Source organism: Protopterus annectens, chromosome 1.part1 (genome assembly GCF_019279795.1).
Source record: "Protopterus annectens isolate FY-2018-M chromosome 1.part1, PAN1.0, whole genome shotgun sequence".
NCBI lineage: Eukaryota > Metazoa > Chordata > Ceratodontiformes > Protopteridae > Protopterus > Protopterus annectens.
The window spans coordinates 1,285,658,272-1,285,802,450 of NC_056726.1; positions in this window are offsets into that span (position 1 = coordinate 1,285,658,272).

The window sequence follows — 144,179 nt, forward strand, 5'->3', positions numbered from 1 at the left end:
AGGGGTAAATTTGAATTCCTTGGAGTCTGCAATAAGCTACTACTGGAGCCAGACACTTGGTAAAGACTCTGGGCGCAGTAGATAAGCCAAAGGGCAGTACAGAGAATTGAAAGTGTCTCGATCCTGCCTTGAATCTGAGGTATTTTCTGCATTCCTGTCTGATGGGAATGTGTAAATAGGCTTCCTTCAAGTTCAATGTCACCATCCAAGCATCCTGGGAGAGCATGGGAAGAAGTTGTTGCAGTGTAAGCATCTTGAATTTTGGAATCTCCAGAAAGGTATTTAACACTGAGAGGTCCAGAATAGGTCTCCATGAGTTTTGTTTCTTGGGACCAGAACAAGTCTAGAGTAAAAACCTTTTCCCATCTCTGGAAGTGGAACAGGTTCTATGGCTTTCATGGCCAATAAGGCGTCCACTTGATTTAAGGCCTCTGACCATTGATGTTTTGGCAGATCCGGCCAGCCTGAAGACCTTGGCAGAGTATGAAAGTGGAATTTGTAGCCTCTTAAAATCACGTCTAAAACCCATTTGTCCTGGGTAATATGAGTCCAATTTTGGTAGAAAAGAGAAAGTTTTCCTCCGAGAGGGGCTTCCAGGCAAGGAGGACCTGTAGCCCAATGGAGAGAGTCATTGTGTCTGCTTCTTTTGAGATTGAGGTTTGTCTTCTCCCCTTCTGGGTGAAGAAGCAGTCCATTGTCTGGACCTGTAAGAGGCCTGAGCCTGCCCCGACCTCTGGAGCACCTATATCTTCCCCTTTGAGGCCTGTCAGACGTGGGAAAAGACCAATTTTTCGAGGGCCAATTCCTAGAAAATCTAGGAGGCTGAACTTGTAAAAAATCTTTAACAGTCTGCATAGATTTTGCTTTTTCTTCCATCTTTTTAATAACCTCCTCAGCCTTGGATCCAAATAAAACATCATGCTGAACAGGGGCATTTAACAGCCTAGCCTTAACCTCTTCTGGTAAATTCTGCTCACGAAGCCATGCATGTCTCCTGATAACAGTACCAGAGGCAGCAGCCCTGCAAGAAGCTTCTAAGGCATCAAAACCACAATGCAAACTATGTTTGCTAACTTGTTCAGTTGCATGCAAAACATCCTGTAATTCCTTGTCCTCTGTACATGCAGGAAAAGTAGAGAGCTTTTGCTTTAGAACAGACAAAAGAAATTGCTGATACTTGAACATGTGAAACTGGCAATTTAAAGCTCTAATAGGAAGGGTAGCAGAAGTGTAAACCTTCTTGCCCCACCTGTCCAAGGCACGAGAATCCTTTTCAGAGGGGATAGGATTTTTAGAAGAAGCGGCCTTAGCAGCCCTAGAACCCTGAGAAATGGTTTCAGGATCAGCAGAAGGGTTCTTAAATAAGAATTGATGGGAGTCAGGGACTCTGTAAAATCTATCAGGCTTAGAAGGAGCAGGCGGCAAGGAATCAGGATTTAGGTTAGCTTCAGAAAAAGCATCATCCACAATATCAAGTACAGGAGGAATAGCCAAAGGTCTGTGTTGAGGGAGAAGGAGAAATTCCCTAAGTCTCTTCTTGGAAGCAGAGTAATCCTGTCCTTCCCAATGAAAATGCTCCCTCATCTCATGTAAGGTTTCCCCAAAAGGGAAATCTTCAGGGGGAGAAGCAGAGGGAATAGAGTCCTCTGCATCAGAATCCTCATAAGGAGGAAAAGAATAATCCTGGTCAGAGGAAGAGACAGAAGGCACAGAAGCCTGATCAGAAGAGTCATAAGGAATATCCTGTCTAGGCCTTTTTTCTGGAGGAGGGTGAGAACCCCTAATCATTGTAAGTAAATTTTCAGCCATCCGAAGTAATTGCTTCTGGGACTTGGGAGCTGTATCCGAGGAAGCTTGTGAAGAAACCCTTGGTTTAACAGGAGTCTTTGACTTTGCCTTTGTCTTTGTAGAAATAGTGATATTAGAAGGCCTGAAAACCCCCTCAGAAGCCGGTACCTGCACAGCGGTTCCGGACCCATCTGAAGGAGTGACGTCCGAAGGTCCTGCAACAGTTAAAATACTAGGCCTAGAAGGCTCCCCATGGGAGTCCGTGTCGGCCATCGGTTCCGAAGTGGTGGATGACAGGGGCAGCAAAAGCACCTCATTGATGACCGCCGAACCCGAAGCTGGCTCCGGCTGCAAAATATCATGTTTGGACCTCGGAGGCCTATCCTTGTCTTTGCGTTTCTTTTGAATTCCGGTTGTCGGTAAAGTATCCGACGACATCCTATAATTGAATCGTCTACCGAAATAATTCAAGGCCCAATCGTACCCACGCTTGATAGTGCGAGAATTAAACCTGGTACAGAACCGACAGCAAGAAACGTCGTGGTCAGGGCCTAAGCAAGGTAGACAGTAAGAGTGGAAATCTTTATGAGGTATTTGTTTCCCACACGATATACAATTATTAACTTTTTCTGACATCGGAGGAGCAAGAAAAAAGTTTCCCCAATGGGGTACTTAGCTTGAGAAGAGAAGTAGAAAACTTCAGACCAAAGACAATCGAAGCACGTTGTCTGAAAACGCCAACCAATGACTTGCGAGCTGCTTTCCACCGCATGGCAAGAAAGACTGGAGAAGATGGCGTCGGCTGTCAGCTTTATATTCCTGCATTCTGACGTCAGGGTGCTTGCTGGTACAGCCGACGCCGGACCCAGACTTTGGGATTCTGGCCGACCCCGGGCTGCCTGCCGGCAGGATCACCCTGCAGTTATGACTGCAACAGTGAAACACGAAGAACATCAATGGTTATTCATTAAAAAGCATAGCAATCACATCCTAAAGATAACATTTATGAAGCTATAGATTAAGCCTTGTTTTAACTTCTGACGTACAGAGACACATAAGATTCAGAGTAATTCATTGTCTAGACTGCCTCTGTCACTCTTTTCATTTTAATAGTGTCATTTTAACTGCTGCAGGTTAATACAGTGTTTTGTAACAGTGGTAAAAGCTAATCATTATTTAATGCCATGATATGAAATGACATTTTATAATGCTGGAGCAGCAATGGCAATGGTTTTGTTGGTACTGTAGAGTCTGACCATCGAAATGAAAGGTTCAGTTGTAAGGTAGATTTAAAGTGAAACAGGTATGAACACGAATAAGAATGAGCTGCCAGCAGAGAGAGTAGATGATAAATAAGAGTTTATATATAATAATACATCAGTGATGAGGAGATGCCATTAAGTGAAAGGGGGCCACCCATGTAGGGAAAGGAAATTCTATAGTTTACTGATGTTGGCAGAAAAGACCACTCCCAGCTTTTAAAAAAAAATACCCAAACATGGTTATTTCAGCCTCCAGTCCAGCTAACCAAAATAGAATTTGGTGAAAAAAGATTCATCATCTCTTTTAAGTGATTAAAATATATTTGACAAAGGAGTGGGAAAGCCTTACCCCCTAACTAAATATAGCCATCTGTAGGGCCACAGCACCTCATGCTAGCATATATTTCTCTGCAGGTGTTTTTAGATTGTGAAAAAAATTTACCAACTGGAGCAAGTGAACCACCATTTGTGAACATTAGTGCAATCAAATGTAATGCTCCACAATTTTTATGTTTAGTTTCCCTAGCATATGCTAAGTTATCATAAGACAATCCCCATTCTTTGATCATCTTCTACAAATGTGCAGTCTCATAGTTCTTATGAAATACCCACACTTGTATGTGTGTATTAGAAAGGAGAAAGACCCTTTTGATGATAGAGGCCAATCACTTGATACATTTCCCAACATTGAGTTGAAATCCACTAGAGAGATTTACAGACTATAAATCCTTAGACAAAGTAATAAGTAGATTTATTTTTCTCTACATGTGAAGCTAGCGACATGGAAAACCAATGGGCAAATAGTTACATTTTGACAAATCAAAATGTATCCCCTATCAGTGAAATAACATTTACTGTCACATCTCTGTTGAGTCCGTCTCATTCAGATTATAGCTTAGTATTCAGCTGCTGAGGTTCTTGGTTATTTACTGTTACAGCTCACTGTTACGTTATGTGCAGACTTATATATCATGCACATCTCGGTTATCCTTATTCGCTTCCAAGACATAACCGCAGATCATGCAGTTACATTGGAAGAGGTGTTCTCTGTTTTTAAACTGCAAAGTAAATCTCTGTTGCAAGTAAAAATCTAGTTATCTCATCTTGTTCTTTTAACTACCGTTAAAGTTGAGTCTCTGGTTTGCATTTTTTCATTTCACTGCATAACTCAATAATTGTACACCAGTTTGCTTAAGTTTTTCATTTAATTTTGACTTTATGAATAAATCCTCTCTTAATGCCTGCTCTTCAGCTGCAATTGAGGAAACAGCTGTCACAGTGCAGAGCAAACACAAGTGTACATGCATGCAGTACAGAAGCAAGACCAAAGATCGGCAGCATTACCACAGAAGTAAGACCGAAGATCGGCAGCATTACCATATGCATCTGTATTGCATGAAGGTAGTTAGACTATGAGATCAACACATAAAAGAGCTATTCATCCCTTAGCAACCATGTAGCCAGCTATTCACTCAATAGTGCTGTACTTGTTTTCCCCTTTAGCAGCCAGTCAGCTGAGGACGCATCTTTTGCATGATTACAGCAAAATTACACTAAGGAACATGGCAAACCATCAGTATATCTGCCTGTACTTAGCGATTCAGTCTCAGCTGTCCGGTTTCAGGAATAAGATATAGGTTCATCGAACAGCTACAATGTAGCAATTAACAGCCACAGTGAAATGCGCATGCATAACTGTACAGCAATTCATTTTCACCAGAAATTCTTCACACTAAGGATGCAGACCAAACACCAAACTGTACATGACTCGGTTGTACAAGCTTTACAGTAAGCAAGACTGCCGATCGGTGGAACCGATGCAGGGCTGTGTTTGTTTTCCCAAGGGAAGGAAAATAATGCTGGGAAAGGTCAGGAAGCAGTAGATTTAAAGAGCTGAGGATGGGAAGGAGGTGTGTATGCTGACGTCACATGAAGGGCGTTACTACCTAGCCAGACTGAGAGCGGGACGCTCCTGCAGCTAAAAAAACAAAATTAGAACAAAACTACTATAAAAGGTGCAGAAAGAGAGACACAGATGCACTTTACTCCTCTTAAAGTATACATCGGTCGAAAAAAATTATAAAGTGTTCTGGAGGCTGCATCTTTGACACTCTCCCTTTAAACTGTATGTCCGTAAGCTGAATTTGGCTGTGTCTTTGGGAAATACACCTGCATTTCTTAATTCTTTTAGAGTGTCAAGTGTATTCAACCCACCTCTGCATTCTGGGTTGAATATATTTGAAAAACTATGTGATTTTGATTTTAGGGCTGGACTTAATAATAACATACAGGATTTGAGAATAAGATTTAACATATCCAAACATGAATTAGATTTCATCTCACTTCTTAATGAATGTAATGTTAGAGTCATGAAACCAGATAAGGGTGGGGGTCTGGTTTTCATGGACGAATATGTCTATGAAAACAAAATGCTCATGCATTTGCAATCTGATACATATTTGAGATCCAGTCTTAATGAAGTGCATGTAGCCTATAAGAAAATCAGGGGAGTGTTGGATGATCTCTTTCTAGAGGGTAGTATTGATTGTAACACCTTTCACTATTTGTCCATGCCAGCACCAAAGGTTCCTACCATTTTTGGCACACCCAAAATTCACAAAAATCTAATTGATCCCCCTTTAAGGCCCATAGTGGACGGACGGGGTTCTATTACTTATGCTTGTGCCAAGTATATTGATGGTATCCTTAAACCATACATCCAGGGGGAACCTCAGATCTGTAAAGATTCCTGGGATTTTTTGGAGAATTTTAATAAAATTGAATACTATTCGGATGTGATCTTTCTGGTGGTAGATGTTAAAGATCTTTATACAGTTATACCTCACCAATTAGGTATTGACTGGACAAGAAATTTCATGCTAGCTAAAAAAGCCACCAATATACAGATGTACCTACTGGAAACTCTACTAGACGTAGTGTTATCAAACAACTTTCTGGTTTTTAAAGACCAGTTTTTTCTCCAAAATATAGGAATTGCCATGGGGTCACCCTGTGGGTGTAGTTTTGCTAATAGCGTTATGGCATTTTGGGAACGTAACTGGCTGTTCAATAGTGAACTGTACCAACAACATGTCACTTGGTATACTAGATACCAAGATGACATGTGTTTTATCTGGAAGGGCCCGCAAAATCTTATCCCTGAGTTTATTGACAATATTTCTGGAATGACTGACTTTCTAGAATTTACGTATTCCATAGGAGTTGATGAAATGAACTTTTGGATGTTAAAATCTGTAAGGACAAAACTAATAATAAATTTAAGTCTTTAATTTACAGAAAGCCAACCCATTCAAATAGTTATCTCCATTTTTCTATTTGTCACCCCTTCCATCAAAAAAGGAGTGTAGTGAAGGGGCAATTTGTCAGGGCTGCCAGAATGATCTCAGATGATACTGATTTCATTGAGGAATGTGACAATATCAGTAGAATGTTTCTGAGTAGAGGGTATCCTGACAGTCTTATTGTGGGGACGTTGCAGGAAGTTCAGGGTAAAAGGACCACTGGGCATTTTATGCCTTTGTTGGGTGGAGGTTTGATGGGTAGAACTAATAATGACATCATGAATACGGATTCCTCTGTTCACCCTAGAATTAACGTTTTGTTCAAATATAGTGTGGACTTTAAATTTATAAGGGAAGTAGTGGCTAAGAATTGGAGCATCATACTAGAAGACAGAGCTCTAGTTAAGGTTTTGGGTACATTTCCAAAATACACATATCGAAGGGGTATTAACCTCAAAAACCTTGTTGAAATGGTCGTAGATAAACCAAAAGATAAAATAAAGGGTATGCGAAAATGTGGTATGTGCCCACAATGTAAATTTATTCACAATGATAAGAAAGTGTACATTAACAGGAAAAAATATTTTATCAAGGGTAATTACAACTGTGATACACAGGGAGTAATATATGTAGCTTTATGTGAGGAATGTCCTTCCTTCTATATAGGCAAAACAGAGAGAAAAATAAAGAAAAGAATTTATGAACACCTGTATGCCATAGGTAGGAAGGACCTCACAAATGCACTTGCTAGGCACATTTTAGATTTCCCTGATCATTGTTTTGCATTTTGTGTGTTGTACCAGGTTAGAAATGATATAAGAGGAGGACCCTGGCAGTTGTATCTGGAAGAGCAAGAGTTATTCTGGCAAATTAGAACGTGCTCATCTCCCCCCAGGGTTAAATGATTTTGCATCCATAAAGTGTGTACTTAAACTTAAAGCTCTTCTTAGGTAAATGCTATTTGGCAATTAGTATAGCATTTTATAGTAACTTTAATGTGAGACAGCTTCTCTTTGAATAATATAGTTAATTATTTTACTATCCTTAAGCATTCAGTTTTTTATGCTATTGAGTGTTTTTTTAATGTAGCTTGTAACTTTGTTGTATTATATACACTTTATATTTGTTTTTTTGTATGAATAGGTGCTTCTTGAGTAAACATTTGTTTGACACTGACTAAAAAGATTAAGAAAGGAAGGTTTTATAATATGATGATTATAGGTGTAACCATTTTAAATTAATTCATGACAGTGATTGGTTTATTAATGTTTAATGAATGTGAACTACTTTTTTATATAAAAATAGAGCTGTGTGGAGTGACTTTTGTCTGATGAAAGCTGGGCATTTGCTTAGCTGAAAGTGCTTACCTTGAATAAAACAGTCCGTGCCGTTTTTAATCCAGCTTGGTTCTACTTTCCAGTTTTGTTTTGGTTTTGTTTTAAACAGTCTGAGTGTATATTAGTATGTTTTGAATTATGTCTTGGTGGTTAATGTATGTAAAGTTTTTGCTTTCTGGTGCATGTAAAGTACCCCCCCCCCACATTTGGAGTTTTTTTGTGGTTAGAATGACCCTGCAGAAGTTTGTGGTGTCAGGGAGCTATACGTGTATAGCAACAATCTGTTTAGATTGTCCGGTTGGTGATGTGTTTTGTGTGTGTGTGTGTGTGTGTTTCCCTCACAGGATTTACAGGTGCCTTTTCTCTTCTTTAAACAGATTGACATACAGATGGTGATATTATGGGTGTTTCAGTAGATGGAGTGGTACGGAATGAGGTCACAGATGGTTTCAGTGCAGAGTTCGTATCAGCCAGTGGTTTAAAGGAAGTGGTCTCATTAGGTGATGGGTGTTGCAGCAAAGCGGTTGTTGACTGCTGGAGCTGCACGGAGTGAGGTCACAGGTAGTGATACAAGTTTATCTGCTCATTTTGGCATGTGAATTTGTGTGGTGTGTATATACTGCGGGGACTACTAAGGATAATATAAGTCAGGGGATCGGTGCAGCAGGTGGTTAGGTTTAATTAGGGTGAGTTTGGGGCCATTAACAGATGGGGTTGAGTCATAACAACTAGGGTTGGGTGGGTTTGTTTGGGGGGATCTCTATGGCTGATTAGTTAGGCAAGCCATTCTGGGAAGGAATTTGGGTAAAGCAGGATTGGGAATTGGTTATGGGGTGTCTGGGGTTCTCACTGTGTGTTGGAGTCACAACAATCACAGGATCATGGGATGCTACTAGACTTATAACCGAATGTGGTCACAGATGGGGGAGCACTAAGTGAGCAACAATTAGTGCCCCTGATGGAAATGGATTGGAAAGATAATGGATTCTGCTTGCATGGTTGCTTTGCTTGCTGCAGTGGTGCACCATGTGCTCGCAGGTAATCTTTATTTGGTTCTCATTAAGGCACATCAGAGTTGGAGCAGTTTGAGGTAGTGTAGGGGCAAGTTGAAGTGGAGGTATGTTTGGGGCATGGTAATGCAGGGCTGGGGAATGTTTATGGAGAATCCGGGGTTTCTACAGGTGGAGTGGAGTCACAACAATCATTGGATCATAGGAAGCTATGAGGTTAATGGTTCTAGGGCCTTGCAAGCTGGCCAAGTTCAATTATTTTCACATGCTGCTCCTATTGACCTTCAAGAAGGACATGGGTGGATCCTCTTGGATGAAAGTACAGTTACACATCCAATTGTTTTGTAGAGGGCTAAGGAGGTGTTTTGTTTGATAACAAGTGGAAGTTTGTTCCAAATGTGGCATTTTCTGGGACACAAATCTTTCCTCAAGCAGGTTTTATTAATGTCACATATCAAGTTAAGGTTTTTAGAGTGAGTAACACTAGTACCATTTGACTTTTGCTTTGGGCTGATAGGAATGCACTGGTAGCAGGTGTTCAGTATAGGTATGACTTTTAGAAGTAGGTAAGGTTTGATGGAGCATTGTGGGTATGTGGGTGTTTTGGGGAACATATGTAGAACCTGGATATTTTGTGGCAAACCAGAAATTAGAAGGCTTATGGAAGGCATTGTTTGCGATTCCTTGCAGATGTTGGGAATGATACTTCCTTAACGCATACAAAGGTAACAGATGGGAAGAAAAGGTATCAGGGGAAGTCAGGCTAAGCAACGGATTAAGGTTGTTCTTCAGTTTTTTGGATTACTGAAACTGCATGTCAGCCAGTTTAATTGGGTTGCTTTGGGTGGGGGTTCATAAGTTGGTGCATTTTACCATTGTGTTACCATTGTGTTGCCTTCAGAGAAATTCACTGGGATGGCCCTTGGGGCAGAAGGATAGGGTTGGTCATGGGGATTTGCATTTGTTTACAAATGTTGTGGGAGGTGTTGGGTTGGGGGGCATAATTTGGTGGGGTTGTTTGTGGCTTTTTGGATGGCAGGATGGAGGGACAATTGGGGTGTTGAATATTTGGAGTTTTAATTTAATCTGGAGTAGGCTTATCAGGTGTTGTTGGGCATTAGGATTCACTTTCAATTGCTTAATATGACAGGGGTATAGGTTGTGCTATTCATGTTTGATGAGGTGTATCAGGTTGCGTTAAGTTTAAAGGCTTCCTGCAGGAGTTTGGGACACCTTTTATAAATAAAGCATATGGTAGGGCATTGCTAGATTGGTTAAATGTGTGTTACGGCTGTCTGTGGGAAGGAGTTTGGTGGGAAAGATTTAGTTATTTGTCAGGTATGGGCAAAAGATAAGGCAGTTTAATGATCAAAGAGGATTTAGCTGCAAGTACTGTAGTTGCATGGGTGACAAGGCAAAGTGAACTTACTAAATCTTGTTTGGTGGTTCATTAGTTTGAAGGGTTGGGGTAGGTTGATAGTGTGAAGGTTAACAGACTTTGGCTATTTTCAAGATAGGTTTTGTTGCAGGTGTTGGTGTTGAGAAATGGAGGTTCACGGGGTTACAGTTTATGTGGCATTTATGTTATGGATGTATTTTAGTCATTCAGAAAGTTGTTTGTTGGTAAACAAATGCTAGGATGGTCATTATGTTTTTCTGCTTATACTGGATAGTTGGTATGATAGAAGGATTTCTCTTAAATTGATTTTGGATAGGAAATCTCATTTTGGTCATTATTCTATACATTGGGTGGGAAAGTAGGGCTGCAGTTAGGCATGGGGGTAGGTAATTGCCCTTGTGTGCTTTCACGTGGTATTGGGTTTAATGTTCTGGTGTAGTCTTTGGCAGGTAATATTCTGGGACTCATTACAATGTTAATATTGGTAGTTGGGATAGGTGAGAATTTAGTTAATATACAGCAGCTATACAAAGTTATGATTATTATTTTAGTATTGGAGAGGGATGATTGGATTATTTTAACTGTTTAGTCAACTGGTGGCTTTCAGTACTTATATGACAGGGTTTTGGGTTGATGACAGGGATCCAATTTGGTTTAGAGAGGATGGTGTACACCAAATAATGTTTGGCTTAACTCCCCTTTTTTATGGGTGGTTAGGTTGTTGGAAGTTTTGGTAAGAGGGAAGGAGAACAGCCTGGTCAGGCTGGTGGGCAGAGAAGAGAGGGACAAGCTTGCCCTCCTCTGTTCCTCTTCTGGTGTTGGATGTTCATTTCAATGAGTTGGGACAGGAAAGTGAGCATTTGAAGGCTGCTTGATAAATAACATAAGCGAGTCTGGGTAAGGACACTGCTTATTGGTTGGATGTTTAATTCAATAAATGGTAAATGAAGTGAGTGATGGGAGGCTGTTTCATAAGTAAAGTAAGTGAGTGGAGGTACCGATGCTGCTTTCTGTGTCAGAATGAGTGAGGTCACACTGTCCTGATTAGCATTACATGGCTGGTTATGCTGTGATTAAATTCAGCTGTACTATGTTTCAGTTGTAATTAATAAATATGGGTTAACAAAGTTATGTTTATTGAAGTTTAATAAAGGTCGTCAAATGTCATTCGGTGTGATGTGTTTATTGAAGGGGGCCGGGACAAATGAGGTTTGGTATCAGACCAATTTGTTCAGGGACATCTTCAGAAGGGGGTTAGATAAATATATTAGTGGGAGTTAAGAGGATAGGGGGAATGAAAGGGTTAAATGAGAATGAGGGATGATTGGTAGGAAATAAGATAAGGGTTGAGAGGGGGTTAAGGGGTTTATGCATGTGTAACTGAATAGGAAATCACATTTTGGCATGAACTTGCTACCCGAGGGACAACCTTACACTGTTCTGTTCCCCCTCTGGTGTTGGATATTCAGTTTAATGAATTGGGAAAGGAAAGTGAGCAGTTGGAGGCTGCTTGATAAATAAAATAAGCAAGTGGAGGTAAGGATGGTGCTTATTGGTTGGATGTTTAATGCAATAAGTGTAAATGGAGTGAGTGGTGGGACGCTGCTTCATAAGTAAAGTAAGTGAGTGGAGGTATAGACGCTGCATACTTGGTCAGGATGAGTGAGGTCATGCTGTCCTGATTAACATTACATGGATGTTTATGCTGTGATTAAATTCAGCTGTGCTATGTTTCAGTTGTAATTAATAAATTTGGGTTAACAAAGTTATGTTTATAGAAGTTTAATAAAGGTCAGCAAACATCATTCAGTGTTATGTGCTTATTAAGAGAACTGGGAGAAAAATGCTTATTAATCATATTGGAGAGTTGTATTCTTCTGAAAATAAGAAAAAGGTAACCGAAATTGAGGATTTTTTAAAAATATTCAGAAATTATTTTAATAAAATCAATCAGTATAACCCAGAAATGGGTTTCTTAGAAAAAATGTAAACATTTGTATTAAAAAAATGTACTACAAACAGGTTGAGAGAGAGGAACAAAAGAAATTGATAGGTAAGTCTATATTGATATCTGAACTTACAAGTCAAATTAACAAACTAAAACCTAACAAAGCACCTGGCAATGATGGCACAATATCAGAACTTTATAAATATTACCTAAAGAAGCTTTACATATTTGTCATAAAGTTTTTAATAGTCAAATATGTATCTCAATTTCCTGCATCCTGGAAATACACACTTATTTCCCCAGCATTAAAGATGGATAAAAATCCAGCTTAGTGTTCCTCTTATAGACACATTTTACTTCTAAACATTGATTATAAAATATTCATGGCTATTCATGCTGCTAGATTACATCAAATATTACCATATATGATTAATAATGATCAATATGGGCGACCACGGTGGTGCAGTGGTTAGCATTGCTGCCTCACAGCAAAGGTTCTCCGGTTCGATCCTCGGCTGGGGTGCCTTCTGTGTGGAGTCTGCATGTCCTCCCTGTGGTCGCGTGGGTTTCCTCCGGGTGCTCCGGTTTCCTCCCACATCCCAAAGACATGCTGCAGGTGGATTGGACACTCTAAATTGGCCCTAGGTGTGCATGTGAGTGTGCCTTCTGTGGAAGGTTGGGCGCCGGGCTGGCAACTCGACACTGTAAAACTCCACTGCCAATCAATGTGCGGACAAGGTGATCTGCTGTGGTGACCCCTAACCGGGAAAAAGCCGAAAGAAGAAGAAGATGATTAATAATGATCAAACTGGATTTATATTAAATAGGAACACTTATGATAATATTAAAAGAGTACTAGCTCTTGTTAATAAAATATGGATTGAAACTGTTAAGTTTGGACATAAACTATGGTTTTGACTCAGTTAATTGGAAATATTTGTTATTGGTTCTACAAGAGTATAATTTCTCTAATCAGGTTTCACAACTTATAAACTTGCTTTATGAGAACTCCTTTGCATACATAAAAATAGGTACCTCTGTATCAGAGTCTGTTTTGATAACTAAAGGAATAAAACAAGGCTGCCCTTTATCTCCACTATTATTTACTTTAATTATGGAACCATTTGCAAACTACTTAAGATCAAGAACAAATATCAAAGGTATACTGATTAAAAATAAATTCTAAGGTATTATTGTTGGCAGATGACATTCTTTTGACTTTAAATGATAATAAAAACTCTCTTAAGGTAGTATTTAATGCAATAGAAATCTTCCAGAAGAAATCTGGGCTTACTTTTAATGAGAATAAAACAAAAAATTTACTTATAAATACCAATATTGATATGAAAAAAAAGATTTTCTAAATATGTAGTAAAAGATAAAAAAATACCTATTTATGAATAATTTCAACAGATAATATTAAGAATACAACTGAAGAAAATTATGCTAATAGTCTAACTTCTATTAAATCTCTTGTCATTAAATGAAACGTGTCATTTTTCTATGGAAGAGAGACTTTCTCTAATAAAGATGATTATTCTAACTAAAATGTTATATATAATACAATCTTTTTCTAAAAAATTATAAAAGAATTCAACTCTCTATTATTTTTTTTTGTATCCTAATAAACCTAGGTTAAGATTAAAACACCATGTTAGAGACTGTTCTATGGGTGGAACTGGTATGCCTGACATAGAATTATATTAATTATCCTTTATCATTAAAGCAATTTCCCTATGGTTGAATAACTGTTATGATGCTAAATGAAAAGACATATATGAAAGCATTTATATGGAATCAAATAAAATATCGTACACCCAGCAAAATTTAATAATAAATAAGAACTTTTTATGTTTTTTTAAAGATTGCATACTAGAAAATAGACACTTTGTGATCAATTCTTCATATTTCTCTTTAATATTAACTACTTTTAGAAATTTTGTTTATAAGAATCCTGATTATAAGGCATGGTTGTACATGCACTTTTGACATATACAAAATGAATAAATTTAAGGAGAATAATTTGGTATACTGGAGTCATTTGATACTGGGAGAAAAAATGCAATCCCTAGAATATATATCTACTAAATTTAATTTAAAGACTCATGGTTAAATGTTCAGAATTGTAGATTTTCTATTGAAAATAAAGTTAAACTATTGCAACCTTTAATTAAAAATTCTGTACCAAAATGCATTGATTGTTTTAATTTTACTATTAAATCAGAGAACAATAGAAAAAGGATTGCTATCAAAGATATACAGGGTTATTAGGTATTCGACAGACTGTTTAAGGAAAGCAATTGGGAGTATTTTAAAACTATAAATAATTGTTATCCAAATAAAGAATATATAAAACACATCTCAACATCTTCAAATTACACTACTTCTTCCTTAATTGGGAAATTTTTTACATGGAAATTTATGCACAGAACACTTATAACTCCACTTAGAATAGAATTAATTTACGAGAAAAAAGTAACATGCTAGAGTGGATTGGCAACATATGTTTTTTGATTGTGAAGTTATTAAATCATTTTGGGACAATATTAATGTTTTTGCAGGTGTTATTTGACAATAAATTCACTTTATCTAAATCATTGATGTTATTCAATAGGTTCCCTATTAGAAGACCGAAGACGCATTCTTTCGAATGCATCTTGGTCAAACTCAAAAACCTGAAATGGCAAAATGTCGAAGTGGCTTTTAAGTGAATTCTTTCCCTGGGAAAGAATTTGTTGGCCGCTTCATTACTTTGCCATTTTTGGCACTGTAGTACGGTCTTGGAGTTGGTATATTTAAGTAGGGAGTGGTGTGGGGGGTACAGCCCCCCCCCACTTAATGTAATGTTTAAAGTTTTTTTTTATTTGGAACAGCGATTATTCCCCTAGGAAAAAAAATCGCTGTTCTGACAGTTCGAAATTGTAAGCTTTCTCTTACTTAGGGTCGATTAATCACCGTTCAGTTTTTTAAGTGTTTAGTGATCTAATATAGACCCATTCAATACACCAATACCTGTATATGTAAAGAGAGTAAATTACCCTCTTCTTTAGATCATCCTATCCATTGTAAGGGAAATAATCACAAAGAACTGGAAAATGAACAAGCTCCAGTGATGAAGGAATTCATAAATGCTGCAACCAATGTTTGACATTATGAACTCTTAACAATCAAGATGAAAACTACTAGAAATACCACTTCCACAACACTTGGATGAAACTCAAGTAACTACTAAGTAAACAGCCACAACCTTGTTAACAACAAGGACTTTATTTTTCCTTTATTTTTCATTTCTTTTATAACGCATTAAGAATTATCAGAATGTAAAGTATATAGGTTCATAGGTTCATGTAAAGTATATAATAGATACCTTTGTAAATAGTTATATTTGTTTTACTAAAATTGCTAAAATTTGTCATTTGCATGTTATAAGTAATAAGAAAACATTAACAACTACAACAAAAAAAAAATAGTTTCAGCTACAAATATAAGCAAATGTGGGGAAGAGCAACCGTGCTTGGTACATGAAGACAGCATAAATGATGTAGAACTCAAGCAACTGGACCTGGATACTTCTTTAACAGTGACTGGAATCAGTTTTGGAAGTACTGTTTGATATGAAACGTTTGTATCACAGTTCAAAAGAGACTATTCTAAGAGATTAAAGCCCTTTTGAAAATCCAGTTAGGATGTTACTAGGGGTGTTTTGATTTTATGTGCCATCTTCCACATACTCTACCACAGATGGAAGGAACCAAGTCTTTTTTGTCCACCTTTATGAAGCCTTCTGATGTTGGCTGTATCACTTTGAGTAAGCAGCTCTCTCAACAGCACTACAAGGGTTTCTGCAAAGATCTTTGTATGTAAGGTTAGGAGAGATATGCCTGTCATCTTTAGAGAGAGTAGATATCTTGCTTTGCTTTAAAAAAGTACAATGACTGCTAGTCTAGCTGAGAACAGGAAGATCTCCTTCAGTTCATGAGAATCACATAGACAAAGTTTTGTGTAGGCCAGATCTGCTTTAGATGACATATTAAATTAGCTGTAAAACCATCTGGATCTGGGGTCTTACCTAGCTGCAGAGCTTGGAAAGCTGCGATATTTTATTTCAGTGCATTTAGCCTATTTATCCTGCACATATCTTTTGGAGAAAACTACAGGATGTGCACTGACTGTACAAAAATGGGTCTACCTCCATTAGTCGAGGTTGTATATCATTGGCACATTTACTTATTTATTTAGTTAGTTAGCTTGTTTGTTTGTTTACTAGGGTGGGGCAATAATTAGAATGGCTCTATTTAGTAGCAGAGTACAATGGAAACAGGCTTACTAAATGTTATTGGGAGATATTATATAGTAAATATAACTACATTACAGACACAGTTTACAAGTAACAAGAAGTCAAATGTTGCTGTAACATTAATTGCCATTAGTACTCCAAATCAAACTTAGAATAGAGGAAAAAAGTAAAAGTTTTAGTATATGCATAGCTACACAGATTGGTCTGCACATGAGTTCAAGGTGAGAGGAGGTTGTAGAGGAAGATGGGGGTTATGTGATAAATCTCTTATAATTTAGTTTACTTCCAGTGGTCATACTGTGCCACACTAGTCTCTATTGCAAACCACATCTGTATTGCTTAAGTTTCCCTTCTCTCCCATAAGCTGATGCAAGTACTTGATATATAATACCCTTAGACCAACAAATCAAGAGAAAAACAAAAACAATGTAGCTCTCGGTACTTCAGGATATTACTTTTTGCTGCAGTTTTTTGTTGTCATATCACATCTCTATCCCTATATTCTCCTCTTTTTTATTCATTGTTCAGTGTAACTATCTTTCCTTCCAACCTAAGACATCTAGCCTCTGTATTTCATTTCCTAGACTTCCCAAAAGCCTCAGAGGTCTGCATTACAAGTGTTTGAAAATCTCATAAAAGGATTGTATTGAGATGCTTTCTTAATCTGCTGAATAATAGCACTATTTCCTAACACAGTTTCATACCTGTTTGAATAGGAATTCAAATAGCAGAGGGTCAAAGGTCAAAGTACCAAGTGAGAGTAGTCCTGTTTCCTTTTCCTTGTAAAAATAAGGCCTATGTTAAGATAAGTGAGGCTATCTCAATCTCAGTTTTGTTATTCAAGCTGGCAACTTTGCAGCCACCAGCCAACAGTGAAGTCATCTTCATATTCCACCGCTGTCTACTGTAAATGTTGCTCCATTGCATGGGCTGTAAAATCCTGCACACAGCACACAGACTGTCAAGGAAGGACTTGCTAAAGCCATTGAGGCAGGATTCTGTCTGAGCGTAGATTATCAAGGACTTATTCGAATATAACAATGCAATCTCCTCACAATCATAAGGCAGTGTTCCCCATTCGGAACAGCGCATGCCCTTTTGAGGTTTCCTGTCATCATTGCTTAAGCTACAGAAATTACCTATCAACAATTTTTCTGATGCATATTAAACTTTCTTCTCCACTCATTTTCCTGGAACATTACAGATTTTTTTCACTAATGACCATTTGAATGCGAATTTCCAATGTCACTACCATATTGGTCTCTTTTGCTGAATTAAAAATGCCTTACTATTGGCAATATGAAGGAGTTCTGAATGCTGTGCTTTTTTAATTTCAATTCCTGCAAAAATAACCACCTGGACTTGATTATTCTGTAAAACATCAATAATACATTTTGATTTATTGTCTACATCCTGGCATGTCACATTCCACAATGTTAAGAAGTAATTATTTTGATTAGTCATACAGTCTTAAAATCATAAATTGAAACCATAGCAAACTGGACAGCTGGAAGACAAACTTAAAAAAAAAAACAACAGAAAAACGGGCAGAGGGAAGAGCTTGTAGCAAAGCACAGAAAAAAAAATAAAGGAGTGTGTCAACTTCTGATATTGATTTAACACATATGAGCGTGCACACACACACACACACACACACACACACACACACACACACACACACCTTTTCCTGTTTTCACTATGCTTTAGACTTGGGGAAGCTGCATATAACTGACATTACTGCTCTATGTGGCAGCAGGCCAGCAAGGTGAAGGTAGGGCAGTCTAACCCTGCCATGAAATGGTAATACGATACTTCATAACACGCTATGGATATGTTGGTTTTGATACCTTCCTCATTAGGCATAACTACAGGTGGTGAGGTTGTATAACCGCAGTCTCCACTGGCATGGTTCTTTTTAATTTTTTGCCTGGTGTGAAGTTTCAGGGGCATTTATTAGTTCTCACTTGCATGACCTATACTGCATATACTGTTACCTGTGATATCCACCTATGGTATAGCCTTTTTCTTGCCTGCCTCCCCTGTAGATTAGTTGGGTGATTTTAGGGGAAGACCAGATATTAACTCTAGTTCTCATTTTCCTGTCCAGAACTTTAATGGTTTTGTTATAGTTCAGCTAGCATACAAGGTGCATGTTATGTTTGTAATGGATCTTTCACTTGATTCTGTATCAGTTTGCTTGCATGCTGAACATCCTTTCCTGATTTATTGCATGGAATTGTATGCCCAGAGAACAGAGTGGTTGATTCTCACATTACCAGATATAGCAGTTATGGTGCTGGGGATAGTGGCAACAGAAGAAGCACTGATAGTGGGGTGTTCTGTTGGTGTTTTATTTATGCAGGGTCTTCTTACAGCCACCTCAGAGACCCCATAGACACCTCTATCAACTCCAGCTTACAATGCAACCTCCCCATAACAATAATAAGTATCATGTGCTATATTGTCAGTTCATAAAAGAGTTAAGGACAATTAAATAGCAATGCTGGTAACAATCATGCATGCCACATGGAGTGGCTGCCAAACTTACAATCTCGATACATTGCTGGTAACTAGATAGGGCATGTGACCAGAGAAACTTAGAAATATGGTAAATAAAGCAAACATTTCCATATCATATTTATTTATTTATTGATATTTGATTACCAGGAATGTCAATCTGAGGAGAAGACCATTTTCAGTAGAGGCCCAGGAGAAAGGTTCAAAATTTTTACAAAACATTTTAAGAACAATAATTTTAAATTTTTCAAAAACAAAGCAAAAACATCTGCAGTTTAAAGAATTATAACAAATTAGACATGATATAAAAACATTGGTTAACAATCGATACAAGTTAGATGACAATCAGTTAATATGTACAGAAATTTAGACCGTTTGTTGAGAAATTAAAGGTAAGTTAGCCTAATACAAACATCAGTTGCAATACAAAGTGAGGGAAAACAGGCTTATGGTATATCTAGACAGAAAATCATGGAAGAGAATTTGATAGAAGTAAAGAAGTAAGTGAAGAAGGGAGAGTAAGGAGGTATAAGAAATGAAAAGGTATTTGATCATAACTAATTGGCGATAATAATAGTTTGTACATGTATTTAAATATTGCTATATACTAAGGCTTGCCTCTACAAAACGTCATCAAGCAACTAACTGAATGTACAAACTGTTCTTCCTTGTATTATAGCTACTGTTTTTGAGTTATCCTTCTCACTCCTAGGAATATTTTTTGCTATAACTACTGATATTTGAATATCTAACACAGTCTCTGTTTTGCTGTAATACACATGTATACCTGTTAAATATCTTTTTGTTTGTTTATCAAAGTGCTAAGTAAAGCTTATCATAACCTACTGACTCTCTACTACACTGTTGCTTCCACTTTACTATTTATCTTCCCCTCTCTTCCACTTCTCTCCACACTATAAACTCCCTCCTTTACTCTGCATTCTGTACTTCTGCTCTCTCATTCTCCCCTTTTTCCCCCTACCCCATTTTTCTAACATTTTGTTTTTTCTCACTCTTCTTTTCAGCCGCTCCCCAAGGTGTTATTCCCCTTCTCCAGTACAAAACAGAATATCCTTCCTTTCAGAGAAGACGGCGGTTGGCAGTCTGCTTGATCTATATCAAGTTTACTGGGACCCTATCTCCAAAAGAGACTCAGTGTATGTACTTTGTCCTACAATATGTTTTACTAGCATCTACTTTAACTTGAGCAGCATCTCTACCTCAGTATGTGTGAAAGCAGCCTACCAGTGGTCTCTGTACAGGCCCCCCCCCGCCACCCACCCCATCCTTTGGCTTACTGTCTCACACTTTACTCCACATACTTACCTCTATCTAACTTTTATCTACTGAACTTTTAAGTGGAACCCCTTCTCCTGACAGTGCACCTCCCTCCTTTCTCCACCAGGTGGCAGCATACTCCCTATAATTTAAAGCCCCGTAATTCATTTCAAGAAAGCTATATTTTATAAACATATTTTTTACCTCCCCTCACACATATACCTGCTTTAGTAAGTGTCGCTGTCCCTCACCAAGACAGCTGTACTGTTTATCTCTCCTTACACATATACTTGCTTACTAGAAGGTTTTTCCCCAGTAATTTAGGACACTAAGAGTTTTTAGTACAAAGAAAGTTTGTAATTCATTTACCTGCACCCCTGCAGTATTGCTCCTTCTCCTGTCTCAGGTCACTGATTGTGTCTGGGCCTTCCCGCCTTCCTGGCTCTTCCTGCTCCGTTCGCCCTACGGGCTCACTCTGCTCCCCTACTCTGACCCCAATTTTCACCTGCCCCCAGTGGTCCTAGATTTATCCCTAACTCCATATTCCCTCCCCCCTCTTCAACCACTCAGGACACTCATCACTATTAGACCCTCCCTACTCTCCAGCCTATCAGGATACACCCTCCACCCTCCCACTTTTCCACCCGGTACTTCTCCATACCACATCCCCAACACACAATCTCATATCACCCTACTCTTTTAATCATTAACTATCTCCCATTACCATGCTCAGCCTTCCTTCCAAAGTACTTCTCTACTCTCCCTTCATCTTACTTCTACTAGCACTATACCATTTAACCTCCTATACTAACTCTCATATTCCCTCTCCCCCTTTTTCTCCCCAGCACCATTACACATCACATTTCCACAACATCTCTGCATCTTTAGTTCCCTCCGACCCGCTCCTTCTCTTAAAAATAAAACTTTTTCTAATCACTAACAACAACTACAAAGTTAACCAACTCACTACCAACATTATCTACCTAAACAAAAATCAAATAAACGTATCCACAACTTTACCAGTCTTCATTTAGCTGGTGACATACACCCCAATCCAGGCCCAAACTGCTCTCCTACTAATCAGTCTTGCTCCAAAAATAAAACTACTCATAAAAACCTCAAATTCCTCACAATCAATGCACAAAGTTTAAAAAATAAATTAACACTCTTCCATGCCTGGCTCTCCCATAACTCCCCAGACATAGCAGCCATCTCTGAAACTGGGCTAAAACCACACATTAATGACACTGAATTCCTACCTCCAGGATTTCATTCTCTCCGATCTGATCGTACTAATAGAAGAGGAGGTGGAGTTGCCTTAATCTACTTTAACCTCCTAACTATGACCCCTTACCCCAACACCATCCCCTCTTGTAATAATGCTGAACTAGTTATTGGTATACTAAAAATAAACAACCACAAAAGCATCTGTATTATTTCCCTCTACATTCCTCCTGGTAACAATACCAATACTTTAGAAGACGTCCTCTCATGGTCCTCTTCTAACATCAAACTAGAAACCTTCATTATGGGAGATGTAAACATTGACTGGGGAAAAATCAGCAACCCTAATCCCTCAAATGCTATCAATCTATTCAACTTCACTCAACTTACAAACTCAATTACCAGACCTAACAAAACTAACCCCCCTGGCTCCATACTTGACTGGATACTAGTATCACATCCTAACAAAGTCATACAATCTGGTGTCAATCCTGACCCTTTAGGAGACCACCTCCCTGCCTTCTCCATTCGAGCCACTCCCTCCTCACCTCCCTCTCCCCATATTATTCAAACGCGTAACCTAACTAACTTTAATCAAACTACTTTCTCAAACTCCCTGAAGCTAACTAACTGAAACCCCCTAAAAACTTTGCCTCTAGACAAAGCTGTTGAGTATTTCAACTCCACATTCTTAACTATCCTTAACTCCCAAGCCCCAATAAGACGAAAAATAATCAAAACTAAAACCACCCCTTGGCTCACCAATGACACTAAAAAGATTATGCTTCAAAGGGATAAAACCTGGAAAGCCTACCTTAAACACAAACAACCTGAAATGTTCCTTAAGTTTAAACAACTAAGAAATCTCACCAAAAAACTAGTCGTTACAGATAAAAAATCCTACTACATCAAACTACAGGAAAATCACACTAGAAATCCCAAACAGTTCTGTAACTCCACTAACTCCCTCCTTACACCAGGCACAAAAAATAATCCCTGTCCTGACACCAGCAAATCTGACACAGAAATTGCCTCACTATTCAATTCCTTCTTCACCTCCTCTATCGCCGAACTAACCAAGACTTTCACTAACAGCAACCCCACCCCCCAAAATCTACCTTCCTCTCCCTTTTTAGCCCCACAGATTTTCAACCTCAAATCAGTTCCCACCAACCTAATAAAGAAACTGCTCTATAAACTAAAGCCTTGCTCCAATGCCACTGATAACATTCCTTCCTCCTTCCTAAAGATAGCTTCTGACTCCATAGCATTTCCCATCAGCATCCTAATAAACAGGTCCCTACTCGAATCCTATGTACCCAAACTCTGGCATTCTGCTTTCATTCTTCCACTTCACAAAGGAGGCAAAAATTGTAACATCTCCAATTTCCGTCCCATTGCCATCCTCTCCCCTATATCCAAAATCCTAAAAAAATGTATCCACCTACAGCTCATGTCTTTCCTTACTGAACACCAACTACTCTCCCCAACCCAGCACAGCTTCCACCCTGGACACAACACCAACACTGCCCTTCTCTCCTTCCTTCATTCTGTGAACTCTGCATGAGATTCCGGTAACTTAGTGTCATCTGTTCTACTAGACCTATCCAAAGCCTTTGACACCATCTCCCACTCCCTCCCTCTAAACCACCTCTCTGACCTCAACCTGAGCCAAAAAGCTCTCTGCTGGTTCTCCAGCTACCTTTCAAACAGGTCCCAAGCTGTGAAGTGGGGCCAAGCTACATCTACCTTCCTTCCTACCCCTACCAGAGTACCCCAAGGTTCCATTCTTGGCCCATTACTTTTCAATATCTTTATTAACAACTTTCATAAAGCCACCCCCAACACCACAATCGTGCAATACGCTGATGATTCCACTCTGATCTGCCAAGCCCCTAATCTAACAGAGCTCCAAGCTCTAACCCAAACAGCATTTTCTACCACAGAAAACTGGATGTTCCAAAACCACCTCTCCCTAAATGCCAACAAAACCAAGATCCTGCTCTTCTCCCCCTCCAAATCCTCATCTCCTGATAAAAACTCTTTCCAAATAACCAGCCTTAACAACTCCACAATTGAAATAGTAACCTCCACTAAACTTATTGGAGTGACAGATGACCAGCTCAAATTCAATACTCATATTCAACTAAACATAAAAAAACACACATAAAACTTGGCCTACTATATAGAAACATCCACTTTCTGTCCCCTTCCACTAGATTAACCCTTGCCTCTACTTTCCTCCTTCCATCTCTGCTATATGGTGCCCCCCTGCTCACTAACATATCATCTACCCTTACCTCCAAACTGGAACAATGCTACAATAAAATCTCTAAATTTGTCACTAAATCCAAATCCTCCTCTCATCACTGCACCTCCCTTCACTCTCTAAACTGGCTTGAACTCCCAAATCATCTTAGCTTTCTCCAACTCTCCACAGCTCATAAACTACTCTTCCATCCTACTAACTGTCCTGCACTTTCAAATATTTTTCAACCCTATACTCCCCTCAGATCCCTTAGATCTTCTCACCAAAACCAGATCACAGTACAAAAACGAAAGCACCCAGCAGGCCAACTTCTCTTATCCTTCACCATTGCTAAAAAATGGAATGCCCTTCCCACCTCCCTAAGAACCTGCAACAACCTAGCCAACTTCAAAACCCAACTTTATTCTCACCTTTATCTAAATAGGATATGCAACTGTACCCTTCAACCAATACCTGTCCAATTATCCTCCCCTTTCTCTCCAGGCAAACCTCTTTACCTTCCTAATCATTCTCTAAGCCCACTTACAATTCTAAATGTAGTAGCTACTAAAGCATTTTTCCTCTTTATGCTTAAGCCACCCTGGCAAACCTCCTTACCTTCCTCTCCGCATCTAAAATACCAATTGCATAAGCTTCTAAACAGTTAAAGTTTTTAATGTTTTAATTTCTCTTCTTTACCTTTTTCTTTGCTTTTTATACATATGGCAATCTTTTTCCCATTGAATTCAACTGAAATTGTTAATACTTTTTGCTGTGAACAAGCTGATATTTGTTTTGTAGTCTATTTTTGTACAAAACTGTAAATTGTAATGATATCTGCATCTAAACCCTTTTTTGTAATTGAATTGTTGTTAATGTGGAGCTTTTCTCCCTGGGCCTCCACTGAAAACGGGCCCCCAAGCCCAGTGGACCTCACCAGTAATGAAACTGAAATAAATAAATAAATAAATACATTTAGGGATATAGGGCCAAATTCAGGAAGCCTCCGTGTAAGAGTTATAACTCTTACACGGAGGCTGCAGTGAAACTGTGTGATGTCAGCATGTCATGCATATGCATGAGGTGCATGAGGCATGCTGAATCACACTAGTAACTCTTACACGGTCCGTGTAAGAGAGTAGGGGGCGTGTCTGTAGGCTAAGCCCTGCAAGCGGACACGCCCCCGGAAGACTAGAATGGCTGAAAGTAAACAGCCACGAGAGAGGCCATGGAAATGTGAATAAACACACAACACATGCCCCGATAGACCATCACTGTATAAAGTGAAGAGATGTTATAAAATTAAATTAAAACCTTTTTTTTTTTTTAAACCCCGTAAATGTTTGCTACTGTGTGCGCTCGTGTGCGCGGGTGTGCTACTAGCGCAATCACAGTTAGCAGTCAGTGGAAAAGGATATAAGAACTAAATATGCAAAGTAAGCCAAGAAGTAATAGCTTAGCGGTAGAGTTGCCGGCCTAAGAGTAGGCAGGCAGGGTTCGAGCCCCCACAACAACTTTTTTTTTGTAAATAAGCACGAAAAAGCCCCCTGACAGTATTGTACAAATGTAAATGTATTCCCTTTTGTAAAATGGAATGAAATGGAGCATATATTCCGAAGTAACACAATAATAAAAATAGTCAGAAATGTACTGATAGCTAAGCTGCTGTGAGACGGAATGCCCGTAGCTGAGTAGTGTTTAAAAAGCTGCAAACTGTATGCCCATTGCTAAGCACCAGTTTAATAGGCTGAAACCGTTTGCAACTAGCTGTGCTTAGCTGAACATGTGTGTCACTAGCCAATTAAGGTTTATCCCAGCGCACACCATTTGCACGCCGCTCCCACAAGCTAACTGCCAGTGCGCATGCGTTACCTCCGCGCAAACGAGCGCAGACCTGGTTTTAAATGCTTAAAAGTGCTTTTGGCATGTTTGATTGACAGGTCCTCAACTCATTTCTCTCAGGAAAATCAAAAGTCAGTTGCCAGAGTCGAACCCAGGATACCATGCACTAGAGTCAAGGTACTTCACCACTAAGCCATGACAGCAATACCATGAAATGCAGAAATAGCATATATATGGGATAAAATCCAGAATGGAGCATGAGAAAGCATTTTCAGTGAAGTAGATACAATTCCAAAACGGCCAATCAGAGAAATGTGCGGGAAAAGCGGCATATATAAGCCCCATAGGCGGGAATACACAGCAGAAATGATTGTAGAACAGACCTGCAGTTAGAATGAGTGGAGTAGGTGAGGGACGTTGCTTTCGAGCACAGCATTGGGGCGTTGAGGAGTCCAGATACATGGTCTGGCTCCTTGTCCATCATCACGAGGCCCAACTCATGCAGGGCCAGGTCTCATGGGGAGCGTATAGGGCAGAGGCATGGGACCAGTTGGCTCGTGATCTGACCAGTGCTACTGGCATTCCACGCACTGGTGAGCAGGTCCGTCACCACCATGCGGACCTGAAGCGATGCAAGGAAGACCAGTTGTCCGAATGGATCCAGGAGGCCCGGGATATGCCCAACGCCCCACTACTGAGTAAGTTACATTTTGCTTATGTATGTAAGGATTTCAACTGGCCGATACCATGGAGATGTGTAGTCCAATATTACTTCTTTGTATTACAGCTGCAGGTGTCCGCTCTGAATCGCGAGATGTATGGCAGAGGCTGGTGCGGCTGCGCCACCATGCAGGTTAGTAACCCCACCCATTACTTGTAAATAAATATTGTACTGTAGCATGTATCAGAACACTGCAGTGTATTGATTAAAAGTAATATAATGTGCAAGCAGGAATTGTAAGTCTGCAGGTATGGCTGCAACAAGTTCATCAGTATGCAAGTGTAACTGGAAATATAATTGATAGAATTAAACAGTGCTGTAATACAGATGTCCCACCATGAATTAAATATAGTGTAACCTGCAGTAGTCCCAAGAGTACAGCTTTAGAATCTGAGGTAGTCATATGTGAGATATATCCTCTGTTGAAATGCTGAATCATGACAGAAGTGAGGCTGTTGGAAAGTGTTTGAATCACCACCAGTCTAACATGTGAACAAAGCCTAGAAGTACCAACCTGAACTGTGAAGTTACAGGATGTGTGAGAGTGACAGAAAGGGTCATGTATGAATAAATAAAGTAGTAATAACCCCTGAATATAGTAGCCCCAGTGTGTTTCTACAGAACTAAATGCATGTGGGAAGTACAACTTAATATCCCAAACTGATTTCAGTGTGTCAGAATCTGGAATGTCTAGGCCAAATGCTGTATATGGTGTTCACAGTAAACAATTTGCAGATAGAATGAATGATTATCTGACAGACTAAACAGCCATAGTTGTCCCCTGTCCTGTCATCAAAGTGTAGCAGGATGATGTATCTGATAAAATTCAAAATAAGTAGGATAGTGATGTATTTGTAACAGGTGTAGCTTGACAGTCAAATAAAATGTATTTTGAAACATCAGCCTCAACTTAATTGTGTACCTATTACAAATGTAAATCAATGTGTAACATATGAATGTGTCATCACTTTCTATCTCCGCCCAACCCTATAATTCCATATAACAACACCCACTAAATAATGGTATGTGAACATTTCATTAATCATGGACATTTGTCCGTTTAAAAATATATGCATGTCTGTTCGTGCATGTGCCCTGTTCATACCTGCAAATCTGATGGCCTGTTGCCATTAATCAACCCTGCATGTTGTTTGACTGTGTATTTCTGTTCAAATAATGCATGTGATATTGATATGCCCCTTGTTCAATGGTGTTAATATCTGGGTGTTTGTTTGATGGGAATACCAATGCATGCTGTTACAACTAATCTGAATGGAATAAAATGCCACTAACCCAAACTAACATAACAACTCACAAACCTAGAACGCTTGGGAAGGCGGGTCCCAGCGGACCCACCTCTCCCACCTCAGCTGGCGCCTGCACCTGGCACTAGTGCCCAGGCCGGACCCCCCTCCGGTGGTCCTGTGCCACCTTCGGGTGGAAGCGCTGCAGGGGATTGGGCCGGTCCCCCCTCTGCAAGTGTGGCCGGAGGGGTTCGTCCGGTCTGTGGTGCGAAGGGAGATCCAAGACACTGTTCTTGGGCCCCTACGCCAGCTTGAGGCTCGTGTGGCACAGCTAATGGCCCCGGCCGTTGCCCCGCCTACACAGCCCCCAGCACAGCCCCATCCTGGGCTGTGAAGGAACAGTGGCAACTGCCTATGGGTGGGGATATCAGTTCCACTGTTGCCATCTGTGGGCTCATGCATCTTGGAAATCCCAACCTCCGTCCCCGTCAATTGTGTAACCCCCACGTGTGTCATACACCGCCCCTGTATGCATCTTGTCTGTCTTGTCTGTTAACCTACCCAACCTACCTCCCCAGCTATACCGACTTCCTTCACCTGACATACCACTCTCACCTGAAAAAAAAAAAAGGGCACTCTGTACCCACAAAAAATTACGCCCCATACATAGCTGTCCATGTCGCACACATGTCTGCTTGACATTGAAACAGTTAATTACAATTGGCTCTACAACAAATATTAATGTTGTCCTGACACCTCTCTCAGGGGTGAAAGGTTTCCAATGTCTCACCAAAATACATGGAAATGCACAGCTGTTGCTGCCAAAGACATGGGCATCTATGGGCCTTACCTACATCCCTCCTGCAAATCCCACGCTTGTTTCCCTACTGTCTTACCCTCTTTGTGACCCCTTTTCACCACTTTCCTGTCACCCCTTTTTCTTTTCTTTCAAAGAAATTAGCGCGGGTGTGCGCTTGTGTTAGCGGAGCTCACCGCCAGTGCGCATGCGTGAGCTCCGCACAAACGAGCGCAGACCTGGTTTTAAGTGCTTAAAAGTGCCTTTATGGCACTTTGATTGACGGGTCCTGTACTCATTTTGAAAGTCTGGAAAGAAAAATAAATACCCACGGTCAGTCTGGAACCCAGGACCTTGGTAACATTAGTCTGTATGACCTACCACTAAGCCATGCCTGCTTTACAAGAACACAGTGCTAAAATAAATATAACATGTAATAGTAGGAATCAGTATAAAGGCAATATAGGAGATGTACTATCCAAAGCATGTCAGGTAGAGTTTTAATGGCCAAATTACTGGATTCCCATACTAGTTCAGTGTGAACAGAAACAGCCCTGCTACCTGTTAGCTTGTACATAATAACGTAAGGTAATGTACATATGTGAAGGTATGTATATCTACACATACATATATATAAATATATATTAATACATATGAAATATAGTTGTAGGTCTCAGTAGCCATACACACTCACTACAGGAAACAGTGAACATAATTACAGCAACCTGAATCTGCAACACAGCCTGACCCCTGTGTGACCTACTTACCCTTCTAACTGCTTAAAGGTGGCCTCAGCACTTTGATTGACAGGTCCTGTACTCAGTTTGAAAGTTTGCAAAGAAAAAAAATTCCCACTGTCACTGTCAGTCTCGAACCCAGGACCTTGGTAACATTAGTCTGTATGACCTACCACTAAGCCATGCCTGCTTCACAAGAACACAGTGCTACAATAAATATAACATGTAATAGTAGGAATCAGTATAAAGGCAATATAGGAGATGTACTATCCAAAGCATGTCAGGTAGAGTTTTAATGGCCAAATTACTGGATTCCCATACTAGTTCAGTGTGAACAGAAACAGCCCTGCTACCTGTTAGCTTGTACATAGTAACGTAAGGTAATGTACATATGTGAAGGTATGTATATCTACACATACATATATATAAATATATATTAATACATATGAAATATAGTTGTAGGTCTCAGTAGCCATACACACTCACTACAGGAAACAGTGAAGATATATGCAGCAACCAGAATCTGCAACACAGCCTGGCTCCTGTGAGACCTACTAACCCCTTTAACTGCTTAAAGGTGCCTCCAGCACTTTGATTGATAGGCCCTATACTCAACTCAAAAGCAGAATATGAGCATACTAGTAGGCCCTACCACAAGACCATTGTAACACTAGTCTGTATGACCTACCACTAAGCCATGACTCTCATACAGGAATATAGTGCTAAATAAGTGGAACATGTAATAGTAGGAATGAAGATAAAGGCAATATAGTATGTCTACTACCCAAAGCATGTCATGCAGACTTTTATAGTCCCAATTACTGGATTCCCATACTAGTGTAGTGTTAACAGAAACAGCCCTGCTAATTGTTAGCTTGTACCCAATAATGTCAGCTAATGTACATATATGAAAGTATGTATATGTACACAGATAAATATATATTTATATAGCAATACATATGACATATAGTTGTAGGTGTCAGTATGCATACACACTCACTACAGGGAACAGGCAAGATAAATGCAGCAACCTGAATCTACAACACAGCATGAAGCATGGGAGATGTACTAACCTTCACACTCACAAAACACTGTCAACAGCATACCAGCATGGTCCACGCCCTACAATCTGAAAGGGCAACGCCTATCTCACATACCCTTTTATAGCAGTGTCCTGAAATCACAGTGAGACATGCAATCAGTACACACCCAGCTGCATGCAATTAGCAAATGCTGCCTTACAATTGGTGCAGAGGCCATCACATGGACCTATGCAGATACCTACAAAAGCATTGAGTACCCACACTACACTCACGCAATACATTCGTTGCACAAACACTACCGAGAAAGAGAGAGAGAGACAGAGAAAACAACCAAACAAATAGTAGGACTGAAAACAACCAAACAAATATTAGGACTGACAGCAGCAAAAGCAGCAGCAAGCAGCAAGCAGCAAGCAGCACCACTGGCACAGCAACAGCTGCCACAAACACAGGTAATGCAAAGTAGCAGGTTAATCCTGTGTATACTGTGACACCTCCAAATGTATCATAGTTCACTATCTATAGGTATGTCCATGAGATAGGTTGTGTGTACATAGTCATGAAATATAAACATATGTAATATTGTTGTACATGTGGGCCATAACTAACACTTCCATAGCTTAGAACACAAGGCCAGTTGTGCATATGATGCAGTAGTTCCCAGGGTCAGTAGAGGTTCCTCCTCATTGGTGTGGGACCACTGTGTATGTATGGCACTGTTCAGGTACATATCCTGTAGTATGGCCAGGGATTAATATCAGTCTGTCATGTGGTGCTATGTATGTCCCCCAGGGGTGAATGTAGCACACATCCAGGGATACCATTTCGTAACAGTGATGATATGTGTTCTGCAATGATGAGGGTGGCTCTCACCTGGACATGTGAGAGGATAGGGAGGTTACAGTCATCTGGGATAACTAATAACACATGTGTAGGACAATGGGGGGGGGTACCTGCACCTAAACTGTCTGCAACAATGTTGCCAATATCTGTGCATTTGGTGAATGTGAAGCATCTTAACACTGCAGACAACAGATGCCTTCCCGTCATGTGAATCTGCCCTGTGCTGCAGTAGCCTCCTACTATTGTTATACAATATGCCTGTATCTGTAGTCCACTGGACAGGATTAATAAGTGGTGTGCAGTTGTTCTGGGTTAGATATCTGTGTGCACAGTACATGCAGTATGTGGGATGTCTGTGGTAAGCATATGCAAAGGTGCTGGCGGTGTGTGTTGTGGCTTCCACTGGCCCAGTGGGCTGCATGGATAGCATCACTGTCATAACTACTGAATAACTGTGTAATTACATGCATACATAGCAAGGTAGTGTACTGTGCTTGTGGTGTTGTTCGGATATGTATATCCAGGCTGAGTAATGTGTGTCCACATCACAGGGTTGGATGGCAGCACACATCCAGTATGTATGGATGAACACCCAGAATGTGTCAGACGTGTCACCTGTGCAGAAGTATCTGGCCATTACCTGTGCATCCCCCACAACACACACACATGCAACATATGGCAGAAGTACTATAGCAGTACACACATGTTCATAGGTTCATACTAGGCTATCTGCCCGAGGGCATTTACAAGCCTAGCCCATCGTTTTGTGGCTTACGCCACCCCTTTAGTATGGGGAACTATACCCATTATTTTGCTGTGCCTCTGTTGAGCAGTGACACTGAGGTAATCCCTGGGGTATATCTGCGATCTCCCATCCATTGGTCAAGATTTCTCTTGAACAAGGCCAGCGAGGTGCTCTGCCTCACATATACCGGGATTTTATTCCACAGCATAGGGAGTCTTTGGGTGATGAATCTATCTCTCCAGCACGTCCTATTAATAGCCGTGTCGAGGTTTAAGTCTCCCGCCCTTGTGGCTCTGATGGATCTAGATTCTTTGAGGTGAAGCATATTCATCAAATCTGGGTTTGACATGGCCTTGTATGTTAGGCAAAGGTCACCTCTGAGCAAGCGGTAAGTGACTGAATAGAACATACATGGACATGCTGGAGGGGCATATTCCTAACCGAGAGGCTCCCTTCACTCTGTAATGAGCTCGAACAGTTGAGAATGAACAGTTCATAGGTTCATACTAGGCTATTTGCCCTAGGGCATTGGTAAGCCTAGTAGAATGTGTTTGTCTTTTGCCACCCAATTACAAGTTATGCTGCTATGCCCTTGTCCGACTTTAGTATACTGTGCCTCTGTCTAACAGTGACATAGAAGTGGTACCTGGGGTACAACTATGATCTCCATCCACTCATCCAGATTCCTATGGAAGAGAGTCAATGAGGGACTCTGCCTAACCAGTAGTGTGAGCTCATTACAGAGTGAAGGGAGCCTCTCAGTTAGGAATATGCCCTCCAGCATGTCCATGTATGTCAGTGCTGAGGTCCAGCTCTCCTGAGCATGTGGCTGTATGGGACTCTGATTGCCTGAGGTGCATCACGTTCATTACTGCTAGGTAGGACATGGCTGTATATGGCACGCACAGATTGCCTCTGAACAGGCAGTATGCCACTGAATCCAGCTGGATTCACTTTACCTGGGCAGCATATGACATCTGTGTGAGCCATTGCATCCCCTTGATGATGTACTGTTGTCCTGTACCAGTTGCTGTAGGTGTCTGGTTAGGTACATCCCAAAAGGTGCATTGTACGCAATTATAGGCCTGATGATGGATGAGTAAAGAGGCACAATGACCTCCCCTGCCATACATGTGAATCACTCATGATTAGCTGGGCTATATAACATGTCTGTCAATCCACGTTGGCCATGTGGTAGACAAATGACAGACCGCTACCATGTTTCTTCCCCAGGTCCCCAACTACGTGTTCTGTACTCAATGGCCTAACACCTATGTTGTACTGTGCCACCAATGTGGAGGCATGGGAATCTGCATTGAATACTGATACTCCCCCTCCCTTGTTCAAGTGTTGGGGCCGACAAGAATGGTAACAGCTATAACGTGGTAGTACTGGTGTGCTCCTGTGAAACCTGAAACAGGTTCATGTTACTGCACAGATATCGATGTCCAGAATGCTAGGTAGGGTTTTGAGTGCGTGCATCCTTGGGTCTAGACGTCCAGTGTTGAGTAGCATCACTCTTACTTCCTCAACCTTTGTGATACAAATGGATGTGGGTTTGCCTTATGAGCCTTGCCTATTACAGGCACTATGGGTGTAGCAGGAGGCTCCGCCAAATGTCAATAGGACTGTGGTGACAGGTGCAAGCTGTCCCTAGCAAAGCATACCACCCCAAGATGGCAGGCATTGGTACACCTGTGAATGACACCAGTATGTCAGTCAATTGTTGGAAGGGATCATTGTGCCTTGATATTGTGGCATCGTTCTAGGTGAGGGTAGGATGCTACTCAAGGTCAGGGTCAAACTGTCTCAGGCTACGTGCTCAGAGAGCTCTGTAATGTCTCATGTCATGTAGTCCAGGGAGGAATGTGTCAGGCCATTCACAGCAGCATGGACATTGACTGAGTGATACCTGTACCTGCCTTGGGGTTACCTGAGTGTTTGTGTTATGTGGCAGGTCATAGTGCCTGACAGGCTGCACACCGTGACCCTCACCTCGTTAAGCCTGGTGAACGTGATGTGAGTGTGCCTGATGATAGAGGCACCTAGTACAGGTGTATGAGGTGTGTTGTTAACTGTTAATGGCTGTGAGTGTTCAGCACATTGGCTTTGTGTGATATGTGTTGCACATGTTCGTTTATGTGGTAGTGGTTGCCTGGATGTCTGCTTAGGAGGTCTCTGCTGCATAGGCAGAGCTGTGGTCTGAGCCTACAAGTATGATCATGTGTGATCATGTGTTAGGTCCGCTGTTGTGGTAGGTCTACATGAGACTGGAAGTGTAGTGAGTGATCCCCTTTGCCACCTGACTGGTTATGGCGGTATTGAGTAGACAGAGCCTAGCCTCCAGTCTGGTATATGGTTGCATCACTCACATGAGTTTGAATTTGTTGTTAGGAGGAGGGGGTTGTCTGTGTACATGCATCTGTTCTAACATTGTCTCTGGAGTACCACACTCACCAGCTGGACTGGGGAGGGAACTGACAACTGACCTCTGGACATGCTAGAATACTATTGTGAACTCTGTAATCACTAATGATTGAAAACAAGGTCCAGTGGGGAGTGAGGGTGTACTGACATTACCTACAACTGCTGACTGATATTAAAGTGTCAGTGAGCAAATGCCAGGTAACCTAAGTGCAATGTGTCACAATTAAGTAAATGCAACAATGACAAGCAGTCACTTGCTGTCATGTGTAACATGGAAGTGCATACAGCAAGCAATGCAGATATCAGTAGTGAGTCACAGATGTGTTGAGAAGATGTGTACTATGTGGAAGTAGCATACCAGTGAAATAACAAGCTAACAGATAACAAGCATATAAACAAAGGTAGATCCAGGAGGCCTGGATGTAGTGTTTGCTACAACAAACAAGGTGTAGCAATGTCAGTAAGATACAGCTCAGATATGCAGGCACTATAAACCTGAAACCAGATGTCCCCAGCTATGAATGGCAGAGTACAGCCTATTGTCACACACGAGTGCAGACCACAAACCTCGTTAATGTTAAATAACTGGCCTGAAGGCCAACTGCCCATACCAGAAGTAATACACTTGTACACTGGGCCCACAATCAGCAGTTCCCAACTTCAATGGATGAAAGATATGTGTCCTGCCACCACAGTGCTTGCCACCAACCTCCCTAATGTAAAACAACCGGTCTGAAGGCCAAGTACTTAGTACAAATGACATAGAATGATAGCTACACTGTAATCAGGTTTTAACCAAGCAGTAATAAGTAGAAGTTAACACTCCCTGTATAGAATGTGTACCATGTATTGTTGAGATACTATGCTGATAACCTGTTTGTGTACCTTTCCAGATAGACATGGCACCAAAAAGGAATCCTGCCTACTCTGCTGCAGAGGATGACGTGATCCACCAGAGCCTGGTGCGTGACTATGCCATCCTGTTCTCACGCACCACCCAGAATCAGCAGGAGAGGTCTGCACTGTGGCAAAACCTCGTTAGCAGGATAAATGATGTTGGCATGCATGATAGGACACATGAGCAGGTGAGACATCACTGCAGTGATTTGATAAGAAATGTCCGCCAGCGTGCTGCAGATATCTGCAGGCAACAGGTTGCCACAGGTGGGGGGGTGGCCACACATCCCCCCCTCACCAGACAGGAGGGGCTACTGCTAAGTGTTGTGGATCCAGCCCCAGAACAACAGCAACAATCATGCATCCTGATGGAGGTTGGATCCACACAGCAGCAAGACAGCGAGCGTGCAGGTAAGATGCCATATTCATTTATTGTTATTACTTTTACATTTGTTGACCCAGATAGTCTAGCTGGATATAAGTTCATTTTCAGTAGAGGCCTGTGGAGAAAAGCTCCACACATAACGTAATAAAGGCAGACAGACAAGTTGTTAATACAGACAGCCACCATAATAGAATTGTACACCAGCCTGTTAATTAAATCAACATACATGTAAGGAAGTCAAACAGTTTAGAGTCATACACAATGTACCGTTGGTTTCAAAGCAATCCTACCTAAAGCATAATGGTTATGCAATAAGGCAAAAGCCATATACATAATAGTTAGGGCTCAGAAGGGTAGAGAAGTAGAAGGAGTATGACAGATACAATGATATGGAAGAGGCAGGAGTCAAGAAGGGAAGTGAGGAAAAGAAGGAAGACAGTCAAGAGGAGGTGGGAGGGATGGGAGAAGTAGGTCAGAGCATAGAAGGACATCAAGGTGAAAGAAACAGGGTAGAAGCTAGTTTCTATGCACAATGAGGGGTTAAAGGTGAAGAGAGGGTAGGGAGAGGGACGTTAGCCTGGACTCCAAGAAGAACAAAGCCAGTGGTTTTGGAAGTACAGTTTGAGTTGACGTTTGAAGAGAGGTAAGGGTGAGATTAGAGTTAACTCCTGCTATGTACATATGACTGTTCTGTACGCTGTTACTTCATGCACACATAAGGTGTGCAAGTGGTATGTATCTGTCATCATGATATATATACAGACATGATGTGCAGCTGATGTGTATAAGGGAACTAGTGTACTACTGTACTGTATCATGTGCAAAACAAATGGCACACATGTGCCCACTGACATTACTCTCTTCACACTTCCAGGTCCCTCCCATCTAGCAATGAGGCAGGCCATACATGCTGGTGAGTCTTTTTAACATTATCTGTAAAACAATTTATAAAACTAGGAAGAGTAGTGTAACTCTGTAGTAGACATGCTGGTGACTGTGTTCACAATAACTGTAATTGACAGGTAGTAAATTGAGTAGTGTAACACGGTACTGATGTGTGTGTTTACTGTGGGGTGTGCATGTGTGCAAGTGTGCCTGTGCCCAAGTGTGCATGTGTGTTAGTGTCCATGAGTGCATGTGTCCATTTTTGAATGTGTGCATTAGTATTGAAGTGCATCTCTTTCAAATATGTATTGAGACTGTAATCTGTGTTCCATGTTTTCCTCCCGTAGGTTCTGGTGCTGCTCTGGTGACCTGCAGCAGGGAACCTGAATTTTGTGCCCCAGGTACTGATGATGATGAAATGTCTGTAATGGTGCAGGAAGGTGTGTCTGGGTCCGCGATTGGTCAGCCAATTGACAGTACACAGCTTTCAACCCCGTCAATGCGCACAGTCATCCTTCCGTTACATCCTTTGTCACCATTGTCCCTAGGTGATGGACAGTCAGCAGTGGGCATAGATCAGGGTAATGTGGTACCTGTGGTACATGCATCCCCACAAGGCAGCCATGAGCAGGGGCCTCCAATGGTACCACGCAGACAATCGCCCATGGGTTCTCGTGGGGGCATCCGTGGCCGTACTGCCTCTGGCCGACGTGCCCAAGGAGGTATGTCAACCTCCACTATGTTTAGAACTGTCATGCAGGCACAGGCACGTATGGAAAGGTACACCAGACAGGGTCTGAGGGAGCTGAGAGCATGTCGCATAGCCATGACAGACGGCATGCGTGATGTTGCGAATGCTATCCGTAACTTCACAGATGTCGTTGACAGACGTTGTGGGGGCATAGAACAGCTGCTCCACAACCAGATGTCCATGGGCCAGGGCGATGGTGTGCGCTTGCGGCGACGGCGGGCCGTATGCCAGCAAGAGCACCAGCTGGCAGTGGCCGAGGACGACAACGGGCCCACTCGCGCGCCTCAAGTGCCAGCACCAGCCCCAGCAATGCTGGGTCTGTGCTGTCATCCAGACGCCCCAGGAGACCACGTGCACGTGGCTCTGGACAGTCCCAACAGGGAACTGTGTCCAGTCAACACACCCCTGCTTCCGGTGACAGTACCCAGTCTGGGTTAGTACCGGATACGGCCCGTAGCACCCCTGCCAGGCACAGGTACCGTGTCCGTGCCCACAGACACTGATCTGAATGACCTGACAGGTGCAGTCTGTGGCTGTCCACAAAACCCTGTACATGGCAGCCATTATGTGGGACTGTGTGCGTGCTTACACACATGCAGAAACCTAACACCTAGGGCAAACACATACACACACACACTGCACCAACAACGGTCCACCCTGTACTGCTGCCCTCACAAACACACATACACACACATGTCAATTGGTGTTACCAGTGGCTGGCTTGGGCATACCTAACCCACACCCTGTGCATATGATGACACTGTGCCACCTCCTGCATACTACAACATCGGTGCAGGTAAAGGTAAACACGTTGCTGATGCACAGGGTGACTACATAGATGTGTATAAGTAGTAACATGTTGGTAATTGTTGACTGTTGCAGTATAATTGTGTGTATATCCCAGCAGTCCTGCTGCAGTAACTGTATGAATGTCCGCAATTGTTATCTGCACCCATACTACTTAACAAAGTGTACCAGCTGCACACCATCACATGCTAACATTGACTATGGCAATGCGCATCTTGTGCTGTTATGTAGATTCAGCTACATGTATCTGTTCTGTCACACATGCATTTATACACACCCTGCTACCCACACACATGCACACGCCACCTGCCATTCCCATTATTTATCACCCTACATGAGTAGCTGTTGATACATGACAGGTACACATTTCAGAAGTGCACTATGTTGTTTACTACTGGCATCCCCTTCTCTACCTGTACTCACAGGGTGCAGGCAACCTCATCAGTTGAAAGATGTAATGTGCATCAGGTACTGTAGTACCCTGATTGCCACATCAAACATGTTTCCCATACGGAAATGCACACACAGACACATCCCACATCCACACACTTGCCACATTCAGGCTTCAGAACACTATCTAGGTATATTCGGTACATGTGCGTGTTACAGTAGCATGTAACACTATACTGAGTACTGGCAGTTAGTTGTCTGTTGTCATGTTGTCTGTATAGAATAAAAGAATTGTTTGATTATCCTACTCCGTTTTGTGGACATTACTTGAAGAAGTGTTACCTTACATGTGTTATCAGTACCACCACCTTCTGTTTTGTAGTTTTGTTTGTATAGGGTGCTATCAACATCACTGCTTGTTAAGGGTAATGACCACCCTGCAGTGCATAGCCCCATGTGGCAAAAGCCACATCCCACCCCATCATTGTGCACACACACTAACCCCACCAACAGTAAAACACATACTTTCCATTTGCAAGATTCAAACCCATACCTAACTGTGCAATGACAGTAGAAACAGACACACTAGCAGAGTGTGCTATTTGCAGTAGTTGGAGAAATCTTTACTAATGCTGTACTTAGAGGGTGCTGACATCATCTGTTTGTAGGAGGAGGGATGTGCACCCTGTAGTGTGTTCTCCCAGTTGGCAAAAGGCAGTTAACCCTCCCAGCATAGTGCACACACAAACCAGACTCATACTAACACACATACATTCCCTTTGCAGGATTCAAACCCCTACCTAACTACGTTATGACACTGAAGAAAGACGCATTAGCAGAGCGTGCTATGCAAATTACTGGAGGACTTTACTACAGGTGATATAGTTATACAGTCCTGACATCATCAGTGTTTCAAAAGGGGGATCTGCATCCTGTACGATACTGTCACAGTTGCTAATAGGGACATTTCCCACACACACACATCGATGTGTTGGAGGTTTGCATATGTGGGGGATCCAGAACTCCAGTGTGATTAGTATATGGTTTGATTGCAACAATGAGGGATATACTCCCAGTGGTGAGCAGTTTGTACTCATGTTTGTAAAGATCAGCTCTAGTATATCTGCCCCTCTTGTGGGAAGGTTGGTTACCTGTTCCATAGCCAAAGAATGTCTGATCAATGGGAACCTTAGAGCTTGGGTATTGTGGCTTGTGTAATGTTCACAGTCTATGTTTGGGTAGCTGGCATCACCCAGTATGATGGTGTTTGCAGAGTAATCTAAACTCTCCTGTGTCAGCATGAAGGCTGTGTGGGAGTCCTGAGTTTGAGAGGGTGCTGTAAGAGCTCCTCTGTGTCTCTTTCCATGTGGTCCAGGAAGGTACATCTCAGGTTGTTTGCACCAGCATGGACAATGTCTGCCTCATAGCTGTACTTGCTGTGGAGTGACCTGTGTGCCTGTGTTATGTGGCACATTCTATCACCCAACAGGTAGCTGACTGTGACCCTCACCTTGCTCTGTCTGGAGGGTGGCACGTCTGTCAACAGCTCATGTCAAGCAAGTGCACACCCCTCATAAATGATGTGGAAACCTTCAAAGGCCCAAGGCCTGTTGAAAATATGGACCAAACTGCAGATACCTGTATAGAGGCATTCTGTGGACACATTCAGGAATGCATGGATCATGAAGCCACATACGAAAGCATGACCCAATTCTCCAAAGGCAGATGTCCTGGGCGGACACCAGCCATAAACACACTATACAATAGAAGGATGATGCCACTACATGATACAACAACCTCCCAAAATGTGAAGGCACCACCGATGAGTATTGGAAAACAACTACAGGCACCCATATGATTGTCTAAGGCCATCTTTGAGAGAGGATTCCACAAGCCACTGAGGATAATCACAAGGCTGCCTGTAGTTATGTTAGTAACCTGGGTGGTACTACCCAGATATGCTCAGAGGTAATCCAATATGTCACACAAAATATAAAACACACAGACATTGCCACCATCCTAGTGGACAGGTTCACTGCTGCCTTCTCCCCACCACACCAAAAGGGCAAATATGTCTCGCAGCACAGTGCTTCCCCCCCTGACATTACAGATGCTCAGGTAAGAGATGCCCTTCCCAAAGCAATAAACACTGCATCAATGGGACCAGACAGTGTCCCAGGCTGTGTCCTACATGAACCACAAGAAGAGCTACACCCAGACATAACACCACTGTTCAATCCCAGCCTTAATACACGATATGTGGCCAGAGAGTGGCATACAGCAACAGTGGTCCCTCAACATTCAGGTGGTGCCATCACGGATCCTGGACACTACTCGCCAGGTATGTCTGACTAGCTTTGTCTGCAAAGCTATGGCAAGGATCATCATGAACCTCACATATCTAGATATTGTGGACCTACAGACATGTCACCATACACAGTTTGGCTTTGTCAATGGCAAATCCTGCCTATCAAACCTGTTTGATTTCTTTGAAACAGTCACCAAGGCCACTGTCAAGGGGTAGGAGGTCCACACAGCCTACCTGGACCTTGCATAAGCCTTGGATACAATACCCCACTTGTGCATTCTAGGAAGCTCACCAGTGTACATATTAACCCCTATGTCACTATGGGTATTGCACAGTGGCTCAAGGGCAGAACACACATGGTAGAATTGCTGGAGCCATGTCAGCCTCCAACCTGGTACAAGTGGTGTCCCACAAGGCACAGCCCTAGGAGCTGTCATATTCATTATATATTTGTCATAGGTACAGGCCAACATGGAAGTACTGTGGCTCAGCAAGTCGCAGGTGACTGCAGACCGAACACCATAATCAACTCACCAGCTAACACACGCATCCTCCAAAAGGGACTCTTGCAAACACACGACTTGTGCCACAGCCATGGCCTCAACGTGAATGACAGAACGAGTATAGTCATCCCCTTTGTCAAACACTAAGTGACCACAACGTACCACATATGTGTTAATCCAGTAAGTGCAGACCAAGGAATTATGGACCTTGGGGTATGCAGGTTGATAGCATTCTACCATTTGACAACAACATGGACAAAGTGGTTAGGTAAGCATGTTATATGGGCCACATCATCATGGGATCCACATGTAGGCCAGGGAGGACATTGTGCCCTTTACTCATCCCTCATCATGTCCATAATTGACTATGATGAACCTGTCGGCATGCACCTTACCAGACACCTGCAGCAACTGGAGCTACCACATATGTACCTCGACAAGGGGATCAAAGTGCTCAAACAGATGCCACATACTGACTGGTTAAAGTAGCAGCAGCTCTACTCAGTGACATACTGCCTCTTCATAGGCAATCTGTGCCTGACATAGAAGGCCAGGTCATACCCTCACTTAATGGCCATGCTGCATCTCAGAATATCCAGATCCCACCAGGATACACGCTGGAAATACTTGAACCTCAGGAGTGATATACATAGGACATGGTGGAGGGGCACATTCACAACTCAGAGGCTCCCTTCATTCCTGATTATTATCCCAATAGAGGTTAGGCAGACTGACTCAGTGACTATCTTCAAGAGTGATAATAATGACTGGATGTGACATTGTAGGGTTACCCTGGGTATCACTTATGTGTCACTGTGAGAAAGAGGCACAGTATACTAACCTTGGAAAAGGGCATAGCAAGACAGATTCACAATGCATGTTGAAAGGCACACACATTCTGGCTAGGTGGATACATGCCCTGGGCAGATATCCCTGTATGAACCTATGGACCTATGTCTCTTTTTCACCATTGGCCCTATGTGCTGTCAATCACCAATGTAATCTCAATACTCCGGTAGCATGTGCAAAGGTCAGTTGTCAGTCACCTCTATGGTACAGTTGTGGAATATGTGTGTCATGTAGTAATGTCACAGCTGCCACATGTACACAGTCAACCTTATCCCCTACCCATTGATGTACATCACATGTATGAGATGGAAACACATGGCCAAACTGTAACAACAACATACAAGTCAGTCAGATGCATGGACACATATGACTCAGTCATTGTCCATGCCACCACAGCTGATGTGGGATGTCGCTCACTGGGATACATGATAGGGAACATGGAAGGGATCACTGAGCAAGTGACACAGGCTGGTAGACCCCTGACCTTGGTTGGCATCAGACCCTCACCAGGGATTCCGACAAATTACTGAATGCTAATGAATAAGTGTAGCTACAACAACCTAGCTGAATGGTTCTTAGCATGCAGTCACTGCATTGCTATGGAATACTGTCTTACCACTCCCACAACAGGTGAGAACATGCAGCTCCTGTACATCAACAACATGTAGACTTTATGCCCCAGACCAGGTGTGCATCCCTCACTACTAGGCTGATAGCATCTACATCTCACACTGTATATACACATCCCACATGCAGCATCTGCACAGAAGACCACGGTCATAATGTTACCCTGTGCAAATACCATGTATTCACATGTGGCAGGCATCACACATGGTAACTATTGAAAGTCACAGGTACATATGTGTATTTGGCACACACATACATCATGTGTTCATTGCCATAACTGGTGTAATCAATGTCATGCATTATTGTGAGGGACAACCCACACACATGGGCATTCTGTGTGTGCACAACACACATGGCATGTCTGTAATCAAAAGCCATACATAATTGTGATATCGTTTAGAAAGGGGTATGTGCATCCTGTAGTGTGTTTTCCCAGTTGCCAAAAGGGATATATCAATCATACACACTTACCCCCCTTCACACACACTTGCCACCTGCTGGATTCAAACCCCTACCTAACTATGTTAAGACACTAGAGACGGATGCATTAGCACGGCGCGCTATTCGCATTACTGGGGGATTTCCTTTCCCCTAATATACTTATAGGGTGCTGACATCATCAGAGTTTAGAAAGTGGAATGGTCATCCTGTGTTGTGTTTTCCCAGTTGCCAAAAGGGATGTTTCTTTCATACACACTTACCCCCCTTCACACACACTTGCCACCTGCTGGATTCAAACCCCTACCTAACTATGTTAAAACACTAGAGACGGACGCATTAGCGCAGCGCGCTATTCGCATTACTGGGGGATTTCCTTTCCCCTGATATACTTATAGGGTGCTGACATCATCAGAGTTTAGAAAGTGGAATGGTCATCCTGTGTTGTGTTTTCCCAGTTGCCAAAAGGGATGCTTCTTTCATACACACTTACCCCCCTTCACACACACTTGCCACCTGCTGGATTCAAACCCCTACCTAACTATGTTAAGACACTAGAGACAGACGCATTAGCACAGCGTGTTATTCGCATTACTGGGGATTTCCTTTCCCCTGATATACTTATAGGGTGCTGACATCATCAGAGTTTAGAAAGTGGAATGATCATCCTGTGGTGTGTTTTCCCAGTTGCCAAAAGGGATGTTTCTTTCATACACACTTACACTTACCCCCCTTCACACACACTTGCCACCTGCTGGATTCAAACCCCTATCTAACTATGTTATGACACTACAGACGGACGCATTAGCACGGCGCACTATTCGGATTACTGAGAGAATCCTTTTCTCCAATATACTTATAGGGTGCTTACATGATCAGTGTCTAGAAAGGGGGATGAGCATCCTCTGGTGTGTTTTCACATTTGCTAGGGGTAACATTTGGACCAAGTGTGTGAGCATGCCCAGTTCAGCCTACCCATGGCATGTTGTGTGAAAGATGTCTCATTTATCTAAGTGTGTGAGCATGCCCAGTGTGGGCTTTACATATGTTGAACTCTGCAGCCCATCACATTTGTGGATGAGTGTAACCTTCAACAAATACCTCCAGTTTATGGTTGTGTGTTCTGTGCCATGTTGTGTAGTTACTGTCTGAATGGTTTTTGTGTGAACAAAACAGGGAGTATACTGTGCCTGCAGGTTTTGCATGGGATACTTTGCACACAATTGTCAACATCCATTCATACTGACCTAACACTGTAGCACTGTCTAGTGTAGTGTTTCAGTACTTTCACTGTGGTGGTCAGTATCCTGGGCTTTAGTCCTATCACTGCTTTACATTTCCATAGTGTGCACAACAGCCTGGTTAGGGTCTAGTTGTGCACATCTGCACAAAGGCAGTGCCTCTACAGACCCTGTTAATTGCTGCCCCATAAGCTTAACAAGTGTAGTCTGCAAATCTATGGAGAGGATCATAATTGAGCTCATAAACAAAGATATAGGGGACATGCAGACATTGTACCCATCCCATTTTGGCTTGGTCAGGGGCAGATCATGCCTTTTGTACTGGGTTGACATCTTCAAATTGGTCACTTAGGCCATTGTTGGGGAAAGGCAGTCCATACAGCCTACCTTGGCCTTGCAAACACTTTCAACACAATACCCCACTCAGGTATTGTGGAAAACCCTAACAACTGAAATGTAAACCCATATGTCACAAGATGGGTTGCAAACTGGCTTAAGGACGGGACCCACAGGGTTAGAGTTGCTGGCACTATGTTAGACTCCAGGCTGGTCACAGGTGGTGCCACACAGGGCTCAGTCCTTGGCCCCCATTGTTTGTCATGTACTTCCCAAAAGTACAGGCCAACATGGGAGGACTTTGGATGACAATGTTAGCAGATGACTGCACACTGGGCACCATAGTGGACAGTGCATCACACACAGATATCCTTCAGAAGGGACTCACAGTAACTGATAGCTGGTGCCAGGGCCATGGCCTGAAGTCAGAGTGCACAACATGTGTAGACATACCCTTCAGGAAAAGCAAGGTGACCCCAAGCTACCATATAGGTGGCAATCCTCTAAGCACAGAGGAGGTTATCATGGACCTGGGGACCCAGGTTGACAGTCGCCATTCTTCTGAGACTCACATTGCTAAAGTGGCTAGGAAGACCTTCTACATTGCCCACCTGATCAGGATGGGATTCACATCCAGATCTAGTGGGTCATTGTTCCCTGTACTCTTCACTTATCAGACCGGTGATCGAGTCAAATGCCCTATTCTGGCTGTATCTCACCCAACATCTGCAGCAATTGGCGACACCCTGACTGTCCCCCACCTAAAGGATCAAGGAACCCCAACAGCTGTCATATGCTGCCAGATTGAAGACACTCACACTCTATTCACTCACATACCGTCTGCTTAGAGGTGACATGTGCCTGACATGCGAGGCCATGTCCAAACAGAGATTAATGGACATGCTCCACCTTAGACTCAGAAGATCCACCTGAACCACTAGTGCAGGTGACTTGCACCTTAGCAGGGATGTATGTTGGACATGTTGGAGGGATGGAGTTATCACTCGGAGACTCGCTATGCTGTGGAATACAATCCTGGTCCATTTGAGGCAGAGCACCTTGCTGGCTGTGTTCAAGAGGTATCTTGACCTAATGCTAGTCAGAGAATGTGTTTGTCCATCAACACATTGTAAGCGTAGTTTGCTATGTCATATGTCTTGTTTAGTATACTGTGCCTCTGTCTACCTGTGACATAACATTGATACCCAGGGTAAACCTCCCATCTCCCATCCACTCATTAGGATTCCTGTTGAGGGGACTCAACCAGTGTCTCTATGGACAACCTGTACTGGTAGTTTACTCATGTGTGGGGTGGCTTCTGTGTTTTGGATAATGCAGTACAGCCTGTCCTATATATGTCAGTGCTGGGGTTCAGGTCCCTCATGTGCATAGCTCCCTGCCATTCAGATTGTACAAGGTGCAGCATGTGCATTGATTCCAGCTTGGACATGGCTTTCTACATCAAGCACAGCTTGCATCTGGGTGGACAGCATGGCAGTGTGTGGAGCTGCACTCTGTTTAATCAGACTGCACATTACATGTGTTCCAGCTCTGTCATACTCCTGGTGAGGTACTGTTGTGGACTTTACAGGTGCTGGATGTGTGTGCATGAGGTACACCCCACAGGGGCTGTTGTGGTCATTTCTAATGCTGATGAAAGATAACTGCAGAACCAGAATGACCTCCCTTAGCTAGATGTCAGACAGCATGGACCATACAATCACAACTGAAAACAGGACCCTCTCCACAAAGGGAAAGTGTCCTGTCTGGTGTACCCCAGCCATAAACAAACTGTATGACAGATGAGGGTTACTAATGCAAGACAGAGCTACATCTCCAAAAGGGAAGACAGCTGTGATCAGCACTAGTAGAAAGCTACATTATCTCATAAAGACATGCAAGGTCAACTTGGGGACATAAATCACCAAAGACAATGAAGGTAACCACACTGCTTTCTTCAGTTATGTCAGACACCTGGTTGTGAACCCTTGGATATGCTCAGAGTTGGTACACAACAACATATATTCCAGTGACCTGACAGATATTGGCAACATTCCAGCGGACAGCTTCAGTGCGATTTACCCCCTCTCTCACCCCCAAAACAAGATAGTTATCACTGCTGTATGTAACCTCACTGTCATCTTGGATGTCCATGTGAGAGCCACACTCAGCAAAGACAAGTACACAGCATCCATGGGAACTGCTGGTATCTCCAGTTGCATGCTATGTGAACTCCAGAAGGGGCTGGACCCATATATACAACTGATATTTAACCTTAGTCTTGCTACAGGATATGTACCTGAACACTGGCATACGGCAACAGTGGTCCCACTCCACAAAGGAGATGCCTCCACAGACCATGGCAACTACCACCACACAAGCTTAACCAGCCTTGTCTGCAATGATATGGGAGGAGTCATGGAGCTCTTACACAGACACATTACTGACCTACAGACCCTTGTTCCCACCTAGTTCAGCTTTGTACAGGGCAGATCCTGCCTTTTGCACCTTTGCACCCGAAAAGTACCTACCATGAAGATCAGGGTTCTTCAACACATGTCATATGCTTCCAGAATAGAGGAAGTCCAGCTTTGTTCAGTGTCATACCGCATACTTACAGGTGACCTATGCCTGACATACAAGACCATGTCCAATCAGGATTTGGTGGACATGCTCCACTGCAAGCAATCCAAATCCACCAGAGCCATGAGAGCTGAGTATTTGAACCTCAGCACATACATGTATAGGACATGCTGGAGGGACAGAGTCATAACTCAGAGGCATCTCACACTCTAGCAGAGTATCCCAGTTCATGTTTGACAGAGTCCCTCACTGACTCTCTTCAGGAGACATCTGGACAACTGCATATGAGACGGAGGCACAGACTAGACAGAGACACAGTCATGTTATTCAATTACGTAAGGGGGTCATAATGTGTCACTACTAAGTCAGAGGCACAATATTCAGAATCTATTCTGTACACTTATTACCACTATAAGGGGTGGCAATAGCCACATCACTATGGCTAGGCTTATACATGCACTAGGGCAGATAGCCTAGTAGTACACTATGACACTATGAAACACCGGTGTATGTGTAGCTATTGTCAATCAAACAGTATGATGTGGCTTGGGGGGCTTGATATCTCCCTGTATTCCAAGATTGTTTTGTCTATTCCTTCTAGCATGTCTAGGGATCAGTTGCTAGTGTCCTCTCCTGCTCAGCTGGTGAACCTGGGAATATTGAGGCACTGTTACACTTGCCTCATGTACACTGACAACCCTCTCCTTCTGCCATAAAACACACATACATGTGAGAGATGCAACTATATAGCCAAAGTGGAGGCTGAGCTCTCTCAACATAGGACTAGCAAGACCAGAGAGAAGGTGAAGGTAACCACACACACACATCTTTAATCCAGTCTCACATGGCACTGCCACAACTTAAGATCATACACATAGACACACAGAGACACTCTCGGAGGCTCTGATCAGAAGTCTACCAGAATGGCAGTGGCCACCACAGCAGACACTCACACAACTGCCTCCACAGGGCACAGCACATGCAACACATTGACCACAGAGTCGGTGTGCCAATCAGTCACAGCCCTTAAGGCCAAACACAATGCCAGACACACTTGTCATAGGTGACTCCATAGTCAGACACACTGATGTCCCACTCACCAGATCAGGTACAGAGGAGGTCACAGTAAGCTGCCTATCGGGCACTGGAATCCACCACATAATGCAAGCACTCAGGTCACTAAACTGCAAGTACAGGTCTGACCCAGTCATAATCCATGCTGGTGTGAACGACCTGAGATGTACCTCCCTGGACTACATGGAAAGAGACATAGAGGATCCCTCTGATTATGTAGGCCAGGCAGGTATGACCCTGACCTTCGGCAGTATCCTACCTTCACCAAGTATGATGCCACATAAACAGAGACAAGATGATCAGCTGTAGTATTTTGCTTAGACTATGGTGTCATTCTAAGGGGGTCCAATGTCTGTCTGCCTGGGATGACATGCTGGACAGGCCACGGTAATTTGCAAGGGATGACTTGCACCTGTCACCCCTGGGCTTCCGGATTTCAGATGATGCTCTTGCCACCCCCATTGTGCCTTTTTTATGCAAGATTCAGATTCTACACCTACCACCCTAGAACACAGTAAAGGAAAGACACTAAGGGTAATGCTGCTCAATGCCCAAGGTCTCAACCTCAAGCTGCACACACTCTATGCCCTTCTCAGTATGTAGCACATTGATGTCTGTGCTGTGCCTGAAACCTGGTTCACAGCTTCTGACAGCACCCCGGCACTATCGGGTGTTACCTCATATCATGCATTCCGGCACCAGCATCCCGACAACACCAAGAAGGATGGTGGGTGTCCATATTCATCAAGGACACTCTCACCTCATGGTTGGTGGCAACACACGATGCATCGGAGACCATCCAGGTGCCAGTGACCGTAGGCAAGACTGCTCTGCAGTTTGTAGCATGTTACATGCCACCCGCTCAAACTCAGGTACCTCACACAGCTATCCTGCAAACACTGAAGGGGATAAATGTATCTCCAAACACCATCCTACTGGGTGATTCCAACTATCCACATATAGACTGGGATCACTAATCATGCCACAACACTCTAACACAAAGGTTCCAAGAGTTCATACACTGAAATGCCATGGAACAACTGGTCCCAATCCCCTCAAGTGGAGGCGACATTCTAGAACACATCATCACGAACATGGGGTCACACTGTTCAACACCAGACGATACCCATCATTGGTGAGATCAGATCATGGACTACTCTCAGTGGGAGTCCACATCCCACCCACACCCCAGATGGGAAAAGAAACAGTGAAGACCTTCTCAAATGCCGACTTCACATTTCTGAGGACTGGTGTGGTCTCTTTCAAGGCCCCCAGGCCAGCGGACACCATTACCCTAGCCACTGTATCACTTAGAAATGCCTTCTACCAGCACCTCCAGGACTGCATGGATCAGGCAATCCCAAAAAAGACTCTTTGTACCACAGGCAAGCATCCAGTCTGGTGGACCCTAGCCATAACCAAGCTGTACAACACAAGGAAGGAGCTACTACCAGATAGAGCGTAATCCGTGGGGAAGACACCCCTGCTCATTGTGAGTAAAACACTGGGTTCCCCATACAATCATCCGAGGCATGTTTTGAGAGTAAACCCACTCAGGACTCCAGGGACAATCATGAGGCCTTTTTACCTATGTTTGAAACCTGGGAGGGAACTCCCAGATATGCTCAGACTTAGTTCAGAATGATGTTGATATCACTGCACCTACAGACACTGGCAACATACTGGCTGACAGGTTCAGTGCAGATTTCTCCCCCCCTCCCCCCAACAGGAGGGGTATGTACACCAGAGGATTGTAGCCCCCCAAACATCTCCACTGCTGGGGTGGGAACTGCTCAATCCAAGGCAGAAAACACTTTATCCATGGGACCAGATGGTGTCCCCAGTTGTGTGCTCCATGAACTCAATGAGTAATTACACCCGCAGTTAGGGCAGCTGTTTAATCTTAGCCTCATCTCAGGATATGTTCCCAAGGAGTGGCATACAGCAATGGTGGACCCACTTCACAAAGGAGGTGCCTCCACCAACCCCAGAAGCTACCATCCCATCAGCTTGACAAGCCTGTTCTGCTAAGGTATGGAGAGGATCATAATGGGAATTCTAAATGAAGACATAGGGGACTTGCAGACATTGGATCCAATCCAGTTTGGCTTTGTCAAGGGCAGATCATGCCTTTTAAACTTGGTTGACTTTTTCAAAACACTCACCCAGGCCATTGACGTGGGCAAGGCAGTCCACACAGCCTACCTTGACCTGGCAAAGGCTTTCGACACAATACCCCACTCAGGTATCATTGAAAACATCACCGGCTTAATTGTGAACCCATACATCACAGCATGGGTTGCAAACTGGCTAAGTGACGGAACACACAGGGTCAAAGTTGCTGGTGCCAGTTCACACTCCAGAGCTGTCACAAGTGGTGTCCCACAGGGCTCAGTCCTGGGCCCACATTTGTTCAGTATCTACTTTTCAGAAGTACGGGCAAACACAGGAGGATTATGGCTGACAAAGTTTGAAGATGACTGCAAACTGGGCAGCATAGTTGGAAACCCATCTGACACAGACATCCTTCAGAAGGGTCTCATAGACACGGATGACTGGTGCCACAGCCATGGCCTTACATTAAACACTAAACAATGCATAGCCATACCCTTCAGGAAGAACAAGGTTACCACTACTTCCCATCTAGGTGGCAATCCTCTAAGCACAACGTAGGTTATCAGGGACCTGGGCACCCAGGTTGACAGTGACCTTTTGTTTGACACTCACATTGCCAGGGTAGTTTGGAAGGCCTTCTACATTGGCCACCTCATCATGCAGTGATTAACATCTAGATCAAGGGAGGTCATTGTTGCCCTGTACTCATCACTCATCAGACCAATGATTGCATACAATGCCCCATTCAGATTGGATGGGCCCACAAATTCCTCGACAGGAGGTGAAAGGGTCTCAAACATATTTCTTATGCTGCCCGACTGAAGAAATTCCAGCTGTATTCAGTCGCTTACTGTCTGCTCAGAGGTGACCTGTGCCTGACATACAAGGCTATGTCCAACCCAGAATTAATGAACATGCTTCACCTCAAGACCTCTACATCCATCAGAACTACAAGGGTAGGAGACCTAAACCTCAACACAGATATTAATAGGATGTGCTGGAGGGACAGATTCATCACCCAGAGAGTCCATATGCTGTGGAACAACATCCTGGTACATGTGAGGCTGAGCACCTCACTGGCTTTGTTCAAGTGAGATCGTGACCAATGGATGGGAGATTGCAGGTATACCCCAGGGATAACCTCAGTATCACTGCTTGACAGAGGCACAGCAAAATAATGGGCATATTATCCATCAACTTGCAGGGGTGGCAGAAGCCACTAAACTCTGGGCTAGGCTTATTAATGCCCTAGGGCAGATAGCCTAGTATGAACCTATGAACCTATGGACATAGGCCTGGGGCAGTTCCTGCTATTAGGACAGTGGTCTGCAGCAAGCTATATAGTAGTAGTCAGTTTTAGCCATTGGTTTTTGACCATGGCTATTCCATGTTGCTTCTTGTTGTGGTACAAACATGGGTGTGTGGTTATCCATGCTATTTATTGCTAGTCACCCTCATTTTGTATCTTGTTCCATGTTTTTGCACATGTACATCACTGTATGACATGCAGCTGTTTCCGTAGGGTCATATGCGTGGATATGGATGTTAGTTGGGGTCCTCAGGTGTGCATATTGTACATGATATTACATTACTTAACACATGGCATTCATGCCTCAGGTGGTGCTGCAGGGCCATCTCTGTCGGATACACATACTACACTCCCTGTACGTTTGGAAGCAGGTTGTGTCATGTTAGGCATCCCTGTTACTGTATGAGTGAGTCAGAGCGGGTATCAGTCCCAGTGTTCCTACTGACCAAGCATATGTGCTATGCGTTGCCTCTTTGCCAAGGCCAGGGCATACTGGGCACGCCTCCTTCTGCCTACTGGGACAAGGTCAGGTTGTTCCTCCTCCGATTCACCCCTGCCTGTGGTGGCCTTGGCAATGGTGGGGATGTTTGGCCCAGCCCTGTGCTGGTCCTGCTGCAGCTGTTTCCGAGGATCATATTATGTAGCATAGCACATATCATGATCATTTGGGTACATGTAGTTGGTGTGTACTGCAAAGCTCCACCAGACGTGTCCAGACACCGGAAGCGTGACTTCAGCAGCCCAAACACACGCCTATGATATTACGTGTTTGTGCGTGTACCTCATTATGGCGTTCCTGTTCAGGTGTGTGTGCATTTCTGATGGGTGTCATCAGCCACGGCTCAAGTGCATAACCTGCATCCCCACTAGGTGTCCGTGTGGGAAGTCCCCACTGGCAAATGATTGGTACAGCTGCGCCAGATGCCAGATGTGGGAATCGTGGTAGCTCCCAGGGCAGCCAGCACACACATTCATTATTATGCCCTGGGCATCACACACGACCTGGCAGTTGATGGAGGGTATCCCTTGCGGTTAATGTAGGCTCTACCCGCTCACCGGCTGGTGCTTTGATGCGTATGCGTGCAGTCTATTGCACCCAGCACCTCAGGGTATCCCGCTATTTGCTGGAAGAGACGATATTGCTGGCCACAACCTCACGGTCATTAGGGACATATATATGATCACTGACATGTGGTGACATGGCATCCAGGAACTGGTGCAGTACCCTGGAGGCTGATGCCTGTGATATCCCCATCATATCGCCAGTTGGTCTCTGGAAGGTACCTGTTGCTAGTATTCTTAGGCCAACACATACCTTGGTTTCCACTGGGATGGGTTCCCTCTGTTGGTTCTGTGTGTGAGGCGTGGCCTGCACAGCTCAACAATCTGCTGCAGGAGCTCTCTGTCCACTCTATAGCGCTCTACTATCTCCAGCTCATGTAACCCATGGTAGGTGACCCTGGGCCTGTATACTCTTCTCCTTCTCCTCACTCTGGGTTGTCTGTCAGCATCTGCATTATCACCACCCTCAGCAATTTGCCTATGTCTGATTATAACAGCTATGGCAGCCCCTAGCATTTCTGCTCTGAGTTCAGCTTTTTTCAGTTTTCAATTCTGATAGCTTACTTTCTTGCAGTATCTCTTGTGAGAAACACCCTGCACTGCTCTTTGCAGTGTTTTAAGTGCTGGGTTGGGCTTCTAGTCTGTCTGCATAATTGCCTGCTTCCAATTGTTTCCACCAATTAACTCCAGCAGTATTCCCTGGCAGTTTTCCTGTATTTTGGTTGTTTCCTGTTTCCTCTCTGTTTCCTGAAGGGGAGCAATGTGCGCACCAGCTTAAACACGCTCACAGTCACTTAAACGCGTACACATCCCTACACGGTGTTACACGCCAAGACACATCCTTACACGGTGTTAGCTAGGCTGATTCATGCTAAAACGCCAAGACACTGCCTTACACACGCACGCCAAGAAACCATTGTAAACAGTTTGCAACACGCCCCACATGTTGAACTCCTGCCTTACACGCTGCATCGCCACAAGATGCACGTATATCAAGAAACTTGGAGTGTAGGGATAGCGTATACCCTCAATTTCTTGACTTTCCTAATGTTCTGTTGGGACTCACCTCCCTCCCTGATGTCTGTCTGTCATCTGTTACCTTACATTGCCCTCCAATCTGGTACATTTATTACTATCCTTCCCCCCCGTGATGTCACCTACCTCTTACTCTGTTCCTCCCCCTTCTCTAACTCTTACACTACTCAGAAAGTGCTCATTACCTATGTGGCAGTGTGATTCAGTATTGTAACCCTCATTTACATAGGATTGCCTAGTAATGCTTAGTTACATGTCTTACACGGAGCTTCCCCCCCTTGACAACCACTAAACGGAGGCCATATTGTTTTTGGTCTGCAAGTCCCTCCATTGACATTTCATGTAATACATAAATCCCACAATTGTGGGTTTATAAGCTTCGGTTTTCAGTTTTAGGTAGCGCACCCGTTTGCGGGTGTGCGCTACAGTTAAACACATAAATCCCGTGAAAAAAAAAAAGTTATATAACTTATTTTTGCAACACTTTTTCCTGCCAATGGCCATGTATTTGGCCATTGGCATGCTTAATTAAACATATGCACCCTTTATTTGGAGCTGACATAGCTCCGTTTTTAATTTTGCAGAAATGTACTCAGTTGTCAGCTGAGTACATTTCTGCAGCTAACACGTCCGTTACACGGACTGGTTTCTGCTTCGTGGATCGCTCAAATACCTCATTTGCATATCTTTGAGCTGCAACTGAGGTATTGAGCATTTCCATGCCCAGTCCGTGTAAGAGACGTGTTAGCTGTCTCTTACACGGAGATTTGGGCTGTTCCTGAATCAGGAGGCTTACACGGAGGCTTACACTACTCTTGAACTCCGTGTAAGCCTTCCTGAATCTGGCCCATAGTTTATCCTGATTTTGAACAATAGCTAGGAAGTCTTTCAAAGTGGTTTTGAAAGATGGGTGGGAGGCTACTGACCTGAAGGATACAGGTTGGGAGTTCCAGGCCTTAGCATCCTTGTACGAGTACTAACAATGCTCAGCAGATTTGATAGGTTTGTAGTTGGAAAGGACTTTTTGGTCACTGTATCACAATGACCAACTAGGAACATAGTTGTGTAGAATGTTTTTTAGTGCTGGACAGGCAGATGGATGCTGGATAATTTTATAGGTTGTAAGAAACTGTATATGTTAGTTGATGATGCAGTTCTAACCAGGTTAGGGTTTTTAGTGCTATACAGAGGTGGATTCTGAAAGGAAAAGGCCATTTGCTGCAAATTTAGCAGCTTTGTTATAGCATTGTTCAAATTTTATTTTTTGTGTAGTCTGGAGGTTAGTAAGGATGGGAGAGCCATAAAGAAGTGTGGGGAGCAGATAAGTAGTGACAAGTTTGGTTTTAGTTGTATTGATGAGAAAGTTTTTAGCTTTGTAAAACATCCCTAGTTTTTGATGGGTTTTTCTTATGCAATTTTGAATATGCAGGTCGAATGTATGACTATCATCCACTATTACCCCTAATAATTTGCTATGAGAAGTGACTTCAGTGGTTGTATTATCAAGAGAGAGGAACTTTAAATTTAATTTTTTTCATGAGAGAGGCAGTTGTGTAAAAAAGTAGTAGTTTGGTCTTTTTTGGGCTAAGCATGAGTTGTGAGGTACGAAGCCATATTTCAGTGGCTGTTAAAGCTTCCTGAGTATTTGTTTGGAAGTGCACCATGTTGTCAGGTGTGCAAATGAGTGTGGAATCATCTGTGTATTATATTAGGGTGGCCTGTTGTGTGGATGTATAGAGGGTGTTTGTGAAAATGTTAAGGAGGATGGGACCAAGGATAGAGCCTTGTGGTTCACTGGTGGTGACTGGGAGGTAAAGAGAGAGCATAGAGTGCCATTTTACTGACTGTTACCTATTGGACAGGTAGCTTTTGAAGCACAGAAGGGTGGGCTGAGATGGACCTAGTGAGGACATCTGAAGTAGAAGTTTGCTGTGACAAACTGTATCGAATGCTTTAGACATTTCTAGAAATAAGGAAAAGACTAGTTTGCCATCATCTCCAGCTTTATTGTCAGTATCTGTGTAGGTCAGAACAGCAGTGCTAGTACTATGGGAAGGACAGAAGCCATGTTGCATAGGGGACAGATGTTTTTCCAGCAGGACATCAGCACATGACCAATTCGAGAAAATAAATGTCTGTATTCTTGCCTGGTTATTAGTATTTCAAATAGACCAGCAAACTGAGGTATCGATCATAGGCATACAAGTCCACAACATGCATTACAGATGGAAGTGTGCAAGCTAGCAGACCAGTACCCAGCTAAGCAACATGTCTATTGTAATTGTAGCACCTATTCAATTTACTAGCAGTGAACTCAGTGAAAGAAAGGGAAGTTCTGGATAGATGAATGAGAGATGGAGTTGCTAACTAGCCTTTCCTCAAATCACTCATGATATGTACATGGTTGTGCAGCTTTCACCTTTCCTGCCTGCCCTGTAGATTATATGGCTAACAAGCATGCAGCAAAAACATGCTAGTGAGAACAAATAAATGCCCTTGAAACTTCATATTGGGCAAATAATGAAAAAGGACCAAGACTAAAGGTGTGCACATTGTATGTATGGGGGAGTGGGTACTTGAATTACCTTGCTATCATATATAACAATAACTAGTATTTTAAAATTCCAGCACACAGAAATGTCTGTTGTCTTTGTTCAGGTTCCTTTGCCATTGGGTTACATTCAAGAAGATGAACTGTTCAGTCACTTCTACCTCAAACTCATTTTCCTTGTGCTTAATGAGGTGAATCTGTATGAAGCAGAGTTCAGGATTGAAATAACTGTGCTAAAACAGATACTTTCATAGAAGTGGTAGAGTAGTGGATGTCACAGCACTAGATCATAAGTTCATAGAAGGTAACTAGGCTAATGGCCTTGAACCCCTACAAGCCCACCCATATTTATCCCGAGTTGCCCCAGTTGTCACCGGTTAGGTGAGTGAATTTCACAGAGGTAAGGGTCTATGGTAGTTAATAATGACTTCCTATGTCCAGGATGGTCATAGGCACCACCCCAGGAGTGAATTTGCTGTCATCCATCCATTGATCAAGGTTGCATTTGAAGTGGGTCGGGGAGGAGCTCTGTTTCCTGTGAAATGGAATCTTGTTCTGGAGATGTGGTAGCCCCCGGGAGATGTATCTATCTTTCCAGCATGACCTGTTCATGTCAAAGGCTAGGTTAAGATGCCTGGAGTGAGTGACCCTCATGCAGTTTGATTTATGAGTCTGTACCATTTCTATCAGGACTGAGTCAGAGACTGCCCTGTTAGCTAGGCAGATGTCACCCCTTATCAATCCGTAGGAGACAGAATACAATGACAGTGCTTTCAGTCTTTCCATGTAAGACCTGGTTTGTGTACCCTGCAATTTCTTGGTAAGAAATCTTTGAGGTTTCTCCAATTGCTGCAGGTGTCTGTTGAAGTACATGCAAAAGGGAATATTGTACTCAATTACTTGTCTGATGAGGGCTGAATATAATGGAATTATAACATCCTTAGATCTAGATGTGAAGCTTTTACTTATAAGATTTGCCACATAGAAGGATTTCTTTACTACTGTGGATATGTGGTGGTCAAAGTTCTGGTTGCTACCCAGATCATATACCACTGGGTCTACACTTAGGGTGGTGCTGTCTATAATGTAATTACCTGGGATGTCAGCTTTACCAAAGGGAATAATAATGCATTTGTTTGCATTTAGCTTTAATCTGTGGCTTTGGCACCAATCATTTGTCTGCGTTAACCCTCTCTGCAATATATTAACATCATTGGGGGACTCAATTATTGCTCCCAATTTGCAATCTTCAGAGAACGTGGTCAGTCACAGACCATCTGAGTTTGCTTAGACTTTTGAGAAATAAATTCCAAACAGTAAGGCACCCAGCACAGAACCCTGTGGTATGCCACTGGTGACTGGTCTTTTCTTAGAGGTGAAATCACCCACTTTGACAGTATGTGTCCTGTCAGTGAGCCAATTGGCTAGCCATCTGATAATGTAGGGGTTACTTCCCAATTATGAGAGTTTCTCTATAATGCTTGAGTGGGGTTTGTCTTAAATGCCTTGGCTAGGTCAAGATATGCAGTATGCATTGTCTTTCCTGCATTCAGGGCCTTCATTACTTTCAACCAAGTTTAGCAGGTATGATCTGCCTTTAATGAATCCAAACTGGGTTGGGACCAGAGTTTGGAGAATACCTATGTTCTTGTTAATAAGGTCCATAATGATTCTTTCCATGCCCTGGTGGACGAGGCTAGTGATGCTTATGGGCCTATTATTTCCAGGGTTAGTTAATGGTCCCACTTTGTGCAGAGGGAGTACTGTTGCTGTCCTCCATTCCACTGGAACATAGCCAGTTTGCAGGCTGTGGTTAAACAGGAATCCAAGTGGGTCTGCTAGGTCATGTTTTAAGTTGTTTAAAAGGCAACCTGGGATATTGTCTGGACCCATTCATGACATGTTTTTGGCCTTGAAAAGCACTGAGATGACCTGCTTTCTTGAGATAACAGGCTGAGAAATGGTGTCAGGTATAACCTGAAGGATGACTGGAAGGAACAGGGGGTGAAGTTTGTGCCAAATCTGTCAGTTAGCAGGTTGGCTATTACCTCCGGTTGAGTATGGCTGGTGCCATCCACAACCAGTTCAGCACATTGCTGGTTATTCCCTTTTAGATTTCAGATGTAATTAAAGAATGTCTTGTAATTGTCCTTAGCTAGATATGATTTTTGCTTCGTAATTAGCTTTGGAGGATCTGACAAGATCTCTAATTTGTTTGTTTAAGCTAGAGAGGAATTTCTTACTCTGCTGAGCCAGTTCTTTCTTGTTCTTGGACATTAGTTTATTTCTTTTGTTGTATAGTCTGTCTATACTAGGTGTCCACCAGGGTGGCTTGTTTTTTCAGCAAAACCTGTTTTTAAGCTAGTCAGGTATAATTTATTCTATACATCAGCTTAAGCAGTTATACAGGGGATTAGTGTACACCTCTGCATGGAAGTCCATGTTATCTGCATTTGAGGGGACTTTGAAACTTCTTATACCCTCACTTAGTAGGAGATATTTTGTCTGTGAAAACTTCTTAAGCATTTTTGAGCTTGATGGGGTATCTGGTCTTATAATTACATCAAACAAGACTGATTTATGGTCCAATCTTACCAGGTAAGACATCACATGTGTGGAGTGTGGGGTGCAGTGCTCTCCCATGTTTGTGAGTACTATGTTCAGGACATTTGAGCCTCTTCTGGGTGTGCTTACTAGCTGTTCCAAAGCATTTTCATTGACACAGTCAAAGAACCACTGTGCCATCATGTTTGTGGTTGTTATGTTTGCCAGTCCATGGTAGGATAATTAAAATCATCTATGAGTAAGGTGTTGGGCTGTATGGCAAGTGACTCCAGTAAGTCCAGGTATGTGGTATGCTTTGCCTGTTTCATGGTGGGGAACTTATAGCTAGCTATGATGTGGTAGGGGGCATTGGCTATAGTTAATTGGATATGGGTAGTTCAAGAAAGTCATCTCGGAAAAGCAGCGTGGCCTGCCAACCGTTTCTTCCCAGGCTAACAGATATTGGATTCCCTTGGACAGACACCAGAGAAGCTAAGCCAATTGTTAAAGTAAACCAATTTTTGTTTGTCTTGTGGCATCATCCCTGGAGTAGGTAGAATGCTGTTTAAGGCTAGGCTTATACCTACCTGTGACACATAATCTGAAAGCTGAGTCATGTCTCTCTTCATATAGTCCAGTGAGGTACATCTCAAGTCATTCACCCCCACATGGTCATACCGGTACTTGTGGTTGAGTGACTTGAATGCTTGAGTGACTTGAAGGATCCTGGCACCTGACAGGCAGCTAACTGTAACCCACTTCTTATCAAGCCTGGGGAGGTTAACATCCATGTGTCTAACAATGGAGTCACCTATGACCAATACATTAGGTTTTGTTTTGTTACACTTTATGAGCTTATTTGCTGAGACACTGGTGTGTGTGTGTGTGTGTGTGTGTGTGTGTGTGTGTGTGTGTGTGTGTGTGTGTGTGTGTTATTATGTGTTGTGGTTGTTTTTTGCATTGCTATTTGTGTAAGTGGTTTCTGTTTGAGAGGCATCTGACCTTTTCTAAGTTAGTAGTGAGCACCGCCGCACATGTTGCCTTATGTGTCGTGTCCTTATTTAGTGTGGGAAGTCTGTGTGTGTGCTGACAACCTGTTTGCTATTCGATTTGTCCTTATCTGAAAGTCTTGTTTCCATTTTCATAGTGGACTACATCTCTCACATAAAGTATTTGCTTGTTTCAGGGGTAAGTGGTTGTCAGTATACATCAGACAATTGCTACACTGCTTCAGGATGCCCATGTCTATCAGGCTGGAGATGGTGGGCAACTGCCCGTCCATGATAGCAGGCTCTTACTGTATGTTTTATTAGGTAAGGGAATAGATAAATTTGACAGGGCTGTTCTGGTAGTGCCAAGACTACAAGAGAGATCTATACTTTGTGTAGGCTAAGGTTGATCAATAAGGCAATGCTGCTCAATGCACAGCTATGTTGCTCCTAGAGCAGCAGGAAAACTTGGAAGGGTTTCACTAATAGCTGTATAGGGAAAAACTGAGCTTCCAGGCTTTTACATCTATACAGACACTGCTAACTGCTGCTGCGTGAAGAGCAGCACCGTGCAAATGTGAGGCTTAAATACAAGCAATGAGAAACAAGTTTTAAGGTAACTACCAATCAGGAAAGCACACAATTAGCCTTTCTTCAGCAATTCCCATCTCATACAGGTCAGATTAACATACTTCTGCCAAAAAGGTATAGAAAAATGCCTTCTTAATGTAGAATAGCTGGTTTGAGCCCAAGTGTAACAAGATCACACAGTCTTTCTACAATAGGCCTAGAACTAATAGATATGATGTAATACAGTGGCATTAACTGATTAAACCAGCAGCAGACAGTACAGTTTTTTTAAACTGTTGAAGTACATAAGTGAAGTGCAAAAATAGCACCTTTTGTGTGTTTTCTAGCTCAAACAGATCAGGTAAAGACCTACTACCACTAGATGAATAATCCCAGTCCTCCTAATATAAAAGAACAGTAAATAAGTGTTTGGAGTAAAATGCTACCACAAACTAACTTAGAAGATACAAAATGCTACCATAAATGAATTTAAAGATACAGATACAGCAGTGTACTTTAAACAGCTTATAAAAGTGTTATTATTCAATAAAAGTACTTTGGTTTACATAAGTGAGCCATGAGTCACTGAATTGTACAAAATTTATAAAGGCACTAAAAACAAGGTAAGCTGATTAATAAGCCCCCAGCCAATGAACCTACATGCAGAAATATCAGGTGTTTCCCCAAACTAAACAGACCTGACTACCTTTCAGTGCACTAGATGGAAAATCCTCTGACATTTTGATGTAAAAAGAAATGCTAGAGTGAACAAATACACTGATTTATCCAACAGCTAGTTAGATAATGAATTCAGAGCAAGTAAATCAGTAGAACAGACAATGAGTGGCAAAATGCACTTTTCCAATATTTATTTTATTTTTTTTATTTTACATTTGTTTACTGGGTAATATCCAACTGGGCTGGGTGCCCGTTTTCAGCGGAGACCTGGGGAGAAAATCTCCACAACATAGAATACAATTTAGACAGTAGACTAAAAACAGTATGACTCAGTACATATTACTAAATTTCAACATACAATACAATTTAGGCAGTAGGCTAAAAACAATATGAATCAATTCATATTAGTCAGTTTTCAACAGAACAGCACATTATTTATAGTATTTAACATTAGAGTACATAGAGTGTATATGTACATAATGTAAAAAACTAGCTAATTGTTTACATGTGGAACACAGAGGAAATTAAAAAAGACAGACTGAGTAAGAAATTGAAAAGCTAGAGTTTGTAACTAGAATAAATTAGTGAGAAAGAGTATCCATGAATAGAAGAGGGTAGACAAAAGAAAAGCAAAAGTGGAAAGAGAGAAAGGACTTTAGACAAGGGTAGACAGAAATTGATGCAGGAAGAGAGTAAAAGCACAAGGAGAAGAGAATATAAGCACAAGGAAAGGCAAATAAATAATTAAATATATCAACAGCAGTATAGAAATAGAGATGCTTATTAAGCTCAGTTTATAGTAGTGATGGGCAGCTTAAAATTATCAAGTTTAAAAACAGATCAACAAATGAGAAGGTGGGTAGGAAAAACTAGCAGGGGAATCTCCAACAGTCCTTTACTTTATGCAGGCTTGAAATCTTTTCAGCAAAAGGCAAAGGCCAAGAAATTAATTGTGTATTAAGAGACAATTCACCAGTGATTAAACACGTTAAATGTGCAGCCTAAATAATTGAAGTGTCTATCTCTCACACAGAACAAAAACAATAGGCCAAGCAGATTTCTAAAAAACAGATAACAAAATGGAGCAGGTGAAGCAGAAAGCAGGTCTATCAGTACAGGCAAAAAATATAGGTTTACTTTCCCCTCCCAGAATGGAATCGCCAACAGTGCTTTAGTTTATACAGGCTTGAAATATTTTCAGAAAAAGAGAAAGGCCCGGAAATGTACTGTGTATTTAAGTATCGCTCAAGAGACAACTAACCAATGAAAAAACATGAAATGTGTAACATACATAATCTGTGTCTATGTCTCATATAGAACAAAAATGCCAGGCCAAGCAGATTTCTTAAAACAGAAAACAAAATGGAGCAGGTAAAATGGAAAGCAGCTCTATTAGTAGACAAATAAATATAGGTTTACTTTCCTTACCCAGAAGGGAATCACCAGCAGTGCTTTAGTTTATGCAGACTTGAAATCTTATCAGCAAAAGACAAAGGCCCAGAAGTTAACAATGTATTGTCCTCTTTGCCTATTTCTTTTTGAGAAGATTCACAGGGAATGGTTTTTACAGATTTTTCAGGATGTTTTATGGCCATATGTTTAAAAGCTTTGTGTATAGTTGAATAACACTAAGGATTGTTTCAGACATCTTTTTTTTCAAAAATGTCTAAACCAGCTTGCCAATGTAAGCTTTGGCTTCAACATGGACATCCAAAAATAATAATAACTGCTTGACAGACAAGTAGACCATTAACAGGAGACTAGAAGATCTCTGCAATATTTGTTTTTTGCATGTTTTTTTATTTTTCTATTCTTTGCTGTCATTGCCTGAAAATCATGAACCCCTCCTGAACAACTGGCTAATTTGTTTCCCTTGACTGGGTTAAGGGTCAGCCAGGAGATGTCATCATTATGGCAGTATCATAGTTGGTTCAGAGGTTTTTCCTTAAGTTCTAGGTCCCCTACCTGTAGACAACTTATATGAGGGAAGAGCAATGTATAACATGCTATCATCACTCATTGTCATTCCCTTCTACAAGGGTCATTGCCAGCAGCAGCCATGCCCTTCTGTCCTCAAGCATAGGTGTAACCAGAATGAGTGCACCAACCCATGTACTCCATAAGCACCTGCCATTTATCCATCCTCACCGAGGGCGAGGAGAGGTGAATGGGTCATACCCCCTCACTGCTCTCCCTCCCTGCCTGACTCCACCAGTACAGGTCAGTCATAGCTCTATCCATGTGTGCATTGGAACCAGGCTATATGTAGCATTTGGATTAGTGACACAAAAAACATTCTCTTCAGGAAGATGGCATTGCTGTAGTCCAAGGATATTATCACAATCCCATCAGCTATCTGTAAGGCTGGTAATATTTCCCCTCACTGTTTTGAAGATTGGTTCCCTTGCACTATAGCCCTGAAGCCTGATAATGGAATGTCTTTGTAATTATTATTCATATTCTACAGTGCACTCACTTGACCAACAGAGGAACTTGAGCCTTGGAGGTAAACTACTAACTTGTATAAAGCATAGTGGTTCTGTACATTCCTTTCTCAAAGGCAGCCCAATAACTTTCACAGTATTATGCCTGCTTCTGTTTTCAAGGTCATCAGTTTCTTTAACCAGCTGATGTGATTTCAGCTAAAAATCCTCAGTTTGTGTAGGATGTAGTTCATTTACAAACCATCACTCAGGCAGGTTCTCAGATTGCATGGATTTTTTTTTCAGTTACTAGAAACCTTTTGTCACTCTTGGTGGCATTGCTTTCTTTTAAATCTGTCTCCTTTTCATATGAGGAAAAAGGTCATTAGGAAGTTTGCACGCTCATGCTAGTTAGTACTTTCATTTTTACTATGTCCCATGGTCCACGTAGCCATCTCTGTAAATTAGGATATCTGGTCCATTGCAACAGCCTTGCCAAATATCCCTTTTTAATAGTTGCTAGTACAGATAGTAAATACTGTAATACTGTTCTATTCTATACTGACATTTTGTGAGATAGAGCACTGTCTTTTTCAGCTATTAGTCACAATTTGCTTTCCTGGAATATAATGAGATGGTACAAAACCTAACATGCCAAGTGTGCATCCTGCATTCTGTTGCTCATTTTGCAATGTGAATAACTCTAAATACTGTATCTCATATTATAGACTACTATTCGCAATCTGCTAGTTTTGCTACCGCAAGGTTTTTGACATATACTGCTTGGTAATTCTGGATCTGCTCATTTTTTTTTTAAATCCTGCCTCATTGCTCATCAGGCTCCTTTCCCTTTCCACTCTCTATACAGCTAATTTGTTCCTTAATGAGATGACAATTCTATGGCTCATTTGTTCCTCCCAGGAATGAGAGTCAGGCAGGTAAGAATGGAGCTGTCATCTATTTAAGGCTTTGGATTGGGGTGGGGGTGGGGGGTTGAACTTTGTTCATTGTGCATGCCCTGTACTGGCCCCGAGTTCAGTTTGCAATGGATGTGTCAGTGATATGATGTCACTCACTTCCACATGTGACATAACTTCTCAAGATAACTCTGCCCACCCTCAGTGTCACTGTTGTCCCTCAGGGATTATACCATGGGAACAAGCATCTGGAAATGTACCCCATGCATCCCTGTGAAGATATGTGAACTGGCAAAACAGTTTCACTCCTCTATTCCCCCCACTTGCTTTAACACTCAAACATGTGCATAAAATGCTCTTCAAATTTGGGCTAGCTGACATGTAGTCCGGGTTTTATCCCTCTAAACCAATGGAGCTGGCCTAACTTCAGGTTTGATATAAGAATTTTGATGAAATACAGTGATAATGATAGTAGTAAGATAATTTTTCAGTCTGTCTTAAAAGCTCACGTTTTAAACTTCCCATACCAAAAACAATTCATCTTGATCATTTTGCCTTAGTCAGTTCTTACTATCACCAAAGCTTTCCAAACTATTATAACTGGCCTCTTCTAATTGCTGCTGATATGTCAGTAATCACCAATACATATGGCTACTATTTTTCACAGCTATTCACTACTCTAGACATATTTCTGTAGTATATAAAACATATTTTGAATGACATGGAATGAACTGGTAATCACAGCTAAGCAAATGGCATCATTCACTTCTTCAGTCACCCATGGCATCTCCAAACAAAAGATAAAACCTTTTTTTCAAGCTGTGTTAGGGATTGTCCATTATTGTGTCATTGAGAGGTGAATTGACCTGGGTCTTACTACTTTCTCTTAGTGGACACCTCTAATAAAAGAGTCTGTCACAAAGAACCATCTATTTCCATCCCCCCAACTTCCTTACCATCAGCTGCCACCAGCTTCTCTCCTCATTCACTGGGTTTGCCCGACTCATCCTAGCCTCTCCTGGTCCAAACCTGACCCATGTCCAAGGACCAGTGAGGAGACTGAGGACACTGATCCTGCATCTTACTTCTGTCAAGGAATGTGCCCTAACTCCCACTGACCCGTGGTAGCCTTGAATGCTCCTCGGGGGATGTCTGCAGGAGGTACATGTGTCCTTCATCCCATGAGTAACTTCCTAACCAAGTGGTATATTACATGCAGCATGGAGTTCACCAAGCTTTTAATTCTGCTATTGCAGCAAGCCTAGACGGTATCTCAGCCTTTCACTCCCATCCTTCCATGTCCGGTACCTCCAGTGCTTGTGCTTCTTATAGGTTCATAGGTTGGTACTAGGCTATCTGCTGTAGGGCCTATACACACCTAGCCATAACAATTCCCTGGCTATTTCTTCCCACAGTATTTACTTTCCTGGACCCCTGTCTAGCAGGGTGACTGACATGACCCCCGGGGTGAATTTCCTATCTCCCATACAATCATCAAGGTTCCTTTTGAAGAGGGCCAAAGAAGCGCTCTGCTTGACATGTATGGGCAGTCTATTTCAGAGTCTGGGGAGTCTCTGGGTCAGGAACCTATCCGTCCAGCTTGTTTTGTTCATTGTGATGACAAGGTTTAGATCCCTGGAGCGTGTGTCTCTGAGGCATTGGGATTTCTTTAAGTGTAGCATGTCCAACAGCTCTGGGTTTGACATGGCCTTGTATGTTAAGCAGAGATCACCTCTGAGTAGATGATATGCAACAGAGTATAGGTGGAGTTTTTTTAGATGGTCAGCACAGGGCATCTGCTTTAGGCCTGTGATTCTTTTAGTGAGGTATTTCTGCGGCCTTTCCAGTTGTTGCAGATGTCTTGATAGGTACATACCAAACAGGGCGTTGTATTCCATAATGGGTCTAATGAGGGATGAGTACAGTGGGACAATGACCTCTTTTTTTCTGGATGAAAAGTCCTTAGTGATGAGGTGCCACATAAAAAGGTTTCCTGACTGTTGTGGCAATGAGGTTATCGAAGGTGAGACCACTGTCCACCTGTGTCCCTAAGTTTCTTATCACACTTTCAGTGTTTAGTGTACTGCCACCTATGTGGTAATTTACAGGTACATATTTTTTCCCCAAAGGTGATAATTATACATTTCTTGGCATTGAGCTTGAGCCCATGGCTCTGGCACCAAGCATTTGTTTCTGTAAGGCCCTTTTGTTCTTGCTGAACATGGGTCATCTGTGGTACAGTCAGGGCATTAACTCTGTGCATTATAGAGCCAGTAGCTTAGCTCTTTCTGTCTTCATTACAGAAAATAATAGATGCATACCGAATGAAAGTGTGATTAAGCTTATACTGAGAACTGAGAGTTTTGAGCGTATCACTTGGTTTACAGTATGGATTAATGATGAGCAGTTTGCACAAGGTACATTAAGGAGACATAAGTTAGCTTGCTTGTTGACTTTTAATGGGCTTTGCCATCACTCATGATTTTTCTTTCTTTTTCTGTATACTATTCCTATCTGCTCATCCTGTTTTTTTCCAAGTTTCTGTCTCCTTTCTCTCACTTTTCTAGTGTTTGACACCATTCACCCCCCCCCCCCCCAGTCTACTTCTGGCTGTTTTTTGTTTTTCTTGTTGTCATTCCTGACTATTTTAATAAACACACAAATCACATCCATTCCAAATGTATATTTACTGCAATATCACCACAGTCAAGTTCAGAGTTCCATATCTAAGCAAAGAATGCAGTAAAGATTATCACTTAACCTGTGACTTACAACTGCATATTATGAAGAAGAGTGGCATTTAATGTTTGTGTTTGATAGAAGCAGAATCATCATCATAGTTATTTGTGTGATTTTTACAGTGAAACATAGTCTTACCCATCACTCCATTACTGGGGGGATGAGAACTCCATTTCCAGAAACACTGACTACAGCTATTACATTTATTAATAGTGGTCATGCTTGAAAGAAACATATGCCATCTCACTGGAGAAGACTAAGTTCTGTCATTTGTAGGGAGCTGTGTTTTACTTTGTACTACAGTGTACTCAGCAATCATTTATCAGTGATACACTGAATTTCCAAAAGGGTGAGACTATGGGAGACCTCCTGTACCATCCAGACTATGCAAGGATATATTACAGTCAAAAACGAACATACTCCAACACACTCCACACTAACACACTTCAGCATTTATTGCACCTCTTTTGTTATGAATGTACTCAATCCTGTTATTTTCAAAATGTGATTTTGCTTTGCTTAACCCTCCTCTCCTGGAACTAAAATAATGTTAATGATTTAAGATCACCTGCATCAAAGAGACAACTCTGTTCATCTTCTAGATAAGCTGAAATCTTTTTTATTTACCTATTTTTTTGTTAACTGTGTTCATGAATTTGGGCAACAAGGCAAACAATGCATTTAAAGTGGTAGGAAAGCACATGGAGTAGAGTGAAACATCAATCCTGCTAAACTGGCAGCTTATTTTGCCAGTCCTCTTGCTTTGAAGGCAGTAGCTTATTATATTTAAGAATACTTCTGGGTAACAGCATTCTAGAACTTGAACACTTTCCTTGAAGCCATGATCCAACATATTAAGGACTATTCCCAAAAATGGCCAAGGATGCTGTGAAACCATGCCTTAAAGGCATGCCTTGCATGCATGATCCTGCAGGTTGCCTGTACTGATACTAAAAGTCGCAGGCAGTCCTAAGAGAGGAACAGGTTATGTCCTACACAGTAATGTAATGCATGGATTCAGCTGTTAGCCCAGTGCTCCAGAGCTCTGTTAATAAGAACCCAGCACTAGCAATGTATAGATCTTAAAATATCCTGTTCAGACATTGCAGATAGGCACCACCACCACCACCACCACCACCTTCCTGTCAGATTTCAGCAGATGCCTCACCTTATGCAATATGTAAGGTGGGGCAAATAAATGGTGGTCAGCAGGCTATTACTCTCAAGTAACTTATAAACCTGTTTAAACATGAAATTACCATAATCACTGCAGTCTGACATGCCTGTAGCAGCCATCCTCTATATGTTTGCATCCCACAGTATTAATGCATGTAGTATCACTGACAGCATCAGCCTCTTCCAGTGTACTAAAACCACCATGATTCATTGTCTTGGGCATTGTCCTTGATAGCTGCTGTGGCTCCATAATTGACATGCTTCCGCATTGGCACTCCTAGATGTCAAGTTTTGGTCACTGGCACAAAAGGAAGTGAATGACTTAAGAGAGGTACAGAAACACAGCATACATATGAAGCAGAATAAGGACAAACATTTCGTAAAGACTGGTAGCATGGCATGTGCACAGGCTAGCAATACAAAAACGTCAGTGTTCCTTTTGGTAGTGGTGGTGGGTGTCTGATTCGCAGTGCTGGGTATATGTACATGTGTAGGAATGTATAATACATGCACTGTATTCATGAACATGTGCTGAATAAACAAGGCATCTCATGCAGTAGTATTTTACCAGACAGTTTGCCAACAGATTTACATGTGGGCTGTACATGTCTTACACATGGGGCAGCTTTCTCATCACAAGAACCTGCTGATATACACACATGTAGCATCAGATGCTCTGTGAACAATACAAAGTGACCTGTCACCTCAGAGCAACTCTTATGCATGGAAGCAACAGTTACTTTCATAGTACTGTCTCACAGACCATAAATGCAACATCTTTATTCTACTGACAGCCACCAGACATGTCTTCTCTCCTTTGAGAATGCCTGGTATAGTTTTCCTGCCAAACGTAGCCTCATGCTGCTTATGGATGCCTGTTCTGTCATGTCATGCCCAATGTTGCATTTTCACATGTATGTGATCATCATCATCAGCCCCTTTTTCCCATTTTCTACATGGGGTCGGGGTATTGCGTTAACTGTCACCATCTCTCTCTCTTTGATTTAATGCCATAATCTTGCCTTCTTTGACACATGCCTGACATTAACAGATCTTCTTTCACACAACCCTTCTACCTCTTTGCTGGATATCCTTGTTTACTCTTACCTTCTCCTGCCTATCCCAAATCTTCTTCACCAGCCTATCTTCTGCTTTTCTGCACACGTGCCACATGTCATATACAGCAGGTCTATATGGTGTGGTTTTGCTCCCTAAGCAATGGTTTCTGCAGCAGTGGTAACTCACCGCCTGTCATAGCACTCTAATTGCACACATGGCATGCTGCAAAAGGTACAGTAGAGATACCATTGTCCTGTTCAGTAAACACATTCTTACCTCTCACCCTGCAGACATTCTAAATAGAAACAAGGCCCTTGATAAGCAGGGACACCCTGTGAAAAAAAATTGGTAATCTAATTAGCATAAAATCTGAATAACAAATAGAACACAACTCTTACCAGTTAAAGTAGGAATATGGGATACTACTCAGCAGCACATTTAAAACACTGACAAAAATTATGTGAAAATATAAGCACATTATCAAAATCTGTAGATTTTAATAAACTGTATTGCAGAATTCTATAACTCAAGGTAATTTATTTTGATTCAGAAAAAGGGAGATAGATGTGTGTCCTCTTTCTTCAAGTTGTTGTTTCCACTGTTATGTTGGGCCATGTATTGTGATTTTCTGTGTACTAGACACCTTCAAAATTCACATGTGATGAGGTGGATTCAGAAAACTGTGCAAAAGAGTAAATCAAGCCTGAAAATATGGACATGCCTAAAAACCTAGAGCTATCCTGTGCAGCGGTAAACCCGGCCTGTAAATAGGAACATTCCTCTACAATTGGGACAGTGGAGAGATCTGAACGCAATCTATATCTTCGTCCATGTTTGTGAAATAATTGCAGTGAAGTGTATCTTTGATGCCCTCATGGTCAGTAAACACTAGTAATACCATATTATCAAATCCATAAACATTCACAATAGCACACATACATTTTTGTAGAGTTTAGAGGGAGCACTAGATCAAGGAACTGCACAGGGCACCAGCATACCTACCTAAGGATATGACAATACTTACTTGCTATGTTTTGAAACTGTTTCCACAAGCAGATAAATATTATGATCATTATAGCTCCTGCTACTACACAGACCATCTCAAAAAACTCCAGCTTTACTCCATCGCATATCGCCTACTCAGGGGCGATCTCTGCCTAACATACAAAGCTATGTCAAACGCAAAGCTGTTACACATGCTCCACTTAAAGAAATCCCAATCCCTCCGAGCCACATGCTCTAGGGACCTAAACCTTGTCACCACAATAAACAGAACATGCTGGAGGAATAGATTCCTGTCCCAGAGACTTCCCATACTCTGGAACAAACTACCTATCTATATCAAACAAAGCTCCTCATTAGCACTCTTCAAGAAAAATTTTGATGATTGGATGGGAGATAGGAACTTCACCCTGGGGATCACTTCTGTGGCTCTGCTCGACAGGGGCACAGGAAAATAATTTTCTTGGGTGGCAAAAGGCAGGGTACCTTTTTGGCTAGGCCTATATAGGCCCTAGGGCAAATAGCCTAGTACCTACCTATGAATCTATGAGCCTATGATTTCATGTGTCCCAGATTGCTAGCATCATCACTCTACATTCAATGCAATGCCAAATGTACATGTCTCACCAAGCATATTTATGAACCTTCCTTAGTGGCTGATATTTGTAAACTGGGTTTGATGTCAATGTACCAACAAGAGATCATTATGGCTAAAGCACATAAAGAAATGCTGCCACTCTCTTGGGAGTAAAATCTTCTCTTCATGTACTGACTCTGCAAAGGCAGTGAGCTTCATGTGTGTTGTACTTTGCCTGTCATTATTTATCAGAACAACTCAACCTTATTTCCATTTGGAGCTATCAGCACTGCATTTAGCTCTGCTTAGCACCATCTTTACAAATTCAGCCCTTCTTGTAAATCCCGCAGCTCTTTCCTCTGCAGGCTTCAAACCAACAAAGATGATGTCTGCAAATGTAAACTCCTCATTTGGAGCCTTATTTAAGTTCTAATTATAATACAGCTTTAGGGAAAAAAAGTATAGAAAACACCTGGTTGCCCCCCAAAAAGCAAATAACAAAAGCATTGTAGTTTGGCAAGTACATGCTTGCTGATAGCTGTCTGCCTTTTGGCCATATTCTTACAGCAAGGCTACTTTTAATAGCATCTCATGACTGTGAATATTGTCTTTGTTACAAAACCCTTTTATGCACACTAACATCAGATATTGGCATTCCTGCATTTCTATGGCAACACATCAAGCATTGAGACAAAACTGCAACGAATTCAGCTTTTGCACCTTCTTAGGTTTTAATACCAAGGGAGCAGTATGTTAGACTTCTAGACGCTTGAGTGTAATTCCTAGTGTTCATAAAATCATCTCGTAATTTCTTTAACACAGACAGAAGTATGCATAGGTTAAACTGGAATTCTTCCTTCTTTGATAACCTATAAAGATGCTTTTAAGCCGTTGATTCCTTTTATTCTATAAAGATGTTGTGTCACAAATCGCATTCTAGTCTATTTTTTCTCCAAGTAAACTTTTAATTTTAATAACATGTTGAAACCTTATTCAATAACTACTCACTGGTTAATAAGTTAGTTGCTTTCCTAACCACTGTTGAAACACTGATTAAAATTAAGATTGTTGTCTGTAAAGTATGCCTAGTTCTCTAATGTCACTGTCCATTTTAGGTATATTGCCATCAGTTTTATAATCTAACAGTAAGCTTTTCAAAGAGCACATTCCATTTATTAATATTTAACATGAGTTGGGGATCAGGGCATTATAAGTGCACTGCATCTGCACCCACTCTAATGATGATGGGTTACTGGTAGAGGTAATATGATTCCCATCTTGCAGTCATCTGAGTGTTTTCCCAACTGCATGTGGATGCCCACTTTTACCTTTGAAAAGAAGATTCCAAACAGGAAATGACATCAACACCAAGCCTTGTGATACTGCACTAGTGATGTATTTATTTATTTTTATTTATTTATTTACATTTGTTGACCGGGAGTGTCCGACTGGACGTAGGTCCATTTTCAGCGGAGGCCCGGGGAGAAAAGCTCCACAGTTAAAATAAACAGACAGTAGTTACATTGGATTACGTAGTGATTAACAATTTAACATAGCAATTACAACATATTTACAGATGAAGAACATAGAACATCAGTAGACAACTAGAATCTTTATCTGTGAAGTACATAACAGACATTAACAAACGTTACAATAAGAAGTTACTGCTGTATAATAGGTACTAGGCTTATGAGCATCTGAGCTTGCTATAATCAAGGTAGTTAGTGGAGTGGAAAGAAAGGTAGTGGTTGGATGGGGTGGGTGATATTAGAGTGGGAGTTACAAGGGCATAGACAGCATGTTTTAGGTGCACTTTTAGTAAAGTTTTGAAGTGGGTGCATGATGGTACGGAGGTAATTGTCGGTGGAAGGGAGTTCCATAATTTGGCTATGGTGCAAGAGAATAGTGCTTCACCAGCAGAGTTATTGGCTTTAGTGATCTGCAAATGATTTTTGTTGCTGAATCCTAGTGGTCTGGTGGTGCGATAGGGTTGGAGTAGATTCTGGAGGGATGGGACATTTAGTGGATGGTTTACTAGTTTGTGGGTGAGTGAGAGTTGATACCACTGAAGGAGGTATCAATAATGCTCAAAAGTATTCTGTCCTTCATTAGTCTTTGTATTTTGTTGCATAAATAAGTTTTTGATCCAGTTAAGCTTTAAGTTATCCCTTGTACCAATATGTGTAACAGCTTTAACTGTATAAATGGCATGTGGAGCACTAGACAGTCGACTTTAAAAATGAGAAGTTTGCTTTGGGATAGTTTTACATGCTGCTCCTAAAAATAATACCAAAATAATCTTCTTTCATCACACATCTGTCATAGCTTTCTATAACGGCTGGTGATGAAGCACTATTACTTGCTTTTCACACTGGTGTTACTTCATGCTTTTATTTATATACAATGTTTTCTGATTCATGAAAATTACTAGGAACTTAGCTTCCATGTTACTTACTGCCAGGAAAGCTCTGATACAGAGGTAACAAGACACTCTGCACCCAAATGGATAATAGTTATTTTACTTGGTCTTTTAACATGATGCATTTGCAGAGAAGAATATAGACAAATGCCATTTTCTAACCGAGCTATGACAATGCCACAACCTAATGCCGCAATTTTATTTTCATTTTTTTTAAGAACTGTATCTGGGAGGAAATGTTCCACTTCTAATTACTTGTCAGTGTTTGTGAAGTACTTATGTTCCCTGCAGTTTTCTAAAAGGAAGTTGAGAAACAAAGATTTATACAGTTGTAATGAATGCATGGATGTGATAATTTCTGAAGTTTGCTGAAGTGTAAAAAATAGTTAACCACAAATATGAACTGTAAACTTTCTTTAAGAACATAAAAAGGTCATTCTTATGTGCTTATAACAAAGCCTTTGTATAAATGGAAGGCTAAAAAGCTGTTTTGCCCCAGGTGTAAATGTAATGAATTTGAACAAGCATACATTTTTGCCTCTCAGACATGTCACTCACCTCCAAAGTGACTGCTCTTGCTGGCCATAAAAGTGAATACGTTTATGAATCCTTTAACAATAATGTAGTGTTTGCTGAGTTTTATGCACTGACATGAATTTACTGCTGCATAATGTATAGTTGTGTTTTTAATATAATTTAAAGAAACGTCACAGCTTTCAGGTGCTGGCTTGAAACCACATGTTGGGAAGAGGAACTGTTTTTTGTTAGGGGATACATAAATGTAGAGAAAGTGAGAGCCATGAAACTGGACTTGGTTTTCATCGATGTCAGGCTGTAACTGCTTGTACTTTTTTTTCTTTTTTTTGCTCACAGTTAAACTGAGATATGACTGGAGGTATAGAAGCAAAATAATGTATAGAATTATGATTTAACATATTGCAATGAAACCACTTTATTTGTTTCACTTCAGAGAAAATGCTCAGGTGTGGGATAATTTATTTATTTTAGGCTTTACTTAAAGAATATGGGCCAGATTCCGAAAACTTTCCCACATTGCGCTAAGTGAATTTGCGAGACAAGCTGCCATATGTAAGGTGTATGTGATTCACGTGCTGGTAGCAGTGAAGGCTGAGAAGTGGAGTCAGGCATGATATATGACAATGACCATATAATGACATGGTAAAGAGCATCATTATTAAAATGGGCATTTCAGTGTGTGCAAATGAGGCAACATCAAATGGCAGAGTGATTGATAAATGCATAAGTCATGCAATGGAGGCACACCTACTGCATGACTGAACTCTTCTGAATGTTTGTGCTCATGCTAAGGAGGATGCTATAGAATGTTAGGGACTGACACAGCATTATCAAATGTGTATCAACAAAAGTCTGCTATTGCTGTTGCCAATGCCATGTACAAAGCTTCATATCTTAGCCCCCAGAGGAAATGGGTCATCTGAATATGCCTAATGTTTCATGGTCTTCACAACATTGAAATTGTGAACCTATACCATGTGGATAGGAATACCATGCAAAAATTTGTGGACATGTGTTGACCTTATCTGCAGCCCCGTGGGATTCATGGAGTACTTATCCCTTTGGATACTAAAGTTGTGTGACTTTATCTATATTAGCTACAGAGACCTTTCAGTGACCTACTTGAGAGACATTTGGGAAGCATCTCAGCCATCTGCCATGAGAAGACTGCAGAATTTTCACGATGTCATGCTTCAGCATGTGGAGGATCATATGTGGTTCGCATGTGTAACAGAGGAGAGAGACAACACCATGCAAGATTTCTATTATATAACCTTTTCCCCTCAAGGTACTGGGAGTCATAGACTGTAAAATATGCTGTTGTGTGTATGGTCTTTCAGCGTGTGTGTATGTGTGTGTGTGTGTGTGTGTGTGTGTGTGTGTGTGTGTGTGTGTGTGTGTGTGTGTGTGTGTGTGAGAGATGTGTAGGTGAGTGTGTGTCTGCTGTTACACAGCCTTAGCAGCACTGTGGCTTAATGCACTGGCTAGGTCCAGGGCATGCATGGTAGAGTTTTGAGCATCCCATGCATGCATCTCCCATAAGAGATGGCTCTCTGGTTGTACTATAATCCTGGCTAGATGTTGGCATATGATACTTGAATGTGAACATTGTGTGTTACAAGATGTGTTACTCCCTTGACTGCCATATCCTGTCCTGTGTGTAGACACCTCCACACTAGATGTAGCTGTGCAAGTGCTTAGCATTGCAGGAACATGCTCCTGTTGACTACCATCTGTGGAGGTAGCAGTGGAACAGCTTTATGGATGGTGTCTTACCTCTGGAATGTGAGATTGAAAGGACATGGCATGTTCCAGTATGTGATTCAGTCTATCAAAACTATTACACATATGGGACATGCACCATCTTTACTAGGCCCAAACAATGTGTTTGTAGTGACACTAGTCTGTGTCTCCACAATAGCCACACCACACTCTGGGGAACATAGATAACCAAGTCTCTGAACAGCACCATTCCCCAACCCCCCTTTGTGTACCTGTCCACCCATGGGTGCTAGGGGCAGATTCTGACATGTATCCAAGGGGTAACACATGGACTGCTAATGCTCCCAGTAATGTAGCCCCCATTGTGGTTTGTGTGTGTGTGTGTGTGTGTGTGTGTGTGTGTGTGTGTGTGTGTGTGTGTGTGTGTGTGTGTGTGTGTGTGTGTGTGTGTGTGTGTGTGTGTGTATCTCACAGGCATAAAGGTTGTGCCTATGGTCTGTGTAAGTGGTGCAGTGGTCACATTCCCTGTGTCCAACACACACACACACACACACACACACACACACACACACACACACACACACACACTGTACTGCCTAGCTATACCAGCTCATCCCCATCTTCATCAGAGATTGCAGATCCTCCCAACATTGCAGATCCTCCAACATCAGGTAGTGGCATTCCACAACTGTTGCTGATGACAGATAATCAGCTGTGAATACAACAAAGCACAATATCCTGTGCAAATATGATCCAGCACCAGAAATATGCACAAAACTGATGTGCACAAATAGTAACAATAAAAAATTAAACATTTTAATTGTATACCTTGTGCAGATGGCCATGTATGTGGAATCCATGATAGCATAGATCATAAAGCTTTAATATGTTGGACAGTGACTAAAGGGTTCAGAGGACCTGCAAATAATCTTACACAGAACAAAGTTTATATACCTAGGGCATCTCCATTAGATAGTTTTGCTGGCCACTCAGTCTCAGCTCCCTACATCAAGTACCCCTCTATGGGCCATGTTTAGGAGTCACTGCCTCTGATAGAGTCCAGAAACTCCTCTGTCGCATTGAGAAGTGGTTCACTTGATGGCTAAGCAAACATCATCCTACCTTCGTCTACCTAGTGGACAGCTCTAACTTTAGTGGCGCATGATATGTTAGTGGCCATGTAGTGCATCATTTCAGAAACATGATCTTGTCCACCAGCTCCATTAATGTTTACCATCAGATTATGCCAGGCACAGTCTCAGGACACCCAGCAGCAGCTTCCTGGTAAAAGGGCTTTTGGCCATGTAGATGAAGGGCCTGGAATGCCAACTCATTCTCTGCACTGTAGGACTTTGCTTTCCAGCTTAGCTTTTCTCTTCGTCAGAGTCTGCCATGTGTTTCTGCTTCGTCTGTTTTTAGGTATTGTTCAGTAGATATAGTGGAATTAATGTCTTGTTTATGAGTACTCCTGAAGAATCCTTATACCATCAGTCTCCTACTTGCCCATATAGTGTGCTGTTTGTTTGCCTAACATTTGTGTACTTCTGTCCAAACTCTTTAACTAAAGTTAAGCACATGAGTTTACTGAACAAATTTCCCCAACAATATAATACCCATAATACTACAACTGAACAAGGTGAGATTACTCTTTTTTGTCAAAGTTAAACAGATTTTTGCACATGACATATATATATATATATATATATATATATATATATGTGTGTGTGTGTGTGTGTGTGAGTGTATGTGCGTGTGTAACCTACAGAATAGGCAGATTTTTTTGAAACTGGTATCACTACACCAGCTAGAATGTTTCGAACTGTGCTCCGAGTATATAGTGGTGGGTGTGTCTTCCATTATGCTTAACAATCCTTCAGTTCAACAATTGCCGTACTCTTGCAGTAACCCTCTTAATATACCTTCACCAAAGACTTAAATGTAGTGAATAATTAATTTCATGTTATGACAACAACTACAAGAACAGTCATAAGCAGCCACATTTGACAACACAAGCTTGTAAAAAAAGCACTTACTTTGCACAAGCAGAATGTTACTTTGCCTTAACAATTACTCTGCTTCTACTGTTGCTGGTTCAGAGGTTGCTACTCTACAGTTTCTAAGAGAAATGGGGCTCAGTGCCTTCCCTTCTGTTTGTATTGAGCAAATCCATTTGGCTGATTAGGATTCAACACATTATTTTTGAATTCCTCAATTTGTACATTCAGAAAACCTTATAGACATTGTGCTCAATTGCATTCAATGCAATGCATATGCCTCAATCTCTGGGGGCAGCACTGCCACTTTTGTGCTAACTTACATAGTTCAAAGGTAACAGTATAACTGTTGAATGTTTTATGTACGTGTGTGTGTGTGTGTGTGTGTGTGTGTGTGTGTGTGTGTGTGTGTGTGTGTGTGTGTGTGTGTGTGTGCAGCTTGTCATGTACTTCCAACAAGTGACTTGTTATATTGAAGCTGTGGTCTTACAGAGTGGTGATTCTTGTGGGTTAAAGTCAACCCTTCTCACATATACTGTGATATCATTTTTAATTTTAATTTGAGGGGTCAGTCTCATCATAGTAATGACAAGTTTAGACTTGAAAAATGGGTATGAGCTACATATTTATTTTTGGTGGACATTTGTGTCACAGATGCTCTTTGTCAATATCCTTATTTCCTTCAATTATAATACCTGAGAGGGAGAAATATATATCTGAGTAGCATTTTTCCTTTCTATCGGCACATTTGTCTAACATGTCCCATTACTGTAAGGCCAGTGCAACACTTCTTCTTCTTCTTCTTTTGGCTGTTCCCGTTAGGGGTCGCCACAGCAGATCATCTGTTTCCATTTCTTCCTGTCCTCTGCATCTTGCTCTGTCACACCAACCACCTGCATGCCCTCTCTCACCACATCCATAAACCTTATCTTAGTCCTTCCTCTTTTCCTGTTACCTGGTAGCTTCATACTTAGCATCTTTTTCCCAATATACTCTGCATCCCTCCTCAGCACATGTCCAAACCAACATAATCTTGCCTCTCTGGCTTTTCTCCAACCCTTCCAACCTGGGCTGACCATCTAATATACTTATTCCTAACCCTGTCCATCCTCGTCACACCCAGTGCAAATCTTAACATCTTCAACTCTGACACATCAAGCTCTGACTCCTGTCTTTTTGTCAATGCCACTGTCTCCAACCCATATAACATAGATGGTCTCACTACCCTCTTGTAGACCTTCCCTTTCACTCTTACTGGTACTTGTCTGTCACAAATCACTCCTGACACTCTTCTCCACCCACTCCATCCTGCCTGTACTCTCTTCTTCAACTCTCTTCCACACTCACCATTACTTTGAACTGTTGATCCCAAGTACTTAAACTCATCCACCTTCACCACCTCTACTCCCTACATCCTCACCATTCCTCTATCCTCCCTCTCATTCACACACATATATTCTCTCTTAGTCCTGCTGACCTTCATTCCTCTTCTCTCTAGAGCATATCTCCACCTCTCCAGGGTCTCCTCCACCTGTTCCCTACTCTCACTACAGATCACAGTCATCTGCAAACATCATAGTCCACTGGGACTCCTGTCTGATCTCGTCTGTCAACCTGTCCATCACCATTACAAATAAGAAAGGGCTCAGAGCTGATACTTGATGTAATCCCACCTCCACCTTAAACGCATCTGTCACTCCCACCGCAGACCTCACCGCTGTCACACTACCCTTGTACATATCCTGTACCACTCTTACATACTTCTCTGACACTCCCATCTTCCAAATACAATACCACAACTCCTGTCTAGGCACCCTGTCATATGCTTTCTCAAGGCCAGTGATAGATTGTATAAGAAAAGAAAGATAATAGTAATGTCTTTCAGCTTTTTCCGGTTAGGGTTCGCCACAGGGGAACTACGGTCCGCTTATGATTGGCAGTGGATTTTTTTACGGTGCTGAGTTGCCAGCCCGACACCCAACCTTAAAAGAAGGCACACCCATTCACGCACACACCTACCTGCATGTCTTTATATGTCACTCAACCACAGGGAGGACATGCAAACCCCACACAGAAGGCGCTCCAGCCAAGAATCGAATGGGAGAACCTCTTGCTGTGAGGTGACAATGCTAACTGCTGCACCTCCGCTCCCTAGGAAAGAAAGACAATCATGGTCTTAAATAGGAAATGCAAAGCACAGAAAGGTAAGAACTCCCTCATCTAATGTAATAAACAACTGAGAGGACTAATTAAGTCTACCTAAGCCAAAATCTGAGTTAAAAGTAATCTCAGAAGCTAAAGATAACTACAAGGCATTCATCAGCTATGTGTGAAACCCATACCTCTCAACTGTCCAGACTTTTTTTTGCAGAATGTCCAGTGTTTTGCCTCATATTTTTTGTTTGTCCCTTATACAATTTTGGTTTTCTGTGTTTCTGTAGCAAATCAGTGAGCACTGAATTCACTGAATAAAGACAAGCAATTGAGTTTCAAACTTCATATCCTTCATAAAAATGCATGGTAACACAAGATCTTTTATTGTAACAACTTTCTAAGTTTATGAGAACAATATTTAAAATTGTCACTATTTTGGGGGCTTTTTCCAGATTTTTTATACTAACAGGTTGAGAGGTATGCTGAAACATCAAAGGCAACACACGGCAATGTGCCAAACTAAGTGTAAATATAGACCCCTATATGAAGTTTGGGGATATTGCAAATCTTCTGGCAGATAAATTCAGCTCCAATTTTATCCCACTTTCTCCCCCAGATACTTCTCAACAAATACCCCCAGCCATAGCTCCTAAAACTATCACTAGGGAACAGATCCTTAATGCACTCTCCAAGGTCAAAAACACTGCATTGATGGGACCTGACAGTATTCCAAGATGCCTCCTTAATAGCATGAAACATGACCTATTGGGGCCACTAGAAACACAATTCAGTCATAGCCTCCAAAACAAGTGAATGGTGGATGGCAGCTGCTATCCCTCTATACAAGGGCAGGCCATTCACAGACCCAGGAAATGACTGACCCATAACCCTGACTAGTCTCATATGTAAGGCTATGGAAAGAATAATTGCAGACATGATAAATTATGACATAGGAAACTCTCAGATACTGGACCAACCCAGTTTGGTTTTGTCAAGGGCAGGCCATGTCTAATCATCGTGGAGGACTTATTTAAAAGGTCACCAAAGCAATGGACAGGAATAAAACAGTGCATACTGTTTATCTCAGCCTGGCCAAAGCATTTGATATAATAGCCCACTCAGGCATTATAGACAAACTTACAAAATTAGGTATAAATCCCTATGTCATCCACTGGCTATCGAGCTGGATCACAGGTAGGACACAAGTAGTCAGACTAGGTGGCTCTAACTTCACAAAAAGGCCACTCACTAGCAGAGTCCCCTGGAGAATGGTGCTAGGGCTGTTCATTTTTAGCATCTACTTCTCTAAAGTTAAGGCCACCTTCAGATAATTGCAAACTAGGCACAGTTATAGAATCCCCAAAGACACAAACATCATTCTAGAAGGCCTGACACAGATTAGCAACTGTTGCTGGAGTCACGGTCTAAAAAGCAATGCCAGAAAAATGCAGGATAGTATCTTTCAGAAGGACAACAACTCCTGGAAATTACTGCATTGATAACACCCTATGAATTTACACTGTGGTCAGGGATTTGGGAATGCATGTAGACAGTGGCTTGGCCTTTGTGACCATCGTATATTTGCTGTAGAAAGGAAATCATTCTACATTGTGTAACATATAAGCAATGGTATGGCATCTAGATCCAAAGATGCCATTGTTCCATTGTACTTAGCCTTCATTATACCAATTATTAAGTACAATGCCCCCTTCCATAAGCACCTGACCAAGCATATGCAACAAATGGAGCATCCACAAAGGCTTTTCACAAAAAAAATACATGGTGTAGAGAATATGCCCTGCATGGATTGCTTCAAAGCCTTGTCCTTGTACTCACATCACCTACAGAATGCTGAGAATTGATCTATGCCTAGCCTTCAAAGCATCCTCAGATCCAACCCTTATGAACCTGTTGCACATCCACAAAACAAATGGCACTAGAATCACCTGATATAGGGACCTAAACATTGCCTGCAGCATAAATAAGGCATGTTGGAAGAACAGGTATGTTTCTCAGAGATGGCCCCTTCTCTGGAATATGCTTCCATCCATGTGAAGCAGAGTTCCTCCCTTCACATAGCCAAGTGCATGTTAGATCAGTGGATGGGGAATCATAAATTTCCTACTGAGCTGCCACTTATGTCACTGTTAGAAGGGGGAGGTATTTTTTAAATGCTCAATCACCCATACCCAAGCTATACCCCCTATAAAATGAGTGGTATCAAAACCTGTGAAAGATATTTATGTCACTGTTAGAAGGGGGAGGTATTTTTTAAATGCTCAATCACCCATACCCAAGCTATACCCCCTATAAAATGAGTGGTATCAAAACCTGTGAAAGATATTTAGGAAGCATGGGTAGGCTTACAAAGGCCAATTTGTCTGGGGTGCCTTCTGTGCGGAGTCTGCATGTCCTCCCTGTGGTCACGTGGGTTTCCTCCAGGTGCTCCGGTTTCCTCCCACATCCCAAAGACATGCTGTAGGTGGATTGGACACTCTAAATTGGCCCCAGGTGTGACTGTGTGCATGTGTGTGCCTTCTGTGGAAGGTTGGGTGCGGGGATGGCAACTTGACACCGTAAAAACTCCACTGCCAATCATGAGCGGACAGGTGATCTGCTATGGCAACCCCTAACCGGGAAAAAGCCGAAAGAAGAAGTGTCATTAGCCTATTAATTACCTATGAACTCAAGAACCTATGAAACTATGAACCAATAATAATGCTTATTATGTTTCATGTATGTCAACTACATTAATAATCATAAATTGCATTCACCCTGATTTGACCCAAGAATCACACTCAAAATAATACCTTGCATAAGCCTTTCTTTAACTACTCACTATCACCTATGGCTACAAATATGCTTATGCATTCAGTCAGTACCTACTGTTACCATGGAAACTGTTAACTCTTACAATGACACTGAGATGAATATATGCATTTTGCCTCTGTCATCAGTGATTATTGGCAGCTGTAGTCAGATTGTTTCACAATCTGTTTGGTATCATCCCTAAACTTCACTGAATTTAAACATAATGTCAATCAACAAAATGTTATTATAAAATATTCTGTACATCTAAATCTTGGTGAATATGCATGATTTGTTTCTGTGGACCTTCTGCATATCTGCAAAAACAAACTGCATCATAACTACTAGATCTAAGGACTTAAACTTTGCCTACAATATAAACAGAACAAGTTGGAGAGATAGATATGTGTTGTAGAGAATTTCCATTCTCTGAAACACACTTCCCATCTATGTGAAGCAAAGCCCTACCTAACCCTATTCAAGTGTAACCTGGATTAATGAATGGGAAGCAGGAAATTCATCCCTAGTCTGACACCTGTGTCTCTAATGGACAGAGGCAATAGTTAAATCATGCCTTAGCTAACATATATCCCTTAAAAAACCTCCAAGGCACAAAACCTCATGGGGTAATTTTGGGTTGCATAGCTAGGCTTATAAAGGCCCCAGTGGTCATTAGCCTAGTATACACCTATGAACCGATAAAATACAGAGTGGAGTTGGTCTCGGCCTGTGGAGAAATAAAAGAAAATGTTTGTAAAATAGCTTTTATTTGAAAGTTTACATTTTGTGCTATTATGGACCTAATTATGCTTCACACAGGTGTATATTGCTGACATATTTTTAGCAGAAGTACTTACAGGTTACAGTATATCAAGTATATTTTAGTTATGTGCTAGAAAGCAGAACATACTCATAAAAAGTTCACTGTGGTGCAGACCATACAGTATTCTATACACATTCATTATATTGATTACTGCTGCAGTAGCCTTATCCATATTTATGTCCTGCATAGGATATAACAGCTGGCCAGCTTCCAAAGCTTCAGGGCCTAGGGGTCAAGTATTCAGAGCTTTCTTGCAAGAGAAGAGTATGCTCTTCTGAGGCTTTTGAAGATTGACGGTTGGCTTGTGCTGTTCTTTTGCTGGGCAGATAAGATCCCTTTGGGGAAAACCATTCCATTTGAAAAAAAAATGTTTGTTTATTAATACTTTCCTGTTAAGGAAAGCTAATTTAAAAGTAGGGGTTTGTGTTTTAACTGAGTGTCACAAGACTCTATCGTACGTTTAATGAGCACACTCTTTTTTTCTTGTCAGTTTAAAGGTTGTTTAAGATAATTGAAACCCATTTTTCATGCAGAAAAATGTGTTTATTTTATTTTTGGGGGTGGCAAAATGTTCAAAGTGCTTTTTACTGTATTTTTATGTGAAAAAGTGCCATTTAAAGACTTAAAATTTACCATTTTTGCAGCTTGTTTTCCACGGGAAAGAGGAACCATTTTCTGCTTGACTAAGGAACAAATTGCTAGCCCCATAGCTGGTCCTTCTACCAGACACAAAAAGATAAGCATACAGCCTTTGTCACTACAGCAGGCTATAAGTCTGCCTCAACTGCAGGTGGGTGGCTCTGCTGTGGCCATTTGTTGTACCCACTCATCTTTTACCCCAAATCCCTCTGGTGTAGCAACTACATTCGCTATGAACCAGGGATTAGACACATCCTCAGCAGCTGTGGGAGTCCCTTCAGTGAGCAAAGGGGAGCCACTCTTGCCAGTAGTGGGAGAGGGAACATGGAAGGCTTCCCTGTTTAGTCAGAATGTTGTGCCCATCCTTGGGGAATCTGCTGCTGTCATTAATAACACTGTTGATCCCATTTTTCCTGTCACAATGAAGCAGAAAACAAAACATTTATCTACTCCTCCTCAAATTACCTTACACAGAAATAGTTTGCTGGGTCTGGCTCAAGGTATAATTCGGAATATTGATCCTTCTTATAAAGTAGTTTCTGGTAAACAAAAGAGGGATATCTCTTCTCCTGAAGAGATTCAAGATTGTGAATCTGACAAGAACATGAGGGGTCAGATACAGTTTTTTTTCCTCAGATTTCTGCCTGAGTCTAAAAGGAGAGCGCAGTTTCTGATTCTCCCTGTGGAAGGTTGCTCTCTCTCGCTAACTATTTTCAGTGGGAGAACACTGAGATTTCTTAGTTCCTCAGAAAAAAAAAACAAGGTGTTACAGAAGGAATTTCGAGAACCTTCACAAATTTATCCATTTCAGTTAGCTTTGGAGGATGTGTGTGTTACTGCCTACAATTTTTCTGATAGTCAGCCAGCTGCCATTAAAAAAGTAAAATAGAATGTATAAAGTTCCTCGGTATTTTAAGTTTTTATACAATCTTCCCAAACCTGACCCAGCAGCTATAGATTTTGTTAATCGCACTCCTGCTAAACACTTAATTTCAATCCTACCCTTTCTGATAAGGATGGGAAGATGATCAAAAGATGCTATAAAAGAGGTTAGTTGACTTAGGGAATATCTTAAGATTTTTTCAGCCCTTGTTTTCCTCATTTTCAAAGGGATTCTCTAACCCCCTCATCCAATTTTTGCAAAAAAAAGCAAAATAAGCAGCCCCAACTAAATGCAGGTAAATAGATATTTAAGAAGGAATGGCAATGGGATCCAAAAATAATTCTGGAACCTCCCAAACCAAGGACAGTTCAGCAAGTCAGAATGAATATTTAAGGGACATCATACCTGCCCCCCCACCCTGGTGGCAGTGCCATTTCCCTTCCAGATAGTATGAATCTTTAGATTTCTCTTTGGCAACAGATAGTTTCAGAGATGTGTGTTCTGAAGATTATTCATCAAGGTTACAGATGGCAGTAGGTCCTTTTCAGGTTTCAGGGGGTCATATGTCACCCACCAGACCAGACTCTTTTATCCCCACCTTTCCTTCATCACATGTTGTCACAGAGAGTGATAGAACCAATTCTTCCTTCCCAGGAGGGGAAATCTTTTTATTCAAGAATGTTTTTAGTGCCAAACAAAAAAAGGAAGTGCTTGGAGACCTGTTCTGAATCTTTCTTTCCTAAACCTCTTTGTGATAGTGCCCAAATTCAAAATGATGTCACTTTACAACCTGTTAACTCTTATTCATAATTCAAGTTTCCTGGTAACACTTAATGTAAAAGATGCTTATCATCATATCCCTAATCATCTATACGTCAGGCATTTCTTAAGGTTTTGTGTGTCTGGATCACATTATCAGTATTCTGCCTTACCCTTTAGATTATCCATTGCACCAAAAGTGTTCAAAAAGTGTCCAGGTCCAGTTATAGTTCATTGCAGGCTATTGGGTGTCACATTTTTCCATCTTTAGATGACTTCATTTTATATTTGTGTTCATGGTGTGTCAGCTAGACACCTCAATTCAGAGCTTTTCTTCCACAGGAAAAAATAGATCTTTAGATCTATTTCTAAGGTTTGCACTCAGACTTTGGTTACTGTGAGGGAATACCTCAGGACACTGGGTCTTATGGTATCTATGATTGTCATGATACCCCTGGCAAGACTCCACATGATAAAGATACAAAGATATCTGAAGTTTCTTTGGTCCCAGCAACAATATCTTTTGTCTTTTCAAATCACAATGTTAGGATTTATCAGAACAGAAAACACTTGGTGGAGACAGCAAATATTCTAAAATCTGGGCCCCCCCCCCCGTTCTAAAAAAGTCAGTCAGTACAGACACCCCAGACTTTGCTTGGGGAACAGCTTCAAGAGTGATAAAGGTACAAGGTGAGTGGGACACCAAGGAAAGATGCAAGCACAAAAATATAAAATAGTTGCTTGCCCCGATCAAGGAACTCAACTCTTTGAATCATCTTTTGTCCCCTGGACCTCTTCAATTTATTTAAGACAATACCACAGTCATGAGGTATATCAATAAACATGAGGGAACCAGGTCATACCCACTTTACAGTCTAGCTATGTTAACTTGGGATACAGTTTCACAGCACAAATCTCACATTATAGGCATCCCACATTCTGTCAGAGCAAATTTGTGTGGCAGACAAGCTGAGCAGGACAAAGGCAGACCATCATGAATGGAAACTAAATTAGGGTATCTTCCAAGATTCGATCCCTCTGTAGGGAGTTTCTCAAGTAGACCTATTTGCTTCCTCTCTCAACAGTCATCTGCCAAGTGTCTGCACCAGGACTCCATGCAAGAAGTCCTGGAAGACAGATGCCTTTTATTTTCCTTACACAGCATTGTTCCCATATGTTTTTTTACCCTTTTCACTGATAACCGGGGTACTTATGTAGATTCAGAAAGAATATCCCAAGATCATTGTGGTGACTGCCTTCTGGCCCAGGTAACTGTAGTTCTCTTTCCTTTTGCAGGTGGCCAGGGGCAATTACAAGTAAGCTTCATCACATATTGGATCTACTCACACAAGAACGGGGTCTTTGATACACCCCAACCCCAATCAACTTCAACTGACTGCCTGAATAATAGGGTTTTAATTCCCTTTTGGTACCTTTTAACTGGGGATGTGCAGCAGATGGCAATGCCTGCTACTAGAAAATCATATATTAATAAAGAGAAAAGATTTTCTAGTTGGTGCCAGCAACATAACCATCACCCACTCAGGGCTTGTTGTTCTCTGGTTTTACAATATTTGTGTGAGTTACTATCATATGACCTTTCTTTCTCCTCCATCAAGGTTCATTTATCTACCATTTCAGCACTTTTGCCCATGCATCCTCCTCTTTTAATGCATTAGCATGTCAAAATGTTTTTGAAACAGATTTTGCATAAGAGGCCCACAAGAAAACTGGTGACTCCTCCTTGGGATCTTAATTTTGTGTTAGAGAAGCTAGCACATGCTCCATTTGAACCAGCTAATCTGGCTGATGTGAGGTTCGTAGCATGGAAAGCAGTTATACTCTTTTCTCTGACTTCTGCAAGAAGGGTATCTGAGTTGTAAGCTCTTATGGTATGTCAACCCTATCTCATTTTCCATACAGACAGGGTTTTTTTGAGAACTAACCCTTCTTTTATGCCTAAAGTGGTATTTGAGTTTAAGTTAAACCAGACTATCAATTTCCCCGGTCTCTTTCCTTAACTTAAAAGTGAGACAGAAAGGATACTGCATACCTTGGATGTCCATAGACATCTCGGGTTCAGTCGTGACAGAACTAAATCTTTCAGATGTTTGGATCAACTGTTCATTTCTTGTGAAGGTAAGAAAAAGGGACAATGTGTGTCAAAACAGACTATTTCCAAATAGTTATCTACGGCTATTACTATTTGTTATATTCACCACAATCAAAATATTCCAGGCAGGATCAAGGCCCGCTCTACCAGAGCCATGTATTTTCATGGCTCAGCCTCTCTCTCTCTGTTAGCATGGAAGATCTGAAGGGCTTGGCACCCAAAGTTGTCTTTTTAGTCAGCTCAGCTGAAGCTGACTGATTTGGACACATGGAAGGTGCCCTGAAGTTTTGTAGGCTGGCCGGCTATTACAACCTATGCAGAATATAACCCATACAGCCAAAGCTTGTGCAGCAGTGATTATTTGGACATACACTGGTATGATGTTTACTTACACAACTGTACTATATGTAAAAATATGTAACATTGTCACAGTGTTTAAGCAAGGTTTTGTTACTGAACAATGCCATGTGCTGAGCCTTGTCTATATGAAATATATTAATATTTTAAGTTGCCTGCACCCTAGGTGTGTGTGCAATGCATGTGATATGGAATAAAGACCTAGCAATCTATTTCTGTTTCCACAGCATGTGAGTAATAGCCATAACATGGGTGTTTGATAAATTATAACATTGCTAATTTGCTTTCTTTTCCTGGCTGAGCTCCACAGGTGGTAATCATACTGATCATGGGAAATTTGTGTATTACTCTGCAAGAATTCTTCTACTTTTTTTGAGCTACCACTAAGTCAGACAGACAGAACCTGGTTTTAATATCTCATCCAAATGAAACACCTGAGCACCTCATTTGTACAGCACTCTCTTGTACGGGAAAATGAATCCAACTAACTGGTGTAGGTGATAGAACCCACAGCTTTCTGATCTTTTTACTTTTCAAAGATGAGTGTGCTACATGTTGATACTGTAGACCTCATATCTTCAGTAAATGTGTGTATTATGTATATTGTCCGGATACTGCCCTGATGCTATTTTGACTGACTGGTAATCTTCCTTTTTAAGGGCTATCACATATGGGTTCATTGGTAGTTACTAGGGAGACAGTCCAATTGACTGATGAGAGGCAAAGCTTAGTCCAATTTCCCCAAAGCACTGTGTGGATAAGTGACCTTCTCAAGGTCACGCAGAAGGCGGTTGAAGGGTGCAGGATCAAACTCTCTACCTGAGGAAGGAGCTCATTGATGGTTTATCACCTTGATCCATACCTGTCAACTGTCCAGATTTTCATAGAATGTCTAGATATTTGTCTTAGCTTTCTTGTCTGTGCCTCATAAAATTTGTAGTTTTCTGTCAAATTAGTGAGAATGGAAGATTTTAAATAATGACAGACATTTGATATTCAGACTTCATATCCTTCAGAAAATACATGCTAATGCAGAACCTGTTATTCTATTAACTTTCCAAGTTTATAAGAGCAGTAATTAAAATTTTTCCTGACTTTTGGGACTTTACCCCCCCCCCCCCATTATTTTTGGCTTTGTTCACAGTTCATGCCCTTAAAGTTTGAGAGGTATGCCTTAATTCTCTGTGCTAACTATCAGATTGGAAATGGAAAGTATCAAACCCAGTACCTTGGGTAGTGTTAGCAGATTATTATCACGTTAAAGAAGTAATCATTTGCTCTAACTGACTCACATAATATACTTGCTAAAATAGCAGTATTCTGGCTTAGGCACTTCTAAACTTTCCACTGCTCTGCATGTCCTACTTCTGATTTTAAGTTTACTGTGACACTACTGCTGTATTTTCAAATGATGGCTATAGTGCCATTGGCAAACTTAAGTTTGCAGTTTATCTGAATTCTGCTACTGCAGACATTTCTTTAGAATCACAGATATTCGGAATGTTCACAAATCTTGTGCAGTGTCTTACCCAGTGTGTTAATTGTTTGGGACTCCAGTTCGTTAACAATATGTTAGGTATACATCCAACTAGTAGTATTGTTTCACATGTGTGTTATCCAGCTTTAGGATAATAGCTCTTTGCCTTGTTAAATAACAACTTTATTTACTCTTTCAGTTTCTGAATGTTAAATGAATCAAGGTTGCAGGTGCTTAACTCAATGGCATACACAATAATTATCTGCTTGCAAAACACAAACCATTTCCAGTTGCTGGACAGCTGACACTGATTGTTTTCACAGAACAAGATTCCTGCTTCTAATCATGCTTGCAGTTTACTGTAGTGACTACAGCAGTGAAGAGAGTTCAGCCAAGTTGGCATAAATCTCACTCAAAATACAGTAAAAGAGGTAGTAGTAATAATAATAATAAAGGAAGAGCTACAGAAATATAAAAATAATAAATATTCACTTAAGTACAGTTGTGGCATTTATTGCAAATGTTTTTCTATTTACTTTATGCTCAATAAATGACTTATCATCATGTCTTTTATGTCTTCTGCAAAAGCTGCTTGCTTTGCAGTTTTTGTTCTTCCTTAAATATATAAGTTTAACATCTTCCTTGTTATTTTCCTGAGCTCACTGCATTTTGCTGGATATTTTAAGACATTTACCGGACACACATTATATGTGTCCAGAATTACTGGTTTGGTTAAGACCATTTAAGTTCAATCTCAAAAATCTATGTAGATATATACCTGTGATGGGAGCTGGCTTTAAATGTAACAAAATGACACATTTGAGACCTAAACGATCAAAGCATGTACTATTATTTAATATATATTAGGCATCAATATTTGCTACATCTGGCACCTGCTGCTTAAATGTAAACTAGCTACGTTAAGCTGAGGAAGGTAAACAGTGATAAAACATATGTGACCTTCCACAGTAAAGGACTTTATAAATACAGAAAAACCTGCAGTACAGCATGAAGTTGTAAAAAAAAAAATGAAACAAAATACAACATTCTAAAAATCAACATTTAATTGAAAATAACAGGTAATGTACTCTGTGAAGATGTTTACTGCAGTGGACACCTGCTGGCATTCTCTTCAGTGGTATTTCCTCACTCTTCTGGAACTTGTCCAGTTTATGAACTCACCAAGATCCTATACTGACTGGAGTGCCCATGTTAGGGATGGTGTTAGGGAGTCCTTTAATAGGATCAACAAAAGACAATCACACACAGAGATATACATTAAGGTCCTCCTGTTGTAAGGTCCCCACCACAATAACTATTGCCTTGGTAAACACTCTGTCATAGAATATACAGCTATTGCAAACATTTAGTTACTCAAAGTAATGCCAACTCAAACTGAGCTGAATAAACCTCTTATGTAAACCCTCAACAGGTATGTGCCAAAAGGCGTGTCTAGTGACAACATTCATGTGACTTTAACAGGAGCTTTAGTTTCCTTATCTGACAATACATTAGAAGAATGCTTCAATCTGTGGCACCTATACAGGACAGACAAATCGCATAGGACATTGCCTACAAATGTTCAGTAGAGGAAGTTTCTTCCATTTGTTGGGTGATTAAAATGGTAGCCACCTAACTGTGAGCAGAATTTAGATGCTTCCACTGAATATGCTCTGTGATGTGTAAGCATCTGTATGGGTCTTGCCTAGTTACTGTATGAGGAATTTCTTAGGAGAAGGCAGAGAAGCCTTTGGCCATTCCATAGTAGATATTATAATCCTTAACATCAACAAAAATGAGAGTTCACCTGTGGTGTGAACTGCATGTATACAGAATATTGTAATACAAGTTCAACTGAGAGGCAAGCATCACTGCACATGAAAGTCCCCTTCCAATGAGTCAGTGACTCTCCCTAATCATGACAACGAAGACTGTCCCTGATTTTAGCAACATGAAGGAGAGCCTAGACTCACCCACTGATGATGACTTTGAAATAGGTGAGTGCTAGTTGTTGGGTAATTTGTTAGTGGAAGTAAATGCCAGAACTATTCTTTATTTATATTGCAGACAAGGGTAGTAAATTGATCAGAAGTGGACAAATTTCAGTGCCAGGGCAGCAGTTATAGCAAAAGTTAGACAAAAAATTAACTACACACTACACACTTATCAGGGGATCATGCATTGACTTTTTCTTGAATATATATCTGTATTTATGTCTGTCTATATATCTATATCTGTATGTATAGATGGTTCTACTGTAGTATATCAACACAACACAATGTTGTCAATGAGAATGCAAATCAAAAAAGGGTGACATATGCACAAAGTTGTGCTAGATTGACAATCCCCGTGAGAGAGAATATTTCCTTTCCACAGAGATTGTGCGATCTCAGAGTTAGTATATATAATTAGCAGGGGGTGTGATGGGTACAGGAGGGCTTGCCTCCCTGCAACAAACAATGTTGTTTTGTTTTTCGTCAAACGCATGCAGTAAGGGTTTTACTTGAGCATGATCAGTTTACTGTCAGTATTTCTGTTATCAGCCTTTTGCAGTCTACATTCTTGCTGTTGGCATTTTGGCATGTTGATGAAATGCAACAATCCCATATAGGGATGTAGACAGACACAGACACACACACACACACACACACACACACACACACACACACATATATATATATACTTATACCTGTCAGTGAGAACATTGGCTGTAGACGATTGTTACTCTTTATGTGACACCCAAACTCCATGTGCAAAAATGGGAAAAAGGCTTGTAGATGCATGTATCTATGTTTACACCTATATATGTGTGTGTGTGTATGTGTGTGTATAAATATATATATATATATATATATATATATATATATATATATAGATATATATATATATATATATATATATATATATATATATATATATATATATATATATATATATATATATATATATATATATATATATATATATATATATACACACACACACACACACACACACACACACACACACATATATATATATATATATATATATATATATATATATATATATATATATATATATCTATAGATATACACACACACACACACACACACACACACACACACACACACACACACACACACACACACACACATACATATATAGGTCTACTATCGTTTGATTGAACAGCACAAGCACTAGTTCACGATCTATTACAGGAAAGCTCTCAAGACTCTTCTGGACTCTTCATACTTACTTTTGTCATGTTATGAATTAACCAGCTCTATAAAGGCAACTGATTCCAGCTGCTTTTGATAACAAACATTCTGGGAAATTCTCTTAAGCTGACCCTTCTCAAATTCCTGTCTCTATGTGTTTCCCATTGCTAAAAGTGCTACTTTCCTCAGATACTCAACTAGTTTGATGTGCTTAACTGTCCTGCACTTATATAACATCTTCTATACAATTCCTGGTGGAGCCATCCTTCGGTGTTACAATATATATACATATACTGATATATGTATGTGTGTGTAAGTTTTGTATGTCATCCAAAAACACGTGCATTGTTTCATCTCCACTCTCCATGCAGCTCACCATTAGCTGACGCCATTTCTTCTTCTTCTTATCCCTCAGGTGTACTGGACCCAATGAAGCCTCATTCAGGCTATAACTGATGTGTATCCAAGAACAGTGAGGAGACTGAGGACCCTGGAGCTGCATAATGCCACTTCTCAGCAGTATTTTCTCCTCTTTTTTGGCCACCTTTGTGCATACTCAGAAACACATGAAGGATAAGGCATGGAGTGGATGTCAGCGTTGAACCTTTCCTCACCTCCATAAGAGGCTGACGTCACCAGGATGCCCAACCCTCTGGCTGCACTTCACATTTTGTTTTCTAACTCATATCAGTGTATCACAGGTGTGCACACTTCCTTCCCCAAAGGATTGACATGCCCTTTCTCCTGCCAGTGCCTCAGATGCCTGATTTGCTAATCAAACCCAGGTTGCCTTGGCCATAATCAGGGCCTTATTTATCTATACTATGTTAATGGTTTAAAGATATGTACATGTTGATTTCATCATTCTAACAAAAATAAACAAACCAAACCAGCTCAACCTACCCATAGACTATCATGGTAAAAATCCCATAGAACTTAACGAAAAACAAACCCCAGAGCATACAATGGCAAATTACAAAAGACAGAGTAAAATCATACCAAAAAGTCTAAAAAATAACACAGACACACGTCACACACAGCAAAAATTAAATATACTAAAATAAACTAAAAAACATTAACAATTCTCCCCATTTACTTAAGCAGGAAAAACACTGAAATTACCCAGTCTACAAAATCTTAAAATACACAAAAGAGCAAATAAAAATCATAGAATCATATACATTTCAATATGCAAACTATATAACCATAAAAGTCAGACAATCAACAATAGTAAATCTAAAACAGTAATAAAACAAAAAACTATGATTTCAACATACAACTACATATAACAATAAAGACCACAACTATGAGTGCAAACACCTACCTGTTAACACAACAACTAAAATAAACAACTGTATACAACACAACAACCAGACAAAAATGACAGAAATGACTTTGCTATCCTGTAGGAAGTTTTTTTTTTCAGATAAATAACTGGTGCTAAAGTCATGAACTGAAACTAAATGCCAAAAAATGAATTACTGCATCCTTTGCAAAGTCATCTGCCCTACAGAACTACTACATTGACAATATGACCCTAAAAGTTCACCCAGTTGTTTTGGATTTGGGAACTTATGTGGACAGTGACCTAACCTTTGACCAATATATGTCTATTGTAAGAAAGTCCATCTATTTTACATAGCTTATTAACAAAGTGATTGTGTCTAGATCTAGGGATGTCATTGACCCCCTTTACTCAGTCCTCAGTTGACCAGTCATTGAATATAATACCTGCTTTGGCATGTATCTGTCCAGACACATGCAACAACTGGAATGCCCACAGAGATAAATTAGTAAAAGGATACAAAGCACAACAACATGTTCTACATGGACAGACTCAAAGCCTTGTCACTATACTCGGTATCCTATGGAATGCTAACAGGTGACCAGTGGCATACAAGACATCCTCCGACCCATTACTGATGGATATACTACATATTAGCAAGTCAAATGCATCAGAAATACTTGGTTTAGGGATTTAAACCACCTCTGTAGCATCAATAGAATGCTTTGGAGTGGCAGGTATATCTCGCAGAGGATACCGCTGCAATAGAACGGACTCTTGATCCACATAAAACTAAGTTCATCCCTGTTAATATTCAAGTGCAACTTAGATCTATGGATGGGAAACAGAGCATTTACCCTAGGACTACCCCTTGTACTACTAATGGACAGAGGCATCTACTAAATGCTTTATTGCATGTGTGGGTACCCTCAGATTATGCATGGTGTGATTCCAGTTATTCTCCTTAGGGGTGATCTATAATTATCAACCTGAGGGATGGGTAAGGCCAGTCTGTAACCAAATAGGATAGGTTATTTTAAGCACAAAAAGGGAAAATCGCCAGGCTTAAAATGGCCCGCAAGGGCAGCAAGCCTGGTACTTACTTATGAACCTATAAAAAAATTCCACAAGTACTAGATAAACAGTCTCTACAAATGTACCATAAAAGTTCTACAGTAAATTTTATATAGAAGTAATTTTTACTTTCTGATTCTCAAAGAACCTGTTTATTTATTTTTTATTTTGTGGCTGGCTAATGTCCCAGCCTTTACCAGAGCTGAAAACTGCTCCTGAATGCATTTTCAGATGGTTGTCTACAGGAGTGTTTTGACTTATGTGGTTGAGCTACATTGCAGTTTAAATGTTAATAGTCACACCCTGTAGAAAAGTACACAGAAACACTTAGTCATTTTAAAAGAGAGACAATTGTATTATTTTTGCAATATACAGCTATGAAGAAACATTGTAAAAGTGTAAGTGAAGAAATTCATTTGCTAAATTTAGAATATAGTTTCTATGATATGTTGGTATAAAGATTTTAGATATAAATTATGTTGGCTAGGAGAGATATTCCTTATATTCAAACATTTCTGTTCATACATATAAAAACTGGTGGAAAGTAATGTCATAATGTTATTTTATGTCTAAGTATCATATTTTTTCTTAAAATAAGAGAAAACACCATTGATTAGATCATATGGGATTTTTCTATGAGATATCACACAATGGGCAGAAAACTGTTATGAACTATTACAAGAACTAATCATTTTTCAAAGATTATTTTTATCTTGTGTTGTATTATGTTAGAAGGTAAAATAAACTTTGTTTCTACACTTTTCTACTTTACATCAGCTGTTCATAGGTAGGTACTAGGCTATCTGCCTGAGGGCATTTAAAAGCCTAGCCAGAATGTGCCGGCTATCGCCACTCAATTGATTAATTAACTGATCCTCTGTTAATCAGAGCCAATGAAGTGATCCCAGGGGTGTATTTTCTTTTACCCATCCACTCGTCAAGGTTTCTCTTGAAGAGTGTTAGTGAGGGGCTCTGCCTAATGTAGTTTGGAATTTTGTTCCAAAGCATGGGGAGTCTGTGACAGGAATATATCCCCCCAGCATGTTCTATTTATTACTGTGGCGAGGTTTAGCTCACTAGAGCACGTGGCTCGCAGTGACTTGTATTTCTTTAGGTGGAGCATGTCCATCCATTCTGAGTTGGACGTGGCTTTGTAAGTCAGGCAGAGATTACCTCTGAGTAAGCGATATGCCACTGAGTACAGCCGGAGTTTTTTCAGTCGGGCTGCATAGGACATTTGTTTGAAGCCAGTAATCCTCTTGGTGAGGTACTTTTGTGGTCTCTTCAGCTGTTGGAAGTGTCTTATGAGGTACATCACAAATGGGTCATTGTACTCTATGATGGGTCTGATGAGTGATGAGTAGAGGGGCACTATAATCTCTTTATTTCTAGATGTGAACCCTTTAGTATTTAGATGGGCCACATAGAAGGATTTCCTAACTACCTTGGCAATATGATTGTCAAAGGAAAGATTACTATCTACCTGGGTTCCCAGATCTCTTATTACTTCTTCTGTATTAAGGGGGCTGCCACCTATGTGGTAATTTGTGAGTGTTTTGTTTTTCCCAAACAGGATGACTATGCATTTTTTGGCATTTAGCTTGAGGCCATAACTTTGACACCAGGTGTCCGTCTCAGTAAGTAAGTAAGAAAGTAAGTCTCAATTCATTAATATATACCCAAATGGACAGGTGTGAATGTATTTTAAATTTTCATCAGAATGAATATGGTTTAGAACTGTACTCACAGGTTTATAGGTTCATAGGAGGTTACTAGGCTAGTGGCCCTAGAGCCTTTACAAGCCTAGCCATGTTAATTCCAAGTACCCCATTTGTTCTTTTTTGGGTAGTTTGCAGAAGCAATTTATGAACAGAGCGGGTCAGTGATTAACACCAGTACCCCTGTCCATGAGGGATAAGGATGCAACTCCAGGGGCGAATTTGCAATCTCCCATCCAATTCTCTAGGTTGCATTTGAATAGGGTCAGTGAGGAGGTCTGTTCTACATGAATAGGGAGTCTATTCCAGAGAAAAAGGAGTCTCTGGGAGCTATATCTGTCTTTCCAGCATGTTCTTTTATGACACAGGCTAGGTTAAGATCTCTAGAGCGATTGACACTTGTCCCATTTGACTTGTGGATGTACAGCATTTCTATTAGGGCAGGGTCAGAGATTTTGGTACAGGCCAGGTACAAGTCACCTCTCAGCAGATTATAAGATGCAGAGTAAAGTGACAGTAATAATAAGTAAGTAATACTCTACCTTGTCACTTTCCTTTCCTCAGCAATGCTGCACTGTTATGTAAGTGATAAAAAAGCAATGCAACGCTCCAGATTTTTGCAGAAAGTTCATTTTTTGACTCATATTTTTGGTTAGTTTCTCATAAAACTGTAGTTTTTTTTTTGGCAAATTACTAGCAAATCACTGAGGACTGAAGTAAAAAAATAATGGCAGGCATTCATTTTTAGACTTAATAGCCTTCAGAAGATTCACAGTAACACAAAACCTGTTATTCTATCAACTTTTTAAGTTTGTAAGAGTAATATTTAAAACATGTCTCTATTTTGGGGCCTTTGCCCCCCATTATTTGTGACTTTGTCCAAATTCCTCGCTCTAAGAGGTTGAGAGGTATGATGCATGTTCTTTGTACAGGAATACACTTAAAACTTTCTGATATTCTGATTTTAATTGCAAGTATGTAATCTAGCAGCAAAAAGATAAACATGCTATGCTGGCCCACTTACAAAGATTAACACCACGTCACAAGTGGGCATTAAACAATGTATTTAGCATTAGTAACTTATTAGTTATTAACTCCTGGAGAAGGCATTATTTTGCAGCAAAAGCTTGAGTAGCTATGTTTTAAATCTTAATATAATGTTATAAAATGTATCATGTCACCTCTTTTCTGCCATAAGCATTTTGCAAACTGCAGAGAAGTGAATGCTTCAAATGTAAATAAAAGTTTCTTTCCTAAACTGTAGCTGCTTTATTTTTGAAAATTTAACTTCAAACTTTTTTAACATGAATGCTTACACATACAAATGTTAATATCTGACCTTGAATATGTTTTTAGCATATTATTCATAACCTCAGCATTACAGTTTTATGCCATAAGCAGCACTATACAGAGAGACCGGTGAATGCATCACTAATGATTGAGTGACTTTCACATGCAGCACTAAGCAATAAGGTGCTTGAGTACAGCCATGCCTTCCCAAATGAACCATTACCTTTACCAATGTAATGTTACAATGAAGTCGGGCTGGGGTTATAACCAGAGGAAAAGTTTAATGTACAACACAAGGATATTTTAATAATTGTTACCAGAATCCTGAAAATTGTAATGTAGACTTTGCTCTAGCTGCACGGGGCAATGAAAACAAAATCCAAGATTTCTTCTCCACTCTGTGAGCAAAACTGATGCTGAATTGACTTGGAAGCATTTGTGCAACTCAGAGTTGCTACTTGTGGGCAGTGTGGGCTTTCTGAGTCCTAACTAGGCTTGGCAGGAGCTGGAGGCTGCTTTTCCTTACCTCTCATATGTTTCTCAAGCTGCTACCTGCAACTACTCTGTATTTGCAACTATTCATTATAGTAAACAGCACAGGTAACCCACACTCTGGCTTAACATAGTCAGAGATAATAGGAAATACAAAGGCATTCTTACAAATCTAGGGGTACAATAATAAAAATGTTACATGTTATGGATATCCATAGCCAAAATGAAGAGAGCATGACCCTTGATACTAATCTGTCTCGGTCTCTGTCTTTTTCACCGCCTGTCTTTTTCTCTCTGTTTTGCTTCCCTAACAATTTAACTGTTCTGCTGTAAAGGATATGCATACATGAATGAGTGCATCTGCAAACTTGCTGAAGTGTTTTATGTAAAGGATGGCTTGACAGGCATCTGCCAAATGCAAAATATTGCTCTGTTTTCATCAGTTTTGGTAAGAGGGAGAAACTATAGGCAAAGAGTAGCAGAAGTGGAATAACGCAGTGAGTGGAGTTTGAAACGGCTATGAGCACAGAGCTCTGCACATTGAAATGGCTGTGAGCACAGAGCTCTGCACATTGAAACGGCTACGAGCACAGAGCTCTGCACATTGAAACAGCTATGAGCACAGAGCTCTGCACAATGAAACAGCTATGAACACAGAGCTCAGAACATTGAAACAGCTATAAGCACAGAGCTCTGCACATTGAAACAGCTATGAACACAGAGCTCTGCACATTGAAACAGCTATGAACACAGGGCTCTGCACATTGAAACAGCTATGAGCACAGAGCTCTGCACATTGAAACAGCTATGAGCACAGAGCTCTGCACATTGAAACAGCTGTGAACACAGAGCTTCTGCACATTGAAACAGCTATGAACACAGAGCTCTGCACATTGAAACAATTATGAGCACATAGCTCTGCACATTGAAACAGCTATCAACACATAGCTCTGCACATTGAAACAATTATGAGCACAGAGCTCTGCACATTGAAACAGCTATGAGCACAGAGCTCTGCACATTGAAACAACTATGAGCACAGAGTTCTGCACATTGAAATGGCTATGAGCACACAGGTCTGCACATTTCCTCTGAGAGTGAGATAAGGATGGCTATAAGAAATGAAATACTCCTGCAAGTGGTAAAGAACTGGAAAGAGGAGCTAGCATATATAAATTCTGTGAGCCTTCCTGAATAAGTGGAAATGAAATAGGAAGCAAAAGTTTATGGTGTTTGCTGTCCTTGCCTTGTGTATGAAAATTGTATACTTGATAATAAAGTTAATTTTAATGTCCTTTGAAATGCTGATCTTCATGATCCACTTGTTGAGAAGTGCTAAATGAACTGTTAAAAAAGGAGGTGTGGAAAACATGTTAGACCAGATATTAACAAGAAGCCCTGAAAGCACAATCACCTCTGTCACCATAGGTAGCTGCTTAAGCAATCATATCCCCCCATTCATAATAAGGAACTATGCCAGTCCCTTTTATATAAGTAGGAGAGCAGCACAAAGAAGCTTATGAATCCTGTCAGTAGAAAGGACAGGTGAAGCTAATAATGCCATTAAGTGGCATTGCATTAACTACCTACCAGATATTAATGTGATGTTGATTTTTTTCAGTTCTGGGTATTAAGTTTAGTGACAGATCTTCACCTTCCATGCAGATTTATATCAAGAATCAATTTTAATAAATGATGCAAACAATCCACAGAGCAAGAGACAATGATGATAGAGCAAAAAGAAAATCTCCCAAGGACAAGAAATGCAAGCCAACATCATGATGTAGAGGAATAAAGCCCAAGCTATGACCTAGGAAACCATGTTTAGATTAGTGGCTTGGGCATTAGATGCACTGGCAGAGAAGGATGGGTGTGGCTATCCCAGGGGAAGGGAGTTTGTCTAGGTATTCCCTTTGGGGAGGTATAGTCCATAGAAGGGAGTAGCCCTTGGAAACAAACAGGAGAACAAGGGGTAGGTAATAAATAGAAAAAAGAAAATCCCCTGGTTTAAACAGTCAGTGGCAGCCCCCCCTTTCCATGATGTCAATAGGTTCTGCACTGGCCCCTACCTTAGTACAGAGATTGCTCAGGGGCTATAGGAGATGCTGGGAGACCTGGCAATGGAGGGAGGCATTGGGGTAAGCCAGAATGAAGGAAATAGAAGGGAAACAAAAAAAATGAGAAAGGCAAGAATGTAATATATCTATATCTATATCTATCTATATATATATATATATATATATATATATATATATATATATCTACACACACACACACATATATGTATATACTGTATATACATATAGATAGATATGTGATTGTGTATTCTTCTTCTTCTTTTCTCAGTTAAAAGTCACCACAGCAGATCACCTGTCCACTCATGATTGGCAGTGGAGTTTTACAGTGTCAAGTTGCCAACCCAGCACCCAACCTTCCACAGAAGGCACACACATGCACAGGGCCAATTTAGAGTAGCCAATCCACATACGGCATGTCTTTGGGAGGAAATTGGAGCACCTGGAGAAAACCCACACAACCACAGGGAGGATATGCAGACTCCACACAGAAGGCACCCCAGTCGAGGATCGAACCGGAGAACCTCTTGCTGTGAGGTGGCAACACTAACCATTGTCGCGGCCACCTGTGTGTGTGTGTGTGTGTGTGTGTGTGTGTGTGTGTGTGTGTGTGTGTGTGTGTGTGTGTGTGTGTGTGTGTGTGTGTATCATATATATATATATATATATATATATATATATATACACACACACACGACTTAAACACTTCAAAATATAGAAGAATAAAAAAATAAAAAACACAAAGTACCAAATTTCAGAAGCAGATGTAAAGCTTTCGTTCTTTATTAGTGTGAAGAACTTCATCAGACAAATATATATATATATATATATATATATATATATATATATATATATAGATATGGTTTATTATCAAAATCCAGAAATGCACTTCGAGTACAGCAACATCAAATGTATGGTTTCAAACTTTTGTTAAATCGAAAGTAAAATTAGCGAATGCATAATACCAATATCCGAATGGCAAATGCAGTACAGCAGTCTTTTTTTCCAAAACATCACATACTGAAAATCGGCTTTAACATGTTTTGAAATGTTGGCATAAAAATGTCTTTATTTTTGACATTTTATTTCAATAGCATGATTAAACAAAGAAGTGCGTTTCTGGATGAAACAACCGCACTTCACTCCGGTGAGCAATTGTCAGAGGCCACTGCCAATGCTTCCAGGTTGACCCCCACCACATCTGATGGCCTACAGTCAGATGGAGTGCTAGAAGAAGACCTGGGCTGATGATGGTGTGGGGGGGGGGTTGTTCACAGCACTTGCACAACTATGGCAGATGCCACCTAAAATAGTAACATTAATGGATAGAAATAAAACAGCAGCCATCAAATAAAATATAAAAAAGAAGGATAGTGACAAAAGGAGGGATAGGGAAAAACAGATGACCACTAAGACTTCTACCTACAGTTGTAACACACAGCCACTAGATAAGCTACTAGTCAAGCTCTGATAACTCTGCCTAGGTATATAACCTCAGACGTCCATATTGTAAGATGTACAAGCAGGTTTGTGCAGTGACACCTTTCCATGTCTTGGGCTGGGTATGGTGGGATGGAGACTGTAGGGGTAGGAAGGGGAATGTTGGAAGTAATGAACCATATGGGTGGGTGGTGTAGTGGCCCTGTAGACTTGCTGGAGGAAACATGTTATGCACCAGGCACTCAACCTGGCTGTATTACAAAAGCCAGTGTTATGTCAAATGGAGGTGTTACTGACAGGGTAATATTTATTTACTTATCCTTTGTTGACCCAATTTGTCCCACTAGGCTAGTAGCATCTTTTCAGTAGAGACCCAAGGCAGAATATAAAACTACTAGGTGAAATTTGGCCAGGGCATCAGAGAACTTCCCTTACTTTTTTTTTTTTTTTTTTTTTTATATAGGTCTTGTGTAATCTTTTACATCCACCTGCGCCACCACCAACTCAGACAGATAAAGCCAAAGTATAACATCTCATTTGAGGGATGGCATACACAGAAGTGCAGCATCCCCCTTATGCTGCACAGCATTGTCAGCAATCCATTTACCTGGTTTGGGAATAGAACTCAGTCTTCTGCACCATATAGGCACCCAATGTACTCAAGGGCAATGCTAGGTTGGATTGCATGGCTTATAAAGACCCCTGTAGTCAACAATTTAGTACAAACCTATGAACCTATGAAGTGTGCCACCTGTTGCATCACTGACACTGCATGATGGTATGATGCAAAGGCAATATGCCTCCAAAGGACCCACCACCACCCGTGAGAAAGACCCTAAAGCAACACTCCTCCATTAGACCCAAACATGCCCCCCAAATGCAGTGACCCTGCTCCTACGGATCCCCACTTTAACTACCCTAGCACTACCACTATCTAATTATCCACATTAATGTACCCTGACAGACCCTCATCCTAACATGAACCCTGGACACCCACATTAACACTGTGCTACCAAAGACCCTCACTCCAACAACCCCTCAGCCCACATATACACAGCCAGGGCTAGTATGCAAAATATAGGGATGTGGCAAACACCCTACATGTCAAGCACCATGAGGTAGTGGGTATTTAGTACAGGAAGACAGAGCTGCTTATCTCCCTGTAAAGATCTACTGATTTACTATGATTTTCCGTGTGGGTGTGCAAAGCAGTACATATTTACAGAGGTTATCCTACTGTGCAAATAACTATGATAGAGATGTTCCACAGTTACCTGCACAAACAATAGAAACAGTTATAGCTAAGCTGCAGTAATATACCTAAATAATAAATAACAAAAATATTGCATCATACTCACCCATGCACCTGTTAAGCAACTCCATTCTCTTCTGGTACAAGATGCCTTTCTCTGATTTTTCCTCATAAACTGAAATTTTCAGGAGGGAGGAATTTAACCTAGGTCCTTGACTATAGAAAAAAAACCTTGTGCAGTATGTCTAGGGCTTCTTTGGGTAACAGCTTATAAAGTTCAGATATAATCCCATCAGTACCTGGTGTTTAATGAGATTTCAGTTTAGAAATTTGAGTTTGAAGTTCAGACATAGAGATTGGTTTGTCAATTAATTTCATTTGGTCAACAGATAGCTTAGTTTTTATATTTTTTGATAAATATTTTAATTATTTCTCCTGGTTCTATGAATATATTATTTTGATTGGTTTTATTATAATAATCTCTGAATTCCTTCATAATATCTCCTATTTCTGCTACTTTTCTTCCTATGCGAGTAGACTTATTTTAAGTGATTGGATTTACAGAGTAATTTTGTTTTTATAGCTAAATTGCACACATATTTTGGGTTAATAGAGATGTTAATCATCTTAAATTTCTCAAGGATGATTTTAGTTTGATGGTTTAAGATTTCCAAGCATTTGTTGTTTAGCTTATTAATCTCGTCTTTATTATTATTTTTGTCTGATTTTCTAATTTTAACTTATCAAGTTTTCTTGTATTTCATGTAATTGTTTGTCCCATTGTTTTTTTTATTTGACAACCAATTAGTAACTCTACCAAAAATATATGTTTTAGTGCATCCCGTAAATAAATTTATGAATTATCTTCTATATTATTAATTTTTATAAAGGAATGGATTTATTTAGTAAAAAAAGTCTTTAAGTTCTTTTAAACAAGCTATATATGCTGGCAATCTTCTGATTCTGACATTATTATTAGATTTCAAAAACAGCTCAAAGGTAATTGCATTGTGATCTGAAAGTGGACAGGTTACTGTTTTGACTTTGCCTAGTGTATCAGTCAGGTCATTAGAGACATAAACTCTGCCAGTTCTGGATTGTGTTCCATGTCTATGGGAATAATGGGTAAAAAATAATGAATTTGGTTCTGAAAATTTATTTATCTCTCTAAGATGGAACAATTCCTTAAATTTTAACAATGCCTCTGCAGATTCCTATATTCTTCTTTTTTCCTGTTGTGTTAGTGTCACTTTGTGACAATATACAATTAAACTCTCCTGCTAGAATGATATTGCCCTTCGAGTTTTGAATTACTTGTTCTAGATGTTAGTCAACTGTTTTAATTCCTATTTCAGGAATCCATTACAAATTATTAAGAGTTAATATCCTTTTATTACACTTTATATAATAATAAAAGTTTGATTCTCGGCTGGAGTGCCTTCTGTGCAGAGTCTGCATGTCCTCCCCATGGTTGGTTGAACATCAAAGACATGCAAGTAGGTGTGTGTGTGTGTGTGTGTGTGTGTGTGTGTGTGTGTGTGTGTGTGTGTGTGTGTGTGTGTGTGTGTGTGTGTGTGTGTGTGTGTGTGTGTGTGTGTGTGTGTGTGTGTGTGTCTTCTGTGAAGGTTGGGTGTCGGGCTGGCAACTCGGCACTGTAAAAAACTCCACTGCCAATCATGAGCAGACCGGGTGATCCACTGTGGCGACCCCTAACCGGGATAAGCCAAAAGATAAAAACAACAACATCCTCTTATTATACTTTATGGTTACAGTACAACGCATACCTTTATCATCTTGATATGTTTCTATAACTGTAGGTATAGGCAATGAATTTCTCCATAATGTAGCCAACCTCCTTTTTTACCATATTGTGAATTGGATAATATAGTGTAGTTTGTAGTATTTAGCCTGTCTATGTCTTCTGTTAATAAGTGTGTTTCCTGTTAAAAAAAAAAAAAAAACTTGAGAATTAAAAAACTTCAAATGTCTGTTTAAGCTACCCCTCTTGCATCCGTTATTTAATCCATTGACATTTATGGAAATGTAGCTAATAAATGCCATTTGTCCTACTGATCAAAAGTATATATGTACTTCTCATAGATAATGATACTGTTAGTAAAGAACTGCTTAGTAATCATCATGTGAACATTAACATTTGAAGATTTGATGAGACATAAAATAGTCGCTATTGTGGACACTCGAAAAAAGCTAAAAAAATCTAATAATCGTTAAACATTTGCTTTTAAAATCCCTTACCCCCATGGTGTCTAACACTCCTTGTTTGAATTGTCTAACCATCCAAGTAAACACATTCATCCAATGCTCTTACAAAAAAAGTCTCCTCTACTACAATCAAATATGATGTCATTAACAGTAAAATAAAGATGAACCTATATCCTTTAAAGCACTGTTAATATATAATAGTAGAATAATTATTTCACATCTTAACTTATTTAACATATACTGTATACATTCTCTAGTTGTATGTGTTCATTAAGGTGTTAAATATAGTAAAATATGCTTATATCTCTTATTATTGTTCCTTATCTATGAAGAGTTTTGAAATTCATCAACTAATAGTATAAAATATGAAAGACTGCTGCACAACAATTTAAAATGTTTGTGGTATGTTCCACTATAAGACTGATGTACTTTCAGACCCTTCTATTCCCTCATTGTAAGATAATATTAAAGTAAATGAATGGTTGTTCTATAATGTTTAAACAATATTTCATTATTTGTTTATATTCAGTGGTTTATTATTGTAAATTAAAGCTTCCTATGTTATTTCTGTCAAGTTTATTTATTTATTTATTTTACATTTGTTGACTGGGCTAGTCCAACTGGATATATGTCCATTTTCAGTGAAGGCCTGGGGAGCTAAGCTCCACATACACAAGAAAATTTAAAAAGGCATTGATACATTACACAAAAAAAAAATTGGGAACAGAATGTATCATTGTGTTGGGCATAATGACAAGAAAGAAATTTCCTGGTCTGAGCAGATGTAGAATTCATATCAAGAAATAGGACAGAGGTAACTAATTAATTATATAGTCACTCAAAACATGACAACAACAAAAAAAAAAAAAACACCACCAAAATAAAAAAACAACTAATGGTGTGAACCAGCTATGGATATTTACACCAAATTTGTACAAGGCAAATATTCTACTGTAAAGTTTCACAAGAAATCATAGGTTGTAACAGCTGTTGTTAAACATTCAAAGTATGTACAAGAATATTAATTAACTGTATAGTCACATACACCTTATTGCCAAAGGGGAAGAAGCAAGATTATATTTGTAAGAGGGCTAATATCTAGGGAAAGTTTAGATACTTAGTCTGGATTAGCACAGGGGCATAACCAGTGTGATTTAAGATAGGGTTTTAGTTTGTTTTTAAATAAGATGGCTGATGCTAGGGAGGTTATGTGATTAGGGAGGTTGTTCCAGGTTTTGCCAACTGTATTAGAGAATAATGCATCACCAGCTGAATTGTTAGCTGAGCGTAGGGTTTTTAGATTGTTATAGGGGGTGACAAGGGTAGAAAGTATTGATGTATTTGTTGGTTGATACAGAATCTTATGGGCTACTATTAGTTGGTTCAACAGTATTAGATCTGATAATTCTAACCAGCCTAGTTGATTTAGATTGATACAGTGATGGGTTCTAAAGGTAGACCCGGTTGCAAACCTGGCGATATTGTTGTAGCAGGTAATTAGCTTTCTCATGTTCTTTTTACTTAGTTTCGTTTAAATAGGGGAGGCATAAAGTAAGGTAGAGATGAGGTGGGTATGGGCTATAGTGGTCCTGGCTAGTGGAGTCAGGAAGGGTTTGATCCTGTAGAGGGAACCTAATTTTTTATTCACTGTTTTTGTAGTGTTATTTATATGAGACTCAAAAGTGAGGGTATTATCAATTAGTACACCAAGTAGTTTTGTAGTAGGATCAGGAGATATGATAGTGCCATTGCTAGATGTTACAATAAAGTTAAGTGGGAGGTCATACACGTAGGAGTGGTTTGGGTTCAAGAGGAGACACTGATCCAGAAACCAGTTTTCAACTATGTTAAAGATATTTTGGGTTAGGGACTGGAGTTCTAATGGGGAACTGGCTGAACATATAAGTGTGGAATCATCCACATATTGGATGCAGGTAGCTTGGGAAATTACAGAATGAAGGTAATTTATAAAGATAGAGAAGAGGAGAGGACCCAATATGGAGCCTTGAGGGACACCAAGGGTAACTGGGAGGTGGGAGGACAAGGTATTTTCCCAAAGTACAGCCTGTTGCCTATTATTTAGATAGGACTGGAACCACTGTATAGCAAGTGCATCCATTGACAGATTTTTAAGTATGTTAATGAGGAGGTGGTGGTTAATCATGTCAAAGGCTTTTGACAGATCAATAAAGAGGGCTGAGGATAGAGTGTCATTATTTCAATTTCTATTAATGCAGTCAGTGAAGGATAAAAGAGCAGAGGCAGTACTATGAAATGGTCTGAATCCATGTTGGCAGGTGGCTAGTAGGTTTTTGTCTAGTAGATAGCTTAAAAGTTGCTTATGAATGCATTTCTCCATTATTTTTGCCAATGGGGATAATATGGCTATATGCCTATAGTTGGATATGTCTTTGGAATTACCACCTTTGTGCAGGGGGATAATGTGAGAAACTTTCCAGATTGATGGGATGGTTCCTTCAGAAATAGTTCTATTAATGAGGATGGATATGGGGTAGGCTATGGCTTTTGCTGCTTTTTGCAGATATTCTGCAGGTAGTAGGTCAGCAGAGAGTGTGGTGGGTTTAAGTTTCTGGATAAGGTTACAGACAAGGGATGTGGGAACAGGTTGAAAATGAAATGGGGGGCTGTTGGAGTTGGCAGATTAAGAGTGTATGCCACCAGGGGTTAACTGTTTGGAAAGGGATTGAACGGTTTCTGTGAAAAAAGTGTTAAAGGAGTTGGCTATTTGAATGGGATTATTGTGGTCTGGGCCTGAGGGAGCAGGTGTGCTTGAGTGGCCTGGGTGGAGGAGTTTATTGATGCTGGACCAGAATTTCAGAGGATTATTTTGGTGGGTTTGCTGAAGCTGACAGTAAAAGTTTCATTTATCAGACAGTATGGCTTTTTTTGTTTAATTTCTTAGCTGTCTGAACTGTAAATGATCTGTGGGGCTTTTTGTTGAATGCCAGCTGGCCCAGAGTTTATTTCTTTGGTGATTTTTTTGTTTGGTAGTTTTAGACAGCCATGGGACTGGTTTAGTCCTCATTCTAATTTTGCATGTTGGGGCATTGCAATCTAGAATAGCTAAGAATTTTGAATTGAAGTAGCTGACTGCATCATCTAGTGGGAGGTGTATCAGTGGAGACAAGCTCTATCTTCTGTTTGGAAGCTGTTAGGGTGAAAGTTTCTTTTAGTCCTTATTGTTCTGTAAATGGTAGGGTTTGTAATCTCAGTTTTGTATCTAATTAGAAAGGTGAGTGAGTGGTCACTTATATCTTTAGGGAGGGTGCCTGTTATATAAGTTTGTTGGTGACTATTAGTGAGAATCCAATCAAGGGTGCTTTCTTTGTTATTAAGTTTATTGGTTCTAGTAGGGGATGTAATAGTTTGGGTAAAGCCATATAGGTTAATATGAGTTGAAGGCTGCTCAGATGAACAAGATTTCCGGTTTATATTAAAGTCACCAAGTATTATAGTTTCTTGTGGGTAGTTGGTTAAGAGCCAACTAAGGATAGCCTCTAATGTGTTAGTATTATTCCCTGGGGGGAGGTAGATGCAGATGATATATATGGATTTACATTTATTGAGTTGTATCCTGGAAATATGAATTTCTGCATTACTAGATAGTGGAGGGTTAAAGTCAATTGAGGTGACTTGTAGACCATTTTTATAAAGTATAGCTACTCCTCCACCCTTCTTGGCATTACGGTCAAGTCTCAGGATATTGTAGCCAGGGGGAATGACTACACTGTCTTGTATTGATGGCTTAAGCCATGTTTCAGTGAGACAGAGGATATCAAATGAATGAACATCTATAAGGGCATGTAGGTGAGCAACCTTATTATTTATGCTACGAACATTAAGATGAGCTATCAGGAGAGAGTTGGGAGACCTGGTAATCCAAGTGTATGTTAGTAGGAGTTGGTGTGATAGGACTTGTGGTTGTGCTAGAATTTGGACCAGGGTTTGGGTGTATGCCACCATCTATAAGGGAGTGGACCTGTACTCTCAGGATGAGTTGTAGAAATGTATTAATTAGGTTCTGGGATTTCCTGGCTCTTGGGCTATAGTAAGTAATGTGTGTAAGTCTATGAAATTTGGCTGATAAATACTTTGGTGGACAGGATGTGCTATTATGACTGTAAGAAAGGGTAATTGTTGGTGTAGAGGTTTGCCTATTGGGGTAGTGAAACCCTAGATGGCGATGGTGTTTGTAGAAGGTAAGTAAGTAAGGTATAGATAGAATAGTTAGGAGAGAGAGAATAAAAGTAAGGGTTTGAGGGTAAGTTGGAACAGTTAAAGGAGGCATAGTAGAAGAAATTCAGTTGATGTTGGCATACAGGGGAATGTATAGATGGTTTACTTATGGAGATAATAGAAGAGGACTATTTATGATAAATTACTGGGATAGATAAAGATTATTAAGATGAAGACTAACAGGAAATGGGTATTAGCACTTTAAGGGGGACTGAGCTTGTGATTGGTGGTAATGCAGTGGGGGTGTGGTAAGGCGTGTATAAAACTAGAAGCACTGGGGGCAGGTGAGATTTGGGGGCAGGGTAGGGGAGCGGAGTGAGCCCGCAGGGTGAATGGAGCGGGTAGAGCTACAGTAGGACTGACCCCTAGGAGAAGGAACAATCAGTAGAGCAGCTTGCTAAGGTAAGTTATTAGGTGAGGGAAGGTAGGAGATAAAAGTTTTACTAGTAGGGAGAGTAGGCAGAGTGATTAACTAGTGTGGAGAGTAACAAAAAGGATAGTGTGGGACTACAACCTAAAACAAGATATAGAAAAATGGATGCCTGAAAATAGTGTTCAGGGACAGTAGGATAGGTCTAGAAGAATATCACCCTCTAGTGGACAAAGGCAATATAGCTGTAGTAGGGTCTAATGGAAGTGAGACTGTGAGGCACCAAGTATACAGTTTATTCCTTCTTTTGCTGTATGTATGAGACTTTCAAGTGTATGACAACATATTTATATCATGTATGTCAAGCCTCTAATAATGGAGCTTTAAACATTATATATATATATATATATATATATATATATATATATATATATATATATATATATATACATATATATATTTGTTTTATCATTCATTGTCAACTACTATTGAACTTGATGCTTGTTTTCAAATATATTTACTTATAAATGTATTTAAAGGTATTTCATAGTATGGGTAACATTATAATTCTTTCCTTTCTTTAATGCCAGTTTGTATGTCTAACTATAGCTTCTGTGAAATTTGAGCTAATGCATATTTAAAGGTTCTGCCTTTTATTAAAATTAACCTTCTAAAGCTGCTTGTCAATCAGAGTCTCTGAACATGAACACTGTAGCTTCAAGTGTTCTAAATGAAGTAAAAAAAAGTTCAAGCTATGGAAAGAGGGGGCTTCATATCTAACTACCACAGAAGCACCTCACACAGCAACAACTCAAAAGTCACAGCAGTTTCCATATCTTTCATAGTGAACCTGAACATTTCATCTATGACTAGACAATCTCACCACTGTTAAACAACATTAAAACACACATCCATAGCAGCTGCAATCACCCCCCTCCCCAATCCAGCATATCATAAAGCATTCTCTTAAATAGTAACATGTTTTCTAAATCTAGGCACTAGGAAGACAGACAGCTTTTACGTTTTACTTTTAGTTTTACTGAAACAGCTTTTCTAATGTTACTATAGTTAATGATTACATTGAGTTGCTTTCACACTTAGGTGAAGATGTTCATCTGTCTCCTACTATTGAGAAACAAATAGCAAGTCAACAGAAACAGTTAAATGCAATTATAATGCAACAGTATATACATTTACAGAACTTAGAATGCTACACAAATATGTGGTGTGGGCTCAAACCCTTTCCAAAATGTTAGCAAGACTTATCAACGTAAGGAACCCCACATGTAAAATACAAGAAAAAAAATATGAAGACAAAATTTATAACTCTGATATTGAAATAATAGAGGTATTCAAAGAAACATTTCAAACCATTTTCATATTAATGACAACATTTTCCAAATCTTTGTGGATAACTTAGAATTCCCTCAGATTAATGACTTTCAATTTAATAATCTCAAAAGTCCATTAACAGAAGAGGAAGTAAATAAGGCTGTTGATAAATTAAAACCTGGGAAAGCTCCTGGTCCTGATGAGTATGTAGCAGAATTTTATAAACATTTTAAGCAACAAATAACACCATTACTTTTAAAATTATACAACTATATAATAAAAGTTGGGATATCAGACCTTTATCTGAACAACTCCAAAACCATACTTTTCTGAAAACCAAATATAGAGCCCACAAATCCGAACAGCTGTAGACCCATTGCTCTAATAAATATGGATATTAAGATATTGTCAACAATTTTAGCACAAAGGGTACAGAAAGTAGCCCCAGTTATAATTGCACCTGAACAGCTAGGCTTTATGAGTCAGAGACAAGTAAAGGACAACACATTAACCATCGATGCCCTAACCCACTTATGTGCCAAGGACAAAGCCCCTAAATGCACATTATCAGTAGATGCAATAAAAGCCTTTGACGAAGTCAATCAAAAATTCCTCCTCTTTGTACTTTATCAATTTGGATTCCCAAAAGAATACATAAAAATGATTAAAATGTTATATACTAAAGCAACTATAACTCTTTATATTAATAAGAAAACTTCTAACCCAATGCAAATAATTAATGGAACCAGACAGGGATGCCCACTCTCACTAAACCTGTTTAATTTTTATATAGAAACATTACTACTGCAAATTACCCAGAGAACATACCATCATCTTATTTCAGTATCAAAAACTCAAATAAAATACAGAGCTCTTGCAGACGATTTCAGTATTTACTTTCAGTATTCCAATACTAATTTAAATAAAATCCTATCGTCCATAGATAAGTTTTCCCTAGTATCCAACTATGAAATTAATCCTAAGAAGTCAATTATTTATCCAATTAACCCACTGGGACATAAGGAATTTTACTTTCCGGAGACTAATGTTAAAGTACAATATACTTTGAAATATTTAGGTATAAATTTTAGCCATGCACAATCAGATATGTTTAATAATAGTATAGTTAAAACTTGGTCAAATATAGTCGGTCAAAAAAATATATCCAGCACCAGGAGAAGTTACAAACAATTTGTAGATATCCAAAAAATGCGGAACAAAAATAGATTCCAAGAAGCAAGTGCCATGGTCCAATTGGTGTAAAAACAGGTTTAATGTACCACACTAAAAAAACAGGTTGAGCACTTTCTTCTACTAACCGTAGAATATACGAATTGTACAATAAAACACAAAAAGTTAAGGTTAATACAAACTGGAGCAGAGATGAAGACAGGGCCCTTCATCAACTTTATGATACTAATAGCATCCGGATAATGACTCCGGACAAGGGAGGGGGAATAGTATGGTATGATTTGGATGATTATACCCAGAAAATATTTGATATACTTAACAAATCTGAGCAATATTTGACATCATCCTTAAATCAAATCAACATAGCACATAGAAGGATAGACCTGTATCTAGAGGAATTCCTATTAGATGAACGTATAGATACAAATCTTTACAGATTTTTGAAAGTAGATAATCCGGTATTAGCAACCATCGTTGGCATACCGAAAATACACAAGAGTATACATAATCCCCCTTTTAGACCTATCATCTCTGGAAGTAGGAGTAAAAGCTTTCCATTTGGAAAAGTTATTGACCAATGGTTGAAGCATATTTACACCAAAGTCCCACATTTAATAAAAGATTCTTGGGACTTTTTGGGAAGATTCAAAGCAGAATTATGGGACAGTAATTTGATATTTGTAACTATTGACATAATAGATTTATTCTCCTGTATTCCCAAAACTGATGGTATTATGAGATTCACCAATAGTATAAATAAATACTCACAGCTCGAGTGGGACAGAATTGAACTTATCACTGAATTTATCAACATAGTATTAGACAACAACTATATATACTTTGAAGGGGAATATTACAAACAATCCCTAGGTGTAGCTATGGGAGCGGCATGTGCCCCCATTTATGCTAATCTAGTATTACTAGACTGGGAAGAGGAATTCATCCTAGACACCCCTTGGAAGGAATATATAGTATGTTATGTGAGATTTTTGGATGATATGTTCTTGTTGTGTAAAGGGACTGAAGAATCTGTAACCCAATTCATAGATTATATCAATCACAGTAGCCCTTACTTAAAATACACATAAAATCTTAGTAGGATGGGAATAAATTATTTGGATACATTTATATTTAATGATGTAAATACCTTTCAATCTAGAATCCATAGGAAAGAAACCTTTTGTAATTAATATCTGGAATATACCAGTAACCATCCTTATACTCAGAAAAAAAGTATTTTAAAAGGGCAATGTATAAGGGCGGCCAGAATGACTACACTTAAAGAGGACATGATCAAAGAAATTAGGTTCATAGGTGAACTATTTAGAGAAAGAGGATATCCTGAGAACCTAATTAAAGACATCACTGAATATGTGATTAGGGAATGGGGGAAGAAATATATCCCACTTTTAGGTAATGTTACAAACACCCAGAACATAACAGATAAGCATATTGATAATACTGGATATCAAAGGGCCTATATTTTAGAATTCAGCCCATATGCAGGTGAAATTAGAAACATCATTGAACAAAACTGGAATATATATTAACAAGTGATGACACTATGTATGGTAAAATAGGAGAAAAATATTCTTTTGTATACAAAACAGGGACAAACATTAAAAAGATGATAGAATATAAGACATTTAACAAGAGAGATACAGCAAAAACAAATTTTGAAGGAACTACAAGATGTGGACATTGTAATCAATGTCATTATATCATGGAAGACAAACAGTTGTGCCTAGAGAATAATATCAAGAGTAGAATAAATTTCAAAAGGTGGAACTGTCACACACATCATGTCATCTATTTAGGGAAGTGTACATCATGTCCCAGTTATGTGGGGAAAATGGATAAAAGGTTGAGAAATCGGATTTATGACCAGCTTTATTGTATAAAAAAGAAAGACAGGAATAATGCACTATACAGGCATTTAGAAGAAAGTACTGGATGTGATTCCTTCAAGTTTGCCATACTGGAAGTTGTCAGGAGTGACCTTAGAGGTGGTAATATTAAGGCTATACTGGAAGAGAAGGAAATCAAATGGCAGATAAGATTAAATGCGGCCAGCGCCCCAGGAATTAATGAACATATACCCACAAAACCTCTTATTAGAGTTTAATACATTTCATAGTATACACTATGGAATTCATACATTAGTAATTATGTCAGGAAAGATGGATAGGCGTAAATTATGTACAAGTACACACCGTGAGAATATTGGGATTATTGGAAATAAAGGATCCTTTTAAATTATTATAGAATACACATACCGACAGGACAGAAAGTAATCAAATGAACTATTCATCCAAACAGGACGTTTATGTATTTATTATGTTTTAGTAATATATTTATTATGTAAGCATATTGATTTTTACAAAACATTTTTTTATATAAAGTATTTTTTAGAATTTCAATGTTAATTGATTAAATGAATAATTGATTGTAAAGGGCGGGAAAGTATAAAGTATTTAAGGATTTGAAAATTATGATGAGTGTTCTGATGAAATCTACGGTTAGTAGAAGAAAGTGCTCAACCTGTTTTTTTAGTGTGGTACATTAAACCTGTTTTTACACCAATTGCACCATGGCACTTGCTTCTTGGAATCTATTTTTGTTCTGCATTTTTTGGTTATTGTTGGGATTCCTTGAAATTACTATTTGGAGCAATTTGTAGATATATTTATTAGGGAAAACCCAAAAAATCCATAAGCAGCAAACCGGTTTTGGCTGAGTATTCGCCTTCTTCAGTGCATTAGTGTGAACAGAAACTTCTACATATTTATATAGTAAAATAATCAAAGAATTATCCATTATTAGTTTAAACAATTAAGCAAATCAACTTAACTCATTCAGGCCAGGACTAAATAGTGCACCTAGCCTAATAATCCAACCTGATTCTTTCTGATTTAAAATAGTATGCCATCCTGATTTACATGTTTTGTTATGTTCAGTTCTGTCAATTATAGTGAACGTGAACTTAGCTGTTTTGTGTTTCAAAGTGTGTTTATATAGTGCATTGGATAATCTATTATTCTTAATATCACTTAAATGTTCACTGATTCTGAAACTGAAAGGTCTAGATGTTTGCCCTACGCAGAACGCAGAGCAAAAACAGGTGGCTAAATAGATTACTCAGTCACTACTACAGTTCCCAAAACATCTAATTTCCTAAACTCTGGATGAATTTTTGCTGGTGAACTCCTTTATTTTAACTATATGTTTACAGGCGTGACAGTGACCACAGGATATGCTGCCTGTCAGTTTGTCTCCAAACAGCATTGTTTGTTGTTTAATCGACTCAGTGAGATGTTTATAGTGTGTAAAGTGTGAATTAATGGTTCTACCTCTCCAATATGAAATTAAACAATGAGATGTAAGACAATGACCTAATTTTTCTTGGGCCAACAAAATGTCCCAATGGTTATTAATGATGTCCCTGAACCAATTTGTATTAGATCCAAATGTGGTTACTAACCTAATGGGTTGTGAAGTTTGTTTTTTAGAATTGGTTTGGTCCCTGCATTGCAATAGCAGAGTTGTGTCATGTTGGTCAGCAAACATTCATGCATGATTCAATGATTCTGCCTGATATCTTCCATTGAGAAATCTCCTAGTGAGATCATGTTGGCAGGGCCCGGGCCGTGAGACTGTTCAGAGGAACAAATCCGTTTAATATGTAGATATTGAGATTTGGGAATGTTTCAGATGATGTGGCGCAGGTGATGGCTAGAAGCATGTAATAATGTGTTGTACTAAGGGAACTTTCTATGTACCTGTGTCTCCAGAGTATGATCCATCTGTCTAATAATGGAGACATCTAGAAAAGTGATATTGTGATATTCAGTGTTGAGTGTAAATTGAATCCCCCATATATTTTCATTTAGATATTCTACAAACTCCTTGGCATAAGGAATATCACTCTGCCACACCATCCAACAATCATCCAGATATATCTATCTGGTCCAAAAATATGTTGTGATTGTCATCATATATCAATTGTGCCTCCAAATATCCCATAAAATGGTCGTCATAGATGGGAGCAATAGATGCTCCCATCGCTGTGCCTTGGACCTGCCAATGACACCTCCCATTAAAGTAAAAGACATTTTTGGACAACACATGTTCCGTTAAACAAACTAATAATGTGTTGAAAGCAGGAGTGTATAGATCAGATCTATCTAGTCAATATTGGATAGCCTTTAATCTCGTCCAATGTGGAATGTTAGTGTATAGGGAGGTGACGTCTAGTGTACATAGAAACCAACTGGATTCTAACTGTGTATCTTGAATAATATTAAGAAATTGTGTGGCGTCCTTAATTCTAGACCTAACCAGAGGTAGTAAGGGCTGTATGTATTCAGTTAAAAAAGCTGATAAAGGTTCTGTTAATGAACCCCTGCCAGATACAATTGGCTGTCCTGGAGGATTAGTGGGATGTTTGTGTATCTTAGGCAATAAATAAAGATATTGTGTTTGGGGGTCAGAAACCTTGAGCTGTTTGCAAGTTTTTAAGCTAATAATGCCTTCCTCTATGGCTAGATCTAGAAAAGAATCAATTTCCTTCTTAAAGTTAGGAGTTGGATCTATGAACATCTGTATATAGGAACGGACGTCTGATAGCTGTTTTACTGCCTCGGTCTGATACACGTCCCAGTCTATGACAACTGCTGCCCCTCCCTTATCTGCTGGCAGAATGACTAGATCATGCTTCTTGCTAAGATCTTGTAGGGCTAACTGTTCATGTCTAGATAAATTAGGCTTTATACGATGTATTTCATGATGAAAATGAAGATCTTTGAGTACACACTCCTTGAACACTGCGACATGTTTGTCCATGGGAGGCATAAAACTAGATTTCCCAAATCGAAAATCAGTAGAACTTTGAGTATCCCGTGTATCAGAAAAAAATATTTTTAAGTTAAGTAATCTGCCAAAATTATTAACATCATCCACCAAGGTATGTTCAAGCACTAAAAAAGACGGAACAAAATTGAGACCCTTATTGAGCAGTTTTATTTCAGCTTCTGATTGGTTGTAGGAGGAGATATTGTGCATATTATCAATGTTCAATGGGATGTTATCTTCTCTAATAACTGTTGAATGCTGTGTATGCCTTCTGTGTTTTCTACCCCCCTACATTTCCTACCCCTAAAGGGTCCCTGTTTGGTTTTCATTTGGCCACTGGAGCTTCTTGGGTAGAAAAAGAATCCAAATCAGTGATGGAGGAAGAATCCTCTCCTGATGTTCCACTATAACCCTGCTCTTTATTTTTTAGTATAGCTCATGTTTTTTCTTTCTGTTGGTTACCTTGGGGCCAGAGCCGTTAAAGCGTACATATTTCTATGTAACAAAGTGTTTACCCTTATCATAATCCATGGTATCTCTCTGAAATTTTTGGGTTTTCTTTTTAATCAGTTGTTCCTCTAGTAGTGGTAAATCTTTGGCCAGATCATTCAAATGTTTGTTAAAAAAGGGCTCCCCTTCGTAAACTCTAACTTCCTCACAATTAGCAGTAACATCCAATATACATTGATTAATAGTTATTTCATAATAATAATCAGTCAGGGCATCCACAAAAACATGGAAGCTTTATATTGTGCTTGGCTCCAGTCATGAGATAATTGGTCATCTATCTGGTTCACTAATGGTTGGATCCGAACTTTTTTGAGTTTCATATTGGTTTAATCCGTGCACCCTGTCTCCTTGCGTGTATTTGGTTGGTCCCAAATATAGTTGGTAACATTAATAAATGGGAAAAGCTTAAAATATCTACCTTATCAAAAGCTTCAGTTGTAAAAATGAACATATTGCCTAAGATTTTATGCCATCTGAATGCCGCTTTCATGAAAATTCCAGTTACCTTCTTCAACAAGATAAAAGTTCGACTGGCAAAATTCATATGGTACCTAAAAAGTTCAAGAATTAGCTATAATAAGCTAATACCCTCAAAAGAAAAAGGAGGCTTAAGCCTTCCTGATTTTCAATTGTACTATGAAATTATTAATGCAAGTTGCATCATGCAGATAGCAAATCATGACCCAATAGGTAATGAATGGTACCCATTATGGATTAAATTATTTCACCAGAATATTATAACATATAAAGTTAATCCAAAAACGATTCCCTTCTTAAAACAAGAAACTCTTAAGACAACAAAAATTCACCCAATCTTAATAAACAACTGTGAAATTTTCAAGAAGCTATTGATATCAACAAATTTAAAAGACACTATTAGTCTTCTGCAACCAATATATAACAACCTAGATATAAAACTAGCAAACACTATGGTAAACCTAGATAAATACCCTTTAATAAAAAATTATACATTATGGGACTTTTACCAATTAAATAACCTTTCAATGGAAAATATCATGAAACTACTTAAAGCAAGCAATAAATATAAACTGATAATTAAACAAATCTTATACCTAGTAAGTACTATAACCAAAGATATCAGTGTAGTTCAGCAAGAGGTCGATTTAGCACAGCAAGTTCTAAAATTGCTTTTAAGTAAAAAGAAAATTATATCAAATACATATAAATTAATAGCAAATATTAAATATCAAAATACAATTCTTTTTTCAAAGTTTTGGGAAAGAAAAGATAACACCATAACCAGATAATCAAAAGGAATTAGCTATTAGAAATAATACGAAAATGACACCATATAAAAAGTTAATATATACACAGATCATGATCTTCAACAGTGCCTACCGTACACCTGTTCACCTTAACAAATTCAACCCATCCAAGTCACCCTGTTGCTCATTTTGTCTGAATAAAGAGGCAGATATCCTCTACATATTTTGAAGCTGCAAAATGGTTTATAAACTATGGTGCTGATTAAGATTCATTTTAGAGAAATCAGGCTATTCAAAATTCACGTTGTCATGGGAGACAGCTATACTGCATATATTCAAATGCATAGGTTCATAGGTTCATAGATGGGTACTAGGATATCTGCCTGAGGGCATTTATAAGCCTAGCCAGAGTGTGTCAGCTTTTGTCGCCCCATTGATTAATTAACTGAGCCTCTGTCAAGAAGAGCCAATGAAGTGATCCCAGGAGTGTATTTTCTGATACCCATCCACTCACCAAGGTTTGTCTTGAAGAGTGTTAGTGAGGGGCTCTGCCTAATGTAGTTAGGAATTTTGTTCCAAAGCATGGGGAATCTCTGTGACAGGAATCTATCCCTCCAGCATGTTCTATTTATTGTTGTGGCGAGGTTTAGCTCACTAGAGCGAGTGGCTCGCAGTGACTTGGAGTTCTTTAGGTGGAGCATGTCCAACAATTCTGAGTTGGACATGGCTTTGTAAGTCAGGAAGAGATCACCTCTGAGTAAGCAATATGCCACTGAGTACAGCTGGAGTTTTTCCAGTCGGGCTGCATAGGACATATGTTTGAGACCAGTAATCCTCTTGGTGAGGTACTTTTGTGGTCTTTCCAGCTGTTGGAGGTGTCTTGTGAGGTACATCCTAAATGGGGCGTTGTACTCTATGATGGGACTGATGCGTGACGAATAGAGGGGCACTATAACCTCTTTATTTCTAGATGCGAACCCTTTATTAATTAGATGGACTACATAGAAGGATTTCCTAACTACTTTGGCAATATGATTGTCAAAGGAGAGATTACTCTCTACCTGGGTCCCCAGATCTCTTATTACCTCTTCTGTATTAAGGGGGCTGCCACCTATGTGGTAATTCATGGGTGTTTTGTTTTTCCCAAATGGGATGACTATGCATTTTTTGGCATTTAGCTTGAGTCCATGACTTTGACACCAGGTGTCTGTCTCAGTAAGGCCCTTTTGGAGAATGTCTGTGTCAGCCAGAGAGTCAGTTATGGCTCTCAGTTTGCAGTCATTGGCAAACTTGGTTAGCCATAGTCCTCCTGTGTTTGTCTGTACTTCTGAGAAGTATATGCCGAACAGTAGGGGTCCCAGAACCGAGCCTTGTGGGACACCACTTGTGAGTGATTTAGAGTCGGGCCTGGAGCCCGCTATTCTTACCGTGTGAGTTCTGTCTGTAAGCCAGCTGGCAACCCATCTCGTGACGTAGGGGTTTATGTTTAGGCTGGTGAGTTTTTCTATAATTCCCAAGTGGGGAATGGTGTCAAAAGCCTTGGCGAGGTCAAGGTAGGCTGTGTGAACTACCTTTCCCTCATCTATGGCCTTGGTGACTGTCTCAAAGAAGTCAACCAGGTTTAGTAGGCAATAATAATAATTTCTCTAAACACATTATAATAACACTATGCACCCTATTAAAAGCTTACATAGCAAAAAACTGGATAGACAGATCAAGATGCTTTATACAAAAAGTTAGAAGAACCAAACCTACTATCAGAGGTACTGCAAAGCATTAATTGATATTCTATCTTAGACAGTAAGTTAAATGCTAATTATATAAGGATAGTAAACATATCACTTAGTTGAGATTAGTAACCACAATAGTTAAGGTGACATATTTGTATATATGTATATAAGGTGTAGTAAAGTAAAGTGTTATCATTCTATAGGTTGATGTTTTACCTCTAGTATTGCTCGCAGTTGTAAAATAATTTACAAAAAAACTGCTATATGATAAAAGATTATTTTAGACTAACTCATAATATAAACATACCCTCATAGTCTTACAAAATTGTAATTCTAACTTTTTTAAATGTTAATTATTAAAGTGTGCCATAACTATTATTACTTGCTTATGGTATGCATTCTGTAACATCAACTGTACCACATGTATATGTCGTGTTTATCTTTTTCTGCATATTTTGTGAATAAATATTTAATAAAAAGAAATTTGATAAAAAAAAAAAAAAGATGTTCATCTGTCATTTCTTTTAGTATACGATTTAAGTAGCAGTTTTAATTCAATATTGTTAATATCTTTTCCTTTTTTTAACAAGAAAGTTTGAGATGTCACTCATAGTGTGTGTTTCTCTTTAGTAGGTAACAGCAGTTTATATGAATTAAACAACTTTAAATTCAGCTATGTGTTATACTGCAGTCATTTTCTACTTCAAATATAAAGTATGCATTAGTTCCTGAGCACGCAATTTTGTATGTAACCCTTCAAATCATATGCTAGTATAAACACTGCATGCTTCATTTAAGGGAAACTAATAATATTTTGTCATGACTTATTAAACATGATTTTTAATTTTCTGTAAATTAGACAAGCATAAGACAGAAGAATTCAATTACCTTATATTAGTAGACTGATTGTTGATATTATGATTCCTATTTATGTTATAGATGAGCATATTGTCATTTTACATTTTGCTGGTAAAGGTATGTCTTCTTCTTCTTTCGGCTATTCCTGGTTAGGGGTCGCCACAGCAGAACTATGGTCCGCTAATGATTGGCAGTGGATTTTTACTGTGCCGAGTAGCCAGCCCAATGCTCAACCTTCAAAGAAGGCACACCCATTCACGCACGCACCTACCTACATGTCTTTAGGCGTCACTTGACTATGGGGAGGGCATGCTGACTCCACACAAAAGGCGCGCCAGCTGAGAATCGAACCTTTTACTGGTAAAGGCATGTAAAGAAGTAAAACTAAGCTTGTTTACATAAAAAGAAAAAAAAAACAGTTCTTGACATCTTATTGTTTCCTTTCTGAAAAAAGAAAGGGGAAAAGGAAAGCTCTTTATTTTCCCCTTAATTTCATCTTTTTCACGTGTCTTATTTTCATTTCTTTTTAAGGATATAAGGGACAAGTCCATATCCTCTGTTTGTTCAAAAAATTTGTTAATTTGTAGATATGACAATGCAAGGTCAAGATCTTCAAAGAATTTAACCTCATTAGAAAGGAAAGTCTTCAGCCTGGCTGGGAACTGTAAATGTACTTTTATCTGCTTTTTCTTAAGTTCTCTTAAAAGGGGAAGGAATTGTTTCCTTTTAGACAAAACTGTTGCTGAATCGTCATTATCAAAATTAATATTTCCTTCTGCTTTAACTGGTCACTTACCCCAGGCAGTTCTGAGTACCAGTTCTTTATCCTGAGATGAAATAAATTTAACTTTGATGGAACTCAGGGAAGTACTGCACTTTGATACAGGATTAACCAGAGATCTGTGTGCTCTCTCTGTACTAAAAGAGAGAGCTTCAGAAAAATTGAAAGTTTTAGGGAGCCAGGTAGAGAAGAAATTAATCATATTCTTTCCTTTTATTCCTTCTGGCAGACCAAAAATAAGAATGTTGTTCCTATGGAACTTGTTCTCAAGGTCATCTATTTTGGCTAGTAAAGAGTTGTTCTGTTTTAACAGAAATTCAGTATTGTTCTCCCCTTCACTTAGTCTTCCTTCCATATCATTCAAGGAGTCTTCAGTGCCAGAAATCTGCTTTCTCTGTAACTGCAAACTTCATTAATTTGTTCCATTTGTTTGGAACAGTTTTTCTTAACGTTACCTATTTTGGTGTCCAATCTATCTATTTTCAAAGACAAGTCTTGAATCCCTCCATCCATCCATCCATCCATCCTCAACCCCTTTTCCCATATGTGGTTGGAATGTCACTTCTACAGTGACAATCACCTTGAGGCAAGGTTTACACCACCAGGTGGCTAGCCCTGCCACGTTAGTTCATTCACACCACTAACTCATGCACATACTCTGACCTACGGCCAATTTAGACTGTCCAATGCTCCTACTGCATGTCTTTGGAATGTGTGAGGAAAACGGAGCACCCGGAGGTAAACACAAGGCGGACATGTAGACTCCACACAGAAGGCATCCCAGCTATGAATCGAACCAGAGAACATCTTGCTGTGAGGTGACAATGCTAACCACTGCAGCCACACTTCTTGAATATTAGTCAGGAATGACTGACGCTCTTTTTTTAACACAGAGTCTTGAGATGCTGCCTTTGTATAACTCATGGTGTTGCAGGATACAGTGAAGACATTATCTCTCACAGATTTTGACAGGAAAATAGATGAATTTTAAGAAAAAATTTTTATATAATCCTTTAGGACACCAACATTTATCATAGTTCACTTAAATGAATTGTTTGGGATTATTTGGAAATAAAATTTATTGTCAGAAATATATGTAGTAGCAGAGCAGAAGAAAAGTGCTGCTATCCTAGTCTCATCCTAGCCACACTCCGTCTACTGGGGACCTTCTTGACTCCCCAGGCAAGCACTCCCATTGGTCTCTATACAACAAATGGAGATATATTTTGCTGTTTTAAGACACTAAATGGGAACCCTGCCACCATCAGTGCCATCATCAGTACCCTTGGAGGCCATGGCCATTCATCAGATCACAGTTCAAAGAACTATGGTAGCCTTCTCATCATTATGCACATTGATGTTGTCAACATGTGACATGCAACATTGGGCAGCAATGTAGTGTGGTCAGTTGTGGTGCCTTCATTGCACAGCATGAAAATAGTTGTCAGATACTGGCATTAGGGTATGTGCAATGACATGGAGACATTGTATAGTGATTACAGTGCCTTCATTTATTAATACATTTGCTCATGAGCATCCCTACTTCAACTTCACTTTTATTATACTTCTTATTTTCTAAGCACTTTTACAACTTTTGAAGCAATAAATATTACAAATATTACAGATAATAAATAACTATTCATAAGAATGGCATTATGAGCACAAGCAAATTTATACGATAAAATAGTGAGTAAATGGTAAAATAAAACAGTGACAAACCAAGATTAATTTATACTCACTATACTTTAATGTTTCATATAACTTGGACAGAATCCAAATTCCATGGCAACCATTGGCAAGTCCAAATACGGCAAGGTTAATAAATCAGACATCCCATCTCAATCCCTAACATGATGATGATACAATTAGTCAGTTTTCGTACACATCATTGTTGGGTCATTGACTAGCACATGTGCTTCACAGGTACTAATGTGAATTAAAGCTGACCAAGCCTCTTAGTGTGGTAGCAGTTAATTGCGAGATGAGGTAAATGTATGACTCAGGAACACTCACTGGAAAGATGCTCTTTAGCATAAGGACCATGCTAGAAGTTTCATAACTGTGTTATAAAAGCAGACACAACTTATGTGGGTCTTATTGCAGTATGTGCGATTCCTACAGAGCAAGCAGTAGAGCATTGATTTACTCAAAGCAAGTCGCTGTTAAAAAGAAGCAAGTGAATGCGGAATGGTACTTGTGCTATATCTGCTGTAGTACTAATGCTTTAATTGGGTCTATATTAAAAGCACGAACGTTCAGAAATGTGAATACAAGTACATCGACACATAAACGTCGAACAACAACAACAGCGAAAAATGTAAACATCAAAAATCAGGACAACGAACGTATTTCAGAAAACAACAGCGCCATACTGGTAAGTAAAACGTATGTAAACAAACTGCAAGAAACACACTTTTGCAGGGGGGCAAGCCCCCCCGCACTCCCCACATGGGGGGTTGTGCCCCCACACCCCACTACTTAAATATACCAACTCCGAGATTGCACTACAGTGGGAAAAGGATATATTTCCTCTTCCCCATGATCACCCTGCTGGCCAAGGAAATATGTTTGGTGTCCTGATTTTCGATGTTTACGTCTTTCGCTGTTGTTGTACTTTGACGTTTATATGTCGATGTACTCGTATTCGCATTTCTGAACATTTGTGCTTTTAATATAGACCCCTTTGATTATGTGTGGTTTGACAACATCCATGACAGTGTGATTCTGTAGTGGGTTAAGTTGCGGGGTGTTAGCATCAGTATTTTCACAGTGTCTTCGAATTGTATACAGGGTATGGTCTACTGCCATGATAGGGAAATTGGAGGGAATGTGGTGTGTGTCCTTATAGGTTCATAGGCAAGCAAGCTGTTCTTATAGGCCATTTTAAGTTGAGACAGTTTTCCTTTAGTATTTGAATTAACCTATCCCTATTGACGTTAGATTGGCCTTACCCATTTTGTGGTCGATAATTTTGTACTACCCCTAGTGACAGTAACCGGGATCATACCATAAATAAGCTGAGGGGATCAATGTATGGAATAAAGCATTTAGGAGATGACTCTGTCCATTAGTAGTACAGGGAGCAGTCCAGGGCTATATTTTCATCCATAGATCCAAGTGGCACTTGAATATGGACAGGGATGAGCTTTGTTTTATGTGGGTGGGGAGTGTTCCAGACCAGAGACATCCTCTGCGAAATATACTTGTCTCTCCAACCTATTCTGTTGATGTTGCAGAAGAGGTTTAGATCCATGGACCAAGTATTTTTGATGTCATTTGACTTGCTGATGTGGGTTAGGCTCATTGTGGTCTCCTGGACTGCATACTAACTAACTACTTGTGAACTTATGAGCTAAAAGTTTCTGCAAAGGAGTAAGCTAGGTAAGATGGAGAAAATGCTGGAGATTTCACAGATGTTGTCTTGGTCCTTAGACTGTTATAATCAACAAACGTATAAATTCTAGTGAAGAAGTTACTTCATCTAAAGCAGTTTCCTATAACTGGGATTTTAAACTGACCATAAAAGCAACGGTGGAGCCTCTGTCATTACTGACAGGGCCCTAGGGCCCTTACAAGCCTAGCCAAGTTTTTACCCTTATTTCCATGATCACCACCTATTGCCTCTGTCCAAGAGGAACAGAGGTGGAACCTCCAGGATGAATTTATGATCACTCATCCAATCGTCCAGATTACATTTGAAGAGGGCCAATGAGGTGCCCTGTTTGACATGAAGTGGAATTCTGTGCCAAAGGTTTGGTAACCTCTGGGAGGTAAATATGTCCCTCCAGGTTTTATTAGTGTCACATACCAGGTTAAGGTCTTTAGAATGAGTATCCCATGTACCATTTGACTTTCAGATATGAAATAATGCAGGGTCAGAGATTGCCTTATATGCAAGGTAGAAATCAACTCTGAGTAATCTGTATGAAACAGAATGAAGTGACAGTGATTTCAGATGACCCCCATAGGGCAGATGGTGAAGACCTTGAATTTTCCTTGTGAGGAACATTTGTGGTTTCTCCAATTGCTGCAGGTGCTTAGAAAGGTACATCCCAAAAGGGACATTGCACTACTCAATTATTGGCCTGATGAGGGAAGAGTACAGGGAGGTTATGATTTCTTTTTTTCTAGAAGCAATGCCCTTACTTATGAGATAAGCAAAATATAATGCCCTTCTTACCACTGTGGAGACATGGTGGTCAAAGGTAAGGTTGCTTCAGGTGTTGCTATTGACGTGGTAGTTAGCAGGAACATTGCTTTTACTGAAAGGAATGATAATACATTTTTTGCATCGAGTTTAAGGCCTTAACTTTGGCACCAGTCATTTATTTGTTTAAGACCTTCCAGTAGGATGTTGACATCATCTGGAGATTCTATGACTACTCACAATTTGCAGTCATCAGCAATCTTTGTCAGCCACAGACCTTTAGTTTTTGCTTGTACTTCAGAGATACAGATTCCAAACAGTAGAGGTCCCAGGACTCATCCCTGTGAAATACCACTGGTTACAGGTCTGCTGCTGGAGGTAGATTCCCCTATTTTGACTATATGAGCTCTATCTGTGAGCCAGTTAGTGACCCATCTAATGATATAACGGTTGATGCCTAGATGGGTGAGTTTGTCAATGATCCCTGAGTCAGGGATAGTGTCAAATGCCTTGTCTAAATACAGGTAGGCTGTATGCACAGATTTCCCCTCATCCAGGACCTTGGTGACTGTCTCGATGAAGCCTACAAGGTTTAACAGGCATGATCTCCCTTTGACAAAATCGAACTGAGTAGGGTCAAGTGTTTGGACATTACCTATATCTTTGTTGATAAGGTCTATGATGATTTGCTCTATGACCTTGCAGATAAGGCTAGTCAGGCTGATAGGACTATCGTTCCTGGGGCCAGTAGAAGTATCACCTTTGTGCAAGGGAATAACAGTGGCTGTTTTCCATTCAGCGAGTGAAGCCAGTGCTTGCACTATGATTGAAAAGAGTACCCAATGGTGTTGCTAATTCATGTTGGAGCCCATGTAGGACGCAGCCTGAGATGTTATCCATAGATGCTATGTTTTTGGCCTTAGAGAGGGCATTTATGACCTGCTCTATACAGAGATATAAGGTAGGGGACAAGTGGTAGGGATATGATTGGGTACTTGTAGGAGGGACAGGGGAGTGAAGTTTTTTACAGAACCTGTCTGCCAGCAGGTTAGCTAGGTCCACAGGCTCAGTATATGTGGTGTCATTAACTACCAGTTCTGCACAAATCTGGGCCTTTCCTTTTAGGCTACCGATGTAGCTGTATAATGCCTTCTGGTTGTCCTTTGTTTAGGAAGCTAATTTCAATAAGAGTAGTACAAGATATGTACGAGGGTAGTGTGACAGCGGTGAGGTCTGCGGTGGGAGTGACGGATGTGTTTAAGGTGGAGGTGGGATTACATCAAGGATCAGCTCTGAGCCCTTTCTTATTTGCAATGGTGATGGACAGGTTGACAGACGAGATCAGACAGGAGTCCCCATGGACTATGATGTTTGCGGATGACATTGTGATCTGTAGTGAGAGTAGGGAACAGGTGGAGGAGACCCTGGAGAGGTGGAGATATGCTCTAGACAGAAGAGGAATGAAGGTCAGCAGGACTAAGACAGAATATATGTGTGTGAATGAGAGGAAGGATAGAGGAATGGTGAGGATGCAGGGAGTAGAGGTGGCAAAGGTGAATGAGTTTAAGTACTTGGGATTAACAGTTCAGAGTAATGGTGAGTGTGGAAGAGAGTTGAAGAAGAGAGTACAGGCAGGATGGAGTGGGTGGAGAAGAGTGTCAGGAGTAATTTGTGACAGATGAGTACCAGTAAGAGTGAAAGGGAAGGTCTACAAGAGGGTAGTGAGACCAGCTTGGAGACAGTGGCACTGACAAAAAAGTAGGAGTCAGAACTTGATGTGGCAGAGTTGAAGATGTTAAGATTTGTACTGGGTGTGACGAGGATGGACAGGATTAGGAATAAGTATATTAGAGGGTTAGCCCAGGTTGGAAGGTTTGGAGACAAAGCCAGAGAGGCAAGATTACATTGGTTTGGACATGTGCTGAGGAGGGATGCAGAGTATATTGGGAAAAAGATGCTAAGGATGAAGCTACCAGGTAACAGGAAAAGAGTAAGGCCTAAGATAAGGTTTATGGATGTGGTGAGAGAGGATATACAGGTGGTTGGTGTGACAGAGCAAGATGCAGAGGACAGGAGGAAATGGAAACAGTCAATCTGCTGTGGCGACCCTTAATGGGAGCAGCCGAAAGAAGAAGAAGAAGTTTGCTTTGGAGGATTTCACAAGAAGTCTTATTTGCTTGTATGTTTTTTATTCAGTACAGTAGCACTCTCTTATCGTATACAGTCTGACAATAAAAGAAAACTGCATCTCACTTGTGTGCTTTTCCACCCACAGCATATCGTTTTACTGAAACTTTGAATAATCCGGGCTGAGACAGAAAGTGGAAAGTAAGATTATAGCTCTATCCTATAAACAAATTCAAATAAATATAGGAGAGTTGGTTAATTGGCCTTATGATGAGCTGTCCTTTACAAAAAGACACTATTTAGAAATAAATATTCAGTCTGTCAAAAGTTTATGGGTGGGGCTAAACTTTTGTTTACCTCTTTGTAGGACATATTGAAACATGTTTGCACCTAGCCTCATTGGGCCTGCAGATTCACTGTACAGGCATGCAGAAGAAAGGTCAGATTTGTTTTGTAATTTAAAAAAACTGACCCTTTTACTTTTGTTTTACCGTCAGTTTCCAAGGACAGCTCATATTTGCCCATTGGCAGGCCACCGTTAGAGATGGAGAGAAATACTGTGAGTGTCCTAACAGAAAACACTAAAAAACAGGATTGATGTGGTACCTCTTATTGAGGGGCTGTTGTTAGTCCAAAAGGTTAAGTTGATGTATTCTAACATTTATATTAGTCCAGTAAAATATATCACATCAATTCTATGCTCCAGTGCATTGAGATGGAGTTGAGGTTGCTCGATAGGCTTGAAAAAATGTAAATAATATAAATGTATGTAGTATTTTAGCAGAGCTCTAAGTTACTTCGCTGATATAATCAATCATCAGAGGATTCTTTGCATGCCAGACACAAGTAACCTCTTATGAGTCTGTAGGCTGCCAAGTACAGTGACAAGGCTTTGAGTCTGACCGTGTAGGCCATATTTTTGAAGGCTTTTTGTGGGCATTCCAGTTGATGCATGCATCTAGACATATTCATACCAAAGGGGACATTATACTCAATGATGGGCCTAATGAGGCCTGAGTAAAGGGGAGGGGGGGGCAAAGTCAACTCTAGATGTAGATGCAAGCCCTTTGTTTATAAGCTGAGCAATGCAGAAGGACTTTCTTATGACAGTGGATACATTGGGTAAAAGTGTGGTTGCTGTCCACACATAAGTTCACAAATCCAGAACAGTTATATCAACTGTTAGGGACATATTGTCATAGTGGTAGTTCCCTGGGGTAGATGACTTCTCAAAGGATACAATGATAGATTTTTTTGGCATCTAGTTTCAGATCATGATTCTGGCACCAATTATATGTTTCGGACGTACATTCCTGCAGGATGGCTAACTCATTTGGGGATTCGGTGACTTCTCCTAGCTTGTGATAATCTGTAAATGTATTCCCAGTTTATTTAGCTTTTCTACTATGGCTGAGTGGAAAATTATGTCAAAAGATTTGTCCAGGTCAAGATGCACAGTGTGTATCATTTTAACTTCATCCATTGCTTTGGTGATTTTATAGGTTCATAGGTTAGTACTAAGATAACTGCCCTTGTGAGTCATTTTAAGCCTAGCTAATTACCCCTTATGAGACTCAAACCCTGCACCTTGTGTTTGTAAGGCAAACACCTTAACCATTAGGCCACTCTCCCTCTTTTTTAAGAGTCCACTAGTTTGAGTAAGCATGACGTGCCCTTGACAAACACAAATTGAGATGTGTCCAGTGTTTGGAGGTTCCCTATGAACTAATTGATTCGTTTTATGATAAGTCTTTATTGACTTTGCATACAAGGCAGATCAAATTTATGGATCTGTAATTGCCTAGGTCTGTGGAAGGTCCTTCCTTATGCAGGGGAATAACTTTAGTTGTTCTCCATTTCCTTGGTGCAAAATCTATATAGGAGGTTGAGGTTGAACAGTGTTATTAGGGAGGTGGTTAAGTTCTTTTTCATGCTATTTAAGATGCATCCAGTTTTATTTTCAGGAGCCATTGATGCAATATTGTTAGCTTTTGATAGCACTTTTAGGACTTGGTCTTGTGTGATAGCTGGAGGTGAGTTGGTTTCAGGTGTACTTTATAGGATCAACAATGAGGAGAGAGGGTAAAGTCTGTGCTAAATTTATTGTATAGTAGGTTCGTTATGTCTACAGCCTCACAGTAGGTAACACCATTTACAGTCAGTCAGGACATTGCTGCATTGTACTTATTAGATCATGAACATAAATAAAAAAGGCCTTGTGATTGTCTTTGGCTTGAGTGGTGATTTTAGGCTCAAACTTGGCTTTGGTGGAGTTCATTAAGCTCCTGAGTTATTTGTTTATTTTAGTGAGAAAGGTTCTATCATTTTGGGAATTGCTCTTCTCACTTTTGGTCCAAATGATCTTCCTTTTCTTGTAAAGCTTGTTGATATTATGGTTCCACCATGGTGGGTTATTTCTGGGGTTTGCCCAGCACTTATTCATGCAAGGTATAACTGCATCTATGCAGCTGTTTAAATGCTGGCATAGTATGGTGGTATATGTATCTGCACATTCAGCAGAGTTAACTGGATTTGGTAGTGATAAAAAACTTATCAAAATATCACTTAGATGAAGGTAATTTGTCCTAGAGAAATTTCTAAATGTAAATTGCTGGAAAGGGCCCCAGGTTTCAATTTTATTTTGAAGGAGGTGGCTTTATGATCAGACCTAACAAGTGATAAAGATATGTCAGGGATGGTGCAAGATGTCTCCATATTATAAAGGACAAGATCCAAACTATTATTCTCTTTCTAATGAATAATCTGGCTAATTGTTCCAGGGTATTTGTTTTGACAAAGTCTAGGAATCTCTGTCCTTGTGCACTGGTGATGATTTAAGTTTCCAGTCTATAGTTGGATAGTTTAGATCACCAAGGAAAATGGTATTGGGTGTAATACTGAGTGATTCTGTTTCCACAGTATGGCCAGTCTGTTCACAATATAGCACAACCTATGTGTACATTTGCATGCATAATGTTTATGTTATATGTACTGTTTTTTATGATACATGCATATAAACCAGATGTGGCATCTTAGTTATTGCTGTGGTGTACTGTACCTGCCTCCGTCCGGCATAGTCATTTCCTGTAGCTGGCTCCATCACAGGCTTCTCATGGGGCACCTTCTCTGTTGCTGACTCTGGAACTACTTCCTCCTGAATGTCTTTGCTGTACTGTACAGACAGACATGGATTTTGTGAGTCATAGAAAGAGTTCTATATCTGGCTTATATATAGTATGGGGCCTTTCTGATGGTTATTTGAACATAAAGAAACTGCAATCTCTGCAGGTTATAGTCATAATTGCAGGCTGAGGACTATGTATTCCACCCAATAAACATTGATAAATGGGTTCTGCTGGCTGATAATTACACCCACAGCTGTCTCATTAATGCTAAGGTGTCCTATATGCAATAGTTTCCTAGAGCAAGTGTGTATTTTACCATGGGAGCCCAATACATACTACTTGTCTTGATGTTGAAATTACTGATGATGTAGTTACTGTGAGTATAGTACTGTAGGTTGTGTTTTTTGGGGGAGATAGGGCCAACTGACGCAGTCCAGAGACATACATAGAGTGGACTTGTGGTAAAAAGCGCACAAACCAAACTAAAAACAAAATAAAAAGTGACGCCAAAAAACTGAACAGAGACAATAAATCCAACCACAGGACTGCTGATTTAACATTGTTAAGCGCTTTCACTCACTTTAATTCACATGAGCTTCATCAGAACAAAATTTCTCTCATTCAATAACCCTTAAATACTATTTTACATAGAATCACATGACTTTCATTAAATATCTTTACCTTCCTACATAAATTTTAAATATATCAAATGTAAATCAATTAATATATGTAATATGTAAATATGTATAATACTATGCTTACAAAAAATATATAAAAAAGATATATATCTCTATATTTAGTTACCTTATTTAAAACTTGTATATAAAATAAAATTAAATTAAATTCATTTCAATGTAATTTAATAAAATCTTGATAATAATAATAAATTAAATTAACCTGATGAATTTATTTAATCCTGGCCATCTGAAGAAAACATTTCATATTAACCGTGCCATTTAAGGCCAGGAGGTTCATTAGCTATCAAAAGTATCTGCCACAAGCTTTCCTCACACTCCAAATAGGTCTTATAATCACCAGAAAACAAGTCAGTGTTAACTCTTTCCAAAACAAAGAAAGAACATTTCTTAAATAGTATACATTCTGTAGCGTGAACTGCCAAAGCATTATTAACATATTTTGTATAGAGTGGACTTGTAGTTGGCATCCCTCCAGAATAGTACTCTTTCAGGATTTTGTCAATACACCTTTAACAACCCCCCCACACACATACTGCAGTAGTAAACAGTGGTTAGAGATGGGGAGATTACAGTACCAGTGAGCCATCTCACTTGCAGGCTATGGATATAATGGGTCTTTATTAGATCATCAAAACAGCAGAATTTCGAATGAACTAATATCGAACCCATTATTGCGAATGCTGAAAACAGCGAAGCTGCACAAAACTGAATTCTTTCCTAGGGAAAGAATTTGGTTGGCCGTTGTTGTGGCTTCGCTGTTTTCAGTGATGTGGTGGAAAGTCACGGATTGAGTTAAAGTAAGTGTGTGACTGTGTGGACGTTCGGGTTATGGCATGAGTTGGGTGAGTTAGGGTTAGGGCGCCGGTCATGTAAGTGTGCGATTGTGACAGAATTTGTGTTTGGGGTGGGTTAAGTGAGTTAGGGTTAGGGCGCTGGTAAGGTGAGTGTGTGAAAGTGAGAATTTGGGGTTAGGGGCAGGTTAAGTGAGTTAGGGTTAGGGCGCAGGTGAGGTGAGTGTGCAATAGTGACGAACCTTAGGGTTAGGGTCTGGGTTAAGGTAACTGGATAGATAGTAGTGTATGTGCAGTGTAGTGTAGGGTTAGATGTAACTTTTAAATGTATGTGTGTGAATTGCTGATTTTTAGTGTGCTTGTGGTGTGTGTGTGTTTCTAGGAACAGAAATTTTTTTTCCATGGGAAAAAATTCGCTGTTTTGAGGTTTCGATATTGTTAGGGTTTGGGTTTTGCAGTTTGACGTTACGGCATTCGATAATGAGCCATTTCGATGATCTGATATAGACCCAGATATAATAGGTACATCAATGACCATACATTTCTTGCTTCAGCAAGGAATCACTTTAGGGGACGTGCACTTCAGAGACTGTGTAGCAGTTTGGTTCATCATCTACATCTGTGACAGAGTTTTCTGTGTCCGGCCTGTGCCACTTACTTTGGCGAGGAAGGAGGCCTGCACACATACACACATAGGTTGATATGTTTATACAGTCTAAGGTGATTCTATTTACATTTTCAGGATGTCGTGTTATAAGCCATGTGTACTTGCAAGATGCACACACATACACTCCTGTGCCCTGTAATGGATGATTGTACACTGGGGCCAGAGCCACAGAGCCACACAGGACCAGTGGTGGCAGGCAGGATGCTAAACAATGGCAGCCATATCATTTGCAGGTCCTGTGATACCTCCACATGCCAAGATGACAGTGAAAAATGCAGTCCTCCGATGAGCACATGGAATGATTACGTTTGATGTAATGGTCTATGCACTTAGGGATGCCAGTTGAGATCCCCCACAAGCCCATGTGTGTGCCCATTTTTCTCTCAGAGTTTTTTTCACACCCCTGCCTCATCATTAAAACACTGGGAGAAACAGCGCACGTAACTCGAGATGTGCCTGTGGGTAGTCCCCTTGTAATTGTTTAAAAAGAACATAGGTCCTGCCATTTCACTGAGACTACAGACCCAAATGTCATCTGCCCAGTAGTATTCTTTTATAGGACTTCATCCATAAGCTCAGACACCTTGCCTACTGGCTGTCATCTTAATCCCTTCTCCTCTTCTGTTATTCCTCTCCTAAACTGATTCATCCACCCATTTAGAGACAGTCAGCTAGATTTATTAAAGCCTACACAGTCCTTTTCCACTGTGTGCATGTCAGTAACCAGCTCTACGTGGTGAGTAGAACTGCGCACAGCCGCACAAACAAGGTAAACACTGTGACATGTAAATTCCAGCATAAGCAACCAAGCTGTATGCTAATCAACCAATCCAAGATGGAGGAGGTATTCAACAAGCTTTAAAGCAGCCATGTAGACTCTGTGCTGGTTTTTCTTGCAAATTCCAAAACCTATTGGAATACAGCCACAAAAAGGAGTCTACATAGAAATTATGTTAAGGGCTGCTGTTGCTTTAATTCATGTATAGGTGCAACAGGTTGAAGTCTATGCTGCTGCTGCTGCTGCTAATAGACCAAGACCAAGAAGGAGAAGAGTTTTCAGACCCCAGGTAACTTATCACAATCTACATGATGTAGAAATTGTAGATTACTACAGGGTGGAAAGAGGCACACTATAGGAACTCTGAAACCTCTTTTATCCTCAGTTCAGACCCATGGTAAACTGAGGGGAACCTATCCTAGTGGAGACAAAGGTATGTGTAGCACTTATAATCTTAACTACAGGTACCTTTCAGAGACCAACAGAGGACATGCTGGGGCTGTTACAGGCATCAGCATCCAGGATCCTCCATCAATTCTTGAATGTTATACTCCAACATACTAGAGGCCACATATATTATCCCTATACTTCTGAGGATAAGGCCAGAAATATGCAGGAATTCTACCCTGTAGCACACTTCCCTGAAGTACTACGTGCCATAGATTGTACTCATGTAGAAATGAAGGCATCACCTGGGGAACAGGGAAGGGTCTACATTAATAGAAAGGGCTTCCACTCTATTAACTGCCAAGTCATATGTAATGCCAAGGTAATCATCTTGCCAGGCAGTCACCATGACTCACATATCTGGCACACTTTCTAATTGTATCAGATACTCACTAGGGGTCATTTAATGGGGGATGCAGGTTATGCACTGGAACCGTGACTGATGACACCCATCAGAAATGCACAAGCACCTGCTGAAGAACACCATAATGAGGCACACACTCAAACCAGAAATATCATAGTGCATCTGTTTGTCTGCTGAAGTTGTGGTTCTGGTGCCTCGATACATCTGGTGTAGCCCTGCAGTACAATCCATGGACATGTACTGAGATATTCACAGTATGTGCCATGATATACAACATCATCCTGAGAAAACAGCTTCAGCAGGATTAATAAGGGGAAAGAGTACACATCCCACCATCAATGCCAAGGTAACCACAGCCACATGCAGGTGAGGAGTCAGAGGGGGAAGCAGTACCTGCTGTGGGTGTAGGCAGTTGTAGGCATGCTCAATATGCCCTCACGTTGACTAAAAGACAACACATAGCATGCTCACTCACCACCTAAGGGCCTAAATCCTTCCTTCTATGCATGTGCATATAATGACATTGATGCCAGGTAACTGTCACAACCTTTACTTTCCATGTATTAGCTGTGTACTGCTTGCATCAAACAGAGTCAGCCCTAAACTAAAACTATTGCAACAGTTAGACTTGCAAGGTAAGTTATGAATATGAAGTGTATTATGTAATAATATGAATGACTGGCATATCCTTGCATGTTGTTACCTGGTAGTGTAAGCTAGTAAAAGGTGGGAGATTTGTACAGAAATTACCTTAACATGTGACAGTTAAGACTTATTTGACTTATATGTGTCCATTATTAAATAGTAGGCCTCAGTCATCAAAGGTTCACACAGTCATACCTCTCAAAAGTAGTGATGGTCACTGCATTCTCTCAGTTTAGCACTACACATTTGTACTGGAAAAGCATTAAAGAGAGAATTTAGAAAGTAGTGATATACATTGCAGTTTCAGACTTCGCAACCCTCAAGAGATCATTAACAATAAAGATGGAAAAATGTTGATTCCTTCAGCTGTGTTATTTTCCAAGACCAATATAAGTCATAGGTACAGCTGCCAGTTCAACATCAGAAATGCAGATATACTTAGCACTAAGCCAGCTATGCACTCTAAGCATCAGACACAAAGCTTATGCATCCCTGAATCCAAAAGATATAAAACAAGGATAAGGCACAGTTATCATCACTTGCACAGGGTGTTGTGGGGGGGGGTGGGGCAGGAAGCCTAGGCTGAGATGAAAGATTGGTGAGTATGTATGAGTAAGAAGGAGAAGCAGGCAGACATTTGGATAAAAGCAACAAATGGCCAGTGAGACAAAATGAGTTTTAAGCTGCACAGCTGAATCATGGAACTGTTTTTGTGTGTGTGTGTGTGTGTGTGTGTGTGTGTGTGTGTGTGTGTGTGTGTGTGTGTGTGTGTGTGTGTGTGTGTGTGTGTGTGTGTGTGTGCATGTGTGAGCACGTGTGCATGTCTGTATGGGTCCTTCAGGTGAAATTGGTGTGTGTGTGTGTGTGTGTGTGTGTGTGTGTGTGTGTGTGTGTGTGTGTGTGTGTGTGTGTGTCTGCATGAATACAGTCAAGCTCTGGTATGTCAGGCTGTGCATAGTAGAGGTGGCAGTTCATTGTTGTCATACCCGGCCACAAGAAGTGGCTCTGCCAAGAGTTGCACTGGCACATCCACACCCATGGTGAGATGCACTGCTGCTGAATGTGACTGATGTCTGCTGGATGAGCTCCACTAATGAGGGTGCCCAGGACCATGACCTCATGGCCTTCCATGTCTGGGTGTGGACAACTCATCCACTGATGGAGCAGTGGAAGTACTGCCATTATGAGATCGTGATCAGGCACTGCCATGTTGGCTAACAGCAGATGATGTGGCTGACCTATGCCTATGGGGATGCTGTCCTCCTCCTAGCAGATGTTTTTTGCAGACACTGCTCATTCCAATGTGTCATTCATCTAATCCATTGAATCGGCAGCACAGTGGAGGCAGTCAATTATGTCAGCCTGTGCCACATTTCTGACCTTAAGGACTTCTCTGGAGCACCTATGGGAATGTGCCTTTGCCTCCATGATAGCCCTAAATATATGTTTTGTAGCATGGGAAGAAACACCTGGATGAGGTGGAGGATGGACAGCAGGCCTCCTCCAAGCACCCCAGCTACAATCCTGTGTGACATCTTACCCACACTTTGGCTACAGCCAGAGTCAACAGGCACTGAAGCCACAGTAACCACACTCCCTGATCAACTGTCTCGCCCTCCACTTGTACAATAATGGTAGACTCACTGGAATGGGTAGGTGTAGACCTACTGGCTGAGTCGGATGGAATTTCAGGGGATGGCTGTATGTCAACCTCAGTGCCAGATTCAACCTCTGTACCCTCCAACTGTGCCTCTGTTTGGCCACCATCATCATCATCAGAGTTTGCTGATACTCTGACATTAGGTGGTAGACATCCCACACTTCCATTGTCAGGTCACCTTTGATAATAAGCAACAAACATAGCAACAATTAATACCTACACTACTATATAGTCCGGTATATGGTAACAAAATAACAGTGGTGCCACTATTACACAGTACAGCGATACATACAACAGTCCTAACATCAACAACACACACTAAAATATTTCTTTGAATTGCTCATTAGTACTGGCATAAAAATGTTTGGCTTACCATGAGCAGATGATGTTATGCTCTTTATGCCAAATGGTCCTGGAAAAAGTTAGGAAAAATGTAAGGACATCCCCACTATTAACAACAGGGGTAATACTTTTGTAGTATAAACTGGAAGGCACCACCACGTAAAAAGATGATTCTTTATTAAAACAGATGAATAAGCGCTTTCGCGTGCATCCACAAAGGCACGCTTCTTCAGATTCAATAAAATGGATAAAAAACATTCATTATATCTAAGAAACAATAATTAACCAAATCTTAATTAACCAATAGCATTCAGTTTTCACTTAATCAATTAGGTGTAGCAGGGTGTAACTTAACATCACTTCACAGTAGATTACTTTGGAAGCCCACAGATTCAAGTAATATAATGCATGTCATCAGAAAACCTGTGAACCGTTAGTCACAGATATAAAACTGGTAGTTTAATACATTGCTCACAGTATATTTTAAAAGATGTAATATACACTGTGTATATTTATATATTTATGTATCTAATGTTATACAAATAATAATAAAATCATCAAGTACATACTTAAAAAACCAATGCCAGTATTTTCTTTAAGAACCTGTGTTAAAAACAAGTCATATTATTCATATTATACTCCTATAAAGGGCTCACTCCTTAGTTATGCATATGAATACAAATTTGATGAATATTCTGCATGTAGCCTTCCTCAATAGGTAAATTATTTTCTTAAATATATTCTGTCCTTATTTATGATAATAATATACATAAAACATTGTACATGAGGCCAGTATTAACCAAATGCAATACTTAAGAAACGGTTTTTGGTTATAACTAGATATAAAATACAATGATAGTCATATTTCATGTCTATGTAAATATAAAAAACTTTTATATCTTGACAGAAATATTGATGGAATTTTTAAGTATATATCCTATATCAAAAAATCTTATTATTATGGTTATTATTATTAGTCTAAATTCATGTATTAGTATCAAAAAGTTCATTACCAACCAAAAAATAATAAATAATAACTAAATAGTGATTGACTAATAAATCATCATAGACTAAGACTGACTTTTCATTTGTGTATATCTATGCCAAATTTATATAATAATAGATATATATATCAAAATGAAAAAGTAATACTTTTGTTCCTTTATATGTTCATTATCTATACTTTCTACAAGAACATGGATGACAAGTCCAGCCTAAGCCCAAGTGTAATCAGTCAGAATGTGTTGTTAACTGTAGCAATCTTCATTCCCACCCCAAAAAAAAACAATTCTTGTGAGATTGAACTAAGGTGTTGATTTTAATTTTTCTACTATGCAATAGTATTCAATTATGCTACAAAAGCCTACATGGAAGCTTCTCCTTGGACATACTTGCTGACCCTGAAACAGTAGCACCAATGACAATGACATGCTGTTCTGTACTTTCTGGGAGCTTTCTGGATCTCTAAGAGTGGACAGGAACTCTTCATTTGCTGTTAGTGGTGGTTGTGTAGCAGCCCCTCTAGTACTATCTGATCATGGGCCATTGCAGCTGCTTTCCTTCATGCAGATGAGATCATGTCAGTGGCCCTATAGTGCACCTGGTCATATGTCCTGCTGTGGCTGCCTGCTGCATTAATGTCTTCAATAATCTGCTGCCAAATTTCCATTCTGCCTGACATATCTCCACATCCCCTCACAAGCAGGAAGGCACACCTAAAAGCTTCAACAATGACCTGATTCTCAGGGTCAGTGAAGGGTGGTTTTTAAGGATTGAGACACCTGGTGGCATAGTCCTAGGTGTCATAAAAGACAATAGCAGGATAATGCACATAAATATCACATAACTACAAAATAACTGTTCCTAGATAAAACAGAAAATATAGCATTTCTATATTACCCACTGGAGAAACATAAAACAGTCTAGTGATTTGAAATATGAACAACAGGTGGGATGCCAAAAAAAATATAGTAAACATATCCTTGTTTGTGCCATAACAGAAATGCAGCTTTGCTCCCCCACCCCCAAATGAGCAGGCAAATGACATATTTTACTAACAAACAATCTTTGAAATACTAGAAGTGCTATTGAATGAACTGTCCCTGAAATATGTCTACAGATGTAACACAGAGCATTCCATTTTAAGGTATTGGCAATCATGTATACCTGTGAAATGCCCTGACAAACATGCCCATGCCATTAGTACACTTAATGCATACAGATAAAAGTATAAAAGCCTTTGCTAATCCAATATATATATATATATATATATATATATATATATATATATATACACACACACACACACACACACACACACACACACACACACACACACACATATATATATATATATATATAAAACTATTAATCAGATTTTTCTTAATTACATTTCAGCATATGCAGTATGTAGCTGACAAAATGCAAGTATACCTTCTCAAGTTCAATAATCTTCTGTGCAGATATATCCCAAAGTAGTAGCCTCTTTTCTGTGTTCTCCACATAAACAAGTCTCCTCATCATCTGTTTCCCTAGCTATAAAGTTGTGTTTTTATGGTCTGTCAGCACAATGAAGATGCGAATGAGGTGTAAACGCATTAGAATTGCTGAATTTCAAATACTTGGCTCTGTGCAGTAAATGTAAACATAGTACAGGCACTCTCTCAGTGTTTGTTTTTAATGAATTGCAACTGTGAATGATTACTGGTAAGGAGAACACAATGCAGACTGCTCTACATCCAGTGGGTGAGTCAGGTTAGACTTACAAAGTGTTATATGTAATTTTGTCAAGGATGGAAATGTAAGTAAACAGCACACAATCCATAGATTCTATTCATTAATTTCCAACCTTCCCTTCATTTGTTGGCACCTGCATTTTATATTATTGCCATGTAATATTCTTACACATTTTAAGGACAAGGATATAGAATGCCTTACAGACTGCACGTCTCAGATTACTGGTCAGATAAGACAAGAATGTGCAACAAACACAGAGTGGTAAGACAGAGCTGCATATTTTGCAAGCAATACACATAATAACTGGTTGTGTGATCACTTAGTGCACTACATCCAAAAATAATAAATGTACAAATAACACTTGTATGGTTTCATATTACTGAAGATGATGTTACAGCTGGTTGTATGTAGACTGATTTCAGTTTCTTGCTGCAAAGATCTTTGTGTGACAGAGGGATAAGGCACCCTTACTGTGTTCTGAAGGTTCATTGGAAGGAGAGTTCAAGTCCAGACCTAATTAGAAATATCTCATGTGCATTAACATTTTGTAATGTGTATGTCATAGATTGATTTTCCTCATTTCAATTACTTTTCATTGTTTTCTTTTTCTTTTGTTTTTATTTTTTTTGGGGGGGGCAGTATTTGCATGATGTGCCTCTTAGCACAAACATGGGAAACAGGCAAAATGAATATTAGGGTTGGCTGTGCTTTTCTTGTTTGTGTGAAGTGCCTTAGTGTGCCTACTGGACTTGTGGACTATCCAGGAAGCAGGCAGAACACCTGCAGAACACCTGCAAACATGGCACCTGTAAAAGGGCAAAGATCAAAAATAATACAGTGTTACGATTTATGTGTTCCATCATGCAACAGCCCCTTAGCAGTGTTGTGTGGTGGTTAACAATGTTCCTCAGCAGATGCAGCCATGGAACACCTGCAGACAGGGCTCAGACAGCCAGTAATTGGAGCTGGATACATTCAATTTATTCTGTTGGGCACCATGCAACCCCACTAAGTGGTGTTGCGCAGTGGATAATACAGATAACTTAAGAATGATTAGGCAATATCAAGTAATTAGTCTTGTGGGAGCAGGTGTAAGTGTGGGTGTGGAGTACAGATTGTCCTGGGTTCTATTACAGGGTGTGCTACCTATTTTTACTGTTGTGACAATGCAATTAATCACAATGAACTGAAAAATCGACAAGTGTTATTTCAACATTCTTGTCTAAGTGTAGAACTGCCATGTACATGGTCCTGGGTTCTAATACAGGATATTCTATATAATTGTACTGTTGTTCCACTTCCCATTATATTCTATCTAATGTAACACTTTAGATAGTGGAGCTGATATGAATATATGTATGAGGAATGAGCCACCATTATTCTGTTTTCAGATGTATGACCGGGGGTATATTGTCTATTATATTTCTGTAAGTTAAAGTGTGCTATCTGGACTTGCATGGGCTTCACAATTACACAAGACGCATACACAACTGGATATATAGCCAATAATCTTGTCAGGCCATGCAAACATACATGTTTAACAGCTCAGACTTTCACCATGTATGATTCCAGACTATGTCTGAGCAGCACTTCTGTGGCAAAGATGGAAAACCAGTGCTGTGTAAGAAAATGTTTTGTCCCTTATGCCTAGGTTTGAATCCCACCCCACTGTAGATTTGATCTGGGACACTCCCCCAGTCCCATCTCTTTACCACATTCTACCTAATAAACTCTCTGCACTTGCTTTTAGTCCTTTTTAATTTAATTGCATTTTTAAACAGTGTTTGGTCTAATATTGCTACAAACTCAAGTGTGCTAGCTTGCACTGCATGTGAATTCTTTTTACTACTGTTTTTGCTACTTTTCTGTAAAAACAAAACAAAAAAAAAAAAAAACTGGAAGCTTGTTTCCTACCTTTCCTGTAACTAGTGTTCCAGATACAGATTTGCTGTATCCAGGACTGTATGTAAGCTTCTGAGCCCCCCAAGCCTTTCTGTGTTGGAGGGAAGCCTTCTAGCCTATCAGTGGGAGTGGTAAGCACTAGGTAACCTGTCTACCACAAAAGGAGTGGTTCTGGCCCAGAAATTGTAGTTATTGGCCGTTGGGGCAATCTCATCCATCTCTCTCAACTTTCTGATTTGAAAGCCTGCATTTGCACTTGTTTCTGTCCTGTAACTCATCTAGTACAGATACAGATTCTTAGTTTTAGCACTTAAATTTGCTTATTCATGCTCAGCACTTGTTCAGAACTTGTAAGCAGTAAATAAGCTACTAATTAGTATAGCACTCAATCTTCCTCATTACCTAGAGGAAAAGAGTTTTTGTAGTTACTTTTCTCACTTGTCTTAGAAAAAACAGCTCTTGTACTCACTTTCCTCACTTATCTAATGGAAAATAGTTTTTTATTCAGGCATGTCCAGGGGTCAGCTCTCAGTGTTCTCTCCTATCTATCTGATGAATCTGGGCATCTTGAGGCAATGTAGAAATTGCCTCATGTACACAGACAACCCTCTCTTCCTACCACCCAACACTACAACCTGTGAGAGATGCACTTATATAGCCAAACTGGAGCTAAAACTCTCTCCAACCAAGACTGAACTTGACAGTCATGAGGAGAAGGTAAACATTTGCACCACACCACACTCATCACATAGTCTCACTAAATCTACACCACCAAAATCCACACATAGTAACACAAAAACATTCGCGGAGGCTCTCAATAATAATCTGTCTAAGCAACAGAGACCTCAAAGCAGAAACGCAAGCAACCCCCATCCCCCAAAACAACTCAAATGACACATAGCCCACAGACTCAGTGTGCCACTAAACCACAGCCAATAAGGCAAAACAATGTACCCAACACACTAGTCATAGGTGACTCTATAGTCAGGCGCACTGTTGTCCCACTCACCAGGCTAAACAAGGAGAAAGTTACTGTCAGCTGCCTGTCAGGTGCCAGGATCCACCACATAACCCATGGACTC